Consider the following 121896-nt stretch of genomic DNA (forward strand, 5'->3'; position numbering starts at 1 on the left):
TCAGCGTGTACGATATATACAGAAAGATCTGAAAATCTCATTCAATAAAGTCTGTTTGAAAAAGTGTTCACCACAAAATGCTATTTTGACAGCTGTTTGATACAGAAACAGCTAAAATGAACCTACTCCAACACCTTAAATTTTATATTTTTGAATCAATGGATTGTACAAAATTGCCTCACCTGAATTCATTCATTGTTTGTGAGTTCACATTTTCAAACTGAAATATTTATCTTGCATTACAATCACAAAAGTCTATAGAAATGTTTAGTCATGCTTTTCTAGGGAGTTGTGATGGATTGTAGAAGAGATGTTGAATTATAATTTCTTTTTTTGCTGATTCATTAGGCTGGCCACTCACCCTGATCCATGTTTGACCTTGGTATATAGAGCTTTACTCCTTGGTATTGTTAAGGATTTCAGCTCCATGGGCAGTTTTTTAAAAAAAATATAATAGCTTTATTGATATATAATTTAAATATCATACAGTTCACCTCTTTAAAGTGTAGAATTCAGTGCTGTTTAGTAAGTTCCCAGAACTGTACAACCATAAACACAATCAATTTTAGAATATTTCAGCACCCCCTGAAGAAACCATACATGCATTAGTAGCCCATAGGCAGTCTTTTGCATATGATGATTATACCTCTGGAAATTCTCCTTAAATCCAGTAGAGTAATACATGTGTTTATCCCTGAAAACAAACAAACAAACAAACCATGAAACCCAAAGACAAACATAAGAAGAGGGGAGATGACAGCAAGTGATTCAAAGTGATTTTGGAAACTGAACAGCGAAAGGGTGGGTTGTTACTGACTTAGATAGGAAACGTTGAAAGCTAACCAGTTCGCAACAAGCTAATTTGTACTGCAGAACCCCAGACAGGCTCAGAAATTGGAGCCATCTGAAGATCACCTGAAAGCAGGGGTGTTAAATGGGCTGTCGAGTAGACTAATTTTGGGGGAGTTGGTTGAAAAACTTTAGAGGAAGAAGTCATGTTTCAGTTTGAGTCTGAAGGCAGGACAAGACCCAGTGTTCTAGCTCAAAAGCAGGTAGGTAGGATAAATCCCTCTTATTCAGGAAGAAACCAGCAGTTTTGTTCTATTCGGGTCTTCAGCTGATTGGTTGAGGCCTACCCACACTAGGGAGAATAATCTGCTTCACTTAGTCTACCATTTAAATGTTAATGTTGAATGTTAATATCATCTAAAAAACACCCTCACAAACAAACGAAGTAATGTTTGACCAAATATCTGGGCACTCCATGACCCAGTCAAGCTGATACATAGAACTAACCACCACTGTCAGCTTATGAAGTTTTCTTCTTTGCATTAATCCTGCCTTTAAGTGTAGGGAGTGTATTTTATTTTTCCAGTCCTTTATAGAGTTGTTACATAGAGGTAAAACAGAAAGCATTTTAATCAGAGCAATAATTATAACTTTTTAAACTTTGGTTTGCTAACCTTATATATGGTCAGAATATTTGTAGAGCATTTTTTTTTGCCAATGTGAAACAAAGACAAGTAGAAAAAAAACCTTTCTCTTTCCCAGAAAAAAAAAATAGTGATAACTGTAGAAACAGTTGCCAATTTAAACTCTAGATGAAATTTCGTAGGGATACCCAGCTCCTCTCTTCTGCCAGAAAAGCCTTTTGGTGTAGCGCCAGGCCTAGGGATAGAATGGGTTTCCCAGAGTGTTCCAGCTGTAGCTGAAGAATTCAGGAGTGTTAGGTACTCTGAGTTACCAAAACACGAAGGCTGTAGGCAAAACCTATGCTTTGGAATTTCTCCCTGACCCATCTGACTTCTCTCCCCCACAGTAACAAAACACAGAGTTCATGCTTGCCGGGGATATTCTAGTTCTTCAGGATTACACGTTAATCCGTACAACGTAATGACCTTGCAACAACTTAGTTCCCTTAAATGTGCTGAAGCATGTGAGGAATTCGACAGTGCTGGTGGTTAAGGTGGGCGTTTGTTTACACCAACCACATACATCATTAAGAAGCTTAACTTAGCAAAAGCCCAAACGCCGTAGAAATGTCATGGTAAAAATGAAATCATATCACCAGACATATCTTACCCAGGTAGAAAGCTCTGACTTTTTTAATGAGTCAGGGAGTCATTCCCCTTGGGCTAGGGCATGGTTAAGTTGAAGGCAGAAATGACATCATCCTGACTGTGTCTGGGCATTTGACCACGTGTGCCGTGTACGTTGCATCCTTCATGATGGAGGGAGTGATTTTATGTCTCTCACCGTAAGAAGGAAAAGACATCAGGTTTAAATTGAATTAAGTGCAGATCATTTTCAAAGCCTTAAAACTGTGGCTTCTAGAATTGAGCTCAGAGAAGTAATAGCCTATATCTGAACTGGCTCGGGGAAGATTGGAAGTTGTCCACATTTTCGCATTCTCTACCCACACGTGGTGCTCTTGACACCACAGAATGTGGGGGTTCCGTGACACAGAGGTTTGCTGACACCCAGAAAGCCAAAGTCTCTGCAGACAGTTGGCATGGTGATACGGTGTTAGTGGAGGAGGTCAGAGGTATGCAGGCGGCTGTGCGGGTAAAATGTTGAGCCTCCATGGGTGATAAAGAAAATGCAGTTTCATTTTTTCTGATCTTGCACTTTGCTCAGGAAGGGAAAGGCATGGGATGGGGCAAGAAACTTAAAGATGAGGCAGAACCCCAGATCTGATCCTGGCTCACTATTACCTGACTCTGTGACTTTACACATAAAATGCAAGCATTTTGGAAGTTGTAAAACATACACAAACTTGCAAGTTTTAAAAATAAGTTGTATTCTCTTTAGAGAGATAAAGGATAACAGGAAAATAAGTGGTTTTGGCAACAGAGAGTTCAGGATCTGATTCTTGGCTCTGCGATTGAATTTCTGAATTGTCCAGGCAAGTTACTTATCTCTTAGGGATTCCATTGCTTCACTCTTAAATAATAACAGCTATCTCACAGAGTTAGGTGTGAATTAGTGACATGATATGTGTAGTGCAGCTAGATCATTGCCTAAAAGATGGGAGGTACTCAGTAAATAGTAAGGATTATTATTACCTGTAAAAGGGGCAGGTTGGCTGACATGATCTGTAAGGTCTTGGGTAACTTAGAAAAATTCTAAGTAATGTTATTAGCAACTCCTCTGCCCCGTAATGATGTCTTTCTTACTTCAGACTTTGCAAGAACATCGAGCTTTTCCCCACTACATTGGAAATTCCTTCCAATCTCCGTGAATTGGCACCACATTTTACCAAGCTGTCCAATCAAATACAATGTCCTTCTTCTATTTGATTGGTATCCTTCAAATCCATTCCCTTTCCCCCATATCCACTGCCATGCACTATTGAGACAGTTATTGTCTCTTCTATGAATTATTGCAGTTGCCTTTTACCTGGCTTCCTACCTTCCAGATTCGCACTGTATCAGTGGCTAAATGGACTCCAGGTATGTTTACCCCTCAGCCTTCACGGCAGCTGGGCAGGACCAGGGGCCACTTCTTTCTGTTCCCTTGTTCCCAGTTTCCATGGATGTCATGGGGGAAGACTCTGGGAAGCGCTGGTATCTAATCCACTGTCTACACAGCAACTGGGTTGATTTTTTTTTTTTAAGAGAGGTAGAGGGGGTGTATAGGGGCAGAGGGAGAGGGAGAGAGAGAATCTGAAGCAGGCTCCATGTCCAGTGTGAGGCTGATGCAGGGCCCCATCTCACATCCCTGAGATCATGACCTGAGCCAAAATCAAGTGTTAAGACACTTGGGGCGCCTGGATGGCTCAGTTGGTTACGCGTCTGACTCTTGATCTCAGCTTAGGTCATGATCTCAGAGCTGTGAGATGGAGCCCTGCATCAGGCTCTACACTGGGCGTGGAGGCTGCTTCAGATTCTCTCTCTTCCTCTCACTCTTCTCTTCCCCACCACCCCCCTCCACTTGCTCACTTGTGCTCTCTCTTAAAAAAAGTCAGATGCTTAACCGACTGAGCTACTCGGGTGCCCCCCAATTGATCTTTGAAAGAAAACATGTAATCATGTTATAATAGTCAGTGGTTCCTCATGTTGCCCTTAGGATGGATTAAAATCCCTTAGCCTGCCAGATAAAGTTCACTTCATCAGCTTTAATTTATATCAGACTTGCCAGACTTTATCTTGATAAAATATTATCCAAATTCTTTTAATTCCTTTTTTAGGATACCAACAAGTTAGCTTGGAGAAGTGAGCTTACAGAATTCTCTCACACTATAGAGGAGAAACTCCTGCCCCCAATTATAGATGGAGTCAGAAAGGAAGAGGACAGGACGTGGGGGAGGAAAAGAAAAGGCCACTCATTTCTGACCCTAGCGCTGGTGGGGAAGAGAAGGGAAACAGAGTATGTGAAGGGGAGGTTAAGTATGGAGAGTCAAAGGTCGGTGCAAGTCTCTGAGGGGGTGAGGGCCCATTCAGTCAGTGCGTTATACCAAGAGTAAGGAAGGGAGATACTGCCAGCCATTGTAGGATGTGGCCTCAGAAAAAACATGGCAGTGTGGATACTTTCTGAGGTTCAGCCTCATTTCCTGTGTGGGAATGAAGCTAATGCTGAGGTATGGCAGTGTAGCCTGGGCATGGCTCAATGGAGCCCAGAGCACTCAGCTCAGGGAAGGCAGATGGTGGGAGCCCACGTGAGGTGAAAACAGCCACAGAGCCCTTCTGGTCCAGACCAGGCCGAGAGGACCCCATCATAGGTTCTGCCAACACCTAGGATGACAAGGAACTCTGGAGTCATGTTGTGAACCCCAGTGTCTCCCCCAGACCTCAAAGACACTTCCGTCTCACACCTTTGTTCTTATATACCTGGATAGCATTTCAAGAAAGAAGCAGAAGACAGGGAGGCTTCTTGAGACACTAGGCAGTTTTTCCCAAGAGAGACTTGGCATTCCCTAAATGGTCTGTTTAAATTATTGGATTGAACTGTTATTATTATTATTATTATTATTATTATTATTTTGAGAGAGGCAGGTGAGTGGGGGGTAGGAGTGCAGCAGAGGGAGAGGGAGAGAGAGAGAATCTTAAGAAGGCCCCACACCCAGCACAGAGCCCAACCAGGGCTTGATCTCACCACCCTGGGATCATGACCTGAGTCAAAATCAAGAGTTGGATGCTTAACCGACTGAGCCCCCCAGGCGTCCCTGGATCAGACTGTGCTTTTAACTTGTTTTTCTATTTACTAGACTTAGGAAAAAGACAAACTAAAGAAAGTACATTTTTTTCTGCACATCTCAGTTGGAGTCTGTGAAATGTTTTGTACACCTGCTCTACGTGTAAAGCTCAAAGAAGAGTGGTGGGATAAGTTCGAACACAAAACTCTCAGTCCCTCTTTCCCAGTTTTCCCCTTTTCTCCTGCTTCTAAGGTTTACAACCTCAGTGGAGAATAGAAGGCAACGTTTGAGGTTCCAGTTTGGGCAGCCGATTGATGCTGCTGTTTACACACACTTGACGAGTAGATTTGGATCTAGGAACAGGATTGTGAACTGTACTTGTGACGAGTTTAACTGGATGTAACTGTGCATTATCAATGTCAGATATATTTTGGAAGTTGGTGGGGGGACACCTGCTTAGGCAAGGGATTGGGACAGGAGGTATGGGCAGGAGAGGAGTCAACATAGGAGTGATAAGAGAAGTTATTGGGATGGATGAGATCTCCCTGGAACACAGTAGGAAGAACATGTATTGATGGTGAGGAAAGGGTCAATGAAGGAGACTGAGAAAGAGGACTTGTGAGTAAAATGGACGATTGGGAAAAGCAAGACGTTTTGAAAAACAAAAGAAGAGAGTTTCCAGAAAGACTCTGTGGTAAGTTCGGTCAAATGACTTAATTATTGATTGATTCAACAGATATTAAGTGCTTATCATGTGGCTGGTACGGTATCAGGCTCTGGGGAGGCAAAGATGAAAAGACAAAAGACAACAGGTGCAAGGTAGTTGGGTGGGGTGTGAACCGGGAAGGAGGGTGGGGATGCTTCACTTCGTTTCGTTTCGTTTCGTTTCATTTGGTTTCATTTCATTTCATTTCATTATATTTTTATTTTTTTCAGCTTTTATTGAGGTATCATTGACAAATGGCAGTTAAAATTATAAGATATTTGAGGTGGACAAATGGTGATTTGATATATACACACTATAAGGACTCCCCCGGGTTGAGTCACTTAATAGATCATATCCATCACCTCACATATTTACTTTTTTTTTTTTTTGACAAGAACATTTAAGTTCTATTCTCTTAGCAAACTTCAATGATACAGCACAGTGTCATCAACTCTGGGATGCTTCTTTTTAGACATAGAGGGCGAATATATAAATGAAGAAATGTTCTGTGATGCTGGTAAATTTCAGAACCTATCTGGGCCATTTTTGTAAAACAGAGAATTACTGTTGGGATTAAATCAGCTCATACTGCCAAAGGCCTCAAGGCAGCTGAAGGGATTCCCTCCCAATGGACGGTATTGTCTTGGTGAAGCAGTGGAGAAAATTCTCCAAGAGTGAGACCGAGAAGTCGGGGACCACGACTTCTAAGGTCATAACTAACTCCGTGGTTCAAAGATATTTTTTCCCCCTGAAGTATTTTTTTAGGCCAACGGTTTCATCCAAAACTGAAGTCTCTTTGTACTGAGCCCAAGAACAACAGAAGCTGTAGTATAATAATAAGCCTTGACAGGAAAACAGTACCCAAAGGAACTGTCCCCGGGATGGGAGGAGGCTTTCTTCAGTGGTGTCGTCCCTTCCCTAACACCCCCCAGACTGACCTGGGTCGGGTCCAGCCTGAGGATTCTGAACTGAGCTTACCTTGGAAGCGGATGCCACTAGGGGTGGGGGTGGGGCGATAGTGCCTATGCCAGTTTACTTCCAGGTCCAGTCCATATGTGGGTTTCCTTTGCAGCAGGCGTGGGATTTGGTTACAACCAGTAAGAGGGAGTAAGGGATAGGCATGATATAGAATATTTTGATATACAGTGTATATGCACAAGGTCCACTTAGGGTGTGTGTGTGTGTGTGTGTGTGTGTGTATGTATATATATATATATATATATATATATATATATATATATAGTTTTTGAGAGGGGGGAGGGGGGAGGGGCAGAGGGAGAGAGAATCTTCCGACGCAGGACTTGATCTCACAACCCTGAGATCCAGGACTTGAACTGAGATCAAGAGTCAGACGCTTAACCAACTGAGCCACCCGGGCACCCCCCAGTTAGGGTATATTTTAATGGATTTTTAAATAAGTACCCAGTTCATTCCCTTGTTTTTCTATTTAAGAAACATCTTTTGAAAGCATATAATATGCATATAATATTTCTATCCTAAAAAATTACTTACTTAAATTTTCTGCCATTTTCTTTCTAACTAGTTTTCTTTGCTTAACTAATATATGTAATGTCACCATTAAAATATTGTGCTTTTATTTCCTTAATGTCCACTCTCTTTAGATGAAGTCACTAAGTGAATTAAACTCCTTTTGTACTTCTTGTTTTCTTTCTTTATAGAAAATAAAATGTAGAAGTAGTTTTGTGTGGTTATTAACAAAAGAAGTTAATTTAATCCTTAGTGATACTGATTTCACAGTTTTTCTTCTCTATAAATTGCTGTAGCTTGTTTTAATGAAACAACTTGTGAAATTTCCTGAAGTAATGTTATTTTCTCTTCTCTTCCTTTTTCTCACATACTTTCAAATTTAATTTAGGAGCTCAAAACATCTCTATTTCTGTGTCTAACTGTTAAGTTTCTTATCCTTAAAAAAGCATTCTTCCACAGAAATTAAAAATCCAGAATGAATTTATGACTTTAGTCTTGTGTTGAAGTTAGGAGACAATGACTTGCTGACAGGTAGAAAGAGGATCTTCATAAGGCAACTGTCTTTGGTCTTTTCTTGGAAAGTGACCTCTTCCTATTAAATAGCAATTATTAGAGAATCCTAAGAAGAGATGGAAAGACACTGTGTGGGATTTATTAATGATGTTGTCTCCTTGATATGAAGTCTAAGAAATACATCAGCACTCCAGATGTCAATGTCCTATACAGAGTCTTGTTTTGAAAGTATGATCAGAGGTCGACATAATTGCAGTCTGGGACCATATAGCTCTCTCTCACTGGTGCTGTGACTTTTTGGCAGTCTAGGTGGGTTCACTCTCTGGACTGTTACACTTTAATTTCGGTGAAGTTGCAAGCTGTTTTGCATAGATGTATAATAGCACCTATGTATTAAAAGCCATGTCTTATAAACATATGATGTCACACGAGCAAACTGAAAAGTAACTGCCTTGCCAATGTTTTAACCTATATTATAACACTTTTTACTTTAAATATTTTAAAAAATGTTCTTGCTATTTTTGACCTATGGTTAATCCACAAAGTGAACTATGCAAATATTAATTCAGATAGAACTTCTGTGCATGTTAAATTTCCATTCTTGGGACAGTTAAAATATCCAGTGTTGTTGGTCAGTCCTTTTCTTTTGTTTGGTTTTATAATTCTTTCTTTAAATTCGCTTTGATGACCACAAAATCATAGTTTGGCATTTGAACAATAGTAGCACATTTGCTATTTTAAAGATGGAGGATGGAGGAACAGTGAAATCAAAACCTTGGGAATTTGGATTTTCTGATCAGTCACCAGAGAATGGATTTTTTTCCATTTGGCATGGTGACAATGAGAACATTTATTTAGAAGACATGGTCAGAGGGGTGCCTGGCTGGCTCAGTCAGTAGAGCATGGGACTCTTGATCTCAGGGTTGTGAGTTTGAGCCCCATGTTGGGTGTAGAGGTAAATTTAAGAAAAAACAAAACAAAACAAAACTCATGGTCAGAGAATCTTGAAATTTCTGAGCTATAGAGAATCTTAAATTCTAATACAATTTTATACAAACAACTCTCTTATTTTTATAGAGATGCAAGCAGAAGAGAAGAGAAGTGATTTGTCTAAAGGCACTTAGCTGTTAGTGGTAGAGACAACTAGACCTGAATTCTCCAGTGTCCAAATTCAATACTCTGTTTACTATACAACAAATTATGAAAGTTGAGATATGGAGAATGAATACAGGGAATTGGGGCGGGATTTTGAAAACAATTATCATGGGGTTCCCTTTCCTAAACTAGCTTTGTTTGGAACCTGTGTCTCAACTAGATGTAGCTAACCAAGTAGTGTCAAGGGGAAAAGGAGTTGAGATTTGCATTGATGTGTTTCACGCCTTTGAAGTCTGCAAGAGATTTGGAATCCAATTCTAATTTTGACACTAACAATTTTAGGCTTAGATGCCTCAATTATAAAATAAATGGCTTGGACTGAATCTGTGGTTATCAAACTTTAGCCTGGATGAGAATTGCTGGAGGGCTTGGTAAAACTAATTGTCTGGGCTCAATCCTCAAGTTTCTGGTTCAATAGATCCAGGTGGGGCCTGAGAATTTGCATTTCTAATAAATTTGCAGGTTGTCTGAGGATCACATTTTGAGAGCTCACGGCCTAGAGATCATCTTAAAGGTCTTTTACTGCACAAAAAAATTCTTAACTTTCTTACCTTAACCTTCTCCGCAAACGAAAGTTAACACTTTGTATTTCAGTGGCTCTTGGAAGGGATGGGGCAGGGAGGTGTTGTATTAACAAAACGAAGTTTTGTGAGATCTTCAGATGAAAGATACAAGTTATTTCCAGAATGATTTTAATATAGTATTATGTTGAAAGTCACAAATGTTGGAACAAGAATGTGAGATACTTTGAGAAAAAGGAACTGTGGAAGAACTCTGCTGTACTGAGTGCATTATAGGCGTCTCAACAGTGCCTTCCCATGGAAGCCGATCTCAAAACAAACAGTATTTATTTAAATTGTAGTCAGTGGGAGTTCCTAATGAGAAAAAAATAGTTAGAAGATCAAAGCAGTAAGTGAAAAACTGTGAAACAAGAATTTTATAAAACTACTATCTAAAGAATTCTTCAGGTAAGAACTTTTCAGTTACATCTTATTCATGTTCTTTCATAGTTAATATGGCATGAAGCCATGGTTTTAATCCCACTTTACTCCTTTCTTAACCTTTAATACAAATACGCTTGGTTGTTTTTATCAAGGTAAAGGCAGTTCTTTAATCATAACAAAGAAAAATGGGGAAGTCCAAATGTATAGTGGATTCCTTGTTCGTACGGCAGATCCACAGTTTTGCCTGTAGCAATGTTTAGGAATGGATATTGGCTGACGTGGCTCTGCTGGGGTTTGTTTACTGCACTTACATTTTGTACTGTATGTAACCCGATTGCTACATGGATGCACCACTTACTTTTTACACCGTTTATTTGTTTTAGGCCACGTTGTAAAAGAAATATTCCTAAGATTTGGAACATGTCTTTTAAAAAGTAAAAATTGCATTTAAGATGTAAAAATATATCCCCAATATAAAAAAATATTATTTTACATTTGTTTAATTTAAAAATGACCCCCAAATCGATTTAAGTCACTTAAGGAGAAGTAATTTTTGTTTTTCTTTCCTGGTAAAGATCTAATGCTCTGGTGATTTACTTTTGTCTTAATGAGATATGACCCTTGTAAGGTGTAAATTTGGAGAAAAGAAAGAAAATAAACACATACCTCTCAGCTGGCTTTCTGTTGACTGCATAACAGTTAAGTGTTTTACCTGTTTTTTCACGGACACAGCAGGGAGGAAGATCTGTGTCTTGCAATGAAAAGTAGCCTGACTGATCATTGAAAGACCATCTGGGAAACTTCCTCCAAATAGCTGGAGGGTGTCCTGGACACTGAGGGCCTGGGCAGCCAGTGTCCCCACAGAGCCACAGAGGAGTGAAGATTAATTGGGGCCCTTTCTTTCTTTCTTTTTCTTTTTCTTTCTTTCTTTCAAGATTTTATTTATTTATTTATTTGAGAGAGAGAGAGAGTGCGCACAAGTGTTGGGGAGGGGAGCGTGCAGACCTCCCACTGAGCAGGGAGCCAGACGTGGGGCTTGAACCCAGGAACCCGGGATCATGACCTGAGCCAAAGGCAGATGCTTAACCAACTGAGCCACCCAGGCGCCCCTTTTTTTTTCTTCATCTGGTTGATTTGTGACATCATCCAATAGTTGTTTTTTAGAAGTTAATTAGGGCAGAAATAGAAAATGAGGCTCATCGTGGCTATAATAAAAACAAAAGTCAGATAGTAACAGTCCTTGTGGAGGATGCAGAGAAATTGGAACCCACATACTTTGTTGGTAGATTGCAGAATGGTACAGCTACTTTGGGAAACAGTGGCACTTCCTTAAACTGTTAAACCTAGAGTTAAGCGAGTGAGTGGGCATTCCACTCGTCTTTTTCTTTCTCCTTCTCTCCTTACCCCTTCTCCACATATACTTTCAGACTCGCCGCAGTAGAATGTAAGCCCTGTGAGAGCCCAGGCCTGGTCTGTCTGGTTGCTGTTGTCTCTCCGACATCTGGAATGGAGTTTGGCACCCAGCAGGTGCTCAACATATTTTTAATTGAACAAACCACTAAGACACAGGCATATAATGAAGTCATTAAGAGCACAGGCTCTGGAATTACCCTGCCTCTGTGTGAATTCTGGCTCAACTCTTACTATGGGATCTTGTATTAGTTACTCAGCCTCTTTGAGCCTGTTTCCCGATCTGTGAAATGGGATAGTGATAGCACGGAAGATTTTTGAATGATTTTTCTTATTAAAAATAAAGAAAATTCATTTAGCAAAGTTTTTTTTAAGAATTGTGTAACACTTTGCACCATGTAATATGGGCATCATCTCTGTAGATGCATAAGATGTGGCCCCTGGCCTCCAGATCATAAGGAAATTTTTCCCCTATCAGGGAAGAGATCTGTCTGGAAGAACACACCAAGGTGAATGTACCACATTAGCTAAACCCAGTAGGAGTCCTGGATTAGCCAAACTTTATTGCCAGTTCTTAGTATTAAGGAGACACAGTAACTTTGAAATGAATTCATTACTCTAAATTATTGTGTTATGTGTGAAAACATTAATTTTTATATATTTCAAGTGAACAACATTTAGTCATCATGAGAAAATTGTATTCCATGTCTGGCCCATTTACTTCATTTAAAAACAATGAAAATTAGTACATTGAACACAGAATATATTAAAAATGCCACTTTATTTTTGTCTCCCACTCTTCTTTTAACATGTATTTTCAGTGGGAGCGGTTTTCCCCTGCCCCTGGATCTTAGCTTAGGCAGGTCCCGTGACTATGGGGCTCACTCTTAGATCATTGTAGTTCTGTTAGGTTTTGATCACACTAGCAGGTTGTGCTGCTTTTGACCTAAAGTTCATCCTAGACCTAAGTTCCAGAAAATACTGGAGTAAAGAATTCACAGTTAAGAAACTTAATGTCTTATAGGAAAACAAAATAGATTTGGGAGACTGGGACCGTGCTTTGATATATTCTGTCCTTAGAACCCTACATTCCACGAACTCTAGCTAGTGATGAATCAAATTTGAAGGTTTAATCAGCACAAAAACAGTACAGACTTCTGCAAGTGTTGTAAGGTCACTATCGTTGGATAACTACAGTTGGGACAGTTGGCAAAGTTTCTCAGGAGATTGTGACGCTATCGAGATGTTTTCCAAATGCGGTGGCAAATTCAGTCATCGCAAGATCTGCTAGTTTGGGTGCTCCCGAGCTGGCTGACAAACAACACAAGTGTATCACCAACATCCTTAAAAGAGAGGAGATTCCCCTGGGAAGAAAGAGGGAGAGCATGGGAGGTGGTATATTCTACTTTTTACAAGAGTGATATTAGGAGCTTTTGTGAGGAAGTCATGGCTCTGTTTTTACGGACATATATATTTATATATTTTAATATGTTGTAGGAAAAAGGTAAAACAAAAGTTGGCTTTTGTTAAGAAGATCACTGTAACTATAGAATGTTTAGATAATGGTTTCCTGTATGTGTGTGTGTGTATGTATGTATATATACATACACATAACGTGTGTGTGTATATCTTTTTATAATCTTAATACTAGTAAAGAAGCCAAGTATCAACATTCTGCTTTCAGCTTAGGTAGTGGACACATTGTTGCCACTGTCTGTTAAAACTGGAATATCTGTGCTTGCCATCTTTATAGGAGAGGCCCGAAGTGGCTTTTCTGGATAAAGCAAGATTAATTCTGTACAAAGCAGGTCCAATTAAGTAACAACCTTTGTGTGACAAAAGAAATGTATTTAGCCTTGACAAAGTCCTTTATGCGTATTTTACATTGAATAAATAAAAGAGTTTACTAGATAAAAATGTTTTCGGTGGCATCTTATACATGTTAAACTAATAATAATGAGTAATAAACCATTCCTTGGCAAATACTGTAGCCAGAGACTATCTTTCCTCCTTTTCTAGCTTAAATAAATTCATTTTACTTTGTAACAAAAGAGATCCCAAGGGTGGTTTTTTTCCCCTCTCTGTTCCTTCATCCACATGTTCAGTGCCTCTCTGGCTCATCACCCAGAGCTGTTGACACTGGTCCCTTAGGTTCCAGCACGGCCCTACCAGGTGCAGGCCTCGATGCTCACAATGGGCAAGTTCAGAGAAACCTTCATTAAGATGTTTGATGGAGGGATGCATGGGTGGCTCATTCGGTTAAGAATCTGCCTTTGGTTCAGGACATGACCCCAGGGTCCTGGGATTGAGTCCCACATTGGGCTCCTTGCTCAGCGGGAAGCCTACTTCTCCCTCTGCCTACCCTGCTTGTGCTCTGTCTCTCTCTCTCTCTCTCCCTCTGAAAAATAAATAGATAAGATCTTTTAAAAAATTTTTAAAAAGATGTTTGATAGAATCAAGCACATCTCAGTTTCCCAAATCCCAACCTCACTGCTACCAGGACACAACATTGCATAGTCTCAGCTCTGCCCGTAGTAACTACTTGCCAGTGTATCTGAATCTCCATGGCCCTCCCAACATGCAGCAGTTGTATCAGTCTGCATTCCCAAATGCTGTCATGTTACTTTCATGATCGGCACAAAGCTTTATTACAAAAACCTCAGCTGCTGCTTTACCTATTTTTTTTTTCCTATTCCTAACTCACAGTATCTACTTTTCTAATTATTTCCAAAAGAATGTTCTATAATTCACGTGTACTGCGCCGATTTATTGTTGTCATCTAAATGTCATATAAAAGTAAATCCACTGTACCAGAAAATGGCATCAGGAAACTTATGGCTGAGAAAACAATGTATTATTTAAAAACTAAAACCACATTAGCAAATAAATGCACACAATGAAACAAAAACTGTTGTTTCATGGATTAGCTTCTTTTTTTTCAAATTTTATTTTATTATGTTTTGTTAATCACCATACATTACATCATTAGGTTTTGATGTAACGGATTAGCTTCTTAATATAGGATTTGCTCCTTAAAAAATGATTATTGGTTATTGCTAACTCTGTTCAGTAAATTTTGATAACATAGTGTAAAATAAGCATGTCTTACCCTCCTCTTCTGTTTTTTAACCTAAAGCCCTAATGAAAATACAAAACCTTTTGTTCTGCAGCTTCTCCTAGTGCATTGTTACATAGGTAAAGGCCATACATCTCCTTATGTCACATCACAGTACCCACGGCTGCCTGACCCTTGTCCTATGTTGTAGTGCTTTTAAAATCAGGACTGGATTTTATTTATTTTTGTATTTCCCCCTGGCTCTTAACTCGTCACATAAATTATTAGGGGGAAAAATCTTTCTCATCACTGATTTTTTTTTTTTTCCTGGAAGATGATTTACAAAAAGTAGTAAGGTCATTGTCGGAATGTACCCTCCAAAAAGAGATCAGGCTTAACTTGTGCCAATTAGTCATTTACTTCAATAGCATGAAAGATTGGGAAAAAAATAAGAGTATCAGGACAGCCTCTCTAGATTCCTTTTTAGCTAAAAATCACACAAGGACCTTTTCGTTTGAATGTTTTAGTTTGCTGCTGCCATTAAAATAACTCTTAAATCACGACTTTAGACGCAGTTCCTGCGGACGCGTATTGAAGACTCGCCCGCCTTTGCCCTTCTTTAAAGCGAAGCGGGTCAATAAAAGGGAGAGATAGAAGACGCAGAGAAGGTGCACGCACGCGCGCACGTACGCACGTACGCACGCATGCGCACGCGCACGCGCACAAGGTAAAAGGGGGCTGCGTCTGTGGCCGCTCAGCGGGCTCAGCTGGTGTTTTACGGCCTTTGTGGGTCTTGCTCGGGCCAGGGCACTGATGACCATGCTTCATGGTAACCCTGAACACCCAGATGCAGCTGTGTGCTGTATTGTCAAAGAGAACAATAAAGGTGAGCTCACACAGCTAGCAATGTAAACAGTTGTCACAGAGGTGCATGGTCATTAAGCATAAATGTTTAGCAAGTTACATAAATTGCTTTAATTACTATTATATTTTTACAGAAAGACAGGCTTTTGATTTCTTGCTTGAGTGTATTTGTAATCGTCCAGAATGTTCCCTGTAAAGCCTATCATTCCTTTCTATCATCATCATTACCAAATCTAACTGCATTTACTCACAGAGTTTTTGGGATTCCTTTGCCTTCTATGGCATTCCCCTATATCCTCAAGCCAAAGTCTTGCTTATGTGTTTGGACCCACACCCTGTCTCCTCCATCCTCGCCCACGTGCTTCAGCCCGCAGAGCCAAGGAAAGAAGCATGAGGTTGGAGGGCTGTGGATCCCAACGGAGGGTGGGTAAGAAATAATCAATGTTGTAAAAGGGAAGGGAGGCCAAAGTTCAGGGACAGTCATATAAGAATAAGAGGATCCATTGAAATTAAGGGTTGGTTCCCCTTAATCTTGAGTTGTGATCAGGGGTATTGAAGGAGAGGTAGTAGGAAGAAAGGAGAGGAGGTCTGTCGCAAGCCCGGTGTTAATCCACCCGCTGACCCGAAGCTACAGACTTGTAACGTGGCTCACTTTCAGGACATGCAGGGTATCAGGGCCATCTCTAACACCCGCATCTAGTCTGGGGAATGCCTACTATGAATATTCTACACTGATGGGAATTTTAGGGGGTTAATAATAATAATATGCCAATTTTGTTTGGAGCTGTATAATTTATGAAGAGGGTTACAGCTAATAACATTGTGTGGTAGGCATTATCATCATCCCCATTTTTAAATAAATAATTTTTTAAAAATTTCAGCTTTACTGGGGTGTAATCGACATCTAAGATTGTAAGATAAATAAAGTGCACATCATGGTAATTTGATATATGTGTACTTTATGAAAGGATGTAGTGAATTCACACATCCATCACTTCATGTATATATCCTTTTTCTCCTCGGTGAGAACATTTAAGTTCTACTCTCTTAGCACATTTTAATTATACTCGTTTTTAACCTGGTAAATTGGGGCTCGGAGAGGAGACGCCCCATAACTCCCTGATGGTCAGGCCAGAGCCCTGACTCATGTCAAGAAGGCCAAGAACACTGAGAGATAAAGCAGTGAAGTGAACTCTGGGCAGAAATGGAAGGAAAAGGGGGAGGAAGGTTGTCAAGGTGGAGGAAAAGAGAGGGGAAGATGGGAGCCCGAGCAGACAAACTTGCATCCTCCCCATTTTGTGGTGCTGGCCTCAGTTTATCTTTGTCTTCGTGCAGTCATTTAAGACCTGTGTACAGATTGGTTCACCAATCCGGCCTTTTGAGGGTATACCTCATCTCAGCAAGAATTAATAGCTGCAATTTTGAAAACCTGAAAAAAAAAATCCATCTTATTTTTGGAAATCGTTTCCTAAAGTTTTCAGTCTAATCATATTATCAAATTCTGTTTATAAGGAATTTGAAGAGACTGTGAAAGTCCTTCCAGTGTGCTGACATCTGGCATCAAATGCTGCTTTTCTGAGAAATCTTAGGAGGCTTTCTCTCCTTGGGATAGCTGGGTTCTGTGGTTTTACCTCTATGTCACCTATAAAATATTTTACCATAGATTATTAAATATTGAACTGCTTCCCTGCTAATCCTGCTCCTCTCTAATTTTAAAATAAGAAAAAAAAGTTCACTTAGTTTTTAAGTGGCTTTAAAAATCTATTTTTAGATGACAATATATTCTTGGTCCACTCTTAGCAGTTAGGGGACCGTTGTTCCTCTTATGACTTCTCTCTTGCTTCTTACTCTTGCCTTGTAACTTCCACCTTCAGATCATTTTTCTATAAGTAGAGTCAGGTTTATATGTTATTTACAAGGTAATAAGCAGGTCTCTAAATTACCAAATCAGTAGTTCTTAAACTTAGGGTCTCTTTATACTCTTAAAAATTATCAGCCCCCCCCAAATTCTTATGTGGGTTTATGTTTGGTATATCTATCAGTATTTGCCCCAAATAGAAATTAAAACTAAGAAACTTGTGAAATATTAACTTATAATTCATTAAAAGTAGCAATAATGTTAACTGAAATAACGTTCTTTAATAAAAAACGACACCAAACAAAAAGAATTTATGCGAAGAATGGCATTGTTTTACGTTTTTGCAGATGTCTTCAGTATCTGGTTTAACAGAGGACAGCTGAGTTCTCATATCTACTTCTGCATTCAGTGTGTTGCAATATCACACATCTTGCAGCCTCCGGAAAACTCCAGTGCAAAAAAGACAACATCTGAGTTTTATCATGAACATAATTTTGACCTTGTAGAGTGCCTGAGAAAGTCTTAGGGACCATAATGGGTCCCCCAACCACACTTCGATAATTACTGCACTGAATCATCATGATAAGGCTTAAAGGAACCATAGAGATCATTGTTAACTATCATGGTCATACTTAAACCATTCCAAAATGTTGGTTATCTTGTAGATTGCCTTTTCTTGACAATGTTCTTTACATGTGATTTTCTTTTTGGGGGGGGAGGGGGGTAAATTCATTCATCTACCTATCATCAGAAGAGCTTAACATTTGGAAATAAACAATATAGTGTAGTGGTTAAGAAAAATAGCTTTATGAGGTGCAGAATATTGTGTGCTTGGTACTGCCATATCTGTTAGAAATAAGAGTGAGTAAGAGTTGTTTTATGGACTTTCTAGAAGAACATATCAAAAACTGGTAATAGTGGTTCTTTTTGAAGTGAGGACTGGGGAAAAGAACCCATTTATAGCTCATGAGTTGTTTTTTATAGGTATATGTATTAGTTTCTCAAAATATGTAGTTAATGACAAAAGGAGAAAACAACAAGCCTTTAGAGTCAGGAAGATTTAGATTAGAACCTTTGTCTGCTACTTATTACCTACAGAACCTTGGCCTAATTACTTGACCTGTTTAATACCCATTTTTTTTTTTTTTACCTGTAAATTGGAGTTATTGATAGTTCCTACCTCATAAGATTAGTGTGAGGGCTAAATGAGAAAATAAATTAATGTCTTGTTCCTGAAGAAGAATATGTTTTACTTATTATTATTACTAGTCATAATTATCATCACTTTATAAATCAAAGGCTTATTTTGAAAGTCAATCTTTGTTTAATTTTTCTGATTCTGAAGCTTCGTTAGATGAATATGGTAATGCAATTACAATCATGATCTGCTCATTGGGGTCCTTAAAAAGTCTGGATTATTTGATCATTTTTGACTGCATCTTCTTATCTTTCTGCTTAAAATCGTTTGTTCTAGACTTCCATGATCGCATTTCTCTGCCTCACACCTGTGCTTGGCAACCTTAACAGGGGCCTGGTGCCTAAGTCCATGGCTCCTTACCCCAAGCTGGAATCCCTGGCTCTAGACCAGCCAGTCTGAATTGGCGTCTTGCTCTTTTTGTTCTTGAATGTGCTTCATTATGCCCTGTCATTTCTATATTGGATTTGGAATCATCTATTTTTAGTAACCTTTTAATTTCTTGGTTATTCTGCTCAGCTAGGATAAATTTGTAAGTTCCAACTCCTCTGGTTTTCCTTCTGTTCCTGTACCGAAGGCGTTACTCATTTCCTACTTACTTAATATCCATATGATTATTTCCTGTATGCTTTTCACCCCATCCTGTTGGGGTCTGATCCTTGATGGTCACTTCACAAGTGCTTGTCTGAGCTTCAACTGCTAATTCTTGGTACCTAATAAATCTAAAGACTCCTATATCAATAATGTTTAGGTTGATATGAGAAGCAAATTACTTGGCTTGATGAAAGATGGAGAACATAGAAATATCATTCTCTGATACCTATGAAATACATAGTGTACTCTAGCAGAGATGGGGCTGGGTGAGACAGCATTCCATAAGGGGTGCTATTTATTAGATTTTGCCAGAATCTTGAGAGCAATTGTCATGAATTCACCTAGACAGATATTGGTACAAAATAATGGTTACAAAATTATCTATTAGGAAGACAGAAGGATTTATTGAGTATGAAATGAGAAATACATGCATTTTTTTCTATAGGGCTATCATAAATAAATTGTAATGGATTTACAGTGGGTTCAGATATCAGTCCTCAGCAGGTCCTTTTTAGTAAAGAATTGGTGATAAATTTAAGGAGCATAGCTAAGAAAATAGCCTCTATTTTAGTCTAGTTCAGTTTCTCAGGATGCTGTTGACATTTTGAGTGGATAATTCTGTGGTCAGGGCTATCCTGTGCATTGTAGGATGTTTAGCAGCATGCCTGGCCCAGCCTGCTAGGTGCCTGTACCATCCCCTTAGTCATGACAATGACAAATGTCTCCAGACTTTGCCAAGTGCCCTCTGGGGGTGGTGAGGTGGTGGTCGAAATCACCCTCTGTTGGTCTAGTCTTTATAAATTTATAATGGTGTGTCTAACTTTTGATTTATTAGTAAAAACAAGTGGAAGAATATTGGACTTTGCTTCATTTTGGTGAAAATATTTTATTATTGTAACTTTTTGTTTTCATTCTTTATTGTTTTGTTCCCCTTAACCAGAATATTAAATTATTACATTTTCTACATATTCTTGTGAAGTTGTTTTATTATCATCATTACTACTATTATTAGTAGTCATTATCTGTTTTCCCTAGTAGAGTCTAAGCACCCACGAGGGAAAAAAACTTTTTCTGGACCACTGTATATCCTTGTCTCTATTAATGACTGCCATTTGGTACATGTTTGATAAATACTTGTGGAGTAAGTGAATGAATGAATTCTCATGCTTGAATTGAGAAGCAGTATATTCATGGAGAACTAGGAAAAGAGTCAAAAGATCTGCCTCTGGTCTTGGTCGCTCTGTGGTATCTTCGGCAAATCTTTTTATTTCACTAGCTTTTGATTTCCTCGTAGGGAAAATGATGACCCATGAAAGATCTTGTACTAGTTTCCTAGGGCTGCCATCACAAAGTACCAAGCACTGGGTGGCTTAACACAGAAATTTATTGACTCACTTTGATCTTAGCCTGGAAATCTGAAATCAAAATGTCTGCAAAATGTCCGCAGGGCTATGCTGTCTCTGAAACCTGTAGGGTTTCCTGGCCTCTTCTAAATTCTGTTTGCCGGCATTCCTTGTGGTTCCTTAGCTTCCTGATGCATCCATCACTCCAGTCTCTGCCTCTGGTGTTACATGGTCTTCTTCCCCATATGCGTCTCTGCCTCTGTGTCTCTTCTTGTCTTATAAGGATACTAGTCATATTGGATTAGGGCCCAACTAATGACCTCATCTTAACTTGATTTCAGCTGTAGAGACCCTATTCCCAAATAAGGTCACATTCACAAGTAGCGGGGGGGAGGGTGGTTAGGACTTCAGTGTATCTTTTAGGGGGATACAGTTGAACCCAAAACAGATTCCATTTAATCTGTATGTTGCTATTATGATTTCTGACTTTGCCTGTTGCTCTTAAGTTATAGATCACAATCAAGATTGAGAACAGAATTATAATTTGAATCCAATTTAGAATTTAGACGCTTTCAAAAGAAAGAGCTGAAATCTAACAGTGCTAGAGGAATCTCTGGGGATTGATTTTGTTTAACTGTAACCTACACTATAATCCTGAGCCCACCACCCTGCTTTGCCTCTGTGTTTGCTCAACACCAAACCATGACCATCAATAAAACCTCATCTAACAGTGACGATGGCCAATGGTAATTCTATGCTCATTGCCTGACTGCACTATAGTCTGCAACAAGTTCACCTAAAAATTAATTATAGAAAAGTAGATATTTAAAAATCCCCAGAAAATTATATAATAGAATATTACCTGACATGGGTAAGAACTGTAAAGTTAAAGATAGACATATTTTTGGTAATGAAGAACTATCCTGGTGATTAAGAGGTCAAACTTGTAAACAGATTGCCTCGATATGAATTCCAACTCCATCATTTACCTAGTGGCCCTGGGCAAATTATTTAACTGCACTAAATGCACTTGTAAAATAGGGATAATAAATATTATCTACATCATAGAATTGTTTTGAGGATTAAATGACATGGACATGATGTCAAAAGGACTCACTGAGCCAATTTGAAATTTTCCCTGGTCAAAGGTAGAAAAATTTGAGCTTCAATGAGGGTAAGCATTGAAATGGATTGAAACTTCTCAAATAGATTTAAATCTATGATTTTGAAAATGGATATGATTAAAATAAATAAATCAGTCATCTTCTAAAGTTGACCAAAACAAAACAAAATAGCAACTTAACTATCTTGAAAACTGCTTAAGGAGAAAAAAATCCAGCATTTATCCTGCCTTACCCATACGAACTATACCACTAGGTAACTGAATAATAAATGAGAGGAAGAATTATCTTATAAATTATTTCATTTAATAAGTAAAGGAAAAATAATAACATAATAAAAAGTAAAACGCCACTGTTTTGTAATTCCAATTATTGAATAGATCTAGGCATTGAGCATCAGTAGCTGCTAACATAAAAGAGAATGAAAACCAGATAGTCTTCCTGATGAAAAAAACACAAGAACACTTACTAGACTTTCCAAAAATGTCACACCTGAATCTGAGTTTAATAAAGTTTCTGGATCCAGTTGCCAATTCGTAGGAAATGCAGAGGACAGAGGAATGTATTAAACTGTAGCATGAAAATGCAACCACCAACATTGAGACTAGAATGTTGAACAGATATATTGTAAGGAAAAGGAATAGAAAGAAGGGAAAACTAGATTGTAGATTAAAAGATTTATCAGGTTAAAAAAAATAGAGTATTTAGCGATGAATGCTTGGGTGATAAAACCAGCGAAGGAAATGATTATTCTATAAGTCAAGATAGTGTTTACTTTGGGGGGTGGGCAGAGCACAAAGAAGGGGCTTCTGGGACAGCTGACAAAATTCTGTTTCTTGGGTAGTTTCGAAGTTTTTGTCTTATAAAAATTCACTGTCCTTCACACTTGTTTAGAGTGGTTTCCAGTTGCTGTTTTATTGTAAAAGGTTAAATACCTCTCCAACACTGAAATATCATTCTAACAACCTGGGAGACCAGGTTTGGATGTAGAAGTCCTTGGCTCCTCAGAGTTCCACTCTGGCACGGAGGGGTCTTGGAGAGTTTGCTCACTTCTGTCCCACTCCCAGTCCTGTCTCATACTTGGAGGGATTTCATGCAAACGTGTGCACGCAAGCTTCATCTACACCTCCCTACAAATTGCTACACCTTAGAACTAGGGAGGGCACTCTGGTGGCCCATACACACATGGGTAGATGGACTCTAGAGAGAGCCCTGCACAGACACTGACCAAGACTTGGGGCTATGTGGGCAGAGTACTCGTTTCCCAAACTAAGGGCTACCATAACAAAGTACCACAACTGGGTGGCTTAAACAACACAAATTTATTGCTTCAGTTCTGGTGGCTAGAAGTCCAACTCAGGATGTCAACAGGCTCGTTCCTTCTGAGGAAACTGAGACCTCTCCTTTTGGCTTATAGCTCTCTCCTTATATCTCTTTACATCATCTTCCTTCCACCTGTGTCTGCCTTTGGGTCCAGATTTTCCTTTTTATAAAGATACTAGTCATAGTGGAGTAGGGCCCACTCTAATGATATCATTTCAACTTGGTTATCTATATAAAGACCTACTTTCTAAATAAGGTCACATTCTGAGGTGCTGGGGATTAGGACTCCAATGTATTTTTAGTTAGGGGACACAGTTCTACTCTTATTAGGCAGGAATTCTGGGATTCCCTGGAGCATGGTCTAGAAGGGGTTCCATGGTTTCCAAATGGCCATGTCCTCTTAGCTCCATGGACACCTTCCTCTGTAAGGAGGTCCATAGCCAGAGAAGAGCTATAGGGACCCAGTTGGTAGAGTGCCTGTTAGGAATGTATCCTATAATGTGGGATATATAATTATAAACTGTAGCAAACTCAGCTCCACCCTTTTCTCTCAGCCTTACCATTTCAGAGCAAGCTGGACCTATGACCTACTACCAGCATCCACATCCCTTTGCCTGAAGGTTTTCTCTGGCCTGAGGAGTCTGCTCTGTGCCAAGAAATTAACACTCCCCTGGGAGCAGCCCTTAACCCATGACTGAAAAGAGTTGGGATGTGATCCAGCTCCCTGGCTCCTTGGGAAGGATAAATTTGAGGAAAGGGTAGATATCAATGTCAAAGACTTTCCCCATCATTAAAAAATTTCATGAAAAGATATTAATATTGAATTGTCATATATATGTATTTTTTCCCTTGTGTATTTTATTTATTGTTTGCATCCTCCACATTAAAGAGCAAACTCCAAGAAGATGGGGATTTTTATCTCTTTGGTTGGCTGCTGTATGCCCAAGCCAACACAGGGCCTGCTGCACATGCATGTGGTCAATGCTGTTGGGGATGTGGATCCTAGGAGAGTGGAGAATGGCAGCACTCATGGGGTGGGGAAGGGAGATCAGGAGGCAAAGTTCAGAGTACTTATGATGCTGCATTTCATCCTCTTGTTTTGTTTTTACCATGATTTTCCTCCCCCTTCCCCAATATTATGATTATTTGAGAGCTATTTGTACTGGGCTCATGACGTTTATCTATGTTTAAATTTCCAAAATAATTGATCAAAGGAGAAATGTGGTTGTTGCCTGAGTGGGCCCATCACAGTAACCAGTCTGCCCACAAATATAGCCCTCAATCTCCTCCCTGATGTTTCCTCTTCCAAACATTTCTTTCATTTTTTTTTTTTAATGGAGGTACAATTAGCTTCAGGTATACAAAATAATAATTCAGTATTTGTATATATTGCAAAATGATCTCCACAATGTTTAGTGAACATCTGTCACCATACATAATTACAAAACTTTTTTTTCTTGTGATGAGAACTTTTAAAATTTACTCTCAGCAACTTTCAAATATGCAATACAGTATTGTTAGCTATGGTCACCGTGCTCATGCTGTATGTTATATCCCTAGTCCTTATTTATTTTATAACTGGAAATTTATACCTTTTGTACATCTTCTGACCTCCTTCTTCCCTTTTGCCCACCCCTCCCTCCCACCTCTGGCAATCACCAGTCTGTTCTTTGTATCTATGAGTTTTTTTTTTTTTCTAATTCCACATATAAGTGAGATCACATAGTATTTGTCTTTCTCTGTTTGTCTTACTTAGCTTAGCATAATGCCTTCAGGGTCCATTCGTGTTCCTGCAAATGGCAAGATTTCATTTTTTTTTTTTAAAGATTTATTTATTTCTTGGTGAGAAAGATGGGGAGGGGTAGCGGGAGAGGAGAGGGAGGATCCCAAGCAGATTAAATGCTGAGTACGGAGCCTGACACTAGGCTCAATCCCACAACCTGAGCTGACCTGAGCTGAAATCAAGAGTCAATTGCTTAACTGACTGAGCCACCCAGGTGCCCTAAGATTTCATTCTTTTTTTTTTCTTTTTAAGATTTTATTTATTTGAGAGAGAGAGTGAACAGGAGTGTGGGGAGGCGGTTGGACAGGTAGAGGAAGAGGGAGAAGCAGACTCCCTGCTGAGCAGGGAGCCCTACGCAGGCTGATCCCAGGACCCAGAGATCACGACCTGAGCTGGAGACCGATGCTTAACTAAGCCATTCAGATGCCCTAAGATTTCATTCTTTTTAATGGCTGAATAATATCCCTGTGTGTGTGTGTGTGTGTGTGTGTGTGTGTGTGTGTGATTTTCTTTATCCATTCATCCACTGATAGACACTTAGGTTGTGTTTCCATATCTTGGCTATTATAAATAATGCTACAATGAACATGAGGGTGCATATATCTTTTTGAGTTAGTGTTTAAATTTTTTTGGATAAATGCCAAGAAGTGGAATTGCTCGATCATATGGTAGTTCTATTTTTAATTTTTTGAGGAACCGGCATCCTGGTTTCCCATAGTGGCTGCACCAATTTACATTCCTACCAACAGCGCACAAAGGTTCCCTTTTCTCTACATTCTTGCTTATACTTGTTTTTTCCTTGTCTTTTTGATAATAGCCATTTTAACAGGTATGAGGAGATACTTCATTGTGGTTTTGATTTGCATTTCCCTGATGATTAGTGATGTTGAGCATCTTTTCATGTACACATTGGCCATTTGTATGTTTTCTTTGCAAAAATGTCTGTTTAGCTCTTCTGCCCTTTTTTAAATCAGATTGTTTTTTGCTATTGAGTTGTATGAGATCTTCATGTATTTTGGATATTAACCCCTTATCAGATATATGATTTGCAAATTTTTTTTTCCCCATTCAGTAGGTTGTTCTCAGTTTGCTGATGGTTTCCTTTGCTGTGCAGAAGCTTTTTAGTTTGATGTAGTTCTACTTATTTATTTTGCTTTTGTTGCCTTTGCTTTTGGTATCAGATCCAAAAAATCACTGTCAAGGCTGATACCAAGGAGCTTACTGCCTATGTTTTCTTCTAGGAGTTCTGCCATTTCAGGTCTTATATTCAAGTCTTTAATCCATTTTGAATTAATTTTTGTGTATGATGGAAAGTAGTGGCCCAGCTTCATTGTACTGCATGTGGCTGCCCAGTTTTCCAAACATCATTTATTGAAGAGGCTGTTCTTTCCCCACCGTGTATTCTTGGCTCCTTGGTCATAATTGACCTATATGCATTGGTTTATTTCTGGCTCTTTATTCTGTTCCATTGATCACTGCATTTGTTTTCATGCCACTACCATACATACTGTTTTGATTACTGTAGCTTTGTAGTATAGTTTGAAATCAGGGAGCCTGATGCCTCCAGCATTGTTCTTTTCTCTTCTGATTGCTTTGATGATCTTTCAGCAATTCTAATTCTTTCCCAGGGCACCAATAACTTATAAAGAATCAGTTGTTATTTTTCTATGGAAGGCAGAACTCCATTATTAGGTCAGGTTTTATGTCTCTGGTTTATTTAGGCATTATCACTTTTTTTCTGTTCATTCTTTTTCTCTGTTTATTTTCTAGGGTTGTTTGCTTCAGGACAGATGTAAGCCAATTTGGCTGTAGCTCACACAACCCATACAAGAACTTTTCTCCTTCTGAAATGTTTACCTATTTCTGATTTCACTGACCTTGCATAGCTTCCATCTCTGTGACACAACTCAGCTAGGAGGTTGAATTATTATATCATTCCTTCAGTTCACACAAGACTAGTGTGGTGATCTTGTCTACTGCTGTAACATTTTTTGGGGGTAGATTATATTATATTTTAGAAAACATTATCTAATTTTTAAAAACATTATTTTATTTATAGACCTAGAACAGTAGGAGCTGGTGGTAGATATTCAGTTCCTTGTTGACTTGATAACAAGGTAATCATAGACTTTTTAAAGTTGTCTTAGATCTGAATGGTTAAAATGCAGCCTAGTTACTGTTTCTCTTATGTCCAGTGAGTACAAAGAAAGTAGAATGACACAATGACTGACAGGGAAGAGCACAGAGGAATTGTATAATTTGAATGAAGGGTCAATTTAGTAGAGAAGGATTTAGTTGGACACAAGGGGAAAATAACCAGAATGAATAGATGGGTCTTTAGATGCAAATAGGAAAGCTGCTGAAAACAAAACCAACAGTCCTATCTGGCTCTGTAGTATACACAGGAAAGCAGCAGCTTAGTAAGTGTTGAAAATCAACACTGTATTATTTATTTTGACTCTTGGAAGACTGACCACATTGTACTCATGTTACAGTCTCTCAGCATTTTCAGGTTATCAATAGAGTTCATCACATCCATTCTCCCACACTAGATTCAGGGGTGGGGTGTGTGTGTGTGTGTGTGTGTGTGTGTTTGGTTATTGTTTTGATTTTTGTTTTTGTTTTTTTTTTTTTTTTGCTTTTTCTATAGAACTCTTTCTTCTCATACTTGTTCATTGGTTAGCACTATGTGGAGTGGTTATAGAATTTTACCAGTTCAGTCTTTTCCTTTTGTCAACAAATAGTTTCATAGATACTCTATGTTATAAAATTATCTTAACATTAGAAAAGTTATCCCACCTTTACTATAAATATTACCATTTAGCCACTTGGCTGAAGTTTAGTTTACTACTGATGAAATACTTCAAAAGTTTTTTTTTTAATCCTCCACTCTTTATCTGATAGAGATTATGATGAATTCATCACATGATTCACACATTCAAGAAATATTTATTGAGCACCTACTCTGTGCCATGCATTGTTTTTCACTGTAAGTGTACAACGCTACACAAGAAAAGGGGAATTTTTTGCAGGGCTGGGACTGACAATGGAGACATCAATAATGTTTGAGATAGTAACATACTATCTGTGTGGTAGAAATGGTTCAGATATTCTATACTAGTTATCTATTGTTGCATAACTTACTGCAACACGTAGCAGCATAAAGCAGTAAATGTTTATTGTCTCACTCACTTTCCATGAATCAGAGATCCCGAGTTGGCTTAGCTAGAGGTTCAGCTTAGGGCCTCTCAGGCACGATCTTGACCAAGGCTGCAGATATTTGAAGGCTCGACTGGCATTGAAGGATTACTTCCGAAGTAGCTGACTCCCACGGCTGGCAGGTTAATGCTGGTCATTGGCAAAAAGCCTCAGTTTTGTGCCACATGGACCTCTCTGCAGGGCTTCTTAGGGGTCCTCACAGCATGGAAGCTGGCTTCTCCCACAGTGACTGATCCAACAGACTGATAGGCAGAAGCCACATGTTCTTTAAGACATAGTCTCCAAGTCACTGTCTTCACTTCTGCCATATTGTATGGGAAGCAAGTCACTCACCCAAGAGGAAGGGAATTAACCTCTACCTCTTGAAGGGGAGATACCAAATAATTTGCAGATGTATTTTAAAACCTCCAAAATTACTCTGATACATTTAAGAAGAAATTAAATGGTATTTCAAAATTAATTTTGCCTTATTTTATATACAGTATAAAGTATGTTAGTATATTATATCTTATTTTATAGCTGTTTTTTAATTGTCCATTATTAATTTTGGACAAAGCATCATTGAGCTTGAGCTTCTTTTTTTCTTACTGTTTTGGTTGTTTTGCTACTATGTGTCAACACTGTTTAGGGTTCCATTATTGAACATATTTGAGCTTTTTTTTTTTCAGCTGTGGGATTCGCTGATGGATTTAAGGTCACTTATTATCACTTCACGTTTGTGTGGAACATGATTATCTAAATGACTGGAGACTGGACTTTCATGGCCCAGGGTTCAAATAAAATCCCCTCTGGTTCTCAAATAATTTACTTTTGATGGGACTTCCTTTGTCTACAGAAACAAAGCTCCTGTGTAGAACCCTTAGGCTTGTCTACACATAAATGCTGTACCAGGGGATAAACATTTAAAATTGTGGTCAGCTACCCTTTAGTTCAAGAAACCTGGTGAGAGATTGTGTATCCTTATTCAGAGGATATAAATAGCATATAGAGAAATGAAGGCAAAAGAATAAATCTTGGGTCATTTGTCTATAATATCTGCATGTTTGGTTGGAACAGATGAGAGGCTCGCCTTTGTGGCCCGTGTTTGATGACAGTTCCTCTTAAGGATGGAAATGTCAAATTTGGAATTCATCAAGCTCAACTTTTCTCCATGACCGGCCTTCCCCTTTGGGCAGTCTTCCATGGGAAGCCTTTAGGGAGTCTTTAAAAGTATGGCAGCTCTACTGGAGATCAACAATGATTTAGCCTCTGCATTTTTGAACATAAAGGGCTCTTGTCAACTATATAAGATCCCCTTTTCCCAGAAGGGAATGCTTTTAAGTTTCTTAGTGGATTAATTAGTAACTGAAGATAACACCATTCTTTGAATTGTTCCCATTTTTTTTTTTTTTACAACAAATAACCACAGAGACAAGTGCTATCAGAAGAAGAAATAAGAAAAAAAATCATATAAAAGATAATCAGTCAGATTTCAGACCTTGTCAGTTTTGTGAAGATTTCATTTCTATTCCTAGATCCTGCCCTAAATAGAAGAAGCTGGTGACAGAGTCAGATGTTAAGGAGAAAAGGGGGAGTAGGAGAGGCACTTTTTCTCTCATCGCAATGGTGGGGGAGTTTAGTGTCTTGACTATCTCAGACATTTCTAGTTGTACAGAGATACGGACTGAGGAGGATGGAAGCTCATTGTCTCAGAAAGACATAATATTTTACACAATGAATGTGAAATGAAAAAAAAAAATCAAGTGCTGATAAAAGCCATACTTGTATCTGGGAATTCCTTTGGGTAGGAGGGGGAAAAACTCAGATGTATTTATGTGGATTTTTAAGCAATGGTAGGGAGTGCAGCAATGGTTGAATATATGATGATATATCTATACATATATCTATAAATTTATAAATCTATGGAGCTGAGAGAGACTTTATAGATGGTTTGATTCTCTCTGGTCTCTGACTCCAGAGAGATCAGAGAGATGAAATAATTTGGTGAATCATGATTTGGTGAAAGGATATGGGCACAGCTAGTATTAGAACATTCCGGTACATGGTTTTGTTTTGTTTTGTTTTGTTTTCCTAGAAAAACAAAACCGCTGAATTTAGGTTTTCACTCTTTATAAAATAGTAATTTAATTAGAGATCATTTTGTGGATATGTTTTCATCCGAGGGGGGAAGAAAAGGAAAAAGCCACAGAACTAAATAAAATTTAAATTGTTAAAAAAAAAGTCTAGTGAAATTAAAACTTAAACAGTGTTTGCCCGTAAGGCCTCCTGAATAGGGGCAATCCAAGGTGAAGGGGACTGGAAATGAGAAAGCGGTTTGGGTCCTAAATGAAATTGGGGCACCTCACTTCACACCAGGTAACATTTCTTTCCTGGGCAGCCAGACCGTCAGGCAGGAGCCAGAGTTGGCATCCGATGCCAAGTAATAGTAATAAATGCTTCTCTGTGCATTGAGGATTTTTACTTATTTTATTTTAATACTGGCAGAAGCGAAGCCCTTAGTTTGACAACCAAAGTATGCTTTGCTCTGATGACATTATTGATAGCTTCTGGCAAACGTATAACTTCATTCTGACAAATTGCTCATGTTCATTCTATGCTAAAATCTATAAAAAATATACAGAAGCTGGAGCCTCCTCCTTTTTCTCCCCTTATCTCTATTCTATTTCCTATTTTCAAAGCCAGTGTCACCAAGTGATTTTACACAGCCATGGAGAGCCCTGCGGACTCACAGCAGACAGGAAGGAATCGGTCAGGTCTCTTATGCCAAACTGCCGTCCCCTCATCTGCCCCCAAGAGCTGATACCTCATTATTTAAAAAAGAAATTTGAAGCTAGAAGGATTCTTAAAGTCCCTGCAGACCTAAATCCTCCATATATAGGCCCAAAGAGGCTGGCTTGCTCAAGGTTACATGGCTGCTTATAGACTCATTAAGAGACTGAGATAATAAAGTTAGTTGGGACCTCAAAGAGTTTCCCTTCAAAAGGTGAATTCTCTGAGAAAAGGACTTTCTTCTTAGGTCAGTGCTGCAGCGGAGATGAAGTCACTGAACCACAAAACATGGGCACAGAGCGGGAGGGGTTGGCTCTTGGAAGAGGAGGAGATGCAGAAGCCAAACCTGGCCTCTTGGTGTTGCCTGGGGCCCAACTACTGAGGCCAGCATCAGAATTATTCTGAGACCCTGCTGCCCCTGGCTGGCCACTGTGTGGCATCCACAGGGGACGGTCTATGGAGCAGGATGGAAGTGAGGCCTCCCAGTTACCTCTGTGGGGTTATGCAGGTGCCCCCTTGGTTTGGTTCCACCCAGCAGCAGGGGGTTTCCTGGGACTCGGGTACCTGGAGTTTAACCACCAAAGTGCTTTCTGTGGGCCTCTAGATGGAGGTCCTCCAGCTCTTGGAATCTCTTCTACCCCCACCCCACAGCTGTTTCCCTGCGAGAAAGCTCAGGAGAGGCAGGAAAAAGTAGAAAAGGAATGAATTTAACCCCATTCCTCTGTAACTAAAAGCAAAACTTCAGGGGAGCTCAGATGGAAAAAAGAGATTTGATCGGGGAGTTTTTTCAGAGGGCACTGCATACTCTAAAACAATCACTGTTGCTATCACTTGTGAGCTGGTTGTGGGTTTCAACAACCATTTTGCTGACTTTTTGGCAGCAAGTGTGAGTTTTCCTGTTCAATTAGACCTTGGGGAGTGTTCTTAAAATCCTATGGAATCATTTGACTCTCTACAGGAAAACACTGATTGGTATTAATTTTCATCCTTTTCTTTTTGATGTTGAAGTAGACTGAAGCACGTCCTGCTTTTCTGCTGTGTTCTTTTTCTTTCCACCTTTCCTCCATCCCAAATGATTATAGTATTTCCAAATATGAGGGGCTAGTTGTAGAAAATGAAGGAATAGGGTTCTGCTCCAGGCTCAAATGACTAAGGATCCAAATAGGAGGAATAAAGGTGCTGTTAGTGAAAATCTGGTTGTGTTGTTTAGCGGTGGCTGCAGAATTTACATACCTTTAGTAGGTCAAAACTTAAAGAAATGGCCCCTCCTCGGAATGCAATTGGAACTACATAATAAAAGCAAACATCCTGGAGACTGAACTCCAAGTTCATTAAAGTTGCTTAATTACAGTCTGGAGCATTTGCGTATATATTTCACTTTGATTTGAAATGTCATTATAAATATTTTTGTTAGGCAAAACTCACATTAGAAAAATAGAAAATACTAAATAAACAATCATTTTTATGTTCTTGTTGACACCGTAAAGAATTTTGTAAAATTTTGGGTTACTGTGTTTATGAAACTCAAACCTGTGTTTTATTTCTAATGTTAAAAGCTTACTTGGCCCATTTTAATTATAGTTTTATTTTTAGGTTTAGAATGACTTAAAAAAAAATCAGTCTTTTTTTTTTTTTTACCCCAGATTTTTGTCATTATCAACATGGAGTTTATATTTGAAATAAAAATCATTGAGTGTGAAACTCTTGGTAGTATATGTACTTGCTTGGAGATTATGAGTCCCACAAAGTTAAAATGAAACTATAAGAACAACTGGAGCAAATGGCATTCTGTTCCTTTTGGACACTCTGCAACTTGATAGCTGGAATGAAAAGGAGCATAAATCCGTTGGGGAAAATGCAGGGTTGATGGTTCCTTCTTTGTCTATAGCATACTGCTTTGTTAGCTGCCTTAGCGTTTGTGGGTCAGGAAGCTCACCTCTTCTGTGGGTATTGCTTCATATAACAACTCTTCAAAACTACAACTATAAATCCTGGAAAATAGGATTTAATGGTGTCACTGTTTCTCTTTTGTGTTAGAAAAGTCTAATCAGCATCTCCAAGTCTGATTTAAAATAGGTGAGGTTTTTGAACATTTATCCAATTGACATTGATCTCGGAGTTACAGATAGGGCTCAGGAAAGAAAGCCAAATATCGGCTTTCCTACTGTAGGATGACTTAATTAATGTAACTGAATGATCAAAAGAATTCGAATAAGTAGGGCAGCACTTGTGAGACTTAAGAAAAAAAAAAACACAGAAAAAAAAAAAAACACAGAAAAAAAGTTTGAGGACTTGACTACCTGAATTTTCTGATGGGGAACCTGGGTATTTAGAAAGATAATTATATTACCATGGTGTGAAGAATTCAGACCAAATGGAATTGAGTGAAAGATGAGATCATCAGCAGCCTGGATAATTTAGTTAACCGATGGTTTTGCAGTGAGGTAATGTCATAGATAAGAATGCGTCGCTCTAACTACAGGATGTTTCATCGGCAGCATTTTGCAGAATTGTGTGGGATTGCTCAAGATAAAAAACTCAAGAGACATACATGAGACAATTATATGTGAAGAAAACATTAAATAGTTTGGAATGTTCTGAAATAGGAAAGGCGATGTGATGGGAAGAAAAGGATAATTAAGAGGACCTCAGATTGTAAGATAAAGCTGAATTTTTGGAGTAGCTTGCATTATTTATTTTTTCTTTCATCCTTAAAAAAAAAAAAACAACAAGAACTAGTTCTTTGGACTAGGGAAGGAGACTGGATCTTTACAGATTAATAATCTGTTTAAAAGCTTCCTTATTTTGCTACTCCCGTGTTTGTCAAATAAATTATAGTAATGACCACTTATCCAAAATGATCCATCCTTAGTTCTCAAATTAAAAAATTAATAAAATATGGACTGGTTTAAAATGTTAATATCATATCGACCCTTAAAACTTTCTTGTCTGGGTCTACCAGGGTACTTTCCTCTGATAAAGACTACTGATGAAATTCCCCCCTCAGAAAGTCACATGATGCCATTGACCTTTAAATATTACTGGCATTAAGGCCACCTGGGTGGTTCAGTCGGTTAAGTGTCCTACTCTTGATCTCAGCTCAGGTCTTGATCTCAGAGTCGTGAGTTCAAGCCCTGTTTGGGCTACACACTGGAGGTGTGGAGGCTACTTAAAAAAAATATAAATATATTTTATATATATATAACTATATATTATATAATTGTATATATAATATACATAAGTGTATATATAATATATATAACTATGTGTTATATATATATATATAAATAACTGGCATTTGTGTCTGAATCTTCCTTGGGCCTAGTTTAATGCCCTACAAGTACTGAATGAATATTTCATTGGTTGAATAAATGACCTCTATGTGCAAGGAGACCCAAAGTCAGAAAAATGAAGGAGCCGGAAGAGAAATCTAGGAGATGTGGGTTCTAGTATCAGTTCTATAAATTTAGTTCAATTTAGAAGAGGATTTATTCAGCTTCTTGCTATGTATCATGAATTGTGGTACACATCAAGGTCCAAATGAGTAATTCTGCTTCTGAAGAAGATAGTGTAGCTGCAGTTGGGTTCTGCGCATGCGTACATACACAGTGTAATAGTAGAGCTATAGATTACAGCTAGCAGAGAAGAAAACTTAGCAAATTTACAAATGATCTTTTTGCATACACTTTAATTTCCAAAGCTATTTACCTAAGATTCTGCCTTTATTATGTGCCATTAGTGACTTTGGATGTCTTCAAGTTTGCATTTCAGACGGGGGAAGGGAGGCCTCCCTAAAACTTTCACATGCTAACAGCTGTAATTAAAGTAGAAGGCCTTATTTAAATAGTAATTAGCCTTCAGGACTTGAAGTGTAAACAGAACGCTAATTCATTTAGATAGTTAATTGGTCTTCTGGGTTAGAGATCTTAGCATGGCCTTCCTCTTTAGCTGTGATGTATTTATGTACTGAGTACAGTGTGTTGACTCAGTGGGATGAAAATTTTGCAAAATCTTGCTTGACTCTTAGAATTTTAGCTTTTAACTCCCCAGTAATGACTAATGCAAATGAATTTGAAAACGTTGTGAAAAACGTCAAGTAAAATTCTGTGGCAAAATTATTAACACTTGACTTTTCTTCATAATCACAGGGACCATATGGCCCAATTTATTCATGTTATTCCAGGCAGTTGTTGATAGCTCCCCTTTAGCATTAGATATTCAGGAATATCTTGGTTTGGAGATAAATTATGTGGTCATCCTAATCATAATTAAAGATGACAACATACAGTGATTGCTGTAACAAAAGGTGTGGATCAGATTGGTTATATTTTCTAGTGAACCCAATGACAAATGTCAAAGTCCTTTTCCCTATTTTCTGCCGTAAAGATGGTTAACAAGTGATATTACTAAGTTTAAAAGGTCATCTTTTTTGAAGGTCATTTACTCTACCAGGAAGTTTGTCATTGCCTTTGTCAAGCTTGCTAGTCTGCCAATAACTCTTGCTCAAAAAAAAAAAAAATCATTGTATTTGATAACTGCATATCTGTGTTGTTGTGTTTCCTCAGTCCTAGAGGTAAGTTGCATGGAAGGTGGGTCTGATGTTGTTTCACTTTTTAAAGTGTTTTTTTCTTCTTACTCCAGCTCATCAGAGTGTACAACAGACGCTTAGGCCTGCTGCTAGCCATCTTTTCAACATAAACATCCCAATAGACTTGTATAAATAGTACCTATTACACTAATTCAACAAATATTTAGTGAATGCAGTGGCTAGCACATAGGAGGAATTCACAGATATTAATTGAATGAATAAATACTAACCACACCTTTGACTTGGTGTGAGGTGCTACCAGCTAGGTGGTAGGAAGAGGGAGAGGAGAGAAAGCTCTGCATAATATCAGGTAAGTTCTGCCTTTAAGTCTCCAAGGGGAAGGTGTGAATAAATAATCATAATTGAAGGTAAGCCTTAAGTGCCAAAAGAATCTCTATGAGTGGGTGGTAGAGCTCACTCCAGCTGGGGAGGGTGTTCAGGAGAGGCTTTGAAGGAGGAGAGGTAAATATTCAAATTTAGGATTTTCCCTCTTTTCAGGGTTCATTTTGGCCCCAGATTGAGTCCCATGAAATGTGGAAGGGCCCTCTGACGGCAGTCTCTGCAATTGTGCACTTGATTTTTGTTGTTTTGTTGATGTTTTTTGTTTTGGCTGGCTAGCAAATTTTCCTTCAAGATTGATGACTAATCCAAATGAGCATCAGCTCACTTTGCAAATATGACTATTACAATACAGCCATAAATCATGCTAAAAGCTACCAATTTATTATGATTCACTTTACTACCAAGTTGAAATATCATTGCAGTAGCATGACTAAAACAAGGGAGTTGAGTCTTGCAGGGTAACCATTACCATACCAACTCCAGCCTGCCAAGCACCTCAGGCTCAGTTACGGGAGGGCAGCCTTTCCTATGGCATGTCAGAAAGTGATTGCTTTCCATTAATGCAGGGATGGAGTGGGAGCTGGTCTTCAACCCCTGGGTGCTTGCTTTGAGTGACAGCCCCCTCACCCCTGACTGCCACCCAAGACCTAAGTAGGAAAACAGAAGGGGATGTGAATGGATATATAGGGGGCCAAAGTTTTTCATTTCAGATGAGAGTGGATTAAAGCTGAGAATGAAGTAACTGGCTCCATTTCCCCTTGCCCCAGAAGTGAGGCCATTTCCTTCCCAACTCCTCTGGCTTTGCCTACCTGCCAACATTCTGGGTTGGGCACCTTCAGATGCTTTGGGCCTTTTGTTGCCAAGGTCCATCTTAAAGGCAAGATTCATGGGACTTTGTGGCTCAACCCATCGCAGAGTCCAGAGAACTTGGCCCATATCCAGAGTTAAAATGAGAGATAATTGCTCTTTGACCCTGGCCTTGAAGATTCAACAGGGAAGGCTTAGTTTGAAAATGAGTAAAAAATGAAAATATATACATAGAGGGCAAGTTTTTCACGGCAGATTAGAATGGATGAAGCCGAGAATGAAGTGACTAGCACAATCTCCTGGTAAACTTGCTGTCTTTGGAGGAAAAAAGTTGCATTGTCACAATGTTATCTAAAATACGAAGCAAAATAATTTTGCCTTGAGATTTTTAAAACGAGGAAGGTTTAATCGCAGAGCAATACTGATGCAAATCATTGAAAATGAACAGAACATGCAGATCATAATTTTTTTTTTTTTAGTGTATTGTTGCTCACACCGAGACAGACTGTTCTGCTACCAATAGGACCCAGGCCTCACCCAAGCCAAAGGGCTGTCCAGGATGCACGCACGATCTACAACCCCCCTCTTGAAAAGGAAAGTAGGGCCCGGGACACTCCGACTGTGTGTGCGAAGGTCTTAGAGAGGGAAAGTAACCGGAGTCGGCCTTTTCGGGCGGAACCACCCCCTCCCACGAGTTTCACTGGGTCCTCAGCCCCGCCCCTCTTTTATTCCGAGAGCAGCGACCCGAGCTGAAACTTTGTAACCCGAGCGCGCTCGGCCCGCGCTCCTCCCTGCCCAAGTCCAGCCCCGGAGGGAGGCGCAGGAGGTGGGACCTGCGGCCGGGAAGGCTCGGGGACGCCAGCGCACGCGGAGCGGAGACCCCGGGAGAGCACGCCGCGAAGAGGAGGAGCTGAAGGGGGAGCGGAGCGCGCGGCGGGAGAGCCGGAGGAAGTGGTGCGGGCCATCGGTGCAGTCGAGCGGCGGGGAGCAGCTGGGCCCAAGAGTCCCGTGCCGAGCCGAGGCCAGGGGGCCTGGGGTCACGGTCCCGCGTCCCCGCAGCTGCCGTCGCCCAGGAGCGGCAGCTGTGCCCGGGCTCCCCGCGGCGGCGGGGTGGGGGGGAGGAGGAACTGCAGCTGGACGGTGGCAGCTGGAGGAGGAGCCGCGCGGCTGTCCCGTGCGCCCGGGAGGGGGCCGCGCTGTCCCGGCCGAGCCGCGCTGGGATGACCCGCTGACCGCGGCCATGCAGCCTTGACGGGGCGCTCCGGCGCACGGGGACCAGCTGCGGGGCGCGCCCTCTCGGGAAGGGGCAGCGGGCCCCGGTAGCAAGACTTTAACCGCCGACTCTAGCCTCGCTGGGAGCAAAACCGTTTACCATGGAACCCGTGACCAAGTGGAGCCCCAAGCAAGTGGTGGACTGGACTAGAGGTGAGCGGGTCTGGGGGTGGGGGGCGGTGGCGTGTCCAGCCCAGGGATGGGGCGGGCGGGGAGCTGGGGTAGGGGGGTGCTCAGCTGCTCCTTCAGGCGAGACGCGTTGAGAGCGTTGCGCGGTGACAATGCAAACTTCTTCGGAGCGGCTTGTGCACCCCTAATCCTTGTGCCTGCTTTTGGGGGTGCGGGTTGTGGCAAGCCGCGGGGAGCCCCATCATGAAGCCGTGGAGTGGAGATGGCCTCTCTATGGAGAGTGAGGGTTGGGGATGCCGATCTCGGGACTTGCAGGGGAGGGCTCTGCGGGACCGGGGGCGCCTTCCCTGCCTGGGTGCGGTGCCCGGCTCCTAGGCTGCCCGTCCCGGAGCGGAGAGGCACAAGGCGCCTTTGTGTGGGTGGCTCCCCTCGGACCTCGTAAATGCCGCCTGCCCAGAGTAGTTCTCAGGCGTGACGGGGCGGTTGGACAGGTAAAGGGAGACTCCGGCGGCTCGCCGAGCCTCTCTGTTTTTGTTGGAGGAGGCGAGAGGGCAGCACAAGAGAACATTGAGGCGTTCGCGCCGGCGAGAAGCCTTGAGCCAGACTCCCCGGACTCGGTGACTTGCTCGGGAAGGTGCCAGGACCCCCTGTGGCGCTGCATTTTTAGGCCACATTTAGACCCTGGGAAGAAGAGATCTGTTTAGAATAACTGTCCTGAGTTGTACGGTATTTGGGGTGAGGGAAAAAAGTGGGGTGGGGATGGAGCAGGGATAGAAGGTCGTACTCCGAGTGGTCTGGCTTGCTTTTTATGTCTCCCAGGATTTCCAGGGAAGAGTGCTAGAGCTTCCTCAAGCCTTTTTGTACTCTTCCAAAGAAAAAGCCCAGAAAATGAACCGCTGTTTTCATGGGTTCCTCATCCCCCTCTCAGCTTATCATCTCTTTGTTTCAAGTTACTATATTTTTTTTGTTTCTTCTATCTGCTCTTGCAGGTGAGGAATGGTGTCCTTTCCCAATAATAATAACTAGAATTGTATAGCACTTTACAGTTTGCTAAGAACTCTCTCTCTCTTATTGCCCTTGGTCATCACAGTAAGCCTGTGAGGTAGGTGATACTGGTAAGATCAGGTCATCCTTCCACCTGTCTCACCCATGGCTGGGGCGTAATGGAAACTGGTCATCTCTACATCTCATTGCTCATGCCTGCATAGTACCCACAGACCACGTGGAATGGGATGTTCTAGATATATGGGACATTATGGGATGTGTCAGTGGGGAATGCCTGCTCCACCGGGAGCAGGAGAGGGATACACTGCTGAGAAGAGCTTTGTCCAGGGACCTAAATTTCCTGGGTTCTTATTTAAAATGAGGATGAAAACAACACAAATGTATGCGTTGGTGACTACGTTTGCCCAGGTAAAGAGTAAATAGCATAGCCAGTGCTTGGTGCAAAACATTAACTTAAAAGCTGTAAGTTCCCAGGCCCTATTTTGCAATGGGATGTGTTTCCCTGTTCAAGATACCACCAGATTCCCCAACGAGTGACTTGCCAAGACTGAGTTGGTTGATTATTTTACCTGTGTGTCTGTCATAGAAGCAACTCAAGAAACGGATGATTTTCAGCCGTTTTTGACCTCCAGAGCTGTTCTGTCCAGTGGGGTAGCTACTAGCATGTGGCTCTTTAGCCCTTTGAGGTGGGCTGGTCAGAATTGAAATGTGTTGTAAGGGTAAGATATACACATGTGAAGACTTAGTGCAAAAAAAAAAAAACCTGAGTGTATGTTATCTCAATTTTTCATATTTACTACATGTTGAGGTGACTGTTTTGGATATATTGGGTTACATACAGTTTAAGATTAAAATTAACTTCACCTGTTTATTTTTATATTCTTAATTGTGGCTCCTAAAAAGTGGAAAATTACACACATGAGTCACATTTGTGGCATGCAGTATATTTCTGTTGGAGCTGTACTGCTCCGGAGTCAAGAAAGGGTTACAGTTTATCACTCTTTGGTTTTCCTGAGCCCCTGCCAGCCTACTTGATAATGTACAACTAGAAAAATGGTAACAGGCACACAGGAAGATTATGGAGTGAGATCTTCACACCCTCAAGATGCGTGTCTTTTTTTTTGGTCCCTCTTGGGATTGGGAGAAGAGAAGTGTAAATTCACATCCTGTTATGTTTGCTTAGCATCTAAAAGGAAGAGCAGATTCAGAGGTTTGACATGAGATTGCTCTCATCTAGGAAAAGTTTCCTACTGACGTAAAAGAGCAGTTACAAGGGGTTCAATATCTTGGTATCAGGAGCACTGGACACTGATTAGGTTACATACCTGTGGTTAGCGTGTGGCAGCTTGGTACAGAATGCTTGTGCCCTTTTGGACCCTTAAGTACAGCCTCATAGAATGATCTGGATACTTTCTGTGTTAGAACCTAGAAAAGATAACAGAAGTGTGGCAGACTCTGAGACAAGAGGCTACATTCTCCCAAATTGCATGACACGTTACTTGAATATTTCTCATAGTGATGATGCGAAAATACTGACTTTTCAATCAACTGTTGATTTATGCAAACTTGTTTGCTTATACAGCTATTTTTAGTTATCTTTGCTAAGCTCTCTACCCAACCCCCACTTTATAAATACATCCTCCTGATAAGAAATTCTTCATGTAGACTTTGCCACGCTCTGTGTTGCATGAGTATGGTATGGTGATTGTGAGCACCGTAGAAAGCCTTGGATTTAAAACTGTCTAACCCTGATCATGGCTTACAGCTTGCTCTTTCTCTCGTGCTGGTGTTAGGAGGCAGGTGCATGCGCTAGGAAAAAGAGTCTGTGTCTACGGAATGAATGAATTCATGTGGATTTTATTATTATTTTATTATTATAATTTTTGTGTGTATGAATCTTTAGCTGTTCTGTCACCAATTTCTTCATAATATTAGGAGATCCTCAGTAAATCTTAGCCGTGTGTCAGGCTCATTTCTCTGCATCGTACGAGTACTCACTCATTTAACGTGCGTAACCACGTTTTGAGGTAGGAACTGATATTTCCATTTTGTAGTTGCATTCTGAGCACAGAAAGGTCCAGTACCCTAATCAGTGTCACACAGAGGGGAAGGGCAGCAGCATTTGAGCCCAGGTGCCTTAGCTTTACTCCATCTTCTCAGGAAGTTCTCACTCTTAGAGCAGACCTTCAGGATTCCCATGATGTGTGTTATTAATATCCTGTTAGTGGAGGAGAGTTGTCTGGTGTATGTGTGTCTTATCCTACCTATTTGGGAGGATAATTTGTAAGTCAAATTAATTCATAGTTCATGACACCCGGCCTTTAAGTAATCCTAAAGGCTTTTGCAAAGCAAATGATCTTCAGATGAGAATAGGGTCAGGGGCCCATAACTGAAAATCCAATTTATAGGAGTTTAACCAAATGAGACTGTTAATTTTCTCTTGTAAAAGAAGTCTGGAGATGGGGAATTCAGAAGTGGCTGGGGGCTCCATGGTGCCATCAGGGGCCCAGGCTCCTTCTGCCATCCTGTTGAGCCATTCTTAGCATGCAGGGCAGCAAATGGTGTTCATCTTCATACTTAATGCCACGGTGTAAGATGGCTATTCCACCTCCAGTATCCCATCTTTAGGAGGAAGGAGACTGGTGGCGAAAGACTGTTGGTAGTCAGGTCTTCTAGAAGCTCCATCAGGTGACTTGGCTTACATCTCAGTTGCCAGAACTGTCACATAGCCCCGTGCTGAAAAGGAGGGCTTTTTTGTGTGTGTGTGTGTTTTTTTTTTTTTTTTTAATTTGGGTCCATTGTGGCCCTGAAAAAAATTGGAGTTTGTTCAGTGAGGAAGAAGGGGGGGTGGAGAATAGATATTGGTAAGCAGCCAAGTAGTGTCTGACACACAGTAATTTATATGTACTGATCTTTATAGGTTAGTTCTCAAAGTAGGATACATGTCGTAATTTCCCACCTACATCAACCCCGTGGGTCCGCCCTGTTTTAGAAATGGCGTTGTTTTCATTCCTGTTCAGCTTTCTCAGGTCAAAAACCGTAAGTTGTGTGAAGTCTTTGTCTCTGAGTTTTATTTAAATATTAGATGTTGCATTGTAAAATGCAGCCACCCATGTTGTGTTTCTGTTTTCAGACCACTGGGGAGTGTCTTTGACAAGGAGGAAGGACCACTGATTTGTCCCGGAGGCGCCATTGGTCGTTGATTGGCCTGGCATGGACAGTCTCTCAATAAGTGTGTTGTCAAGTGAGCACATCTCTAATGCCCAGCGTCAGTGGCAGAACAGAAGCCTCTCTGGCCAGCTTCTTGCTCCTAGCATGGGTACCATTTCCCCATCACGAACCAGGAGTGAAGGGGTTTCTTGCTTCAGGTGTGAGCCGGTGGGATTCGGGGCATTTGCTCATTCTCTGTAATCTGGCCACAGGCGCTGGTCTTCCCTGTGATGTCTGTTAGTATGTGGGACATCAGCCGTCTTAAAGGGCCTCACTGTTTGGTCCTGAGGGGCTGGAATTTCAGTGTTACCTGTAGAGATCTGGTACATTGTAGGTCGACTCCAGGGTTAGACTCTTAGGTCCCTCCTGCTGCCGTCCATGCGGAGGCCAGTTCTTCCAGCAATCCTGATTCCAGTTAGGTTATACTGTTCCCTTTAGCCTCTGTGGCCAGTGAAAAAAGGAGGTCCTTTTCTTTCGACAGTTGTACATCTCCCTCGTGGGTCAGAAACTCTTTTTATTCCACTCTCTTCCTGATTTCTCGTGTATTTCCTGGGCTCTCGCCATAGAGTTATCATAATCATAATAATAGAAAAACAGTTATTGAAGCATTTATTATGTGTCAGCCACTGTGCTAAGTGCTTTACTTTGACTCCTATAATTCTCAGAAAACCCAATCAGCTGTACAAACCATTATTAACCCATATTAAAGATGGAGACACTGAAGCGGAGAGAGAGGGAGAGAGAGACAGAGAGAGAGAGAACTTCCTCAGGGTCCTGTATTTTTAAGTGGTGGTGCTCGTAAACACCCTCCCCTCCCCCATGACTTCATCAGTTCTATGGTCTGTGCCAGGATAGTGGAGCTCCGTGGTGAGGGTGGGCTCTGCAATCAAACTCGGGAGCTGTATCCCCATTCTACCCCGGATTGTGTGGTCTTACGAAAGTTCTCAATAAATTACTGCTCCTTGTTTTTATTGCTTCCTCTCTTTTATTCTGTAGCTCCAGGTCACACATTTTCCTCTCTGAGCCGTCAGGTCTGTCATAAGGCTGACTCCTCCATTCAGGGTCACCCGTCAGTACCCAGGAGATTTCCCTGCCATTTGACAACCACTCAGAGGACCCAGGGCAGGGTTTGCAGCTGATCAGGAAGATTCTTGGTTAGCTGAGTGATAGACGTCTTTTGCCAGTATCCTGAACCTTCTTTGGGTAAATATATCCAAACCATATTATCTCAACCTTTTTTTTTTTTTTTTTTTGATAGTAACTGGACTTCCAGTGGACCCAGCATTAGGGCTGGCTCGTGCAGTCAAACGTCGGCTGCTATCTGGCACCCAGTCCATGACCAGCAGTCCACATTACCCGGGAGCTTGTTGGAGATGCAGAAGCTCAGGCCCGCTGAATCAGAATCCGCATTTTCACAAGATCCCCTGGTGATTCGTGCGCTCATTACAGTCTGAGAAGCACTGCTGTGGCGCATAACTGCGAACCCATTTTTATATTCTGCTGGTATGTTCTGTGGTCTGATCTGACATGGGCTCAGTCTGTTTTATTTAAGCCCTTAAATGATGACACTTAATTTGAGGATGCTTGACTTGGCCACTAATTAAAGCAAAAAGGCAATCTTAGGGTGTGTGCGTATATTTATAAGCACCACCTAGCAACAGCATCAGGTAATTCTCTGCACGCTGAGACATTTCCCCTGAGATTTCTTACCTATGTTTTGGGACTTGAAGAGTTCTCCTAACAACCTTTTTTTTTGGTGTGTTGTGTTGTTTTGTTTTTTAAAACAGGTAGTAAGAAGGGAGTTGTGGGGTGGTCAGTGGGCGCGGTGGTTGAAGCATGTTGTCCAGATCATCAGGTGGACATGGGAGGATGCGGTGGGCATTTGTGACTGAGTACACAGGGTTTACCATGATTAGCAGATTTTGCAGAAAGACTTCACTGTTGGTGGAAAATGACACAGAATGTTATTTTGGGAATAAACAGTGTAGTTCTCAAAATTGAAAAGTGTGTGCCGTTCCAAGGCCAGGTGTCTCAGTTCTGTTTCCTTAGAGATTGGGAGTGACCTCCTCATGCTCGAGTCTCCCCTGGAAGACTCCCTTTCTGTGTTCACACCATTGCATGGAGCCGTGGGGGCCTCTCTCCTCTGTCTCACACTCTGTATCACCACCTCCAGTTCTGACCCTTCCTAGCCTGTTGGGTTCTAGCTCTGGGACATTCGTGTTCTCACTTTGATTTCCCATTTTACTCTCCTTTCGTGGTATTCCTAGAGTTTTCACCCCAGGCTTAGCCATTATGTCAGCTTCTAATAAATAAAACAAGTTTTACTTACATGAACTCTGCAGAGTTCTTCCCTGTTTGTTCCTTTCTGAGTCTTCACAAGCCCCAGAGATGTGCAGTGAAGGCATCTCTCTGTGGCCGATGAGGACATTTTGGCTTATGGATGTTAAATGAGTTGGCCAAGGTCAAAGGCCGGGAATTGGGAGCGGACTCCACAGGCTTCTGTTCTCTTGTTCTGTTCGCTCCGGACCTGGTTCCTCCTCTGGCCAAGGTGGGTGTTTTCTGTTTTTCCTAATTGGCAAATGTGGGAAGGGGCAGCTGCAAAGAACTTCCGACTTTGGTGTTTCCTGATTATCCCCTTAGGATTTATACTCATGGGACATAGGCCGTTTCTTTCTTGTTTCTTTTTTTCCAATTATACAGCCTAAGCAGGACCCTATGTATTTTAAACCTGACCCTTTAGCCTTTGAGACACTTAACTGCTAGTTATTTATTTTGTTGTAGTTTGTTGATTGTGTTGTATTGTTTCAGAATGCAGCTCATTGGTGGAATGCATCATTTCTTTTTCTGACACTCCTAATCTAATTTTTATTTTGAGTGTCATGTTGTAGTTTTTTGTCTATGATGCAATTAGTATTTCTCTTTGGTAGACTCATACACAGAGACATACACATGCACATATATAAACACATTTCCTGCTTGCCTTTGATTATTCATAGTGGCTTCATTTTAAATGCTTCAAAAAAAAAAGATTTTATTTATTTATTTGTCAGAGAAAGAGGGAGAGAGAGCGAGCACAAACGGGGAGTGACAGCAGCAGAGGGAGAAGCAGGCTCCCCACTGATCAAGGAGCTGGATGCAGGAGTCAGTCCCAGGACCCAGGGATCACAATCCGAACTGAAGGCAGATGCTTAACCGACTGAGCCACCCAGGTGTCCCTCATTTTATTTTATTTTATTTTATTATTATTTTTTTAAAGATTTTATTTATTTATTTGACAGAGAGAGAGAGAGCGAGAGCAGGAACACAAGCAGGGGGAGTGGGAGAGGGAGAAGCAGGCTTCCCGCCGAGCAGGGAGCCCGATGTGGGACTCGATCCCAGGACCCTGGGATCATGACCTGAGTCGAAGGCAGACGCTGAACGACTGAGCCACCCAGGCGCCCTGCATCCCTCATTTTAAATGCTTTGAGAGACAAGGTCAAGCAGCTGCAGTGAACAACATACAGGCTTTGGAATAAAATAAAACTGGATTCACGTTCTGTGTTTAACACTTAACTGGTTTGAAAGGTTGGGTAAATAGCTTCTGGTCTTCAAACCTTCCTTAGTTTTTTCATCTGTAAAATAGGACTGATAATAACCAATACACAGGTTTTAGTTACAGTTAAAAGAGGCAGCATAGGGAATATACAGGGAACGTACAGCATATAAATGTTCATACACTTATTAATGATTAATTCATAACATATTAATGTAGTACAATTGGATTGTATTTTTGTTTGAATATTTAACACTGTTGTGGCTGATAGTCACCTTTTACATGTTTACTGATAACTTATAACAATTCCGTCCTCCCTTTTATTGGTATATCGGTATGTTAAATCAACTCCATTTTCTGTTTTTACCTCATGTTTCCTTGGACACTTTTCCTTCATTTCCTTTGAGGACCTTAGAGGAAGGTGGTATTATAGAACAGTTGTGTAGTAGCTTTCTTGGAAAGAGCTTAGGAGCAGGAGTTTAGGAGGAAGACTCATGTTGATGACAATTCCACCCCGCAGTAAAAAGAGTTTCTTAATTACTTAGGACCTACTAAGTTCCACATACTGTTTTAGGTGCTAAAAATCCAGCTCTGTTCCAGGTACAGGCATCCAGCTGGGGTCCCTGCTTTACTATGGGGTTGACAAACAACAATAACAATGACCACAACAAAATAGACCAACAGCTCTTCTAGAAATAATGGGACTTTGGACTAAGGTTTTGGTGGCTCCAGCATTTGAGAAGCCAAGTTCTAGATAGAGTTGGTTCATTGAGATCATTTTGAAATTGTATTTGAAATTGTGATGTATGTATATTTCTGTTTTTTTGTTTTTTTGTTTTTTCCTTACTAGGGTTAGGAGGGCTCCCACCCTCCCCTCATCCTGATTACTCTCTTGTCATTTAAATAGAGAGCGCAATCTGTCTTTTTGCCTTCACATGCTTTGTTCCCGGTATTGTTCTTTCCTGGCACATTTTGCTGGGAGCTACAGTTTCTGAAGCTGTTTATTCATCTATGAATAGGGGTTTTGTGAAAGTGGACATAGCCTAGTTTGTTTTCTTTGACATCAAATGGCTGATTGAACAGTTTTTAACCTGGGATCAGAAGGGCAAATGCAGTTGTGTTTATTAGAGCAAAACAGTTCCTTAGAATGCAGATCAGTAGGTTGTAAAAGCTAGAAAACTTTATGTAGGAACACTTAAGAAGTGTTTGAGTCAAAGGAACCCATGGATAGATCTGATTTAAAATATTTTTGCTCCATTGAAAGACTATCCTACTTGTGCTTTAGAAAAGAGAGCCACCATGCTTTTGGTTGAATAGATGTGTATTGAGGAATTTTCAACAGGTTTAGAGTTGAACACATTTTTAAACACTTAACGCATTGCTTATCAACGGGGTAGAGTGGGAGATAAACGAAGGTAGGTAGGCTTATAGGAGAATAACCTGAAGCTTACTACACACACCTATTCTCCCTTCCCCCCTAGAAGAAAATCTGTCAGCCCTTTTAGAGAACAAACCCCCACGTGTTATCTATCAGAAAAGGCAGTGATTATGATAATCTGAATCATGCTTTCCTGAGGAAAACCTTTTAGTGAAAGGAAACATTCTATTTCCTATTTTCAGAGATTTGCAGCAGAGGGGAAATTCAGTGCTTTTGGATTTAGTAGTAGTAGTGTGTGTATGTGTGTGTGTGTGTGTGTGTGTGTTTCCAACTTGAGCCTGTGTTAACTGAATAGTCTTTCATGTTCCCATAGTAATTTTAAATTACAGTGTTTTAAAGGGAGTCAAGTCAAACTACCTGGAATATGATCTTTGAGATAGGAAAGCTAGCTTCCTATGTAGAGTAGACCAGACTTCATATAATACCTGTTGAAGTCGTGAGCACATTCTTAACATGGATTCCAGCTGGAGTCCCACATGAACCACGTGCAGATAACATGGCTGCGAAAAGTGACTGTCTACACTAAAACCAAAACTGTTAGTAATAATATGGAAAAATACAACAAATACTCCCTGTTAGAATATGTCTAGAGACATGTAGTATGAAGTGGTTTGGTTATAAGTACCCCTGAGCCAAGTAGGAGAATCTTGACAGAATGCTGATCGGTGAAGAAAGACTCATTTTGGATGTGGGGAGATTCTTCATTCTTATCTAGTACCATCTAATCTGCACACACAATGAGCACCTATAAATATATGAATATTGGACCTGACTCCTGGCATTTTTAAGCTGATATTTTCTTGAGACCCTTTCCCAGTCTCATACATGTGGCATTCCCCACCCCCTGCCCCGAAACATCTCATCATTGTTGTTCTTGAACTTACTTTTTCAGCATCAGCATCAGCTGGGAGCTTAAACATGTAAATTCCAGGGTCCCATCCCAGACCCACAGAATCAGAAGCTCTGGGGGTGGGACCCAGGAAACTGCGTTGGATCAAGTCCCTCAGGAGATCCTGGTGCTGGCTAAAATTTGAGGACCATTGGTTTATACCGCTCATGTAGAACATTCAAAAATCAATGATTTAAGGCAGACTATCCCCCATAATTCCTATCTACAGTTGGTTTTTAACTAATACATAATGATCACTTAGAAAGGAGAGCTTTTTCCAGTAGGAACGGTTGTTACGGATTTCAGTGGATAAATTAATGTACCTCCGTCTGTGAGTGTCCTTTCCACAGAGTGGGCAGGGAAGGGTCAAAGCTGTCACCTGTGGGCTCCTAGCCAGGTGCTCCACCCCAGACCCAGGGGATTCTTTTGCTGTGAGTGCTCAGCCCCAGGAAAACACAGAAGAAGAGGAATGTTTCATGGTCCGAAGGGACCTGTTTAGGTTTCGGGTGGAATTTCCAGACTTTGCTCTAATAGAGGAGCAGAATGCAACACCCCTTCCCCCATTCCATTTTGAGAGAGGGTGGATCATTGTTGTCTCTCACTTAGCACTCAGGTTTTGCCTTTGAACTGGGCAGGCAGATGCAAAGAGAAGTGAGGGAAAGAAAAAGCAGAGATGAGAATTCCTCAGAGCAGCTCAAGGTGAAAAGCTCTTTTGTCTGAGTACATGGACACTGAGTCAGTGCAGGTGGAGTTTGGGGAGCCCCTCGCCCCCCGGCAGTTGTCCAAGGCCAAGAGAGCCCAAGATAGAAAAGGTGCTACAGAAATGAACATGAAGACCAGGATTGGCCCTGGGACTTCCAACGAGAGTTGCAAACTCAGAGGCCTAAGGGGGCCAGGCAGGCAGTGTCGGAAATGGAAATGCAGGAGTATGTGAGTCAGTCGGAAGTGGCCAAGAGTGTGGCAAACCCAAAGACACATTCGTTGGCTCAGTTTCTGCTGACTAGATCTGCAGTTTCCAGATCTGATTTTTGTTGTTTTTTTGTTTGTTTTCACAATGAAGCTGGAAATCTGGCGTTGTACGTGACATTTCCCAGTTTTTAGAAAACCGTTTACAGTTTTTGTGTGCCATCGGACACACAAAATACATCTGTGGGCCAGTTTGTAATTCCCTCTGTGGGCAGTCATGGTCAGGTGTTAATTGCCCAAGTGAGAAACCTACCTATAAGTTGTGAATACAATGAGCTCTGCAGTAATTCATCAATTACTTAGCAAATCCGTGTGTTACCTATAATTTCATTTTGCAATTTAACTAGTTCCATTATTCCTCACATTGCAATATGTAACTCCATGCAGGTATTGTTAGATCAAAAATACCAATGCTTTAATGAACGTAGACATTAGGTAGTTACTCTTCAGTGAGAAAACAGGAACTTGGCTTCTCTTGTTTGAGTTCACTTTGCCATTGGCTGTGTGGGATTGGCCCCTGACAGGAACTGTTTCTGTTTGTACAGAAAGATTTTGTTCATACATAAGTTCATTCCTTTGTACAGAAAGATTTTAAAGTAGGGAATATGTTGCAAATTTTTGTGCTAGTTTGTGGGGTCCTGTTTGATTTAGTAAGTTAACAGTTGACTTAAGATCTATCTCCTTTTTCTTTTTCTTTTTTTTTTTAAAGATTTTATTTATTTATTCCACAGCTAGATAGAGAGAGAGCACAAGTAGGCAGAGTGGCAGGCAGAGGGAGAGGGAGAAGCAGGCTCTCTACTGAGCAGGGAGCCGGACATGGGGCTCAATCCCAGGACCCCAGGTTCATGACCTGCGCCGAAGGCAGCCGCTTAACCGACTGAGCCACCCAGGCGCCCCCTGTCTCCTTTCTCGTGCTAGGGACAAAAAGATGAGTCAGTTATAAATGAAGCGTGTTGTCAAGAAGCTCATGGCTTAGTGAGGAGGTGGCAGTTAGCAGGTGACGCTGAGTTTCTGTATGTGCTAGGCCCTTGCTAGGACTTTTTGTGAATTAATCTCGTTTGGTCTGCAAAATGCTTATTTGACGGTGGCACTTTCATTGTCTTCATTTTAGAGTTAAAGAAACCAGGCCCTCACCTCTCTCAGGTTGCGTGATAAGTAAATGGGGTTCGAATCAAGACACATTTGATTCCAGAACCCGACCTGTCACCCAGCTTCTCTTCGGCAGGTACCGACATAAGTTGGCTGGTAATAAGTTTTGAGGGTAAGGGAAAAACATTTATGTTACTAACGGTATGATTTGAATTGACCTATGTAAATTTAACCTGTAATTTCACAACCCAATTAAAAAACACTCTGGAGAAAACGGTATCTGTTTTTATTATTATTATTATTATTTTTAGAGACAGTGTGTGTGCAGGTGTGCAGGGCGGTGGGGGGAGGGAGAGAGAACCTTAAGCAGCCTCCACGCCCAGTGTGGATCCTGACGTGGGGCTCGATCTCGCAACCCTGAGGTCATGCCCCGAGCCGAAATCAAGAGTCGGTCGCTTAACTGACTGAGCTACCCAGGCCCCCTGTTCTGTTTATTTTTAAAAATATTTGATTTGGCTGTTGTAAATGGGGAAAGATGGATTTTCAAATATATTTAATAGGGATGATATAACCTTTGGATAGTCACTTAATGATTTTAGGTTCTGGTTTTCTCGTAAGTTACAATTCTGAGATTGTGTGAATATACATTAAAAAAAAAAAGACTGAAAGGAAGTACATTACAGTGCCAGCATGGGTTATCTCTGGATGATAGAATTAAAGGTGGCTTTTATTCTCTTGTACCGATGAAGAGAAGTGACTTTTCTCTTGTATTCAGAGCCATGGCTCCTCTCTGCTTGGCCTCTTGTCTTCAGGATGCTTGGGAATCAGAAAAGGTGCAAAGAGCAACATGGGGAAGAATGTTAGATGGGTTTTCTTGCCTTTTCAGGATCTTGACGCCCCAAGTTTTGGCCGCCTTAGCAGTTCTGTGTTACCATCAAACAGCTAGCCTGTCTTTTTTAGTTTAGTTTTTTTTTTTCGTCTTGTGTAGGCTGGTTTGTCCAGCACAGCCCAGTATGTCCGGCCGTGTTGTATGAACGCAAGACTTTAGGAGCACTCAGATTTTAGTGGGCATAAGAGTCACTAGTATGGACCAAATGGTTGGTGGCCCTAACTGCCAGAGTCTGCTAATGTCGTAGGTGGGGGAGCCATGTGTTTAGAAGGCAGCCCTGTATGTCTTTTGCTGGTGGTATGTGAACCACAGTTTGAGAGCCACTGACTTTTAGGAGCTTTGCTCTTAATTCACTGGGTAAATAATAGAAGGGTTTGAATGGAGGCATGTTGCTGCTAGAACTGTGGATGGTGGGGAGGACTCTGAGGGGGAGTGATTAAGAGTTAAGAGATCTGCTCTAAGGGGTGTTTGGGGTCCTCAGTGAGAGCTGAGGAGGCCTGAACTAGACCAGAAGCCTTGAGGACAAAAGCAGGGAAAAGAATGGTGAAAGAGGTACCACCCAAGTGTGGACCGGGAGCCCCAGCAGGGTGTGATGTGTGAGTGGTAGAAGGGACTTTCATGTGCAGGTTTGGTGGCTCAGTGACTTCACATGGCAGTGCCAGTCACCTGTGTTGAATTCTGGGAGGAACTGTTTTGCAGGTTTAAGGGTGAACACACCTTATAGATACCAACTTCAAAAGCTCTTCCCATTTGTAGAAGATGCATCTTGCATGATGTACCAATGTCTTGCATGATTCAAACCCTTAAGAAAACACAGTGCCCTCTCTTATTACAGCACTATGATTGTCTCATGTTTTAATGAGGTGTAAATATCATGCAGCTTGGCACATGAAATGTGTAAAAATAGGATAGTCTTAGCTAAAATTTAGGTCCTCATACTTGAGTGTGAAATGATGCAATATACATGAATATGACACCTAGAATTATTTCTGTACAGCGCATTAAAGGGTATGGGATGCAAAATAAAACGGAGAAGTTTAAGACTCCTACAGGACAGCATGTAAATGGAGATTTAAAATCAGTGCTGATAAATGCAGAATTCACCCTGGAGTCGTCCTGAAGTTTTGTCCAGTGCTTAGTGAGATAAGCAGTTTTGGTTAACATGCTTGGTCGCAATTGCTGTGTGGATGGGGGAGCTCATTTCCTCAGATTAGTGCCTTCTTTGGGCTGCCCAAGCAAGTGGGTGGGTGGAAGGACCAACCTGGAGAGAGCCAAGGGTGTGTAGGGCTCTTTAAGGGCCTGGCACCAAAGATAAGGGATGACAGGTCCTCCCGCAGCAGGTATGATATGGCCCGTTTTCTTATTCATCATTGGCCCATTGAACCCTTAGAAGTAGGCATGATTTCTTCTGTGATTTCCTTCAGGTAAAATTAATAGGTTCTTTACTTAATAGGATCAGCTATAAAATCATAGGTTATTTTTCTTAGAACATCTTTACCAGTGTTCTGAATGGCTAACATTTCTATTAAAACTTGCTAATTTCCCATCTATGGTTTTTATATTAGTAGACTCATTTACCTGGTATTCTGAAATGAAGCTACTTGTCTTTCACATTCATTTTAGTTCTAGAAGGGAAATTTTTGATGAAGTACTGTGTCACTGGGCCACATCAGGAGAAATAGAACTCTAACTCTTTGCCTTTAACTAACTCTTCATCTGTTAACTAGAGTGCCCTGTTCACTGGTACTTCCACAAAGTCTGCTGAGGGTTCATAGTCACCATGCATTCATTCAAAAAATATTTATTGAATGCCTACATTGTGCCAGGCAGTGTTCCAAGAGCTGAGGATACAACAGTGAATAAAATATACAATAGTTCCTATCTTCCTGGAGCTGCTATTCTAGTGGGGGTAGATGGAATATAAGTAAAATTTGGTATATACTGTGGGGAAGAGATGCATAGGTGGATGCAGGGAGTGAGGATACAATTTTAACTATGGTGACCAGGGAAGGATTTCAGTGAGCAATGAGCCAACAGGTGGAGGAATGTTTCGGCCGGGGAAACAGCAGTTGCAAATGCCCTGAGACAGGAGAGTGCCTGACATGTTGGATAAGCAAGGTGCTTAGTGTGGCTGGAACAGAGTGAGCAAAGGGAAGAACAGCAGGAAGTGAGATCAGAGATTGAGATTGGAGACCAGATGGTGCAGATCTTAGAGATCATTATACATATATGGCTTTAATTTGGTGTTTGGGGAGCCATTGGAGGATTTTGAGCCAAGGAGTGCTATCAGATTTACATTTTAAGGTTACAACGGTTGCTGCATTGAGAAGACGGAAGTGAGCAAGAGTAGGAGTAGGGAATAGTCAGGATGCTAGGACAGCAATTGTGTGAAAGATGAGACTTGCACCCAGTGGGAGCTGTGGCCACCACGAGAGGTGGTCATGATCTGGGTGTTCTAAAAGGCCAATAGCATTTATTGGGATATTGGATATTAGTGTTAGAGGTTACCCACCAAGTGTTTGGTCTGGGGGATTTGGGAGGAGATGGTTAAGGGAATAGTCAGATTTTAAAATTGCGGTGTGTGTTAGTTCACCAAGTGAGGCAGGCAGTGGGGTGGATGTGTCTGGATTAATGGGGCAGGTGGGGACTGGTTCGAGACCAGACGGGTCACCAAATGAGTGAGCGAAAGACAAGTGAAGAGATAAGGAAACCTGGGGAATCCAATCTTCAGCAGTCTGGAAGATGAGCAACCAGGAAGATTGCTGTGAAGCCCTTGCCTCTAGCGGAAGGCAAGCTAGAAGAGTTGCCTATAGCAGAAGGAAAGCTAGAAGAGGGTGGTCCCGGGGGCCAGTGCAGAAAGTACCCCCAGAAGGAAGGAGGCAGCCAACTGGGCCGAGTATCACACTTGGGCGGAGAAGGGGACACAGAACTGACCAGCGTATTGAGCTGTGTGGAGGGCTGGACAAGTTAGTTTCAGTGGGCTGATGGCAGCGCGAGTCAGTAAATCCAAGAGCAAATGGGAGAAGAAAAGTTGATGTCTGGAGAGACTACCCTGTGTTAAAGCCTCTTCCTGAATGAATACACACTGGTATATTCTCAGTCTGACTGAGAATACTGAATGCACGTTTCTTTTAATTCTTTAAAATCTGTACCCAAGCTTTGAAATAGGTAACTGGTTACTATTTGATCAATTCCTGTTACACCAACTGGGTAACAGTACACTGTAGATGATGCAGTCTCTTATTTTAATACTAACAAAGCCATTTATTTAGTGAATGACTGTGTACTGTGGCTTCCGTAGAGAAGAGTTATTCAGGAGCAATTCTCTCTACCCCATTTCCCCCCATATTTTCGGAAATGAAAATTTGGAAATTTGAGTAAATAGCTCTCTACCTAACTTCTGTGATATTCCGTAGTTAACCCATTTAGATAGGAAATGTTTGTTATAGGTGGATCTAAAACCTTGGGAGAATTCCTTGTTGCTGATGATTTACTTTCATATATTGTAAGATTTATCTGAAATACTCAGAATGCCATAAAATAATATACAAGTAGTGTCGGTTGCAGCCTGTACATGGAGGCCATTTGTTAACAGGAATATTAGTGCAAATAGATAAAACAGTCAACTTTACATATAAGTCATCAAATACTTATTGAGTACCTGTCATAGGTAATGTCTCCTCTAGGTGCAATGAACAAGACGGGGTCTCTGGTGTCTCTGGCACCTTCTATTGAGTAGAACACACAGGTCCATAGGCATTTAAGCTACAGGATGTCCTAAGAGTGCAGAGGAGGAATATTTCACTCAGATTTGAATGGCTGATGCATGATTGGCTTCTTAGAGGAAGCCATTTTCGAATCAAGATCTGTAGTATGAGCAAGAGGTAAATTGGCCTAGATTAAGGAGGGGAAAGAAAATATTTGGCAGAGAAATGAAAAGCAAGAGAGAGCCAGGTATTTAAGTACTAGCTACTGAAAGAACTTGATTGTGCTAGATCTATCAGGAGGTGGAGTGAAGAGAAATGAGGCTGGAGAGGTGGTGTTTGGGGAGCAGGGCAGATCACCAGGGCCCTGTTTATGCCTATGACCAGGTGGAACCCAATAAAGGAATTTATATCTTTGAGTGGCTTTCCTTTCTGGAGGAGGAAGTGTGTGTGCTTGTATACATATGTAATACACACACATATGTATACTCACACATACATAAAACTCTACATATATGTGTTTGTATTTTTTAAGGCTCCTATATGTTACTTGATTCGGGATCCTGCTAGGGAGGCACTTACTTGATTGACTCTTACGGAACATAGCATGATACTGGGTTTATGACCCAGACTGAACCTGAATCTCAAGAAGTATCAGTTAAAGGCTCTGTGTGAAAATTTACTTGACTTCCTGGGTATTTATTTCCCTTGATCTGTGAAATGTGAAACTGACTTTTAGCACAAGGAACCAGAAAAACTCTTCATTAAAACAAGAAGGCACTGCTAAAATCTTGACTTGAGTTAAAAATGCTGAAGTCTGGTGGTGGGAGAGAAAAGGGAAGGCAGTGAGGAACGGAGAGGAACAGAGTCTGCGGGTTGGGTGGGGCAGTTGGGAGCAAAGAGGAAGTTAAGTGCTTGGGGGAGTATGGCCTGGAGGTCACACCTTGAGCTGTGGGTGTTATCACCTCCAAACTGCTGCCCATAGCTGATTAATGATTAATGATTGTTTCTAGCTCAGCAAAAAAGGTAGTCTTTATATGGTGAGCCAAAGCATAGCATAGCGTTTGTAGGAATTTGTTATCCAGAAGGGGTCAGAAATATCAGCCCAACATTAGGAAAGCTCCTCCTCCCGAACCCCGGAAGGATGTCCCACCATTAAGATACACTGATCTTCTTCCGCCCTTTCCATTTCTGGCTTAGTGCAGTTTATTCCTAAATCTTGAAAGTATATGCTCTGAGCATTTCAGACCCAGGCCCAGATGAATCACGCTTGCTATACCAGATCCAGAAGCCACCACGTGGGTGTTCATCTCTGAGGTCCTGAACTCTGGAAGAACATAAAGATTGTACTTAAAACTAATGGGGCTTGATTATGGTTGGATGAAAAAAAGCAAAGTAAGAACCCACCTCTGAAGGGTGTGGTGGCCCTTTCTCTTGCTTTGCATTGTTTCCCAGATTGTTGTGGGTGGTTGACTTTGCCACATCATTCCCAGGGTTAAACATATACTCAGTTCTGGGAAAGTTTCCATCCTCAACAGTCCACAATTATAATTCAGTGGAATGTGGTTTTAAAAATAATTGAACAAGGTAAAATTTTAGTTCTCAATAGTTACCATTTAAAAAACCAGTCGGTCTTTTTGCTTCCATTTCCCTCTCCTCCCCACAATGATTTCTGAGTATGTGATATGCCTTGGAGGACATCTGTATCTATTACTTCAATAAATTTAAGATCCTTCTCTGTATATTTTAGCAACCTGGAATTCTGTTTTGTAACTTCTTTTTTGCATCAGTGGCCTTGTTTCCCATCCCGAGGTTTGTTTTTTTGTTTCTTCTTCATCTGTTTTTTTTTTTAAAGCCCTAGAATGCGTATTACAAAAATATTTTATTAAGGTAGCATGCCTGTTGGTACCTTTTTCCTATTTCCGATTTTAAAATTAACCTTAACTCGAACTAATGTAATGTTTCAACTCTGCCACAGACATTCCATCTCCTAAAATCATGTTTTAATGAATGAAGGAGAAAAGGAACATTTCCTAAGACTAACTAATAGCAAAAGAAAAAAAAAAGTATAAATGCTCATAAGCAACCTTAGGAATTCAGGGTGAAGTCTAAGGATCTAAGATAATCTATTTTATTAAGTGCAATTGTGGTAGATTTCCTAGAAGTGATCAGTGAGGTGAAATCAGTCTTTTATAATGACTTATCAGAAGATCTGAAAACAATTTTGTGGGATAAGGTAGGTAATTATCATGCTTGGTGATAACTATATATTATAAAAACATTTTAAGACTGTTCTTTCTTGTAAAAGCAGACTGCATACTGTAGATCTTATTGTAATTGTTGGTTTTGTTTGCTTTTTCTGTAAAAAGTTATAATGAAAGTGACATATTGTTGCAATGAGCTGTAAAGAATAGAGTTGCTTTTTGTTTGTTTGTTTTTGTTTTTCTTTTGCTCTAGTTTGGTTTGGTTCCACGCAGTTAACATTCTTTTTCTCTTTTAAGAAGAGCATTTTCATCTTAAAGCCAAATGACAGATTAATATTTGCACTTCAGATGGTCAGGGATGGTATCTGTTTATCTTCTCAAGTTAGGGCCCGACAATAATGGTCTTTGGTAAACACTTGATATAAAGAGGAAGGTAGAACTTGAAAGTCTCTCTAACAAAGTTGGAATTAACTTTTAAAAATCTTGGCACTCGATGGAATGTGTCTGTTTTGGGTGAAGGTAGGAGCACATACTTGCAGTTAATTGCCCTACAAGAGAGGAGCCGTTGTTTTGCTCTTAAAGATTTTGCCTGGAGAGAAAATGAATTCATGCATCCATTCATAGTCTCCTCCTTCCTCTCTCTCTTTCCCTCTCTCTTTCTCTCTCTCTCTGTTATGGTTGTATAAGTTCATGTGTTTGTGTGTGAGCCATTCCTCATTCTAAAACATTTGTGACTGTTTTCAGTATTGCATGGTGAGTGAGTGGTTAAGACCGGGGCTGACTGCTTAGGTTTGGACCCATTTTCCCTGGATGTGTGATGTTGGCTAAGTGATACACATTGTTGTAGTCAACTAGCTATTTTTCACATTTAGGTTCATGCTATTATTAAACTTTCAGGGTTTATGTTGAGGGGGATCATGCAGGTGAAGCACTTACCACAGTAAGTGGTAAAATGAACTATATGGCACGCAGTAAGCGCTTAATAAAACGCCAGCTACAGTTGTGTTGTTGTGTGGGCTACATACAGGGCTATCCTGGGTCAGAATTTCACATTTCCAACAGAATAGTTTGAGATTAAACCCCGACACCCTGCCTTTTGCAAGGGGTGAATTACAACTCAGTGAGAAGGAAGGCACAAAGAAGATTGGGTCACATATTCTTTGGGGGGAGAGTGTTGTTATAAAATGGCATCAAAAAGAGGAGATGCCGGTTACGCCTCTTGACCTTTAAGATGTGGGTGATTTCTTCAGTCTCTCCCCCTGGTTATTCCCCTAGCCGATTGTTCCCAGAATTGACAGCTGTGAACAGTGCAGCCATGGAGAGTCCGAGTGAAGGCTGTCACCAGAGGCCAGCCCCTTAAGTTTCTGTTTCTTCTGGTATCGCAGTTAATGTCCACGACTTACTACATTTCCTGCTTTAGTAGGGTTTTTGATAACTGGTGGGGTGACAGCAACCTAGGGTGTGTCCTGGGTATAGTATGTATTCCGCTGAGTAATAGTCTTCTGTCATCATCTGGCCCAACAGCCCCAGTGGAAGGCACTCTGTCTCACCAAGCCCAATTAAGAAAACCAGCCGGGTTTCTTCTTGGCAGCCAAGGAGTTATTTCGTAAGATCGGCTCCTGTAAGCACTGTGGGAATAGCTATGGGGATGGTGATTTACTTCTGTCCTTTAGTTACCAGAGTTGCTTCCCTCCACTTCAAAATCATAGAAAGTCACGTCTCAAAGGACTTTTAGGTGACATGTGCAGAGGGAGAGAGAAGGATCCCCACAGGTCTCAAAGAGGCAGCTGTGCAGGTCGGCACCTGGAGTGACTTGCAACAAACAGGCTGTCAGTGGGCTTATGAGCAGGACTCATCCCTGATGTTAGTTTCCGGAGGCTTGGGGTGTGTTCAGTACACAGCTGAACAGTTGACCTGATATGCTTATCAATAGAGCGAGTAGACTTTTTGTAAGGCATCTTTGAGGCGAGGGAAGAGACTTTTTTTTTTTTGTATTTAATCCTCGTGTACCTGCTTCTGGAACAGGATTTCAGCAGTGATTAATATAGGAAAGTTGTCTAGAGAAATCTGGGAGCTCCTGGGTGGCTCAGTCAGTTAAGCATCAGGTCATGATCCCGGGGTCCTGGGATCCAGCCCCGCATCGGGCTCCCTGCTCAGCGCAAGCCTGCTTCTGCCTCTCCCTCCACTCCTCCCTTCCCTGCTTGTACACTCTCTCTCTCTGCCTCTCAAATAAATAAATAAAATCTTAAAAAAAAAAAAACTAGATAAATCTGTATTAGCCAAAGACATCCCTTTCCCTCTTGAGAAACGGGCACATAATTTCTTCTACATTAGTTTTCCACTTAATTGTATTTGTTTGATTATATTTACATATTACTTTAAAAAAATATATTTCTAAGATACCTACACCACTCCCCACACTCCCATTGCCACAGCTTTAGATTCTGTGTAGGGAGATGCAGTCCACTACTCATGGATTAATGCAGAGTGTATTTTAGATGCTATCAGTTCTCAAATTTGTACACTGAACTTAAAAGATGAAAAAAAAATCCGCAGAAAACCCCGTGAAGAGAGATTTAAAATCCATGCTGATCGGCAGCACTGTCTTCAGTGGAATTGCCAGCCTTGCTCTCTAAGAAAGCAGGGGCGGCGAGCCAAGCTGAAAATCCCCTCCAGAGGCCTGGAGCCATCAGTCCAGGTGAGCCAGTGGGCCTGGGTGTCGAATCTCCTGTCTATTTACAAGCCTTGAAGACCCAGGCTTTGCTGTCGTATTTCTTGGCTGCCTCACTTTGCAACAGATGTCTTTGCCTCAAATTCATAGCAATTTATTTTTATTTTCAAATTTTTATTCATTTTATTTGGGGGAAGGGATAAGGGAAAATCCTGTTAGGTTCGAGATCAAGGAGACCAGAAGGCTCCCTTGTAGTGAAGCAATAAGAGCTTAAATTAAGCAGTGCTGAGATGGTAACCCTGTTTCAGTTTGGGAACCGGAAGACGGCCTGTTTATTGGGAAGAGTGGGCTCTTTCTTGACTTCTGCTGGGCATCTAACAAGGCAGGGCGTTTTTCTTCGGACTGTGGCTCCAGCACTCTGATTTCTGTGCGTTTTCCCCATCACTAACTGGAATATTGAGGGATGGTGATAACCTTAGATTATGCGGTCCACATACATGGTCTTTGAGCGAATAAATTGTTTCATGTCCCGGTTAAAGAACCGGTGGCCCAGAGAGTTACACAGCTGAGATGCAGTGGCGGGACCCGTCCCAGAACCGAGTTCTCCGTACTTCCAGCCCAGAATGTTTCTGATCACACTCTTCTCCCAACTTCCCCCTCGTCACACCCTGGCTCCAGTCCTGGACGTTTACAGCCTTGTAGGTGCTCCTCTCCACGGCCAGCAGCAGTGTGGGGCATTACAGTCCTTCTCCTGTCTGCACTGCAGTCCAGATCAATAAGCCTGTGGTCATCACCTGTGATATGCTAGACTCTGGGTCACCTTTGGGGATCCAGTGATGCAGAGTTTCCAGTCTAGCAGTGCTAATTAGTGTCAGCACTAATTACTACACAACATGGTGTGGAACTTTCAGTAATGGATACGGGTACAGGTCTGGGAGCCGTTCAGAGGAGCACAGAATGCATTGTGTGTGTGTGTGTGTGTGTGTGTGTGTGTGTGTATGTGTGTAGTTTAGGGGCCGGTTGTTTGAAGATGGTTTTAAGGGATAAAGGAGAGTTTGCCAGCCAGAAGGGGAGTGGGGTGGTGGGGCCTTCTAGGTGAAGAAATTTAGAAAACTAAAAACCGTCCATTGGCAGTGCTGGAGGGTGGAGTTGGTAGTGGGCTCATGGCAGGTTGTGGAAATCAAGAGGTTGAGCTCACATTGTTCACCTTCTCCACGCTGTTTCAGAATGGAAAGAAGTGGTTGAAGGTTTATCGGTAGCCTTCTGTTTTCTTTTAAGCCAAGGAACATTAAATGTCTCTCAATGTGGTGGCTGGTGTGACTGCGTGTGGGCTGGCAGCTGCCTAGAGGCTCCTGACAACGGCTTAGGTGAATCAGGGAGGAAGATTCAGGAATAATGCTTTGCCTTTGACTCAGAAATAGAAAGGCAGCGGGTTCTGTGTGGAGCCTTCCTGCCCTTCCTCCAAGATGCCATTGGGGTGAAGGTGTGGATGCAGTTTTCAGCTTCTGGAACCAGACAGAACTGCCTTGCAGTTTTCACGGCCTTGGAGGAAGCAGATAAGGGATGATAGGAAACAGCTGCTGCAAACGACGCAGGCAGAAATGCAGCCTCATGGAGCAGCTTGGTAAGCACAAGAATATTAATGCACAGTCCTCTCCGATAAGACCTTTGGACGCTATGGAATGTGATTTGTTTTCATACATTTACCCCTCCCACCCCCGTCCTTCTGTTGCCTGTAGATTTTATTTTTGTTTGTCCGATAATATAGAAATAATTTCTTGTAAAGAAAAAATCTAGACAATATAACTCTAGATCATTAGAAAAGACTGTCGCTCTCTCTGCTAAACCCTCCCCCTTTTTTTTTTTTTTAAAGATTTTATTTATTTATTTGAGAGAGAGAGAATGAGAGACAGAGAGCATGAGAGGGAGGAGGGTCAGAGGGAGAAGCAGACTCCCTGCCGAGCAGGGAGCCCGATGCGGGACTCGATCCTGGGACTCCAGGATCATGACCTGAGCCGAAGGCAGTTGCTTAACCAACTGAGCCACCCAGGCGCCCTAAACCCTCCCCTTTTCCAGAGTTGAGTGTGAGCACCTCCAGAACCCTTCTGAGATATTTGCATAAATTTTTATATGTATTCATAGATAATTATTTTCTTTTCAATAAATGGATTCACGTGTAGTTTGAATCTGATTCATATATATATATTTACATTTAATACGCTCTTAAAGGTCTTCCCATATCACTTTATTTAAATAAACCTCAGACATTTTAGTAGTAATTTTTTATACAATCAAACTTAATTCAAATCATTAGTAATTTAGGACTGGCTGGATGAAAATCTGGGTGCCTCTTAGGAACAGGAGGGTGTCATGGCCCACCCACATTGGTGTTGAACAGCGGATTCAGGATGTTTTATGGCAGGCTGGCTGGCACCTGGCAAAATATCTTGGGTCAGGCTGACAAGAGAGAACGGATCTCTTGCTATGAGAGTTTATTACCGTGTCACCAGTTCTGCTTCAAACAAACATTTGGTCTTTTTTTTATGTCAGGATATTAAAGTGGAAGGTGGCCTGATGGACAGTCTCAGAGATCTCCAAAGACGTTTGGAACATGTGGTGAACTTGTATCTTCCTCCCAGGCTTGCTTTGTAATTTTGCAAAGCCTGTTTAAGAGAGATTAGTCAATTTTTGACCCAAAGGGCAAGGTCACTTCTGTGAATTTCAACACTGGGAAGTAGGACCTAGAATTGATCAGGGGGACCCTTTGGAAGGGGACTGGGGTCGGTATTGTTTTGGTACATTCATGGGTTGCTGACATCATGGGAAGCATTTGATGATAAACTCACCAAAATTGTATCATACATTTAAGCTTGCCAAACCCTGACAGACCAGGGGCCTTTGTGTCTGTTCCCCAAAGTACAACAGCACCTGTCCCAGGAGCAGCAGTTCCTGCCCGAGTGCTGTCAGTCTGACCTCAGGACGTGTTGTTTAGACAAAGGGGGGAAGATGCCTTATTGGCCTGACAGTTTGCCAGCCACCTGCTGTCATTCTTTTTCTTCAGTGCTCTGAAAGTGACCAGAACCTGGTAGTCAGGTCTCTTTTTAAAAAACAACACAACAGGGGCGCCTCGGTGGCGCAGTCAGTTGAGCGAATGACTCTTGGTTTCGGCTCAGGTCCTGATCTCAGGGTCCATGAGATCGAGCCCTGTGTCGGGCTCCGTGCTCAGCATGGAACCTGCTCATGTTTTTCTCTCCCTTTTTTGTCCTTCTCCTCTGCCCTTCCCCCCCAGCACTCTCTCTCTTTAAAATAAATAAATAAATCTTAAAAAAAAAAAACCATAGGCATGCATAAAATCGTAAAATCTAAGAAGATGAGGTAATTATGAAGGACACATGGCAATATGTACCTCTTTTCCTAATCTTCTCTATTCTTGAATGCACCAGGTCTTTTATATTTTACATTGTCAGTTGCTGCCTTAAAGAAGGAAATTCTTGAGGAGAGATAGATTTTCTTGGTCACTTAGATCTTTAATAGGAACTTGTTATCCAATACGCCGTAGAAGGAAGATGTGAGTCCATGTCATGGCTTTATAAAGAAATCATAATCTCTAGATATGGTGGCATATACTCAGTTGGCTATTTTAATCTGGCTTTCAAGGAACCTGGGGTTTTGTGGGCCATAGTGAGCTTAAGAACGTGGTTTATCTTCTGTTGGATATGGAATTGCTCTTAGAAGCAGTGTCACCTCTTTGACAGTGAACAGGGATCTGCTCACACAACAGTTAATGTGGGTTCTTCAGGCACTAGATTTACATTCTGCCTTCATTCACTTATGAAGCATCAGCCCGTTTGAGCACAGAAAAGACAAATCAGAGGGGAAAGCTCTGTTTCCCCACTTCCATCCTGTTCATGAGACTTGTCTGGGGAAGTCACTCTAGGATGTCGCCTGCTGTAGGGGGAATTCTCCAGTGCTTATGGGTGGTATGACCCTGAGCACTAAGCGATTCACATCCTGCATCCCCATCTGCAAAATGGGGACACTAGTACATCTTCTGGTTATTACGAGGATTAATGGGACACTAGGAGTGAATGCTCAGCTTGTGTTACGGAATACAGAAGGGCTCAGGAAATGGAACTTGTGATCGATTTATTTCTTTTTCTTCTGTATTCTTTTATCGTGAAATGAGATGGCCCCAGCACCAGACTTTCTGGTTCTTGGTTCTCCACACCGTTCACTAGTCAACACAGAGAAGGTTTACCTCTCCAGAAATTACCCTTCTGGACTTGCAGGCGTTCTGTGATTTCTTTGTTCTCTGCCTCCCCCACCGTGACCAGTGCTAGGGCAGTAAACCCAAGATGATTTAAAGGCAGAGCTAATCTCAGCCACCGTGTGGAGGAGTCTGGGGGCTGGGGGAACGATACACAGTTACAGTAAGTCTAAGTACAAAATCTCAAATTACTTTGGCACAACTTTGACATTTGAACGTCTCTTCCAGGTGCTTCCTCTTGAACAACAACAACAAAAACGTTAGAATCCCATGGAAAAGGACACTTTCTTTTTAAAAAGGCCATTTGGAAATACATAAACACCAACATTTCCCTGTAGGGGTGTCTGCGAACTAGGCTGCACGTTCTTAGTATTAATCTTTAGCCGGGGCTGCATTTGCGTGGTGGTCATCCTCAGCCCCCGTTCTGCTCACATTCCTGGCTGCCACAGTAAGATCTGTGTTTATGTGAAATATGGAAACGACCCCCCCCCCCTTTTTTCTTTGGTGCTTGAGTTGTGATGGAGCAGCTGAGGTTTTCCTTTGTTATTTTTTCAAGAGTCTTCAGTTTCAGAACTGTAGTTTGGGCTTGAGAAGGGACAGCTGCAGCGTGGCCCTAGCTGGTCCCCTGGAGATCCGGCTGATGGTTCTGCAGCTAAAACCCCACTCTGAATCCAGCATCCTCACACGGACATGGCCCAGCATTGAAAACAAAACAGAACCTAAAATAATGGTGGAGAAATGTGCACCAAAGGGGGCATTTCTTCCCCTAAATCTGTCTCCTTTATCCGGGGCTGTATGTATTGTGTTCTGGTTTCTTCCCCCCCGCCACCCATTTATTTTTCTTCTCCTTCATCTGCCCTTCTGTTTATGGACCATGAGGATGGGGAAGGTAGAGGCTGAGTGTTAAAGGTCCAGAGTGTAGCTTTAGAACAAGAAGGGCCAAAAGAGAGTAGGTGTTCCTCGACGCTTTGAAACAGTTTATCCTTCTAAAAAAGAAGGTTTTATGAAAATGATCCCAGGCTATAAAAGAGCATAAGCTGCTTTCATTGTGTCCAACGTTACATTTTCATTGTATCTTCAGCAGTCCTTTTGGTGTCTTGGCAGATAGGGTTTCTGTTTTCACAGCACGATGTTTTTTCAACTGCAGAGTTATAGCTGCTTCATGTACCATGATACATGGCTAGGTGTCAAGATAATTTTATAGGGGGGAAAAACCCAAAAAGACTTTTAAATCATGCAGCTTTCAGGAACAACAACAAAAAGGTCAGTTTTACAAAAAGAGTTTTAAATAAAAGGGCATTCGTGGGTTTATGCTTTCTTCATGGGCAGTTCTTTTCGAAAATGGCATTATAAAAAGAGGACATGCATTTCATTCATTCATTAACTGCATTTCTAAATGTGCAACTGTCTTGAAGGACAAGGTACTGGGGACACAGGATCAGTGTTGTGCTGTGGCCTTTAAGGAGCTCCATTTTACTGAGGAATCAGAGACATGAATAAGAAGACATGGTCCACGTGGCAGGAAGGAGGGGTGATGACCTTGCTGGGCTGGGTGGTGGTATGTGGCTGGTGTGCATGGGACGGCCTCATAAAGGAGGAGAAGCTTCAGATGAATCTTGGAGGATCAGGAGGAGTTTGGGACGCATTGCAGGCAGAAGAGCAAATGCAAAGCCATGAAAATGGGAAGCAGCAAGGTGTGTTAGGAGAAGGAATCCTAACTCAGAGAGGCTGGAGTGGCCTCCCCAATGTAGGGGAGGAGCTTGGCCAGGAAGCCTAGGGCCAACTGTGGGAGGCCTTTCCATGTCTGTGGTCATACCATTTCCTTCAGGACTTTGTTCCCTTCACTTTAGAGGCCTTCTTTGACTAGTATCATTCTTTATTTCCTTTCCCTACTTTAGCCTGCTTCTTAGCACTTACCACCTGACCTGTTATAGGCTAGTGTGTTCATTACTGGTGTCCTGTTAGGATGGAAGGCCCATGAGAGCAGGGACTTTCTTCAGCTTTGGCTGTATTCCCAGTGCCTTGGACAGTGTCTGGTGTTGAGTTATGTTAGGGAGTTTGGTTTTATCCTGTGAGTGTTGGGGAACCATCGAAGGGGCTAAATCAGGGGGTGGGGTTCACAAGAGTACATTTGGGTGTGAGGAAGAGCAGTGTGAATGATACATAGAGCTGATGGCAAGTGTTTAGGAAGGGAGCTCATGGGTGCATATGGAGAGCAAGGGAATGAGCATGTAAGGTGATCCTGTTCCTCCGGCTACCTTGGATGGACCCAAGGTTTGCTGACCTGGTTAATTATCAATAGCTGGTATCAATCTCATTCTATTAGAGGTGTTTTGAAACCATACTAAAAATTACAGAGAAGCTCGGAGAACTTTTTTTCCCACTCTACAAAGCCAATAGCTGCCCCTGGGGATTCCAAAAAAGGCGTGGTGTCATATTATTATAATCATTTTCTTCATTTACTGGTAGTTCAGTGATGGATTCGAGAAATCTTAATGAATTATCTTTCTTTGAAATGCATTACATGCTTTGATATAAATGAGTTCTTTATGTAAAAGCAGGTTTTACTAGGCTTCAAACAGCTGACCTCAGCCATTTGTGTCTTGCAGTTAGATTGTTTGCAAAGTGAGAAAAGATAAGAAAGTGTTCATTCTGTAATTCCTGAGAGAATCGTGATATATCATCCTGGTTTCTGGGCTTGATGAGGGAATGAACTGTTCCATGTATGTAAATTTTCCTGATAACTGAACTCCCTCAATTTAACACCTGGATATTTATTACTTTTCCCTTTGATTTTGGATGGAAATTTTTCTGGAGCAAATTATTGACTTTCTGGTGCTGATAAACCAGAGTGCATTCAATATTCCTTTCTCGTGAAAGAATGAACTTTGCATAATCATCGAAGCGAGTGATTACCCTAATGATAATGTATTGATACTATGTCTTGCCACATGGTCCCAGAATGCCATGTTTTCAAAGGTACTGCCCTTGGCTCTTTCAGGTAATGGATGCTTCTAGCCACATACCCATTCCCACCTCGCATTTCTTAAATTTACACAACTTGTGTCTTTGGAGGCTGGGAAACAAAATAACTTCCTTCTTGAAATGAGAAGGGATAGGCTTTGGATGAGGGTCTGTTGGAGGAGTCCTTTGTGAGTCAAGGGAATGTACTTTATTGTGGAGGCTTTATCTCTTGGTTAACATTTCAAAGAAAGGACTAATTTTTCTCTTTTCCAAGCCTTCCTAACATGAAACCGTTCACATCTGAAAAACAAATTATAGTATCATCACTTCTATGGGCAATATTGCTAGGTTTGCAGAGTGAAGGAAAGCAGTCCCCAGGCCTCTTACCCTGTTTGTCTAGAAGCCTCTTGGCTTACCTTTGGGCTCCATAATGTGAGGTGAGGTTGCTGGAGGTCACTATGTAAAGGTGGTTTTTCATTATCTTTGACAATGACGATTTATGGAGCGTCTACACGGAAGACACTGTGAACAACACTGGGAATGACTTCTTCGTAGAAATTTAAATTCTGACTTGGAAGAAGTAGTGGAGGAGAAAACTGCAGTACTTAGAATCTGTCAGAAGGTTCAGCAGGACGGGTCAGCCCCAGGAACGCCCATGGCTAAACGGGAGTCCTCCTCTCTCCTGAAGGTTGACCTCTGACTGAGGTTGCAGCTTCCATGATAACTCAGATGGAACTGGGGGCGGGAAGGGGCCGCAGGGAAGGCACAGCAGTGGAATCAGCTCTGACCGTCAGTGGGGTGGCAGGCATGTGGTGGCCAGATCAGCATACCTAGGTTGAAGCTTGTCTGTACACGCCAGGCAGGTAGGGTGGACAGCAAGGCCTACGGGAGTTTGGGGGAGGTGATCGCTTCCCCTTGGGGAGGAGGCTGGCTTGTGACGATGACTCGGAGCTGGGAGGATTATTGTTGGATCCTGACTAATGAGTACGATGGCCAAATTACAGAAGGCAAGGGAGGGCTGGCCAAGCCGAGAATGATGCCCAGGATGGCGGGGAGGGGGAGGAGGGAAATGAGGGCCAGGTGTGTGTTGTAGGTCTGAGATCTCTTCTGTTTGGAGAGCTGGCTCATCCTCCCAGCTTCACTGTCTGAGCCTCCCAGTGGGGAGACAGTGGCTTATGGAGTTGGATGAACTTGAGTCTCAAGACTAATTCTGCCACTTTCTAGTTGTGTTGTCTTCTGCAGTTTTCTTAGCTCCTCCAACATCAGCTTCCTCATAAAAGGGAAAGAGATAAGACTGATCTTGTGGATTCCTTAGAATAATGGCGACTCTATTTGGCCATGCACTATCTGAACCTAGTATATGCTTGGCAAGTGGTAATTTCCTTGGTTCACCCCTTCCGCAGCGCCCGGTCTGGAGCCTCCAGATGCCCACAGGCTGTGCCCACTCACTGACTCACTGATGGGCACAGTCAGCTCAGCAGGTGCAGGAGGAAATGCATTACCTCATCTTCTTCCTACACTTCTCCTCTCCCTTTTCAAATCTGTTTGCCCTTTCATGTTGCCGTTTAGTGTTCGGTTAGAGTATGAATTTCTCCAGTTAGCCTAATTCAGCCCTTGATGTTGTCTTTGATGAATTCTTGCCTTTCAGGGACATTTCTACCCCATCATCTGCTTCTATCCATTTCTTTCGCTTTTGATGCCACAGTCCCCATCTGTGCTGTGCTTACGTCACTTCATGAATGGATTGCCCACAAGTTTTTTGGGGGGATTCTCTGACTTTGATCTGTCCCCGTCCACCTTGCACATTCTTTAGATGCTACTGAACTCCTGTCTCCTTCCATCGTCCTTGGATCTGGCCCTACATTTCCCCTCTAACCTTGATTTTCATTCGTTCCAAACATAATAATAGCTAACATGTATTTGTGTTTATTTTGTGCTGACGACTTTATTTATTTTAGCTCATTTTAAGAAATAGTAGCACCACGAAGTAGGTACTGTTATTGCTGCCATTTTGTAATGGAGTAAGCTGAGACACAGGGAAATTAAGCGATTGCCTGAAATTGCCCAACTCATCAGTGTTTCAACCTAGGCCACCTGGCTGTGGCCTCTGCCTTCCTCAGACCAGCTCTGCCTTCGTTGGCTTCCGTCCATATATAAGGTGCTAGAGAGCAAGGGCTATGTCATTCCTCTCAGCGTGCCACGCTCCATGCCTTGTCTTGACATACGGTAGACACTTCCTCAGTGCACGCCTTGCCAGGCCTTTCTCATCCCTCCTGTGAGCCCTAGGTCATAGCAGGAGGTGGAAGAAGGGGTAAGTTTCCTGATAGGAGCTCAGACAGCATGGGGTTCAGACTACAGACACTTAACCAGCTGCCTCACCTTGCTCGGATCCCTTCTCTCAAAGCCGTGGTTTTACTCTACAAAATGGGGATGATAATTATGTTCACCTCATAGGGTTTATATGCAGTACAAACGAAATAATGTGTGGTAGATGCTTTAGTCTTGTGCCTAGCCCATGGAACATTGTCAATACACATTAGCTCTTGTAAGTAGTTGTATTATAATGCTCTCTCCTGCCTCTTGCAGCAAACCTTTGTCTGTTCCTTTCGGCCTATTTCAACTTGTATGTTCCCTACAGCACTTGTGTAACCTCTTCCCCTCACAAAGAACCGGATCGTTGTTGGGTTTGGCGGCTTGTTAGCTGTGTGACTTCGAGCAAGTTCTGAAATTGACAAGTCTCAGCTGTATCAGGGTGGTAACAAAAGGTTTTTTGTGGATTAAGGACTATGCCCCACACTGTATCCACTCAGTAAACTTTAGTTCTCTTGCCTTTTTCCTTCCCACGTCACTAGCCCTCTTCCACTACTCAGGCCCTCCACAAAGGCTCATTGACAGACTCAAGTACCTAGCTTAGTTGGTTGGGAGTTACATGGAAGAAAAAGAGAGGCTTCCATTGTATGGGATAGACTGGATTGAGGTGCAGTAGTGGAAAACTGTAGGAAGTTCGAGAGCCTCTGCTTTGTGTCCTTTTGCCTTTTTGAAATGTACCCTTAGTGGGCATTCTAAACACGGCCAAGACTTACAATGTAGAATACAATTTTGGCATCCTTTGAACTCATTCATTCAACAAATAATGCTTGATCACCTCTGTGCCAAGATCTGTCCTAGCTGTTGTTGAGGGTATGATGATGGACAAAACCAACCTGTTCCTTGTTTTCACGGAGCTCGTGTTTGGCAGACGGACACCAACTGTGCAAATATAAATTACAAAGAGAGGTGCCATGAGATACGTAACCAGGGGGTTTTGCGTTGAGGGCAAGGGAAATATTCCCACTCGAAGGGGTGTGTGAGCTGAGCTCTGAGGGCTGAGGAGGAGTGCCCAAGTAAAGAGGCAATGGGATACCTTCAGATTTCATGCTCACTTATTTCTGTAAATGTAATATGCTCTTTAGTATTTTATTAAGCTTGGATGATGACATGATAATTAGTCTTCAGATCTGGAGGTGCCCAAATACACTGTCACTGACTGTTTTTTATGTGACTTGTGTATAAATAGTACGTGTGTCAGGCTGAGTGAGGAAGGCTGAATGTATCTGAGCACAAACAGGGCATTGTGTTTCTTATTACACTCTTGAGGCCAGTGCTGTCAGTCAAACCCATCAGGCACTTTGTCACGTTACGGGTCGCATTGTCTGGGCTTGCCTACCCAAAGGCAGGTGTTCTTACTTTTAATTCATATTACATATATTTGCTCTGAAAGCTGTTTTTGTTGAAACTTGAAGAGCCGGATGCTTGCAACTAGAGTGTGGACCGACTTACTGGAAATTTGCTGAACAAAGTTTGTTAATGCGAAGAAGGGACACCCGTCAGCCAAGTGTAACCGGCTACCAAAATATGATGCTGTTTAGGGCATGGGTTTTTTTAAAGCCCCCCCCCCCCCAGTATAATCATCACCATGGAACTCATTTTCTGATCCTCTTTCAGGAAAGGTATTTCATGAAATGTTACAGCAGTCTTCCAAAGTGCAGAGCCCATGATGGTAGTAGAGATGATTTTAGACAGTCTCACTAAGCCGAGGGAAGGCTGTATTTGTGGCCAGCATGTCTTCAACACCTGTCACTTGCAGTTTCCATCTTACCATGAAGAAGAAGGCCCTGGGAGACGATTATATCCAGCTAACTTTGTTTTTATTATATTTATGTTTCTGATACTTTCTATTTATGGCAAGTGATACTCATTTATAACAGTGATTTCAAGGCTCTTTTAAAAATGAATTGGTTTTTGGGGCGCCTGGGTGGCTCAGTCCATTAAGCGTCTGCCTTCGGCTCAGGTCATGATCCCAGGGTCTTGGGATCGAGCCCCGCATTGGGCTCCCTGCTCAGCAGGAAGCCTGCTTCTCCCTCTTCCAGTCCCCCTGCTTGTGTTCCCTCTCTTGCTGTCTCTCTCTGTCAAATAAATAAAAAAATTAAAAAAATAAATAAATAAAAATGAATTGGTTTTTAAAAATTAAGTACATAATAGTAGAAATGGCACCCAGTTGTGGCAAAATCATGAAGGTGGTTCTTGAATGACTGAAGTTTGAGAATACTGCCTTGGTGTAATCTGATTTTTTTCCCTGCTATCTGGCATTTGGTTTCAAGGACTTATTGAAGATTTGAATGTTAAGACACAATAAATATTGTGATAACACAATAAATATTACTTCACACCCATTAGTATGGCTAGAATTAAAAAGGTGGATAGTAGCAAGTGTTGGTGAAGATAACGGAGACATTGGAACCCTCGTCAGTTGCTGGTAGGAATGAAGAATGGGGGACATCTGGGTGGCTCAGTTGGTTAAGTGTCTGCCTTCGGCTCAGGTCATGATCCCAGGGTCCCGGGATTGAGTCCCATATCAGGCTCCCTGCTCAGCAGGGAGTCTGCTTCTCCCGCTCCCTCTGCCTGCTACACCCCCTGCTTGTGCTCGCAATCCTTCTCTCTCTGACAAATAAATAAATAATATCTTTGAAAAAAAAAAAAAGGAATGAAAAATGGTGCAATCCCTTTGGGAAACAGTTTGGCAGTTCCTCAGAAAGTTAAACATAGAGTTACCATAAGACTCAAAAAATTCTTTTAGAATCGGAGGTATATACCCAAGAGAATTTAAAAAACATAGGTTTAGGGGCACCTGGGTGGCTCAGTCGTTAAGCGTCTGCCTTCGGCTCCGGTCATGGTCCCAGGGTCCTGGGATCGAGCCCCGCATCGGGCTCCCTGCTCAGCGGGAAGCCTGCTTCTCCCTCTCCCACTCCCCCTGCTTGTGTTTCCTCTCTCGCTTTGTCTCTCTCTGTCAAATAAATAAATAAATTCTTAAAAAAAAAAAATAAATAAAAAAACACAGGTTTACATAAAAACCTACACACAGATGCTCATAGCAACATTATTCATAATAACCAATAAAAACAGTCCATATATCCATCAACTGATGAATGGATTAAGGAATATGGTATCAATGCAATGGGATATTAGTCAACCAGGGAAAGGAATGAAGTGTTGTTATATGCTACGACATGGGTAAGCCCTAAAAATATTTTGCTGAGTGAAATGAGCCAGACACAAAAGGCCACATATCATATGATTCCATTTATAGAAAATGTCCAGAATAGACAAATCCATAGACAGAGGGAGTAGGGGCTGGGTGTCGGGGACATGGAGACTCACTGCTGATGGGTATGGGGTTTCTTTCTGGGGTGATGGAAGTGTTCTCAAATTAGATAATGGTCATAAAACCTTGTGAAAATACAAAAAACCACCAAATTGTTGTACACCTAAAAAGGGTGAATTTTGTGGTATATGAATTATATCTTTAAAAAAATCTGGCAGCATAAAAATGTGTGACTGGTCATAGAAGGCTTTGTATAGAGGTGTTAGTGACTGCCGCTGCTTATGGAATGGGCCTCCTGTCATTGCCCCTCTGTTACTAGGACTGCGTTTTCCCCACGTGCCCACGTGGCTCTGGAGCCGGGATTCTAACACAGGCCGCCACGGGTCAGCTGTGACTTGCTGTGCAAAGCAAAACGCTGCGTTTTTCTATTAACAGCAGTACTCTGAGATGTGTGAGTTATTCATGTATATTCTGCATATGTAAGGAAGGGAGGATGGACTCAAAGACGCTGAATGATAGGTAGAGTAGGGACTGGAACCTTGGTCTTCATACTGTGCTTTCTACTAAAATGTGTACACAAGTTGTCATATACTTGAGAGGGAGCTGGGCAAAGGCCAGAGTTGCCAAATGGGGTTGAGGCTGAGAAAGTTCACTCTTGCCAGATTAGCACACCTATTTAAGGATTTATTCTAATGAACCTTTTCATCAATGCCACTGTAAATACTGACTCAAAATGTCTTTAATAATAATAATCATAAGGTACTTCATGATTTACAAAGTACTTACAAACACAGTACTTCCTATTATCTTAGTTTACAGGTAAGAAAAAACAGACTTCTGAAGGTTAAGTAACTGTCCCTAGACCCATAGGAAATTAAGATGTCAAGCTGGATCTCAAGCCCAGGTTGTCTGACCCCATGGCCACTGTATTTTCATGCTTTCCGCATGCTCACCTGTTGCTTTGGAGTGTGTGGGTCCATTCATTCTTTATTCAGTCAACAGTTACTTACTGAGAGCCTCCTATGAGCAAGAACCTGTTCTCAGAGCTGGAGACAGGCAGGTAATAAGGAAAATGAGAACCCTAACTCTGCGGTGCGGACTGTTCAGAGGGAGGAGACAGACAGGAAGCCATTAGTCTAATAAGCAGGATAATTTCAGAGAGCAATGTCTTAAGAAAATCAAAGGGCAGCATGGTAGACATGACTGTGACACATAGACTTTTTTAGATTGGATGATCAGGGAGTGTCTCCCTAAGAGGTGACATTTGAGTTGAGAATGGAGGACCTGAGAAAGTCAGCCAGGCAAACATCTGGCAGAAGACTTTTTAGGAAGATGAACATCTTGTATAGTCCATACCCTCAACATGTCCTGTGTTCCTTATAGGATCATATTCTGAGACTTGAGTTTAAGCCATTGTTCTGGTTCTCTTCTGTGTTTACATCTGTCATTTTGTACTTTTTAGCAGAGTGCATGCGTGCGTGCGTGTATGTATACTATATTATACTATATTATATATGGTGTAAATATGAAATATGACCTATGGTTTTTGCTTGGGTGACCGGAACCCCTGAGGGCATTTGTAAGCCCCCTCCCAGGAGTGCTGTAGAACAGCTTCTAGGTGATGCTAAATATATCTGAATCGGCTCAGATGGAACAAACTCCTTATTCTAAGGAACGTGTCATTCTTTCAGAACTCTGAAACAGAACACTTTTGTTGGTAGTGCCATGCCTGTCCAAAACAAGAACCAGGCAACCATCTGTGAGTTTCGGGGAGCGGTGGTGATGGGGTCGGACGTTCCACAGACTATGGTTCAGTGAACCTTCTAGTTTTATGGCGTTTCCCAATTTTTGCAACATGGCGCTCACGCTTGTATGGGCTTCTGTGGCAGGTGCTTCTTTTGTTCTTGTGTGTGTGGTAAGACTCAGGTCAGTCCATGAGCCCAGTGAACTGGTCTGTTCTCCACTTCGGGAGCACACTGCAGACAGAGTTGGGTTTTTTTTTCATTTTTCTTTTCTTTTTCTGGAGCCTTCAGGATAGACAGGTGGGCAGGATGGACAGGTGGGTTTGATCTGTACTGATGGCTGCATTTTCTCTCCTGTGTGGTATTATCTCTCTCTGCCTTTGTTTCTTCTGGGATGCTAATGCCTACAGAAGATCTCAAGTGGCCTAATGGCCCATGTTTTTATTTGGTCCTAGAAACAGAAAACTTGCCTTTTTCTATATTAAAGTTTTTGAAAAGTAACTTTGGGAAATATAGGGAGAGAGTCTTGTGACTTCCACAGATATTTAATCCTTGACTTATTTGTTTTTGAGAGAGAGAGAGGGAGAGAGAGTGCGCACGCATGCATGGGAGCGGTGGGGGTGGGGTGAGGGTAGAGGGAGAGGGAGAGAGACTCTTAAACAGGCTCCACGCTGAGCATGGAGCCCGACACAGGGCTTGATCTCACGACCTTGAGTCAGGACCTTAGCCAAAACCAAGAGTCGGACACTTAACTGACTGAGCCACCCAGGTGCCTCGATATTTAATCCTTTAAAGGCTGTCACTTTTATTGGTGTATCACTACTCTCTTATGGTCACCACTGACCTAAAGAGCCTGTTTCTGGAGCTGCATTCAAAATTGAAAAAGCTAGAAAAGAATTCTATCTCGATTTCTTAGACAACCAATAGAGTCCGTCTCACCTGTCTTTTAGAGTGGTACCAGGAAGATTGGGATACGAGTTAATACTGTCAGGGTATTAGCAACCACCAGTCTGCAGGAGCTGTTCATTTTCTCATCTGACCTATGTAGGTGGAAGAGACATTTGTATTTACATTGCCATTGCAATGTCCGATGGTCATCACAGACCATAAACCCAGCTGAAAGGACTTGTACACTTTCCTGTTACACAGAACTGTATTTTCCTTAGATCTGTTAAAGGTCTGTGGGTGAACATGCTGCATTGGAGCACGGAGAGGCAGTATATGGGGGTGAAGAGCAGAGACCCTGGTGCCAGCCCCCAGGGTGTGAGCCCTGCCTCTCTGTGGCCTCGGGTAGGTCACTTCCCTTCTCTGGGCTCTAGCTCTTCATCCCTGAAGTGGGAGACTATAGTACACACTCATGGGGACAGGGGGAGGATGAAAGTTTTAGATACTTAAGTCTTGAAAAGGGGCCTGCCGTGTAGTAAGTGACATTTAATCGTCTGCTATTTTATATGTGTAATTTTGTATATTTATTTTTCCCAATTATATTTTTCTTAATTTTATATCGTAGAAAACTTGGTTTCTTGTTATCCATAGTATTTGGTAAGACGTCAGTCCTATTAAAGACTTGAGAATTTGTTTGTAGCCATCAATTTTGCAGGTCTCCAGAGCAAACACAGACCTCTGAGGTTTTGACCTGCATTTGCTCCCATATGAGGATGCTTCTCTTGAGAGGAGGCTGGTAGCTTAGGCTTCACGGCTCATTCAGGCCTTTGACTTTCTTTAGCTTACTTTTAAAAATCTATGATTTGTACTGTATGTCTGTATGAATGTTTCCACGTAGGGAATTTTTTTTTTTCTTTTGAATAGCTCCGGGAGCTCTTGAGGCCCGCTCTCTCACCTTGTGTGGGAGGGGGAGTGGGTGGGCCCTGCTCTCCCTGCTTCACGATGAAGGAGGGTTCTGGGGGGGCCAGTCAGTCCTAGCTGAGCCAGCACAGGACCTGTTTTTTTGTTTAATTCTGCTCCATTTTTTGGGCTTGTGTGATCTTATATTAACCTCAAAAGCACTATTTTTTCATGTCAGTAACTGTATACAAATAGTGCTAATTACGTGTCCTGTTGACGGGAGCTGGCTATGATATTTGAGCCCTTGACCTCTCTGTCAGCGGGGGGTTGGAGGATGCTGGTGTCTTAACTGATTCGAAGGTGGGAAGAGGGAGGTGGTGTCCTGAGATCATAGAATCTTAGAAATACAGTGCTGCTGGGACCATGGGATCAACCTTCCAGCCCCTGCCTCATGCACATTGGTGAAGGGGTGAAGTGATCGGCTCAAGGTCACATGGCTGGTAAGATTGGAGCCACAGGCCTGCACGCTCCGCCCCCTGCACAATACAAAGGTGACTTCATAAACATCGTGCGGGGAGCATAGGACGTGGACATTTTGTGTTGGCCCCAGAGCATAATAAAAACTGGGTTTTCTGGAGAACGAGGAGAAGGCTTTCCTTTTATCACTCTGGGAACTAGAGCAGACATTCTGTCAAGCCATAATCGTGGCAAACCTGTGGGAATTTTGTGTGGAAGCACCTAAAAGATTCTCCCCCCGCCCCGCTGTAAGCTGCGAGGGCTGGGACCTCGTTTCTCTTCTCCCGTTGCGACTACCCACAGCTCTTGTCACAAGGGGGTTAACGAAAGACCCGGAGGAGGGGAGGCTTGGACAGGTTCACTAAGAAGAACGCAGCCTCATCGGTGTACACCCCTAAGCGGTGGTCTTCCTCCTCAACCAGGGTTTTCCTTATTTTCGTCTCTTCTACCCGACCGGTACTTGAGTGCCATCTTTGTGCCAGGGAGCGTGCGTGGTGCCACGCTGCGGAGTTACGACAGGCCGGTGCCGGCCCTGTGACTCAGAGAGGGAGAGAGGCATGTGCGGGATAATGAGTCTAAGTCTCATGAAACCAGCAGGATCCACAGGGAAGAGCAAGGACTGTTGGTCTGCTTTATATACTAGATCAGCTGGGGCCTCCCTCGATGCGCTATTTGAAGCTGAGAGGCTGAGGGACGGGGAGGCAAGATCATCCTAGGGAGAAGGAACATGCTTTGGGGTAGAAAGGAGCTTGAGGTCTGGGTGAAGTAGATAAAACCAGTGTCCGGCGTAGTAGTTGCGGGGAGCGTGTGACACAAGATGAAGTTGGAGAGGCCGGTCAGGAGGCTCACAGACCAGACTGGACTTCACTGGCTTGGATTTTTCCCAGGCACAGTGGGAAGCCAGTAGGGCTTGGAGCAAGGGTGTGGCATTTAAGCTGTGTTGAGAAGGCTTTCATGAGCCTTGACAACATTATATTATGTGAAAGAGGCCAATCACAAAAAACCATATATTGTAGGATTCAATTTAGTGGAAATGTCTAGAATCCATTATGTGAAATAACCAGGCAAATCCACAGACTTAGAAAATTAGATCAGTGGTTGCCTAGTGGTGGGGGTGGGGGATGTGAAACGGGTTTTGTGTGTGTGTGTTGGGGGGCAGTTTGAAAATGTACTAAGATCGGTTGTGGTTATGTTGCACAACTCTGAATATACCCAAACTCATTGACTTGTGAATGTAGTAGGTGAATTGTATGGTATGTGCATTATATCTCAGTAAAGCTGTCATTTAAAAAATCAGAGAAGGGGCGCCTGGGTGGCTCAGTGGGTTAAGCATCTGCCTTGAGCTCAGGTCATGATCCTGGGGTCCTGGGATCGAGCCCCAAGTCGGGCTCCCTGCTCAGCAGGGAGTCGGCTTCTTCCTCTCCCGCTGCCCCTCTCTCTACTCCTTCTTTCTCTCTCTCTCTCTCACTCACTCACACTCTCTCTCTCAAAGAAATAAATAAAATCTTAAAAAAAAAAAATCAGAAAAGACTGATAATGCCTTACAACCAGAGGCATTGCCCCAGGCAGCTGTCCCCAAATTAGCAGCTGTTTTGGGCTTTTTTCTACCCTCCCTGTATCAGAGCACCCCCCTGCCCCCATCTCCTGCCGTAGTACAAAAAAGCGTCAGCTGCTGATGACGTCAGCGTCTTGCCATCAGACCTCCAGCTCCCCCGGTCCCACATGGGTTCCCGTGCTCCGCTTCAGTGCTCACCAATGGTTTAAATCCTGACCCTGCTTCTTATTGGTTGTGTGACTTCAGGTCAGTTGCTTAAAAGCTCCCTGAGCCCCAGTTTCTGGTCTTTAAAAAAACAAAAACAAACAAAAAACCTTAAAATTTTTATTTTCACAAACACTTAAATATCACTTACTGTGTGCCTATCATTATATTTGTAAGTGCTTTAAGAATATTTAACATGTTTAATCATCCAGATAACCCCACAAGATAGGTACTCCTGTCCTTTCCATTTTGTAGATTAAAAAAACTGAGGCACAGAGAGGTTAAGTAACTTGCCCAAGGTCACACAGCTGGGGAGTAGCAGAGCTGAATCCAGGCAGTCTGGCCCCAGAGGCCCTATTCGTTAATGACTCTGCCTTGCTGCTGATCCTGGCCTGTAAAGTAGGCTTAATAACAGCCCTTTCCTTGCTTTGCTTACAGTCCTTTAATCTTAAATTACTTGAACATCACTTGTAATGTTACAGCATTTCTGTGGTGCTCAGCATGATACCTAAAACATAGCCTGTGAATTAATGTACTTAATTAAGTCACTTTTCCATCCTTTCATTTCTTCTTTGACCACCTCAGACCCTACAAGGATTTGGGTGCTGGGTTGAGGTCTGGGTTCTGCCTTAGTCTTGCCCTTTTACTGGCCCAGTGTCCTGGGGAACCCACTCTCTCATTTTGGCTTCCTCATCAGTGGAGTGGAGGTAATCATAAGCTGACCAGCATCCTCCCAAGGGTCACTGCATGGAGCAATGAGATATTGTGCATGCAGGTGCTCTGTAAACCCGGCAGCCTCCTCTTAACCCAGGGGCTTCATTTAACACACAGCCCAGCTGTTGGGACTGTGCCCTTGGAAGCGATGAGGGCAGTGTTAGTAGAGGGCTAGACGAGTGGCAGTTTCCCCCTGGAAATCCTGATGGGCCCAAGTGGAACAGAAGTGACGGATGTGTTGCATGCTCCCCTCCGCACCAGGGTGCTTTTCCCTGAGCAGCATGGACACGCAGGCGATGGGCAGAGCTGAAGGCTGGCTTCCAGGCTTGCTGGCATGACCACCGCCTGGTCCACCTGCTGAGTTGATTCTCCCCCGTTCTCCCCCTGTGCTGTAAACTTAGACTTGCTGTGTGGGGGGAATAGTTCATTCTTCCCTCCGTTCATCATAAGCATGCGAATGACAAGAGCTGTAGCCAATGTTTGGTTTTAGAGCAAATCTAATTTAGAGTTTTGGCAGAATAAGTTGTGTTAGAGGAGGGGGAAAGCATAACTTGAAGTACGTTATTTTCTCCTCTTGCACATCTTGCTCCTCCCCACCCCCCCTTTGGTCCAAGTATTGCAGAAGTGGATACAATGGTTTGGTTACTGAATTACACCAGCCAACCTTGGAAAGTACCCCAGAGCATTGTGGAATCTTTTATGTTCCTCTCCACGACTTTGTTTTTGTTTTTAGAATCCAAAAAATTGTTTTGCATTTTGTGTTGAGCATCTAGTAGTAAACATTTGTATAAGCACACGTATACACACACACATGTAGACACCCTCAGACATAGAAGTCAATGTCAAGTTTCTTCCCTGCCTTCAATGTTACCTTTCATATTCAGGATACTTTTTTGAGGGCGGCAGTCAAGGCAGGAGAACTCAGAGCTGAACAGTTAGGCCTGCCATTATATTCTGAATTCTGATCATCTTTTTAGATCATCAGTTCTTTGGTTGATTCTGATTTGCATCAGAATTTGCATTTGTCAGTTCTTTTCTAGTGATTTAGATCTGGATAAGTATCTCCTGAAAAAGATGATTTCCAAACTTTCATCTCCCCTGTCCCCGCTCTGGGCACTTCTCCCTTCATGGCTAGGCTCAGGACACTCAAGGGACGGCAGGATGGGTCCCTTTCACAGTGTTGTGCTGGATCTGCTGGAGGGATAGGAGAGGACAGGGTCAGACTGCAAGACCTACAACTTCGACGCAGAGTTTCCTGGTGAAAATTGCCAGCCGGAAGGCATTACTTACCAGTGCAGAAACCTCAAATGAGGGCAGGCCATTTGACTGACTGTTTTCTGGGTAACTTGAATCCTTGAACTAAGGTAGTCTTTCTATTTTTACTTCCTTAAATTATCCTGGCAGGGATAGATTTGCTATTTCCAAGTTTTGTTTCGGTGACGGATCGTCTCCTTTGGTAGTGAAACCCAAAGAGCGGTTGTTTCTCGGTTACATTTTCTGATGTCTTGGGAGTGACAGAAGTCTCAGACGACATGAGTTCCTAGCAAGAAAGCGGAGTTTGCTTTAGAAACAAAATACTGACTGCCCTCTGCTCTCCCTGTTGTTGTTTCTTGTGAGAAATTGAAGCCTGAGTTTGTTGCTGTAGTGGGTAGCTCTTTTTTTTTTTTTTTTTTTTTAAAGATTTTATTTATTTATTTGAGAGAGAGAGAATGAAAGACAGAGAGCATGAGAGGGAGGAGGGTCAGAGGGAGAAGCAGACTCCCTGCCGAGCAGGGAGCCCGATGCGGGACTCGATCCCAAGACTCCAGGATCATGACCTGAGCCGAAGGCAGTCGCTTAACCAACTGAGCCACCCAGGCGCCCAGTGGGTAGCTCTTTAGTGATGTGTGGACCAGCTTTTCCAAAATGATTAAGAGCACAAGCTTTTACTTTGTCCTCGGCCTTACTGTGCTCTTAGCTTGGTGCCCTAAAAAAGTGTCCAGTAGCCTGTCCCTCCTCCAAAGCAGTTGCTCCATTCCACAGATACAGTGAAGAACTGGTTGGTTCCTAATTGGGCTCCCAGGGCTCCCATTGCTGGATCTTTCCATGTGTTTGGGTTTCGTACAGCCCGTGCTTTGAAGGTAGCAGAGGCCTTAGGGATGGCTGTGTATGCTCGGACTCTAGTCGGGGCAGAAAACCTGACAGAGTTTTCCCCAAGACCAAGTTCATTCTCCTGCTCATTATTTTTAGCTCTGAGGATGTTTGAGATTTAAGTTTCTGGGCAGTTTATTTGCCTTCTTCATACTTGGCTATTGTAAATGAAGGTAACTCGTGCTAGCTCAGACATGTTATAGGAACATACACTTAAGACCTGGAAGGAACCAAGCGGCCCTCTAATCTAGTTTTCAAGACATTGTGTTGTGGTCCCCTTTCTTCAAATTATATTTAACCAGAAGTGTGGCAGGATGACTGAAAAAATCAGAGCTGTGAGTAGTGGTGCGCGTGGGGGTTGGTCCTAATCCAAGCCAGCTCATACGTGTGTGAGGAGCCCAACGGCTGGACGTCAAAGTGGTTTAACCAGAGTAGGGTTAAAGGCCATGGAGTAAAGTCCAGAATAAGAAATCAGTTCCTTTTGATAGAAAGCAGATCAGTGACTGCCAGGGGCTGTGGGGAGGGAACTGACCAGCAAAGGGAGCTTTTTTTGGGGTGATAGAAATGTTTATATCACGATTGTGGTGTGGTTACATGACTGTATGTATTTGTCAAAAAAACTCATTGTCGAGTTGAAAGTTGGTGAATTTAATCATGCCTAAAAAAACAAAAAAACAAAAAAAACAAAAAACTGACCCAAAGGAAATAACAAAGTGGATAAAAAGTTGTAAGGGGTGTCCTAAAACATGGTTAGGATTTTTGTGGGGGAGGGGAGATAACATTTTCTCTGCTTTTTAATTCAGTGTAATTACATAGAATGATTCTTTCAAAAATATAAAAAGAAAAAAACCAGATTCACTTAAATTCCAGTCTTGTCTACTTTTCCACTTGGCAGATTGATCATCACTTTGTTCTCATCACTGCTGTTAGTTATACCAGGGGTTGGTAGAGGGCCAAATAGTAAATATTTTAGGCCTTGTGGGCCGTTGGGTCTCTGTCACCGAGTTCTGTCACTGTAGCGTGAAAGCTGCTGGAGGCAGTAGGTATGCCAAAGAATGTGGCTGCGTTCCTATAAAACTTGACTTACAAAACCCGGCAGTGGACCGAATTTGGCCTGTGAGCTGTATTTGCTAACTGGGAGTTATGCTTTTGTTCCTTTTGGAGAAACTCAGCAAAGTGGGCATTTTCTACATTCTCACCAGAAGGATGAATGTCTTAGGAAAGTGGGAGTACAGGGAAGGTTGGAAGAGGACAGGCCCTCCAGGGCTGAGCTCATGGACTTGGATCTGTAAAGGATAGGGTGGTTTTGCTGAGACGGAATTGTGGACAATGAATTAAGACAAAGAGGGGACTGACCATGGCAACCAGTTTCTAGATTACCGTGGAAACCTAGGCAAGAGGGTTTAGCTATGACAGTAACATGGGATGGAGGGGACCTAGGGAAGGGATACAATAAAACCTAACATAAGAAATAGACAATTCCAAAGGAAAAGCTAAAGATAAAAACTTTTTTTTTAAAAAAATCACAAAGCAAATATATATTTAGGGTGTGATTCTTCATTAACACGGGGTGTGATGCCACATTTCAAGTGATTCTCGTTCGATCTGATTATCATGCTTAGAAACATCAGTTCTACCATTTTTGATCATTTGCTGTACTTGTATTATCTTCATTGCTTTCCATGCTACTCCTTGTCCTCTTGAGCTCTGTGAGGGAGGACAGTGCATCCTGAGCCAAAGAAGGGGGGTGTGCTTGCAGTTTCTTCCCTCTGAATGGATATAGGGTAGGCTGACAGGGGACAAAGAGGATGGGGTTGTGAGGAAATTGGGTCCTTCTTTTTTTTTTAAATATTTTACTTATTTGAGAGAGAGAGAGAGAGAGAGCATGAGCCGGGGGGGGGGGGGCAAGAGAGAAGCAGACTCCCTGCTGAGCAGGGCGCCCAACTTGATCCTGGGACTGTGGGGTCAGGACCTGAGCCAGAGGCAGACGTTTAACCGACTGAGCCACCCAGGAGCCCCAGATTGGGTCCCTGTAAACTAGAGGGAAGAACTACCTGCGTCAGAGGCCTTAGCAGGTGCAAAGGCCATCAGTACAGCTGGGTGTGTGCCCTCCTGTCTCAGGCTGCCCCCGAGAGGTGGCCCTTGGCCCCACTGTCCCCCCGTTACCTACAGATACTGGTTGTAGTTGTGACTCTTTAGGAAAGGTCAGTCAAGGGCCTGTCCAGCCAGGCAAAAAGAATGCCTCAATCCTTTAAAATTACACACTTCTGTGTCTCAAACATGGTGTTATTGCCGAAACTCAGATTGCTATATTTAAACCAGTTTTATCAGCTAGTTTTAAAATTAAAGCCTAGAGATGTCAACAAAACAAGGGTGACAAAAGAAAGTCATTCCAAAGGGATATAGTTGGATGGCTCACTTCATTAAAAGGGCACTTGGAGGTCCTACCAGTACACCATGCTGTGAAATTAGTTTTGCTCCGTTAATCAGATTATGCCCACATAGAAACCATACCACACTGAGTTTTGGTTTGAAACCTGATTTTTTTTTTTCTTTTATCCTTAGCGAAGGACCATGTTTGGGAGATATTATAACATAGTGGATCAGGAGTGTCAGCCAGTTGGGAAGGCAGAAGAGCTTTGATGTCAGGTCTTTACTGTTTAATGTTTTTAAAAGGGCTGGGAATTCCAAGAATATTTTCTTTAGGTATAAATGTATGACCAAGTCTTGTTTCCTTTCCTCCGGTTCAGATCATCAAGAACTGACCTGTTCCTAAGTCCTCATCTCCTTCGTAGTGGAAGGCCTTGCACTTGGTAGTTAGTTGCTCCATAAATTGTGTTGAATTAAATTGAATTTGTGTGATCTGTAATTGATCCCCTTGGTTGAAGAACACAGTATCCCTGATCCTGTTGGTACCATCTGTCACTTGTGGCCCTTAAAAGTCCTAAATAAGACACGAGTTTATAAGCGTTAGCTAAACCAATTTCTGAATCAAACAAAACAAAACCCTCTGGTTAAAACATGCTTCAGTGATCAAAAGTACTAGGTATAAAATGCTGTAAGACCACTGTGGGCTCACTGTATTTGTAGAATTATAGTTTTTGCTGCCTTGAGCATATAGGCCAAAAGCATAGCCATTGGGAGGTCCTTCCAGTGGGCCTCACCTGCAGAACAGAGGGTGATCTAGTCAGTGACCTGATTAGAGAATAGCTCTATATTTTCTGTAGTGGAGCATTTACTCTAACTTCTTCATCTTCGTGGGCACAAGCCCTCCCACATTTTAGACAGATTAATTAATTAATAAAGAATAATTTTTAGTATGGGACAAGTATCTTGTCAAAGACTGGAATTTTACTTTGGGATTTTGTTTTGTGTATGATCCTTTCCTTAATGTAGAAGTGACCTTCTTTAATTTTGCAACATTGAGACTTACAGCACATACCTGTAGATGGTATCACCGACCGTAGTTTCTTTCTCTCTAGTTACTCACTTGCATAGGGAAGTAAAATCAGGTGGCTTGTACATTGGTGTGACATTAATAATTTTGTGAAGTTCCTTGTCTTCATGCCTTCACTTATTCACAAATATTATTAAGCACTGGCTGTCTTCTAGATGCTAGGGGATAAACAATGAACAAAGGGAAGCCTCTGCTTTCTTGGTGCTTCTATTCTGGTCTCAATCAGAAAACATTTTTGGGTGGAATCGATGATGATGATGATGGCAGGCTCCCATGTTTGGGAACACCTCCTGGGGAGGACAGTGATAATCTCTAGTTTACTGTGTTTCCGAGGAGGGGCTACCTAAGCATTTGGGGCTTTCTGTGTCTCCTTAGCAACTTTTATTCTGAACACTGAGGAAATTGAGGAGCTGAATAAATCACATTAGAGTAATTACCGTGTGCTTCATAGTGTTCTCAGCGCATTACAAATAACTAACATTTCAGGTTCGTTGCGGATCTGTGCACTGGGTACTGCTGGTAACCCTGTCTTACAAACCAGGGAACTAAGTCACTTGCTCCCGTAAGCAAGTGGGACTAGTACCGGTACTCAGGCTCTTTAACTGCTGCCCTGTCTCCTTCTATATCTGGGGAGAGAGGTTGCTTGTTTTCCTTCTCCCACTTGGGATTTCTTTGAAAGTTTAAGAATATTCACTGCCAGATTTGGGGACAGTGAAGGGAGTCTGGGCCTCCTTCCCTTGTGGTTTGCATTCTTTGGGAGCTCCCTTTCCTTTTCCTTCCTGATTCTTTCACATTGAATTATGTGTTTAATTTGTGTAAATGGAATGTGTTTAATTTTATTTAATGATGTGTGTTTCTCTCTGTTCTGCTAGACGTTCTGTAAATTCCTCGAAGCAAAGATCTGGCAAATAGGTACATGTGACAAATAGGTCAAAGCATGTATTGCGAATTCTAAAATGATTAGATCAGTTTACTTGAAATTGGGGATTTCCCCATCCTTTGTGGGACCGCATAATAGTTTAATTTAGCTGTTGACAAATGTTTAACTGTATTCTGATCAGTGGGATGTGAATAATAGGCCATAGCATATTGGAATAATAAGACTGGGGGCAATATTATTTAAAACCTAGCATATTCAACATATGTGTCTCTTGGGATGAAGTCTTTATGCCACTGCAGATGCTGTTTTTAGGTAGGTAGCAACATGGCATTCCTACTTGATAATTCTGCATGTCAGGGATCTTTTGATTATTTGAGGTTAGGTCACTTATATTCCCTCAGAATCCTCAAGGACATTCTGGCTCCCCTTTCAGGGAAATGTTCTTCTGTTTTCTTCAAGTTCTCAATCTCTGATCATATTTACAACCTTGGTCCTATCAAGATCCCTTATTGCACCTCCCCCGCAACTTTCTCTGTGTCCAGAGTATTTTCTCATGCTCTCAGGCTACCTCTGAAATCCTGTTCCCTCAGTGAAACTCTTCAGTTAATTAAAAGAGGAATCTGGCTTCATCTTTATTTCTACTTATTACTCAGGGATGAAGTTCAACGAACATCCATGGTGCATGGTTTCTTCCCTTTAATTTTAATGGACTAATTTATTCTGCACATGAAAACTAATAGGAATCTCTGTTTTATGCTTTACTTTGCACAATGAACTTGCCCATCACAGTAAACATGAATTTCAATTCTGCCGGTCCCTGGTCCTTGTTTGTTTTGTTTAAGAAAGAGTTTATGACATGTGGATGACAAGGAACTGAAACGCTGTTACATTTGTGTTGGTTTAATGGGGCTGCCATAAAAGAGCACCACAGACTGGGTCATGAGACAACAGAAGTTTATTTCCTCCCGGCTCCAGAGGCTGGGAGCCTGAGATCCTGGTGTTGGAAGGGTTGGCTTCTTTTGCGGCCTCTCTCCTTGGCTTGTAAATAGCTTTCTCTCCCTGTGTCTTCACGCGGTCTTGCCTCCGTGTGTGTCTCTTCTTATAAGGACACCAGTCATTTTGGATTAGGGCCCATCCTGATGATCTCATTTTAACTTAATCACATCTTTAAAGCTTTATCTCCAAATACAGTCACTTTCTGAGCACTAGGGGTTAGGACTTCAACATACAATTTCGGGGAGACACAATTCAGCCATAACAAAGTTTAAATGTATAACATGGTTGTCCTAAACTTTTATGACAATTACAACAAAAATTCCTTTTAAAGCTTAAAAATGGGCAAGGGACGAGGACATCCCGATGGAGAGGAGATTGCAGGATATATTGCTCGTGATCTGGCTTAGACCTGGCTAAGGGATTTAGGGTGAAAATTCATAGTAATGAAGACTTTTGTTTGTACTTTCCCAGTTGTTTGGATTCAATGACAGTACCTTCTAAGTACCTCTAAGTTTTCGTGATTCTCTCTTAATAAGTGTTTGTAATTAGACCTGACTGCTTATTTGGGAAGATGCTTGGAGAGGAGTTTTTATAATCCCACGTTTCCCGGGTAGAATGTGAAAGAGCAGAGCTTGTGTCAAATAGGCCTTGATTTGAATTTGAGGCCTTTTCTGCTTATAGCAAGCTGAAGAAGGTGGCTCTAAAAATCCTTCTCTTGACATCTTACCAGCTGTGTGGCTGTGGACAGGTTATGTAGCCCCCATGCGCCCTAATTTAGGCATCTATAAATTGGGAAGGGAAGCTGTCAGGAGGCTTTCCTTGGCTTTTGGCGCTTGTCACTATTGCTTATTGCAGATAGATGCCGACCCTCTGTAGACGACCCTGGGAGGCGGGGCTCTGGCATGCGGCCCCTGCAGCCCTGGGGCGGGGGCATCCGTCTCCACACCTGTTGCCTTGGGTAGCCTCCGGCGCCTGTCTGACTCGCGTGCCCTGATGGACATCTGTGGCTCGCGGCCGTCAGAGTGGACCGGGGTTTATGTCGGTGTTTCTACTCTTGCTCGCTGTGTGGTGGAGCCTCTCGGCGAGACAGAGGTCACTTGAGGGAAGATGGGTGGGTTCCAGCGGATCACCTTAAGATGATTTTTTTCTTACCTCCTCTTCCTGTATGTGCTGGGGTCCCCAATAGTTGTAAGGACATTCTTCTTTTTATTATCTTCTCAGGAGGCAAATGGTGAAAGTTCGTGGGGCAGAGGTACCATTTAGCCTAGCGCATCAGCCTCTAAGATCCACAGACATCAGTATTGCCAAAACCAAGTACTGGACCTTGTGCCTACTTTTTCTAGTGCAGGGTACCCACACGGCAGAGGGCTCAGTGAAGTGAGGTGTGCGTGTGAGTGTGTGCGTGTGTGTGCATCGTGTGTTTGAGGGTGGCAGAGGACAGCCGCATGCCTTCCACATACTTTATGCTAGCTAAGTTGAATTTTCATCCTCTGTGTTGGGATCAAAATTTCATAAGCCTCATTGTTGAAAACACTAAGGTGGCTTTTATTATTAGGCTTGAATAGACCAATTGATTCAGTGTGAAGTTTTATTCCAGTAAAACCATTGAAACAAGTTGACCAGTGAGTTCTCTATATAGGCATAAGTAACCCCAAGTTCTGTGAGGCTTACCTATTTTACATATTTTAATCATTATAGAAGAGCATTAAAATACAACACTCTCGACAGTAGTGTTTGACCTGGAAAAAGTCCCATGAACGAACCCATTGACCATTGCCTTTCTCTGGTACCACTGCTGGTATCTTCTCCTTTGGATTCCGTATTCATCAGAACTTTTTCAGCTGCAAGGGACAGAAACCCAACACAAACAAGCTTAAGCTGGAACGGGAATTTATTTCAATTTAAGTGAAAAATCATAGGACTAGAAATATCCTTAAGTGGAGTTAGATCCAGGAGCATATAGGATATTATTGGAGCATTTTCTTTCTCTCAAATGGATTTGTTTTCAGAAAATTGATGAGAAAAATGACTGCCAGCATCCCCAAAGTTGTATCCTTATGACTTCCAACTGGAAAGGAAGAGCCTCTGTCTTCCTGTGTCCATATATCAAATATCAGGGAAGATTTTGATTATCATCCTTGAGCCTATAAATGACCAGCCTATAACTGGCCAGAATATTGTGGCCAGCGACTGTGGCAAAGCATCTTGATTGGCAAGTCCACTGGGATCACACGGGCTGGGACAAGGCCGGTGTCCCATCCCAGCCTAGCAAACAAACTGCCTAGCAAACTGCCTAGCAAACAAACATGTCTAGTACACATAACCAGCATTTCCAAGTCGGCAAGGGTTTAGTGTTTATTCTTTTAGTTGAAAGGGAATGGGAAGGTAACCGTCATAAAACTGCTAAATCCATTTGAAAATCGTAAGCTGCACATTGCAGATCTGTTTGAGATGACAAGATAATGACACACATGAAGAGTGTCCATCAGGTGGGATATACATCGTATAGACAATCGAATAGTTGGAGCGTAATGGAGATTCCTGAGGTGGATTTAACCGTGGGCAGTGTTTTGAGTAAAGGTAACAAAATGACAATAATGGACTTCTGCTTTCTTTGGTAGGGTTAGATGATTGCCTGCAACAGTATGTCCACAAGTTTGAACGGGAGAAGATAAATGGAGAGCAGCTGCTGCAGATTTCGCATCAGGATCTGGAGGAGCTGGGGGTCACGCGAATTGGACACCAGGAACTTGTGTTGGAGGCTGTCGACCTTCTCTGTGCGCTGGTGAGTTCAGGAAAAGATGATCTGTGCCATGATGATGTCCTCTAGAACCTTACTCGCTTAAATCCTCAATGTTCGCGATTTGGTGTGTAGCATTGTTTTCTATTAATGCTCCATTGAAGTGAAGCATGAGCTGAAGACAACATAAAAAAGGAAGAAAAGGAATCGTTTTCTAGGTGAAGAGGGGGAAAACTGGCCTGCAGGTTAAGCCTGGCCCATTATTTTTGTCAATAAAGTTTTATCGGCACACAGCCACGCCCGTTCATCTGTTGTCTGTGGCTACTCTCCGGCTACAGCAGTAGAGTGGAGTAGTTGGACCAGGGACCCTGTGGTCCCCCAGAGTCCAGTGTATTTACTGTCTTGCCCTTTAAGAAGAAGCTTACCTTTTACAGAAAAAAGTCAGTGTTAGTTTCATTTTCTTATCTTGTGTGGAGAGTACAAAGAGGGAGGTCATCCTGAACGCCGGTGGCATCTTCTAAACTAAAATGAGAAATAGGTTCTGATTTTCATGTCTGTTTTTGTCACTATGAAAAGCTTTTTTATGTTTCCCAGCTATCTGTGATATTTAAATAACCGATGCTCGTGCTTGCAGTCACCAACCTATGAAATGGTAGCTAGATGGGAAAAAATGTGAACATAGTTACACTTTGCAGATGCTTGAGCTTTGGCTTGAACATAAATGAGTTCAGTCCTGCCAGGTTCTGACTTTTGCATGACACCCGTGGCTGCGTGAGTGACTTTTTTAGGCGTGGGCTAAAAGTACCTGTGAGGGCATTGTGTTTACAAACTGGCTGCCGTGCGGTGGGATCCACGTCCGTGTGTTACGGTGCCATGTCCAGGATGCAGTTTCCCCAGCTGTCAGGATTTGGACCCGCTCCGCAGCATTCAGGCTGGGTTAAGTAATGCCATGAACCTGAGCCAGGGGTATATACAATTACATCACTGAGAATGGTGGGAAAGAATGTGCTCCCGATTATTTTGCCGTTGCTGGTCTGCGTTCCGTTGATTATGTAACACTTGCCACATTGTGCATATTCTTCTTCTTAAAATGGACAGAGCTTTGTCTCCCACTCTGAGATGCGCTGCTCTTGTTTACAAAAGTAATGGGCAAATTATTTGTGGTTGATAAATGAGCTGCCACAGGGGAGACGCGGTGGCCAAGTGGTGTGAGTGTTGGCCTGGGAGGCAGGCTTTCTGCATTCTAATCCTGGCTCTGCTACACTCCTCACTCTGTGACCTCCAGGGAAACGGGGGTGTCTCTTTTCCCCATCTGTACAGTAACACTCTCTGGATGTGGCAGGACTCTAACGTGTCTGTTGCATTGCCCAGAAGATGTCTTAGAGTCCTGTTTATTATTAAGGCTGTATGGTTTTCTTATATACAGTGAAACATGTTTGAGTTTACTTTTATTGTGCTTTCTGGGAAGCTCACTTTTCCATCTTTTCTGCTCATTTGATTTGTCTCTTTCAACTTCGAGGAAAGGCTTTGAGGTAAATGACTTTGGAGTCCACAATATGAGAGGTGAGGAGGAAGGGTCGATTTGAGGCACGCGGTGTATAGCAAGCCAGGTAATAAACATAACAACTGCCTCTCTGCTCTTGCCCCTTCCCTACCTCTTAAAATATTGGACTGAAATGAACAAAGCTGGACAAATGCCAGAACCTAAAGCTGCATTTTATCTCCTACAATTTCCTTCTAATTTCCTTTGCAGACAAAGTTTGACCTCAAACTCATTCTGGACATGCTTTGTGCAGCAGAGTGCCAGTGAACGCATTTGACAGGAGGGGCACAGGGGGGCTCTCAAATGAGTGTGCCTTTTCTGGGTTGGGGAGGGTTTTAGAGGGTTTGATTAAAATATTTTTTTCATCTTGATGTAATATCCTCATAAAATGTTCCTATTGAAATGCATATGTTAATTATTATACTATCTGTTTAATCTATTTACGCTATAGAGATCTTTGTATATATAAATTGGTGATAATTCTTTGCCTTGAACAACCCAACCCTTGGGCAGTTCATGTATATTTGCAGTGGGCCCTGGGGTTATAAAAGAGGTTGTAACGTAAACTTAGTTTGGTGGATGTTGGTTTTGTGATGGACAGGAAATGAATAGAATGTAGAAGAAAGAGAGGAAAAAACAACCACTGGAAAGTTCTGGAAAGAACGGGGCAGATAGAATGGATAAAAACCTAACATAGGGAATAGCTATTGGTAAAGATTCCAAAACCAGTGAGCAGATGGCCCACAGATAGCTAGTCATGGATAGAGAAGAGAACCAGGAGAGAACACCACTGCCTTTTGCAGATATTGACCATGGACTTGTATCATGAGGCTGAACCAAGACCACTTCAAGACCACTTCTTAGGATTGAATTCAGAGTCTGAGCCCAGTTTTTCTCCACCTATCTGGGGCAGACTCTAGAGCTGCTCTTTCCAGTAGGACAACTATTCGCCACGTGCAAATATTTAAATTAAAATAAATTAAAATGAAATAAAATTCACTTCCTCGGTCACACTAAGCTGCATTTCAAGGGCTCATAGCTACTGGTGGCTAGTATCTACCATATTTGGACAGTGCACATAGAGAACATTTTCATACTTGCAACAAGTTCTGTTGACTAGCGCTGGTCTGGAGGATGCGATTGAGAGTAAGAACCAGTATAATTGTAACCCATTTTCATTGCGAAATCAACCAAACCCTAGTTACCAAGGCAGGCACATATATATAATTATATATAAATTAATTAAATATTTTATAATTAAATATAAAATATTATATACATGTCTTAAAGATTTTATTTGTTTTGGAGAGAGAGAGCGCACCCGTGCATGTGCAAAGGGGGAGGAAGAGAGAATCTCAAGCAAGACTCCATGCCAAGCACAGAACCGGTTGCAAGGGCTCCCTCTCACGATCCTGATGAGATCGAGACCTGAGTCAGACGCTTAACCAACCGAGCCCCCCAGGTGCCCCATATTTTTAAGGTTGAAGTAGGTTGAGAAAGTGAATAAAGTAGGGATCAGTAACACATGTTACGTGATGCCACCTAAATGTATGATTAAATGAAATACCTGTAATGTATTTACCTGGCCAGGGCACTTCTGTGCACTTGTATATCCCTGCGATTATTCATTTCCTCCTTTACCTACATCTATGGCAAATCATGAAAACATGTTATCCTTCTTTATGGGGAAAAATCATGCCGGAAGAGTAATCTTCGCTGACAGTCTGAATTTAACTGGATCTTGCTTATGAGTGTGTTAAATGCCTTTTGGAAAAAATGTGGAATATATCTCTTAGGTTGTGACTGAACTGAGCCAAGTCAGTGGGATGGTTTCGATTGTGTTTTCTCTGGCACTCCTTAATCACATATGTTCGATCATGGACAGGGTCGGGAGGAATGGGACAAGAAAGTAGAAGAGAAGGAGAAGATTCATCTTTAGCTAAAATGTGTATAATGAAGGCACCAGAAGAGTGAGACTCTGCCTTTTTCCTTCTCTCCTGTCTCCTGTGTGATTTCTTAGCCAGACCAGGAAATAACCCCCTGATGGCTTACCTCTAATGAAGCGGGATCTCAGCGGAAGGGTTTGTGTATGTGTATAGATTTTCAGAGACTCATTTCGTTTCTTACTTGGTTTGTATCTTCTTGATACTTTTATCTTAGCACAATTTCTGAAGGGGACAAGTTTGAGGGAAAAGATTAATGAAGGTAATCAAATCTGGTCTGAGTAATTATTCATTTTCTGTTTTTCATTGTGGGGCACTTAAGTCAATAATCCTTTCCTGATTATGTTTCTACATTAGAGGTTCTCTTGAGCGAATATAATCAGTTTCTTGTTCTCTTCTTGTGTGGAGTGGGGGGCGGGGAGGGAAGGAATTGTCCTTCCTTTGCTCCTTCTATCTTGTTAAAATTGTACTCCATCATAGCTGCATCTGTCCCTCCTTCCAGTCCTATGATTTGTTTTGGGTGGGAAACCAGATTCAGAGCACATTGAGTGGAAAGGAAAAGAACCAGTTAACAAGAAGCTACCCTCCCCCTTTATTTTAATATTAGAAGTGGTAGGTTTGTAGGAGATTGAGGTTTAACACTTCTTGCAACACTAAAATGCATTTAATCCTCTTTGAGTTCAAGAAGTAAATGTTGTGTGTAGTAATAAGAGTTCCAAGTCATTTCTGGTAACACTGATTCTTGAAAGCTGACTTTCCTGCTTTTAGTTCAGAACTCCTGATAGAAGTTGGCAGGCTGACTAATTGACTGAATGAGGGGACAGTTCCCTTTAATCAGTCACAAGTCCTTCAAAACAAGCTGGTCATGTGGCTCTTTATCCATTCACTTGTGAGTCTTTGATTCTCTGGATTTAAAAAGCATGATGAAAATCCATCTTTGTATTTTTGTCTTCTTTGTTGAAGGACAATGTCATATTTTAGTCTGTAGAAAATGACAGGAAAAAATGAAGGAATATGAGATTTGGATAGAACATTACTGTTAATACAGAACACTCATTTTTATTATGAAATTTTATTTCATTAAATTATGAAATTATGAATTTATTATGAAAATTTTAAAGCTTGCAAAAGACAGCCTCCAGTTAACAGATCTGAGGAAGTATTTTCTTTTTTCTTTTTTTCTTTTTTTATTGCACTCCACTCTTTTCAAAATGTCTATCTAAATTTTTTTAAAAAGCGCTTTTTATTTTATTATAGGCAGCAACATTAATTTAAGCTTCATGAAAATTTCACTGCAGTGAAAACCCAGCTATAGTGTCTGTAGTCAGTGTCACCAGAAATGACTTGGAACTTTTATTACTATGCAAACATTGACTTCATGAACATCAGGGGATGGAGCAGGTCAAGATAGAACCTGGGGGGAGGTAAGCAGCTTGTTAGTTTGTGTAGATCCAAGGCCACTGGCCACTTTTCTTTTCCTTGTCTACTACCCATCCTGTTTTCTGTCTTCTCCTTCTGTCCTCCCTTGGGCAGGGAGCATGGACGGGGATCATGCAGCATGGTGATCGAAACCTTGTGCCCTCGCTGCGGATGGCCTTCATTAGAATCCCACCTCTCCACGGAGGAGCTGTGTGACTTTGGGGAATTTATTTAATGGCTCTGTGCTTCAGTTTCCTCACCTATAAAATAGAGATCCTGTCATTTCCACCTTCGTGTGCTCTTTCCCTGAGATAATACTTGTTGAGCACTTGGCCTAGTCTCGAGATGGCAGAGAGTAAGTGTTCAATAATATTGGTCATTCTATTATTCCCAACGTTTAAAGGGCACCACATTCTTGCTTTGGGGATGCTATTGCAACAGTATAACAGACCCCAGAAATATCTTCATTTTTTGTTAAAATAATGAAACACCAACTTGGGATATGTCCATGCAGCTGAATACAGAAATGCATCCTTCCTCCCCCCAAAGTCATCTCAGATGTAGGTGTTGGGATTTGTTCTCTACCTATCACATGAGATTCATTCTTTCAAAGCACCTAAGTAGAACATTATTATCCAAAAAGAACACAGGTGAGAAACTCAAGAGACGGAAATTACATTTCAGGTGAATTGACGTTTGGTCAGTGTTGCTGTTTCTGGGCAAGTGAGTCTCATCTGATGGAAATTCATCCATTCAGGAGCTGCTTTGTTGTCTTCCGTGCTGCCAGGATGAATGTGAGCCGGACACAGAGCTTGGCTTTCTGGACCTCGAATCCCCGTGGAGGAAGGTGGTGCCAAACAGGGTGGTTCAGAGAGGTGGCAGATCGGTGATGAGCTAGAGAGTGACCTGAAGGGGCATTTGGCAATGTCTGGAGACATCTTTGGTTGTCACAACTAGGGAGACGGTGCTACTGGCCAGGGGTACTGCTCAGCATCTTGCGATGTACAGGAATCCTCCCTCTCCCCCGCACCCCAACCCAAACAGAATACTGGGCTTTAAATGTCAGTAGGGCTTAGGCTAAGGAACTTGCTCTAGAATGTCAAGGAAGCCTTAAAGAGGAGGGAACCTTTGGGCTAGTAGGTAAATATAAAAAAGAGCTGTTCGTGCAAATATTTGTGGCAGGAGCATTTGAAAAGAGGAACTAGCAAGGACAAAGTCCCTGGGACAGGAGTACGCTGGAGGAAGGACAAGAGGCTGGAGTGGGTAAGATCAGCACTGTGGGTAAATCATGTAGGGTTTTGTGTAGGAGTTATTCAAGTTGCTCATGGGCTTTTGAGTTACTATGAGAGTTTGGATGTTGTTGATAGTCTTGAATTTTTCCCTTTGATTTTATTTTCCACAGAATTATGGCCTGGAAACTGATAATATGAAGAACTTAGTTCTGAAACTGCGAGCATCTTCCCACAACTTACAAAATTACATAAGTAGCCGGAGGAAAAGTCCGGCTTATGATGGAAACACTTCCCACAAGCCCCCCAATGAGTTCCTGACTTCTGTGGTGGAGCTAATAGGTGCTGCTAAGGCCTTGTTGGCTTGGCTGGACCGGTAAGTGATGCATGCGCTCGACCGTCCGATCAGGGGAGGGCCCAAGCCGCACACAGCCTGTCTGTTGTCTTAGGGAAATGAGCTGGTGTCTCTTTCCTGTCCCTTCCACTGCACCGCTGCGGGAGTTCTGGCTCAGTGGGGGATTTTTGGGTTCCTTTGGAAGCTACCGAAAGGGTGAATAGCAGGAACAAATTAAGCTCCCCTTGGGGAAGGCCTGGAACCATGCTGAAGCTGTGCATCACTGTGGTTAAACATTTGTGATTATTTGGTTGGTCTGCAGGCTGTCAGTTGACCTCTGAAGGGACATGAATTCTCTTGGCTCCTTTTCTGAGGTGTTCTTATCTAGCACTTCTCTGTCTCTTTTCTGTTCAGATCCCTGTTTTTGAGAGGAAACAGTTGCATGACCAGTCTTTGAAACCAGCCTGTGGTGTGGCTGTGCTTCTCAGCCGATCGTGCGGGATCCCGGTGCCCCCACTCCCTTTTTTAAAAAAACGTTTGTTGCTTTCTAGGGCTCCATTTACAGGGATCACGGATTTCTCAGTAACAAAGAACAAAATCATTCAGCTTTGCCTGGACCTGACAACTACCGTCCAGAAGGTCAGTACGTCACTGTTGCTTTTTAACACTGTTTCCTCCCTCTGCCCTGTTCTCTTCTTCAGAGGACTCACATGCTTTTCGCTTTTCTGCCCCTCGCCATTTTTTTCCCATCCCAACTGGGGAGAGAGGAAAGGCTTTTAGTTAGATGCATTGTACATATGGTTTCTAGAAAGTGGCCAGTGGCCTTTACATCGAAGACTACCTTCTTTTGTTTTAAAATAGTTGAGCTAATAGGCCTGTACTTTCTCTAAACTGTTCGAGCACTTAATTTTTTTAAATAGAAACTCTGGAGGAACTACGTGACATAAAGTTAAGGAATGCTAAGGAGGGAAGGAGCACGAGAAGGATTGAGGTGGAATTCAGGTTTAGGTATGGGGCTGGAGTGACCCTCCGTGAGAAGGCGACTCTTGTCTGGAGGGAATGGGCCTCTTAACGTCATCTTGGGGTGTTTTGTTTTTTTTTTTAAAGATTTTATTTATTTATTTGAGAGAGAGAATGAGATAGAGAGAGCATGAGAGGGGGGAGGGTCAGAGGGAGAAGCAGACTCCCTGCTGAGCAGGGAGCCCGATGCGGGACTCGATCCCGGGACTCCAGGATCATGACCTGAGCCGAAGGCAGTCGCTTAACCAACTGAGCCACCCAGGCGCCCATCTTGGGGTGTTTTTCTGGGAGTCACAGAAGTGTTGATTGTTATGAACTGATGGTAGAAAAAAATCTCTGCATGGGAGGTACAGATCCTGAGCAGTTCACGTCAGGAGAAGGCTGCCCGCCAAGCATCCTCATCACACTTGCCCCTTCTTCAGGCCTCATAATGCCTGGCACATGAGAAGTGGTGATTTTTAAATGTGTGTTTAAACAAATGAGACAATGCTTTTGACAAATCAGCTGATGAGACTTTGTCACTTGTCGGAAGAAGTTTAACCCAAACTTAGGGGACACAAGGGGTATCGTTTTTGTTTTCCCTTTGGTGCTCATTGAACATGTGCTTCAGAGACAGATAGCCACAGGTTCAAATCCTACCTCTACCACTAATTAGCCCTGGGACCTTGGACAAGTCACTTAAAACTTAGGAACCTTAATTTTTTTGTCTGTAAAATGGGAATACTAATATTTACCTTACCAGATGATTTGGCAGGATTTATAGAAGTTATTACTGAATAAGAAAAAAAGAAAAAAAGTGTAATATAATGACAAATGGTGAACCCCCCCAATATGGAACTGTATGTATATATGTATTTATAATACACATCCAAAAGCCTGTGTACGAAGGAGTAAGTACAGTACGCAATTTGGAAGAAAAGTTGGGTTTACTTTGGCAGGGAGAGAAGTGGGGATGGAGCATAGGAGCCAAGCCCCCTCCACCCCAGGAAGGAAAAGAAACACTTCTTTCATTTACAAAGAATATTATGTGACCACATGTATGTATTTGTGTAAAATTGGATATAGAGAAATAATGTAAAATATTTTATTTTAAAATAATAATATCTACCTCAAAAGATTGGTATGAAGATTAAATGAGATGTAATATATGTAAAGCACAGTGCCCACAAGAAATAAGAGCATATAGTAGGAAATATAAAAAATCACGCCTTGTACTGGTTTTCTGGAAACAAATTTGATGGTTTAAGGAGAGGAAGTTGACAAGTATGTTGCTCTTTTCTTCCTGTTGTTGGTTTTTTTTGTTGTTGTTTATTTAAATTTGAATGATTTTTAAAGATGGAGACTGGCAAAATATGAATATATATGGGAATATCATTTTATGGACTTAAATTGAGAAAGATGTTTAGCTCTTGTGAACATATGTTGTCTTTAGCGATTAGAGAACACAGGTGCCTTGGCAAGTGGACTATTTGTGTGCACACAGATTAGAAATAACAAACTTGATGAATGAGCCGAACGCCTTTTTCTATGTGCCGTGTGATGGCAGCGACAAGACTGAACGAGCCAGGAGACTTCACACTCTCTTCCAGCGAGGGGACGTACAGTTTTCTTCAAAACTTCTTGGCAGAAGGTCTCTTGACTTTTCTGGAAGAAACCAGTCTTTTCCATTTATTCCTTTTCTCTGGGAAATTGAAAGAATGAAAGTTGTGTCCTTCTTTTCCTGTGACAACGAACATGTTCTCCTTGGGTCTTTATCCTTTCGTCTCCGTCTGTGAGGACAGACATTTGCTTGGCCTTCTGCTCCTTTCTCTCGTCCGTGTGTTGCCGTCCGCCCTCCTCTTTCTTGTCACGTTGTCTGCATCCTTCTGTTGAAGGATAATGTGTCCGTCTCCTGATCTGAAGGGTGAAGAGTTGCTGCTTTTTCCCCTGTGAGGAGCCTGCACCATTCTTGTAAGCATGCCTCAGCTGCTGTCCCACGCCAAGTCCACGGATAGAGCTCCCGTCCAGTTTTTAAGCTCTACCGTCGGACGAAGGAAACTGGGGTGGGAAGGCGTTGGGCTCTGTACCTTCAGTCTGTCCTCGTGAAGTTGTGATGACATGAAAACTGCAGTCACAGTGGTGAGAGACGAAATGGCAGTGGCAGGCACCAGAGTTCCACTGGGGGAAGAATGGGGGGAATGAGCAATAGAAAGCCCGGGAGGACTGAACAGAAAGTGAAGTGGCCACAGAAGCAGAGGAAGAAGCCCCAAGAACATTTATGGAGTGCTGGTCGTGTCTCAGGTGCGTGCGACGTCTTTGACACTTGTTACCGCGTTGACTTCTCGGCAGATCTCGGAGCTAGGGTTTATCACGCCCGCTTTACAGAGGAAGAGACACAGCACGGAGAGGGTGACAGGTTGCTGAAGGTAGAATGAGGAAGAGCCGTGGAGGGAAGGGGCATCCGATGGAAGGAAAGGACCTCCGGCGGGGTCCCTGCCAGGCAGGCTGGTCTGCTGATCTGGGTTCCCAAGGAATGTGACAGAGGTCAGCCCCACTGTCTGGCTCCTGAGGGCTGACTCGGTTCCAGAACTTCTTTTTCCCATTCCATTGCCTTTATGCCAAACAAGATGAAGTCATGCCTGCAGCTGCTTCCTCCCAGTAGGAACGGGTGTGGGAACCCACGTTCATGGTGGCGGAAGGTAAAAAGGGAGCTCTTTCACATGCTGACTGGAACAATTTTGGGAGGCAGGAGAGCCCCTCTCATGCCTTGGTTCTAACGCTGCAGGGAGCCCATTTTCTTGGCGGCTTCTTGGATCTGTCAGGGAGTCAAGTCTCAGGAACCATGAGGGCCCACAGCCATCTCGTATCATGGGCCCTGGTGTATCGAGAGGAGCTCTCTGTCTGTGGGTGATTATCTCATGAGGGTGACAGGGCTCACATCATTTTGGGATTTGTAATGAAAAGTCATAAACACATATTATTAGTTTTATTTCTAGCACAAGACCGCATACGTATTCTGTTTGCTAAAATTGATATTTATTTAATAATTCTGTCTTTCTGATGGTTTTAATAGAGGTTGATTCGTCGTGGTAGTTGATGGTTTAGTTCTATGCACAAGAAGAAGCAGCAGCACATTTTTAAGCTATGATTATTCTATTTTACAGAAGTTGCTCCTGTAGTTTGAGTTTATATCAGATTCACGCATGTAAAAATACATTTCTAAATTTCTCTTTTTAAGTGTGTTCTTACTTGGCTGCTCTTTTCCTGAGAATCAGTGTAAATTTTGGGAGCAGTGGAATATTATTGTTTTCCCACATTTTTTAATCTAGTAGAGAATTTTTTTTAGGAAGACACTGAAAATCTGATTACAAAATCCTATAGGGTAGAATATCGTACATTTCTAACCCGACCCCCACCCCCCCAATGGTAGTAGAAAAATGACCTCAAATGACTTTTGATTGAAGTGAAAATCTGTGACAATTGCAACAGAGTTGATTAATATCTTTCATGTACATGAAATAATTAGGATGCCCTAGTTTGGGATCAGACTTAATGATGCAAAATAAAGTCTAAAGAATCTAGTCCCCTTTTTTTTCTGCATACTCTGCCACGTAGATGGGAAGCCTCCGCTGTAGACCAGTTCTGGAAGGTTAACTGTGAGAGTTTGACGTTGGCGGCTTCCCTGTGACCACTTTTAGACAGGACAGTGGTGACTCCTATAATCAGCCAACTGGGTTCGTACGGTTCTGAGTCTTTTGTTCTTAAGCTGAGTAAATAATGCTTTGCATTCCAGCCCTTTATTTAATGTCATCAATAGCATACCTCAAGACCACTTTTTTGGCAGCGTGTTAATGAATGTTTTGTTGAACCTTTTTCATTTATTAAGGACTGAGATATCTGATTTAATCTCAGTGTTGCTTAAAATAAACTTCTGTGGCTATGTTTACTGAAGCCCTTATTTGAAAGCTATTCTTATAGGCAGGCCCAGAGCTAAAAGATTCCTGGCTTGTTGGCCAAGGGCTGGCTTGAGCGCGGGGTCATGTTTGGGAGCCATTGTCAGGTTTCTTGGACTTGACTTCTGGCTTACTACTCTCTGCCCTGTCTAGATGGTCGGTGGATTTCAGTTCAGTTATTTTTCATAGGTTTTCTGATTAAATAATTGGTCAAATGCGTTCCTTGGATGATAAGCTCCTTCGGTCAGGAGAAACCGGAGCCTTGGGAGGAGTTGGAGTTGGCCCTGCTCTGTACCTCTGTGTTCAGTGCAGGACTCCTTGGGCTGCAGGGCGAGGAAGGGCCCTCTTGGGCTCCAGGAAGTACCTATAGAGCTAAGCCAACAGTTTTTGGAAGTTTCTAGCTCTTACGGTTTTCTTTTTCTTTTTTCCTTCTTTAGGATTGCCTTGTAGCAGAAATGGAGGATAAAGTTTTAACCGTAGTAAGTATACCTTTTACAAGTTACTGTAAAATTCCTTTCCCCAAACCAGTGGGACGCAACATCAATTCAAGCAAAAACTCTGTGGCTAATTCCTTCAGGATATACTTTGAAATACTGGCTTTTTGGGAGTTGAGTCTATTAATTTAGGTCTAAAGGGAAGAATAAAAGTTATTTAATAATAAGAAAATGACTACTGTGAAAATTCCTGTGCTTGGGTAAATGGGGGTCCCTGTCTCCTCTGAACATTTCATTAGGTACAATTATACTTAAATTACTAGCTAGCCTGTTAATCAGGGGTACACTGATCTGCAGATTTCACTTGAGGAACATTTTGATTAAAAAAAAAAATCCTTGGCAAAAACCTTATGATGGAGGAGGGGGGAATGTGCTGTGATTGTTTAAAGAGATTTTGTGACTATTCATCATCGCTTCCTCCCTTTGACATAAGCTGGCCTGTGCTCTTTTGATAAGGCCTTCCTCCCACTGATGTTGAGGAATTTAGCAATGAAACAGCTATAAATATATTTTCCATAAATAGGGAGGCTAAACAAATTGGGGGAATGTAATAAGTGTCACTTCTTGGATTCTCCCCCTTGGAAAAAAAAATCCCTCTTTGGAATTTCCTGATTTCTTTGGTGGCTTAATTTTGAAAGGTTAGATGAATCTAACTGGAGGAAACCACCACACATAACCATGGTTATTTCTACACGGAGACCACTTACTAAGGATCTTCGTGTCTCAAAAATTTTACCTTGTCAACGTTCGGGGTCAGAGAATGTGAGCCATCACTAGAAAGATCATACACCCTAAATGTAAAGCACAAATCTATGTATCTCCTTGATGATACCAGGAGAAAATCTAGGTTGACCTTGTGTTTGCCAATGAATTTTTAGGTACAACACCAAAGATAGAATCCATGAAAGATAAACTGATAAGGTAGATCTCCTTGAGGTGGAACATTCTGCTCCATGAAATGCAGTGTTAAGAGGATGAAAAGACAAGACACAGACTGGGAATAAGTATTTTTTTTTTTTTTTTTAAGATTTTATTTATTTATTTGAGAGAGAGAGAATGAGAGACAGAGAGCATGAGAGGGAGGAGGGTCAGAGGGAGAAGCAGACTCCCTGCCGAGCAGGGAGCCCGATGCGGGACTCGATCCCGGGACTCCAGGATCATGACCTGAGCCGAAGGCAGTTGCCTAACCAACTGAGCCACCCAGGCGCCCAAGGGAACAAGTATTTTTAAAACACATATCAGATAAAGAACTTGTATCCAAAATATACAAAGAACTGTTAAAACTCAATAATAAGAAAATAAACCCAGTTAAAAAGTGGGCAAATTATCTGAACAGATGCCTCACCAAAGAAGATACGCATTTGACAAATGAATATAGGGAACGGTGTTCAACGTCATGTTTCGTGAGGGAATTGCAAATTAAAACAATAGTGAGACAACACTACACACCTATTAGAATAACTGAAATCCAAAACATGACAACACCAAATGCTGGCAAGGATTGGAGAAGTAGGAGCTCTTGTTCATTGCTGGTGGGAATGCAGAATGGTACAGCCCCTTTGGAAGACACTGCAACAGTTTCTTACAAAACCACACGTACTCTTACCCTACGATCTAGCAGTTAGACCCTTGGGTATTTACCTGATCACAGAAACCTGTACAGAAATGTGGTGGCAGCTTTATTCATAATTGCCAAAACCTGGAAGCAGCCAAGATGTCCTCCAGTAGATGACTGTATAATCTGGCACATCCAGACAATAGAATATTGTTCAGAATATTCAGAATATTCAATATTATTCATAAAAAGAAAGGATCTATAAAGCTATGAAAAGATATGGAGGAAACGTAAATGCACCTTACCAAAGGAAGGAAGCCAATCTGAAAAGGCTACATGTTGTAGGATTCTAATTATTTGATATTCTGGAAGAAGCCAAACCGCAGAGACAGTAAATCAGTGATTGCCAAGGGTTCATTGTGGGGAGGGTGAGAGAGGTGAAGCAGGGGGTTTTTAGGTAGTGAAACTAGTCTGTATGGTACAGTAGTGGTAGATACATGACATTATGCGTTTGTTGAAACCTGTAGAACTGTACACCACAAAAAGTGAACCCTAATGGAAACTGTGGACTTTCTGTTGATAATAAGGTACCAGTTTTGTTTCCTTGGTTGTAACAGATGTGCCATACCAATGCAAAATGTTTTTTATATCTTGTTCTTATTAGCCATGTTATAGGTATTATTGGAAATTGTGTTGGGGTGGGGAAGGAAGTCTAGAGAAACTCTGTACTTTATGCTCAGTTTTTCTGTAAACCCAAAATTACTTTAAAAATAAAATCTATTAAAAAAAAGCAGTTACAGACAAAAAAAATTTTTTTTAACCTTGTGAGTATTTGATATGCACCGAATGTGAATGATCGCTAAGACACTATGCAGACGGCTGGGAAGAGGTGATTCTCTTTGACTGCCAAACGGGGGTTTCTGTACAGTGTCTGCTCTTCAGTGGCCGTAATTCTTGGAAGAGCTGCACTCTTTAAACAAAGCCCATTTCCAGCGATTGCAAATACGAAGCCCAAATCCCTTGGCTTCATGGAGTAGCATTATTAAAATGATTGCTGACCGGAGCTGAAGATTGTAGGAAAGTGCATATCTTTAAAATTCAGCTTGAGATAAACTTGGTTAATGATTGAACCTTTCCTATTTGCCTCTCCCAACCTTGAGGTCAAGGTTTTAAATGGTATCTGTGACAAAACAATACGATCTACTACGGATCCTGTTATGAGCCAGTGTGCGTGTCTGGAGGAGGTTCACTTGCCGAACGTTAAACCTGGGGAAGGCCTGGTAAGAATTCTAGAAAGACTTGTTTTCTTTTTTTTTTTTTTTTTAAAGATTTCATTTATTTATTTGGAAGAGAGATTGAGAGAACGAGTGGGGGGAGGGGCAAAGGGAGAAGCAGAGCCCCTGCAGAGCAGGGAGCCTGATGTGGGACTCGATACCAGGTCCCGGGATCATGACCTGAGCCGAAGGCAGACACTTAACCGACTGAGCCACCCAAGTGCCCGAAACACTTGTTTTCTTTTTAAACAATAACATATCTTAATTTATTAAAGTTTTTTGTCCTGATTTCTTATTGCTTTTACTATGATTCTGAATAGAATTAAATTAGATTGTCTTCCATTATGTAGTTAGGAATTTGCCATCTCGAGCTGTTGATATGTTTTATGTCTTCAAATTATAAAAATAAATACAGTTTTTGAACTGTGTTCTCATATCTTGAAGGAATTGTCTTAACAGTTTTATTTTAAGACTCAGCCATGTAAGGAGATATAAAACATTTACACAAAGGAAAGATGGTCTCTGGGTACAAAACAGCATCTGCTCTGAAAGTTTATATTAGCACTTAGGATGAATGTGAGAAGAGATGGAGGAACGGCATGATTTCTTTAAAAAGAGTTCAGAGCTGGATGAGCCCTGTGCTGACAGGCCCTGAGCACAGACAGGTAGATTCCTGGCTCCCAGCGTCCGTGCCTCGACACCTGGGTCGGCCGGTACCTCGCCTGCCTGGGGCGTGATTCATTTGCTGAGACTGAAGCGGAGAAACCGTGAGGCCCCTTGAGCTTGAGAGAGCTGGGTTTCCTCATCTGACGGAAGTGAACGGTGATCATTACTGCCTCACAGAGGTGTCGAGAGTATTAAAGTAGACGAGGAGTGCAGGGCCTCAGCGGCTGGGGCTGTGCAGATACTGGTGCTGGCACTGAGGAGGAGGAGGAGGAGGAAGGCCCAGTGGGTAGGTAGCTGTGGGGAGACACGAGGGTAGCCTCTGCTCTCAAGAAAACAAAAATCAACTGAATATCGGTAAGTTCACAGTCTTAGTACGTAGAAATACACATGTTGAGACGTCTCGGCTTCAGAGTAAATGATGGATTATGGTAGATTAAGCAGGGAAGACTTCCTGGAGGTGAGTTTAAAGTTATGGCTCAAAGTTAGGGCAGAGAAATGCCCCAAGTGGGCAGAAGTGGACTTGCTGTTTCAGATGGTAAAGTTATATGAGCAAATGCTTTGGAAGGAGGAGCCCCATAGGTCGGGACAAGCGGATTCCTCTGTGAATGAAAGAAACAGGAAAGGAGAGGAATGGGGAGATCCTTGAAGGTGTTAGCATTTGATGAGAGTCTCATTACAGAGAGGTGTAGGTTGCTGACCAGGGCAAGTTCCGGGTCAAAATGATTTCTGGGGAAGATCTATGTTACTGCAAATTTGATACCAGAGCGAGCAACTGCTCTTTGCCCAGTCGACTTTTTGCTCTTTTCCCCCCATCTTATGAAAGTTTAATAAAAATTTTTTATATGTGATACATCAAACAGTGGAAATGTTTCCTCCACGGTATGGTATTCACCTGTGAGTTTGTCTTGACGCTTCCCTTAAGATGGAGGGGTGCCTGTTTCTGACTTACTCCCTATGTTGTGTTGCTTAATAATCTTTGCTCATATATCCTGGTCTGGGTTGTTAGTGGCTTAAACAAGTCACCCACGATGACTGCTGATCCCCCATTTGTCTGAATATATTGTGTCACCAGGCAAAGAGATGGTCAGGAGAGAACGGTCCTTGTTTGAAATGCCTCATTCATTCCGCAGGTCTGAGAAGGTATCTTCTGAGTCCCCAGAGTTATGGCAAAATTCTCTGTGCCTGGTACACAAATTATAATACCAGAGAGATCTGGCTCCTGATTTCTTTCATGAGTGTTTCCCTTTGTTAGCTCCCCTTCACTGCTCCTTGGCTCTGGTTTCCCAGTGTTTCAGGAGGCTTAGAAATAAATGAGCGTTGTTCTGAAGGGATTGCCTTTAATGTTTTATAAGATGAAGTCTCCCTGGCGGCTATGTTTGTAAATGTTGGAGTAATGAGTTAATATGTTTGTGACTCACTCTAGGGCATGTACATCAAATCAACCTATGATGGATTGCACGTGATTACTGGGACCACAGAGAACGTAAGTGCGCCTATCCGTTAAATGTAAAAGCTATTATGTGTTTAAACAAATGTGACACACAGTCCTTATACTTTTCGTTCAAACGTGTGCATCGTATTTTATTATCTGCAGTGAGAGCGTGGGTGCTGTTTTGTTTATTTCTGTTGCTAGCATGCTGCTTATCACCAGCTGTTGGAAATTTATTATTTAAATTGTCTTTTATTGCTGTTGTTCACATACCTTGCCCAGTTTTTACCCCCCACCCTTGTTAATTATTCCTCTTGCACCCTGGAAGTGTTAACCCGTAAGTCTAAAAACAATGATCTCATTGTGGTTGAAAAACTACTTTTACAAGAACTGGAATTAGTAGCCATATGTGTAAAATACAGTTTTTTGTTGTTGTTTAATGGAATTTAGATGTATCACCAAGCAGCTATTTTGGGATTTTTACACAATGTAGATTTTTATAGAGTTGTGTTTTGTAATATGTGGCATGATATTGAATTTAGTTTTTTTTTTCTCCCCTGATCTTTTAAATAGAAAAAGCAGGGCTGCTTCTACTGTGAGAGTCTTTGTACACTGTTAACTTCCTTTTGGAAATGCTGCTCCCTGAAAGGTTTTTCTTGAGCCCCTCAAACATTTTGAATTTGTAAAAAGTAGAGCTAATTGAATGCTTTCTTTTTGCAACCTACAATATGGCTAGTTTTTGATGACATTGATATGAAGCTAAAAATGTTTGAATAGCTTCCTGGATGTGTATGAAAGAAGCATGTGTCTGTGGAACTAATCTGCTATTTAATCAACTAAGACCAGAGGAAATAATTCCTAAAAATAGAAGAAATTTGGTAACTCCTTCTCTAATCTGGTGGAAATACATGTTGAATTTTGAACTTGAGCTGCTGGGTCTTTTGATAAAATAAAATGGCATGATCTTTGATGAGGGTTTGTGACACAAGCTTGATTTTTGTAGCAAGAAAGAAATGGCGTTGCTGAAGGCAGTCAGTGAATTTTAAATATGGTGTGCGGTTCTGGCCGAGGAATGAGTGGAAGATGGTGGTGTCTTTAAGACTCCTTCGTCAGGCTACCGTGAAAATGCACTGAGAAACGATAGGAATTTTTACAGCACATCACCTGATAGGCAATAACTGCACGGGAGGTTCTGCTTTTAGGTCAAGGATGGTGCAGAAGAGAAAACGCATAACTCATTACGCGGTTCATCCCTCATTCTTGTCAGATTCTTGAGCATATTTCAGCTCAAGCAGAACGAGGACCACTCAGTGCATTGTTTGGGAGTTGGTTGGATTCAGAGGGACGGTGAAGGTCATTTCAGGTTTTAAAGAGTGGAAGTTTTGAGTCCAGCAATTTAGTGATTACATTGTTTAACCGCCAGACCTGTGTGGTTGCAGACTCTCACTGGTTTTCTTAAAGCAGTTTTCATCTTGGATAAGCGTATAGTTCACCATCCTGTTACTACCAGAAGGCACACAGATTTCTCCTCCTCAAACCAGCCCCCATCCTTTGGTTTTAAGGATGAGAGTTGAATGAGAGATGAAACAAGCTGCTTTTGAATGAAGTGAAATGTCAAATGCAAGGATACATCTCCCAGCATTCCTACCAGACTCAATAAGACTGGATGAGAGGTTCGGGGTTTACCTGGATGTAGTTGATACCATGCAGGATGATACAGAAGCCATCCTAGAGACAGGTGGTTTCCATCTTGTTAAAGAGCAAAAAAGGGAAAACTTATCTTATTCCATCTGGCAATCCATTTGAGAATGTCCCTCATTCTTTTTGATCACTGAGCTTGTGTTCACCGAGTACCTGGAATGTGCTAAACACTTGCTAAATCTTACAGATGGGGGTGGGAAGTTAGGTAAAAGTGTACTTCTCAAGGGCTTAATCTGGGTATTTTACCCTAAATGCTGGATATTTTACACTTAAATGGCAGTAGAAAATGCCAGCTGTCAGCTCCTGGACAGCCTTCCAGCTAGCACTTCAGGTTGTTGTGACTTTCGAATCAGAATGTTGGTTAGTTAGTTATGTATGTATGTATGAATGAGAGAGTGTAAGCAGGGGGAGGGGCAGAGGGAGAGGGAGAAAGGAGAATCTCAAGCAGACTCCCCGCTGAGCTAGGAAGCTGATGTGGGGCGAGATCATGACCTGAGCCGAAATCAAGAGTCCATGAGCCACCCAGGCGCTCCCAGAATCAGAATGTTTTAATGGAAGCCTATTGTGGGTGGTAGTGGATGGAAATCACCCATTGTATTCCCTATATTTATCTTGGACTCCAGGCTGAAGCAATGATAGCAGGTCATCTTAGGCCTCCAATCCATTCTGGGGGGAGGTTACCTGAGAAGTCAGGATCATTCCAAGGTCAGCCTAACAGTATCTAGTGATTCTCTATGACTTCTTTTTTGATGTTGTTCAACACCTTGATAGGATCCCATCCATACTTCTATCCCCCACCTCTGAGATAATGTGGGAATTAGATTAGCCTCTAAAGAATGGATGCATTCTTCTCCAGGTCATCACCCTTCTGCAGAAAACCAGAACAAGCATCATTTTTCAGTAGTCTGGCTCATGGTGAAGATAGGCAAGAGTCACTGCCCCAGGAAGAATTTTGGTATCAAGCTGTCTCTTTACCAGTGTTCTGCCAAACACATCTCTTAATCACCTGGTAGGACATTTGAGAAATGAATGCTTGAGGATTCCTAAGAAGGAAAGTCAATTCAGGACATTTAGGCTTGGTTTTTAAGATTGCACATCCATAAACAAGAACTTCTTAGCCTCAGGGTCATTTGAGGTAGACCATTTCCCTGAGGATGAGGTACCCACAGTGCAGGTCTCTCAGCGAAGACACCCCTGGTTGTTATAGTGGCAGGTTAAATGTTTTGAAAAGTAACTCTCACAGTTAACCTGTGCCTTACACTGGGTCTAAATGCATCAAAGGGACTGTTTCTACAGTTTAATGTTGCTTGCTCATTTCTGGTTGAGCCTATCCCAACAGTTGAGCGAGAAGATGCAGCCAAGAATGTCTTGGGTTTGGTTCCTGCCCTCCTGTGTTCAGGGGTGCTGTTTTTTTAAAAAAAATAATTATAAATATGTCTGAAGACTCAGCCAGTTACATAAGTTACATAAGTAACTGGCTGAATAAAATAAAATACTCCAGCCTAGATAACAGATTGTAATTTGAAATCGAGGGTTTGTCCTTTTCTTCACTTTTGCTCATAGGAAATATCTTAAACGTAGAGAGTGCTAGTTTCATTAATTGAACAGAATATTGTGGACAAAATTTTGACAGATAGATTATATCTAGATATTTATATGCACACATGTGGATATATATATATATTTATATATGTGCAGATTTGTAGCAAAGTATTATTTGGGGGAATCAGAATCTGGACTTCTGATACTGAAAACACATTTCATTTTCAATTCAACCTGAAAATGACAAAAATTTAAATTCATTTTCTCTAAAGAAGTACATTTTCTATTGTCACCATCTTTCTATGCTAATAGCATTGTGATAATTCGTAAAACAAGGTTGAGTAGACAAGATTTCGTTTTAATAATTGCTTAAAAGGAGATAGGATGACATTGTTACAGTGATGGTCTTTATGTGTTAAGCAATTGGTCAGCTTTTACAAGATTAATTATTGATAGGGATCTACATAAGGTATTTTTTAGATGAACCAAAGGGTTTTTTTTATCAGTTCATTGTGTCAACAGCATGTCCCACTTTTCCTGATGGGTTAGATGGACCCGGCTATTGTAACTGACAGGTGGTCTGGACCAGCCGACCATTCATCAAGTAGGGAACGTGAGTGTCCACCCCCATGCCAGGCTCTGCAGACTGTGTCATCCTGGGATCGTCTCATAAGTGCACCGTGTAATAGTTCTTGAGAAAATTATATTTCCATTGCTCGTTGTCTGCAGAAGAAAGAAGGAGGAAGAAATAGAAGCAGAAAGAAATAGAAGATTTAAAAAATAAGACTGGTCTCTGTGTTTGTTCCTAATAGTCTCCTGCAGATAGATCTCAGAAGATTCATGCTGGTGATGAAGTTATTCAGGTTAATCAGCAAACTGTGGTGAGTTTGTTCGTTGAGACTTAAGACGTTTAATATTCCCCTCTAGAACTTTTAATTAAATCCAAAGCCATTTTGCTTGAATTTTTTAAATTTGCAATTTCTAGCCAATTTTCCATAGTTTTAAGTAGTGCTAAGATAAACATACTGGTATCTGCTTATTTGTTCACAAATGATTTCCTTGAAATAAATTCATAGATTTGATTTTTGATAATTCACAAGTGAGTCCCTTCTCATTTTCTTTCTCTGAAGGTGGGATGGCAACTAAAAAATCTGGTGAGAAAATTAAGAGAGAATCCTACAGGAGTCGTATTACTGCTTAAGAAGCGCCCCACGGGTTCTTTCAACTTTACCCCTGCTCCCCTGAAAAACCTCCGGTGGAGACCGCCCCTGGTGCAGGTATCCATTATTGGTTGTAAACCCTTCTCTGCCAGCCACTCATTAACTGTGTCGAGGATGGGATTTGTCTCCAGAAAGAACAGTTACCATCTGAAGGTGATTGGTTTCAGGAGTTTGTGTATGCAGAATCATTCTCTAGTTCTACTTCAGTGAAAATACACATTCTAGATTTTGCACTAGCCACGTGTGACTATTTAAATAATTAAAATGAAAAGTCCAGTTCCTCGGCCTCATTAGCCACATTCCAGAGGCTTGGTGGCCTCGTGTGGCCAGTGGCTGTCGTCATCACTGCAGAAAGTTCATTCTGGTCCTTTTCCCCTCTCCTGTCAAACACATCTGATGGTACCCAGTTTGAGCACTAACCGTGGAGAGACTAACCCCTGCCTTGGCAGGTGAAGTCCTGCCAAGGCAGGAGTAGGGTCGGTGGGAATAATCCACACAGTGGGGAGTGGTATCACCGCATTGTTTAGTTCAGACCTGGCAGCCTTGGGTGATAATCAAAAGCAGACCGACTTACAGCATCGTACTGTATAGTATTGTATAATTCTGTACGGACAGTACACTCCTTTATTGCCTACACCTGGGTGGAGTGTGCTCAGGGACCAAACCCCCTCCTGATACCATGGGTCCTTAGTGTTTATTTCTTAAATCATGAATAAAAAGCAATGACATCTTAATACCCTTTTTTAAGATTGAGATTGCAATTTATATGAAACTGTCTGCTACATTACTGTTCATCTTCGAATGGAAGGAATGGTAGCCATCTCAGGCTATCAATTTGGACCCGTGGTGATGCATAGAGCATTGGAAATACACCTACATGTGTACCTTAATGGGGGGGGGTTAAAATAAATAACAGGATATGGAGTAAGGAGGGGCACATAAATAAAATCACTTCTTAAATAATAACTGATTAACACATGATTTAGAAGTCAATTCCTATAAATAATCATCTCTTAAATAATAACAATATCAATCACACTCCAACTGTGATGGGGCAAGTCCAGTGAAAGACTCATGTTAAGAGGTCATTTGGAAGAAGCATGAAAAAGACTCATGGAGCAGCACAGCATAGTGGTTGGGCGGGGGGCTTGGAGTTAAACTTTTCCAGTTCAAATCCCAGCTCTGCCACTTATTAGTTATGGGGCCTCTGATAAGGTATTTAATCTTTCTAAACCTCACTCCTAATTATTAGTATTTACTGTGAGAGAAGGCTGGGCTCCTGGGTGGCTCAGTTGGTTAAGCATCTGCCTTTGGCTCGGGTCATTATCCCAGGGTCCTGGGATCGAACCCCTCATCGGGCTCTCTGCTCAGTGGGGAGTCTGCTTCTCTCTCTCCTCCTGCTTCTCCCCCTGCTTGGGCTCTCTCTCTCTCACATGCACACTCTCTCTCTCTCTCTCAAATAGATAAATAAAATCTTAAAAGTAAAGGCTTTGGGCTAAGGGATGAGGAAGGCAAGCAAGGCAGGAGTGAAATGTGACTGTGAACCTGGCTGGTGATACCAGTGACAGAAATTAGAGAGTCAGGGACGGCAGAGACGGTGGGTCTTTTGAGCATCATTGAGTTTGAAGTGAGGGAGGAAGATTCAAGTGGCTGTGTTGTTCAGGTGGTAAGTGAAAGTTATTTTTAAGTACAGGCTAGAGTTAGTCCCTTCACCTCTGGAAATTCACTTAAGAAGGACATGCTTCCCTCCTCTCTGGCTTTGTCCACCTTCCTGCCAAGTCCCACTAACTGTGCAGTTTTGGGGAGTAGATGATGGTGAGGGAGGAGACACCTCGTTTTGCTTCTGACCAAGGGAGAGAACCACCATCACAACTGAGAGGCCATTTTTTTAGCTTAGCTACCAAGTGTTCTCACGATGCATCCAGGATATTTTCAGAATATAAACTCTGGAACACCAACACTGCCTGGGCATTGCTGTGTGTCATTCTCCAGGCTTCATGCCCGGGCACCCACCTCTTGTGGGAGGGAGCTTCTTTCCTTCTTGTCAACACCATTAATGTGGCCTGTCCCTGAGAAGGTGTCACCATCCTGGTGCACGAGAGATCTTTTACAGCTGCCATCATCAGTGTTGGAGTCTTTGGAGAGCGCTTACTCTGTGCCAGTGTTGTACTTTACTTCTGTTAGCACTTGTGGAGGGCCGCCCTCCCGGCCCCGTGTTTTCAGACATTGTTCAAGGTTGGCGGATTGAGGTGTTGGTCAGTTCCGTACTGAGTAGAGTGGACTGTGTTAGTGGCCGACATCCAGGTTGTAGGGATGATGTCACGGGAGATTAAAGACTAAGCCCCCATTTCTCTTGAGCCTGGGGGTCTCCCCCTAAAACAGTACATTCCAGTCCTTAAAATCTAGCTCATGGTCTCATTTTGGGGGGCCTTTGGGGTCTTTGATCACCATCCAGGCTGGATAGGGTTTGAGGTGCCAGGGGCCAGGCACAGTTCTCATGTCCCCCCCGCCCCCCGGCCACTGGCCATCACCAGACATCTTCATGCCTCAACTCTGGGATTTCCTCACGGTTCCTTTACCCACCAGAAAGTGTGTCATCCTTGTTCGTCTATAGAAGAGATAAGATTTGAAGGTCTCACACAAGATTTTTAAAAATAGGTCCTTTGAGCCCAATAACATAATTAAGCTGTAAGGACTTTAAACTTTTAAAATTAACTTGTATGGATGTGTGTATATATAATACTAAATTAAACAGCATAAGGTTGTGTACTTACTATGTGACAAGCAGTGTGCTAAGCCTGTGACATGTGTCACTTAATTCACCCTTTGTGGGTGCTATTCTTGTCCCCACTTATGCCCATCTTATAGATGAGGCACAGAGAAGTTAAGTGGTTTGCTCAGAGGTACACAGCTAATGAGAGCTATAGCCAGGCTAGCACCCGGACGGAGTCCCAAGCACATGCTCCTGGTCCATGATAGCATCGCTGGTGATTTGTATGAACTGACTCGTTCAGTCTGCGCTGTAGCCCCGTGCGAGAGGTACTGTATGAACTGACTCGTTCAGTCTGCGCTGTAGCCCCGTGCGAGAGGTTCTATATGAACTGACTCGTTCAGTCTGCGCTGTAGCCCCGTGCGAGAGGTACTATATGAACTGACTCGTTCAGTCTGCGCTGTAGCCCCGTGCGAGAGGTACTATATGAACTGACTCGTTCAGTCTGCGCTGTAGCCCCGTGCGAGAGGTACTATATGAACTGACTCGTTCAGTCTGCACTGTAGCCCCGTGCGAGAGGTACTATATGAACTGACTCGTTCAGTCTGCGCTGTAGCCCCATGCGAGAGGTACTATCAGGATGGCTGGTTTTTGAGGAGGAAACTGAGGGACGGGTATTTCAGTGATTTGCTCAGAGCTAGAATTCTAACCTGGCTCCCAAGCCTCTACCTTTTTTTTAAAGATTTATTTACTTGAGAGAGAGTGCACAGGCACGCACAGGTGAGTGGGGAAGAGGGGCAGAGGGAGAGAATCTTTCAAGCAGACTCCATGCTGAGCACAGAGCCCGATGAGGGGCTCGATCCCACAACCCGTGCGATCATGATTTGAGCTGAAACCAAGAGACAGACACCCAACTGACTGAGCCACCCAGGCGCCTTCTACCCCCTATCCCCAAGCCTCTACTTCTTCCTGTGCATCTAGTTTTCTGGAACTCCCAGTTAATTCTGAGTGTCTCAAAGACTACAAATTGAATTGTTGCTAATAGTTGTAAACACACAAATGACCTCGGCCCTCAGTGTTGGCTTTGGGGAAGGAGAGTTGCCCAAGAATAATCTCACCTCCACCTTTTGCACTGGCTTCCATTTCAGACCTCACCTCCACCCACGACAACCCAGTCCCCTGAAAGCACTATGGATACCTCGCTGAAGAAGGAGAAGCCAGCCATCCTGGATCTTTATATCCCTCCTCCACCAGCCGTTCCCTACTCCCCCCGGTACGTCAGTGTCCGTTCACAGTGTACATGCCTGTCTCTTGTGCGTGAAGATTCTGAGTGGAGGTGTGAAAGCCAGGAGGATTTCGAGGGCAGGAGTTGATGAACTCCAGGGTGACAGGGCTGAGTCTTGACATTGCAGTTGTTTTAAAAAGTGTCATCCTGGGAGTAGTAGGGGTGGGAGGAATGGGTGGAGGGGGTCACAAGGTCCAGACTTCCAGTTACAAGATAAAGAAGTTGTGGGATGTCATGTACAGCATGGTGATTACAGTTAACAATATTGTATTTTATAGTTGCAAGTTGCAGAGAGAGATTTTAAAAGTTCTCATCACAAGAATAAAAGAATTTGTAACTATGTGAGGTGATGGATGTTAACTAGACTTTTTGCGGTGATCATTTTGCAGTATATACACATACCAAGTCATTATGTTGTATACCGAAAACAAATACAATGTCATATGCCAATTATCTCTCACTAAAACTGGGGTGGGGGGACATGTGTGATCCTTTAGGGGGAAGTATAGGGATGGATCCAGGTTTCATGGGTCTTGAAACTATGTAGTTTGGTGGGGAGGGGACTCTACGTAAAGAAAGCATGTGCTCTTGGGAATGCATTGTTTTAGTTCCTCGCAGAACATCAGAAGGGGGTGCTTGGGGGTCCCTGAAGCTGAAGTTTGATTCCATATAAGGTAAAAATCATCTCTGGGGAGGAAGATAATAAATTTTTTTATACGGCAGGTTAAAGTTACAGCTTTATTTTACGGGGAGAGTTGTGTTCTTCATAGGACTTGAAAAATGTGAATGGAGGTGTGATACTCTGTATTTGTGCATGCGTGTGTGTGTGTCTATTAGAAATTCTAATGGAATAAATTCTTAATTGGTACATGGTATAACGAGGCTAGTCATATTAGCTGTTCCACAGGGGATTATTTAGATGTGAAATATAGGCTTATTTATATCAATTTACCCATTTACAGAGAATTTGGCTCATTTATTCAACATGCATTTAGTGAATGTGGGGCCTGAATCACCATCTTAAACAAAACAGATGCAGTTCTTACCCCCAGAGAACTGCCAGTGTCTTAGTCAACTATCCAAAAATAAATTGAGAAATACATAATTATGCTATAATATTTCATAAGAAAAAGTTCGGGCTGAATTTAACAGTGATATTTTACTTTATATTGGGAGTTTTTTGTTGGTTGGTTTTTGTTTTAAGCTGAGTATTTGATTCTATCCTGTTTCTTCCCTGGGCACAAGGAAGAATGAACATCATTTTCCTCTCCCTGGCTTTGGGCTGCCCAGAACTTAGTACAGCACATAGAGAACTTACCTTAGCTGATCAGAGGCATCCTGATTGGTAGATGGGACCCTTCCCTGTCTTCACAGACCAGAGTCATGTGGTCACAGGATCTTAAATGTGTTTAAAGTGACAAGTAGTTGCCTTTGCACACGGAGAACACAGTTTCACTGATGACCAGTGTGTGGGTTGTTCTATAAGAAACCAGGAGGCCACTCCCAAACTCCCAACTCTGAATGTTCTTGTCTGGGTCTCAGTGAAGGGTCACAGAACAGTGGCAGGAAAAAGGGTATCTACATAGTAAAGGGGAAAGGGAACTGGGGCTTTTAATCTACTTGGGGGAAACACATGCGCACATAAGACGTATGCACACGTGCATACACACACACACCTACACACCATTAGTGAAGGATATCTTCTGAGGAATGAAACACGCAAATGGTGATGGAGAACGAGAGGTGGGTCTTGAGAGCTTTGTGAATGGGGAAGTTGTATGCCAGGTTTAAGTTGTATGCCAGAAGGAGATGGATTCATAGAAGGAAAAGGGGGCACACAGGCAGGGGGTTCACTGGGAATACCAAGCAGGCAAAGCTGATCTTCAGATTGTTTTTGGACTCAGGTGATATTGTAGTTTGTCTAGTAGTTTTTGCAATGATCATCTAAGAGAATTTTCCAAATGCAAAAAAATTTAACTAGCTGGTAACTTGGACTCAACTCAAATTAATTTTAAGTTTTATAAAAGCTGACATTTAGAAAGAATTAAGTTGGAGTCATTAATCCAACATTTGCCAGTTTCTGTACGGAGTTCAGAAAACAGACACTCTCCATTGGGTATGATAAAGGCGCCTTTGTATTTTTTGACATAATTTTCAAACCTAACAACTCCATTACACATCCTGTCTTTGCTGGATCTTGGCAAAGATACTACTTGGGGCATCAGAAAAATGGCTCAATCATACCTTAACTTGTGATTTCTGTAATAAATAGGAGATTCAGATATAGGGTAGAAGTACAGGGAACCAGAGCCATCTTTTCAAAGCTATATTTATACTCTTTAAACATATCTGAAGAAAAAATGTTATTTTCTTTTATTTAGTAGGATCATGCTATTTACTCTTTTACCTAATAGGATTTCTGTGTATTGGAGGGGTAACAGAGATAAAAAACGAGTGCTTTTTTACTCCAGTGGAAAGGAGGATTCAAATTTTCTTATGTGTGTTTGCTGGAGAAAGTCTGTCCTGTAATTCTTCTGTAGGAGAGGATCTTTGTAAGCAACTTAATTATTGCCCACTGTCTTCCAGGAATGAGAATGGGAGTTTTCTTTATGGAGGCCTCAGTAAATGTAAACAGCCATTGCCTGGTCCTAAGGGTTCCGAGTCGCCAAATTCCTTCCTGGACCAGGAGAGCCGAAGACGGAGATTTACCATTGCTGATTCTGATCAGTTGCCTGGGTATTCGGTGGAAACCAATATTCTGCCCACAAAAATGAGAGAGAAAACACCATCTTATGGTACATTTCTGAGTGTTTGTTTTGTTCTGCCATTTGTTTTTCCTTCCCTCCCCCACTCCCTTCCTTATTTGGAACTGTTGGATGAATTTGGCAGACTTCAAGGGTAATCTGAGGAAAACATAAACCTCAATGAAATTCTAAGTATGAGACCTTTATTCATCTCTCTAAAGTGAAGTCTTGTTGAATCATTACTCTCTGCCTGGCATCAAAGCCCAGTGGAGTGAGATCATGTTACAGTTTTAACTTGCAGCGCCTGGGTTTTGGCTTGGAGTGGCTTTGCTCTGTAGATACACAGACTTCAGGTCAGCCGGCCTCTGTCCTCATTGCTTGCCACGGAAATGGGATGCTTTAAAATACTTTTCTTAGTTTACAGTAATGTTATTACTTATGGTTAAGTGAGTGTGATATGGGGGAGTCTTAAGTTATAAACAAAAGGAAAGATTCTCTAAGGTCCAGAAACTCTTGTCAACTTGTCGCGTTCCTTCCCCTCCCTTTGAAGGCAAGCCCCGGCCTTTGTCCATGCCTGCGGATGGGAGCTGGATGGGGATAGTGGACCCTTTTGCCAGACCTCGAGGTCATGGGAGAAAGGGTAAGTTTAAGCAAACTTAAAAATACACCAAACTGGAGTCAAAAGAGCCATGGCCCTCGTTTCAACCCTATTCCTATTGTGCTGTAATAACCAGATAGAGGACCCCAGCCTGAGTCCTGTCTTCTCATCTATAAAATCGGAGTTGCTGAATCTCTGAGGCCCTACCTGTTTCTGGAATGGCAGAATTATATTATCCTAGTTAGTGACTGAATCTCATTAGCATCATGTGCTTTAAAAAGGTTGTGGGGGCACCTGGGTGGCTCAGTTGGTTAAGCCTCTGACTCTTGATTTCAGCTCAGGTCATGATCTCAGGGTTCTGGGATCGAGCCCTACATCGGGCTCCCTGTTCGTCGGGGAGTGTGCTTCTCCCTCTCACTCTCCCTCTGCACGCTCTCTCTCTCTCAAATAAATAAATAAATAAATAAAATCTTAAAAAAGAAAAGGAAGAAGAAAAAAGTTCTGGAGGCTCAACTTCCAAAGTGATCAACCCCTCACATCTCCCTGGGCCTTGGTAAAGTTCCTCCCTTAGGAACCCAAATCACCTGGATTATAATAAAGTGGAAAAGGGAGAAGATGTCTGTGTAAGGTCCAGGATGCCCTTAATTGGCATGTGAAAATCTGTGGAGCAGTCAGCAGATGGCAGGGCTGTCCTTTGTTTAGATTTAGAAGCATCAACATCTTCATTGCTATTCTCTTAGGCTTTTAATCCCCGATTTAGCCTTTTTATTTCCTTTTAGTATTGAGAGGTCGGGGTGGGAGGTGGGGAGTGTTAAGTCTGGAAGTGGAGACATACTTGACCTCCTATCTCACCATATTTCCGTTGTAGGATCATTTTAGAATGAAAAGGTGTCTGTCTGCATGATGGGCACTTAAAAAAAAAAAAAAAGCTTTCTTGAGAGAGGACTCACATACCATAAATCTGCTCACCCCATCAAAGTGTACAATTCAGAGGTTTTTAATACATTCATAGAGTTGTGTGTCCATCAGCACTGTCTAATTCCAGCGTATTTTATCACTTCAGAAAGAAACCCCTGCAGGCAGTCATTCCTCATTGCCTCATCCCTCAGCTCCTGGCAACCACTAATCTACTTTCTGTCTCTCTGGATTTTTGTACTCTCAATGTTTCCTATAAGTAGACTCTTACAATATGTGGTTCCTTGACGATAGGCACTTCTTAAAAGTAACTACCCCTTTGATTACAAAAGCAAAACAAGTACACTGAAAAACATCTAGAAGACTCGAGAAAATAAAACACCTGTAATCTGCTTTCCCAACCTAGAAATAATCACTCTGAATGTTTTCTGTTTTTTTCCAACTTAGAAAAAAATGTGCAAAATGGAAGAACTAGTTTGACAATACTGTGAAAAGTGACTGTTTTTCAACACATGTATGTTTTCTGTAATAACTGCATTAGGAATCCGTCTTAGGGCTGTAGCATGTACTTATTCAGGCTGCTGCTGAACGCTTAGTTTGTGCACTCTCCCCCACCCCCCATTGTAAGTAGTGCTGCGCTAAGCATCTTGTACCTAGATCTTCGTACACTTTTCGGAGTGGAATTTCTGGGTCGAAAGAATGCTGCACATTGCCAAAGTGCCCTGCATTTCAGGTTTCCATTCAGTTTCTTATCCCCCGTCCCCACTCTCATCCCAGGAGCTGTCTACTGGCATTTAGGCTGGGACCATTCTTCCTTGTTTGGAAATGTCTTAAGCGTGGCAGAACATGAAAATCTTTCAACCCTGTCCATTAAAGGTGAATAATAGTGCCTGCCCTTCATTGAGGGTGACAACCCGAGGCTCCCCCACCTTTCCAAATGCTCTTCAGGAGATGCTTCAGGGTAAGAACCACTGTTCTAGAAGCATGTGCTACATGCTACAGGCATTGAGCAAGAACAGATGGGGAAGGAGTGATAGACACAGCTTTTTCGCCTTTTTTTTTTTTTTTTAATTTCGAGTGAAATTATGAAAATTCTTACACTGGTAAAGAAGTGTGGGCTCCCTGATTCTGCTCTGCCCTTGTGTTGCCTCTCGGGTGTAAAAGCAGACTAACTGATGGACTCCTTCCATTTCTACTTTCTAAACATCCCGTGGGGTGGGCCTGGCTGTCTTGGAGGCTTCGCAGCCCACCCCTGGGAGGAGGGCAGGGTCAGGTGCCCACCTCGAGGGCATCAGAAGTCTCAGCAGGCTGCCGGCCCAGCTGGACAGGGCTGCTCAGTAGATGGTTATTTTAATGGACTTGTGGGCTTTGTCTGAAAACAGGTGAGGACGCCCTCTGCCGGTATTTCAGTAATGAGCGGATCCCCCCCATCATCGAAGAAAGCTCCTCTCCCCGGTACCGGTTCTCACGGCCCCCAGCGGAGAGGCAGCTGGTCCGCGGCGCAGACTACGTCCGGGGGAGCAGGTGCTACATCAGTTCGGATCTCCACAGCAGCGCCACGATTCCGTTCCAGGAGGAAGGGGCCCGAAAGAAGCCGGTCTCCTCGGCGGCCAAGTCCTCGTCTACAGAGCCGTCCCTGCTGGTCAGCTGGTTTACGCGCCTCAAACTGTTGACTCACTGAGCCCCGCCCTCCCGGGACTCTTCCCCGTCTCCCGCTCGCAAGTGCCTTGCTTCCTCAGTTGACAACCTGTTCTGGTTTTCATCCACAGTATTATGGAGTGACCTTATGCAGTTTCATTGTTTGTTTTCTTTTGGAAGTCGTAGACTGCCCTTCTCGGAATTTTGAAGTAATTGGATGGGAACAAATCCGGAGCATATTAGGTGTTGCCTTGTGGAGGCCGAAGGAGAGAAAGGAGTCCGCTTTTCTTGCTTCCGTATGGTCGGAACACGGAGACACACTGTAAACTGGGGCCTGGGCCAGGAATGTTGTGGCCATGATGAGGAACTGGCCATCGTTGGTGCTGGGGGTGGGGCTGAAGTTGGTGTCCATTGTCACAGAGATGTGTTGGTTTGTGGTCCAGCTTCTTCACCTGAAAAAGCCAGTGGAGAAAACATTTTTGTTTTGATTTTTCAAGCTACATACCATATTTGTAAGTGTAGCAGCTTTGACTTTGATAACATGTGGCATGCATTTCATGCTGTTTCAAAGAAGTGGTTTAAGTAAGTGTAGGCCTGTTACACTTGGCTCTTCCCTTTTCGTAACAATCTCAGTATGTAGGTCAGTTAATACAGAAACACATGAACACATTTAGATAGGGCTTATTACACACAGTGAAGTTTGTGGTTATTTGTGAGGGGTGTTGTTGTTATATATTACTGTCTTTAAGGGAGAAGAAGCTATAAGATTTGCTGACAGCCAAAGTATCATTCAGAACAATGAAGCAACAATATTTAGGTTTACGAGAGATACATCAGTTTGCATTTTGACTGTGTAATGTCTGTCTTCCAGAAAAAAACAAAACAAAACAGGCAGTTCTTCAAAATTGTATATATTTTGCTAAATAGAAATCTCTTTGGAAAGTCTCATGGTCACTAATTTTCAACTAGCATCAGGTATTTTGGAAAAGTGTGTCAGGATATTAACTCTTGTTAAAACTGAATGTATGATATTTTGTTAGAACAGAAAAGTACTATCTTGTTAATTTAAGTGTTCTAAATATAGTTGTATATTTTTCTTACTCTTAGTCACATGTAATTGGAATACTTCTGTTTTGCGTCCTACGTGAAGCTAATGAAAACGAGTGGTTCAAGGTGTTTTCCGATTTACAAGTGACCACCACGGCCGCTGCCACTGTGGGCCCTATTGTTAAAAAACAAAATAAACCCTCCCAAGCATTTTGGGATGTTATGGATCAGAAGTGGGGGTGTTGAGGAAGCACGGTACAGTAACATTACATCTGGGGACTTTTCCGAGGTATTTTCCTAGGCAGAGCTGGTATCCCCTACTCAACACCCCCCCCACACACACCCCTGAAATGGTTTACTTTGCTCAAGTGCCTGAAATTCAACGAATTAGAGCTTCCCTGGATTTAGTAAACATCTTCCTTTTTAAGCGAGGGGATTGAATTCAGTCAGGCTCTTCCCATCAGCCTCTGAGGGAGCTGCAGCTGAAGGATAGAAGAGGCATGGAATGCGTGATTCATTGGGTGCTTCAAACACAATGTAAAGGCAGAGCATGGGGTGGGGAGGTCTGGTAACAGGGCTCTGGAGACTGGCATGGAAGCTCTGGAAAAGGAGGGGCACCAGCCTTGGCCCATTTTGCTATTAGCTTGAGCTGGCTTTATGCCCAGAAAAGGGGATGCCAACACTTTCTCTCAGTCCCTGGATTTGGGAGGATTCTTAGTGCTGTGGTTCAGCTGAGTAATGAGTTACGTAGCGTTGGAGGTCTTAGCTGGAGGTCGGCCCCTAATCTGTGGAGAAAATGCAACTTGTGATCAGATGACCATCCTCAAAAGGCATTTTCGGGTGTCAGTCTTAACTATA

General features: G+C 42.3%; 1 protein-coding gene across 6 annotated transcripts; it reads left to right on the forward strand.

Annotated features, from left to right (window-relative positions):
* Window positions 1–36926: 36926 nt before the first annotated feature.
* On the forward strand, window positions 36927–121097 carry CNKSR3 (CNKSR family member 3). 6 transcript variants are annotated; one of them, XM_078054550.1, is made up of 15 exons: window positions 36930–37636; window positions 41751–41985; window positions 43086–43330; window positions 88682–88845; window positions 95108–95310; window positions 95820–95907; window positions 100658–100699; window positions 103430–103549; window positions 105633–105692; window positions 109694–109762; window positions 110012–110158; window positions 113960–114084; window positions 116683–116891; window positions 117391–117480; window positions 119736–121097. In XM_078054550.1, the coding sequence occupies exons 5-15, from the start codon at window positions 95132–95134 to the stop codon at window positions 120032–120034; spliced, it is 1428 nt and encodes a 475-aa protein (XP_077910676.1). In that variant the 5' UTR covers window positions 36930–37636; window positions 41751–41985; window positions 43086–43330; window positions 88682–88845; window positions 95108–95131; the 3' UTR covers window positions 120035–121097. The 6 variants fall into 6 exon arrangements, with proteins under 6 accessions (XP_077910679.1, XP_035956114.1, XP_077910676.1 ...); XM_078054553.1 differs by lacking the exons at window positions 41751–41985; window positions 43086–43330 and adding an exon at window positions 117526–117538 and having other exon boundaries at window positions 36927–37636; window positions 119837–121097; XM_078054552.1 differs by lacking the exons at window positions 41751–41985; window positions 43086–43330 and adding an exon at window positions 38602–38714.
* The last annotated feature ends 799 nt before the right edge of the window (window positions 121098–121896 follow it).

Source organism: Halichoerus grypus, chromosome 9 (genome assembly GCF_964656455.1).
Source record: "Halichoerus grypus chromosome 9, mHalGry1.hap1.1, whole genome shotgun sequence".
NCBI lineage: Eukaryota > Metazoa > Chordata > Mammalia > Carnivora > Phocidae > Halichoerus > Halichoerus grypus.

Coding starts and splice junctions, on each gene's coding strand:
- CNKSR3 (XM_078054549.1), top strand. CDS start 60,773: ATGATAGGAAACAGCTGCTGCAAACGACGCAGGCAGAAATGCAGCCTC. Junction 60,834..88,681: donor CAGCCTCATGGAGCAGCTTG/GTAAGCACAAGA, acceptor TTTCTTTGGTAG/GGTTAGATGATTGCCTGCAA. Junction 95,908..100,657: donor TGACAACTACCGTCCAGAAG/GTCAGTACGTCA, acceptor TTCCTTCTTTAG/GATTGCCTTGTAGCAGAAAT.